General features: G+C 52.5%; 1 protein-coding gene across 1 annotated transcript; it reads right to left on the minus strand.

Annotated features, from left to right (window-relative positions):
• Positions 1-45,862: 45,862 nt before the first annotated feature.
• TCERG1L (transcription elongation regulator 1 like) lies at positions 45,863-109,082 on the minus strand. Its single transcript, XM_066554700.1, has 13 exons — positions 108,777-109,082; positions 107,176-107,322; positions 105,701-105,881; positions 93,087-93,245; positions 70,590-70,715; positions 65,504-65,598; positions 64,444-64,532; positions 62,756-62,910; positions 57,824-57,893; positions 54,857-54,992; positions 51,198-51,287; positions 48,779-48,897; positions 45,863-46,777 (listed from the first exon to the last, which is right to left on the minus strand). Exons 1-13 carry the CDS (start codon positions 109,080-109,082, stop codon positions 46,621-46,623), a joined length of 1,830 nt encoding a protein of 609 aa, XP_066410797.1. The 3' UTR covers positions 45,863-46,620.
• Positions 109,083-143,753: the final 34,671 nt, after the last annotated feature.

Consider the following 143,753-nt stretch of genomic DNA (forward strand, 5'->3'; position numbering starts at 1 on the left):
ATTATTTAATTATTATATCATAATATAATTATAATATATTAATAATGAGAATTATTATTATTATTATTATTATTATTATTATTATTATTATTATTATTATTATTATTATTATTATTATTATTATTATATGCTCTGTCCTCAGCCCATCCTGCAGGGACCCTGCTCTGTCCCCAGCCCAAGGGTTTGATCTGCTGTTCTTTGGGGACAGGGCAAAGGGGTCTCACTGTGCCACAGCCCTGGGACACATCTGCCTCAACAGCTGAGCCACCCCTGTGCCACTGAGAAGGAGCAAAAAGCAAAAGCAGGGTTTGGATGGGAGATCCCAGTGCTGGTCTCCTTTAGTCTCTCCTGAGCTGTGAATTATTTATGCTCAGTTTGCATCTCCCTCCAGAGCTCCTGCTGCTGTTTATGAACCATCTCTCAGCCTTCACCATGCTCCAGAGCCCTCCAAGCTCTGCTCCACCCTCAGCCTCTACCTGTCCCTCTAGGACACGAATAACACAATGTGGACACGCAGCTCTTTCAAGGCAAAAAGAGAATTTTTAAATTTCTGACCCCAGCATTTATAGATTTCCAAAAGTGACAGTGGGTTGGAGGGTAACAGTGCCACCTCTCCAATGACACTGCACAAACCGTCAAATTTCTCCTCCTCCATAATGGAATGCAAAACAATGAGTTATTTACAGAAAGTGTGTGAGAAAGTTCCTTACAAGAATGTCAGCATCAGAAGGCTTGGAAAAACTTAAAAACTCAGGGCGACGTGCCATGCTCAGTTCCTCCTCTCTGAAAACCTTTAGGATTTTCCAGCTGCAGGACTGGAACACCCTTTACTCCCCCAGATCCTGCCCAGCCCCTGAGCAGCTGTCTCTGACTGATCAGCATTTCCCCTGTGTGCCTGCAGCCAGCCCGAGCCCGCTCCTGCTGCAGGAGCAGGAGCCTGGCCCCAGCCCCTCCAGCCCAGGGCTCTGCCCCCAGCTCAGCCACATTTTATTCTGTTCCTGCTGTTTTGGTCTCTTCAGCGTCTCTGTGCACAGATCTGAAGGAAGCTCAGGCATGGGTGGAACTGCTGATGTCCTCCCACCCAGCCCAGAGCAGGGCAGGCTGCAGCCCTTCCCAGCCCACCCAGAGCCCTCCTCTGCACAGCTCTGCCCCGTTTCCAGCACTGCTGGAAATAAAATACAAATGCAGAGCACAGAAAACATCGCAACAAGGCTCGGGGAGATTATGGAAGGAAGAGGAAGCAGAGTTTCAAACGAATCATGGAATGATCTGGGTTGGAAAGGAGCTTAAAGATCACCCCAGCCATGGCAGGGACACCTCCCACTGTCCCAGGGGCTCCCAGCCCCAGTGTCCAGCCTGGCCTTGGGCACTGCCAGGGATCCAGGGGCAGCCCCAGCTGCTCTGGGCACCTGTGCCAGGGCTGCCCACCCTGCCAGGGAACAATTCCCAATTCCCAATCTCCCATCCAGCCCTGCCCTCTGGCACTGGCAGCCATTCCCTGGCTCCTGTCCCTCCATCCTTGTCCCCAGCCCCTCTCCAGCTCTCCTGGAGCCCCTGCAGGCCCTGCCAGGGGCTCTGAGCTCTGTAGCCTTTTCCTCTGCAGGTCTCCCACTCCCTCCCAGGGCAGGCAGGGGCAGTTCCCACCTCTACTCCCCAGGCCAGGACAGGACCAACCCCTCCAGAGGGAAATCCCAGCACAGCTGCAGCTCCTTGCCTGTGATCCCAGCAGAGCAAGGCTCTGAGTGCTTGGCCACAACCTTCTGTCACTGGTGTAACAAATGCACAAAACCAGGCAAACACCATTGCTCATGCTGTAATTTTCTGTCTGTGGTGTTCTCTCATTTCTGTGGCTGCTCTTTGCATGTACCTAATTTGTCTTTATTACCAGAGCAAAGCAAGGCTGATATTTACACTTCCAGCAAGGCATGCAAGAGACAAAAAATAAATGCTGGGTTTTGAGTCATAAATAAACCTTTTTTGGTAGTCAGTGCCACAAGAAGACATCAGCATTTTCTTGGTAGCATCCCCACTAGAAACTGTTATAACATTGCCAATCATCAATAACTGCTCTGGAGCTCAGTGCCTTGAAAAACATACTGAAAATATTTAAATTTTAATTATAAGATACAAGTTTAAATTTAATTTAAATTAGTTGCAATCTACAGCCAATGCTGCAAGGACATGAGTAGTCTACTTTGTTTAGGCCATGTCCTATCTTAGGGAATAAATATGGGGTTTAGAGATACTTAAGTGCTTGATTGTTCTTTATTTCACTTGAAATCGGGAGAATAAATTCCTGAAGGGCTTTAAGGTACTCTCTAATTTATTATTATCAACACAATTTAGTAATCTGTGAGAAGATTATAAATTTCTCCCATTAAAAGGCCAGGTTGTTTGCAGGGGAACCTTTTCCCCAGGGCAGAGTCACCCCTGGCTGCACTTGGCTGTAAATCTGAGTGCAGGGTGGGGAGAACTTGGGAGCGTGAAGGGTTTTACATGGATCTCACAACAAATCTCACTCCAAATTACTGCCAGCCTCTGGGGCTGCATGGCTGCTTGTAAAGCTCAGGAAACACAGCCTGGCCCTGCTCCCAGCTTGGCTGGGAATTTGGGGAATGCTACAGGACATAAAGTAAAGGTCAGCCCACAGGAAAGCACAGAACCCAGCTGGAGGGAGGTCCTGGGGTGGTGCCTCCCAGGAAATGCCCCACACCAGGTCTGAAATCCCCCCAGTTCCAGGTCTGAAATCCCCCAAAACAAGGTCTGAAATCCCCCTCAACATCTGCTCTGAAATGCCCCAAAACAAGGTCTGAAATCCCCTAAATACTAGGTCTGAAATCCCCCCAAAACAAGGTCTGAAATGCCCCAAACTCCAGGTCTGAAATCCCCCAAATATCAGGTCTGGAATCCACCAATTCCAGGTCTGAAATCCCCCAACACCAGGTCTGAGATCGCCCTAACACCAGGTCTGAAATCCCCCAAAACAAGGTCTGAAATCCCCCAACACCTGCTCTGAAATCCCTCCAAAACAAGGTCTGAAATCCCCCAAACTCCAGGTCTGAAATCCCCCAAACTCCAGGTCTGAAATCCCCCAAACTCCAGATCTGAAATGCTCCAAACTCCAGATCTGAAATGCCCCAAACTCCAGGTCTGAAATCCCCCAACACCTGCTCTGAAATCCCTCCAAAACAAGGTCTGAAATCCCCCAAACTCCAGGTCTGAAATCCCCCAAACTCCAGGTCTGAAATGCTCCAAACTCCAGGTCTGAAATGCCCCAAACTCCAGGTCTGAAATGCCCCAAACTCCAGGTCTGAAATGCCCCAAACTCCAGGTTTGGAATGCCCCAAACTCCAGGTCTGGAATGCTCCAAACTCCAGGTCTGGAATGCCCCAAACTCCAGGTCTGGAATGCCCCAAACTCCAGGTCTGAAATCCCCCAAACTCCAGATCTGAAATGCTCCAAACTCCAAACACTGAAACTCTCCTTCCCCACTGCTGAGGGGTCTGAAAGTGTTGGAAATCTCTGAAATGTGCATTTCAGTGCTGCTGCTTTTTCTCCCCTTTTATTAGAATCCAAGGAAAAGGTGACATCTGCTCCACAGTGTCTGTATTTTAATCACCTGTGAAAGGCTGAATTAACCTGCAGCTAATGAGACTTGACAGTTTTACTCATATTAGAAATGGGATTGAAGGAGGAACAATTCCCACGTATATTCTATAGGTCTTTGAAATATATACTGGAAATATGTTCTGGAAAATGTGACTGCAGCTCTCAACCCATGCCCATCATTTCCTTGATAACAGACATAAAGTTCTCATTTTCTTGTCAGCAATTAATCAGCAGCCTGATAACTGGGTGTGCTGGAAAAGGGAATTCAGAGCAGGCAGGTGACACACAGAAACCAAAGCACACACGGCTGTGGGAAGTTCAGGAGAGAAACCTTCAATTATGGCCTTCAGCTGAAGGGCTGGGTGGGATATTGGGAATTAGGAATTGTTCCCTGGGAGGGTGGGGATGGAATTCCCAGAGCAGCTGTGGCTGCCCTGGATCCCTGGCAGTGCCCAGGGCTGGGCTGGATGGGGCTTGGACCTCCCTGGGACAGGGGAGGGTTCCCTGGATGGGCTTTAAGGTCCCTTCCCACCAAACCAGTCTGGATTCTACTGTGATTGGAAAATCCCATTACTGCTCCCTGTGGCCCTGCAGTCCTGGCTCATCTCATCTCATCTTCAGCCTGCCACCCCCAGGGCACCTCTGCTTGGTCCCCTCTGAGCAGAGCCACCAGAGTGTCCCCTCCAGAGAGGAATCTGGGTGGTTAAAAGCCAGAATTACCTTTATCAAAGTCCCTCCTGCATTACTGTGGGCTGGCAGCCCTGGGCACTCCCAGCACAGCCCCCAGAGCTGGAGCAGTGTCCCCACCCGGGGGCTGGGGGCTCTGGGGGGCTCTGGGGGGCTCTGGGGGCTCTGGGGGAGGTGGGAGTGCTGCAGCCCCCTGGCACAGCAGCTCAGGGAAGTGCTGCTCCACTCCATTTGCTGTAATTGCATGGCTAATTGAGAAGAAAGACTAAACAGACAGGTCAGATCTCCTTCTCCAAGTAATTATGTGTGATTTATACAGAGGGTGCAGCGGCAGAGACAGAAGAGTATGTAAATCCTGGAATGATTTCCTAGAGAAAACGATTATAAGGTTAACAGTAGCTTGACAGCCTAAAATAAGAAATTATTTTAAACCCCGTGCATTTGGGGAATTGCCTCTCCCATGGAAACGTGTATCCATCTCGTTAGAGGCAATTTGGGAAGCAGAGAGGTTTTTTGATTACTGTAAATGGCTCGGAGAGAGAAGCAGCTCCTGGCTGATGTGGGTGATGGGCTGTGGTATTTTCTGGGTCCTCTGTCTTTGGGAGGAATGATGAATCTGACTCCATGTTCTTAGAAGGCTGATTTATTATTTTATGATCTATATTATATTAAAGAATGCTATACTAAACTATACTAAAGAATAGAGAAAGGATACAGACAGAAGGGTAAAAGATAATAATGAAAAACCTGTGACTCCTCAGAGTCTGGCACAGCTTGGCCATCATTGGCCAATGAGTGAAAACAATTCACCTGTTGGAGAAACAAGCTCCAACCACATTCCAAAGCAGCAAAACACAGGAGAAGCAAATCAGATCATTATTGTTTTCCTTTTTTCCCTGAGGCTTCCCAGCTTCCCAGGAGACGAATCCTGGGCAAGGGGATTTTTCAGAAAATATGACAGCGGCATTGGGCTTTGCTGGTGGGTGACACACTGTGCTCATGGGCTCAGGCACAGCCAGGCTGGCCAGGGCAGGACATGGAGCCACTTCCCTCTGTCCCTCCATAAAATATCCCTAAGGAAACAGCAAGTCCCCCTCTCAGCACTGACTGCTCTGCAAACACAAACCCCTAGCACAAGTTAAACCAGGGATTTTTACCCCTGAGCCAGCCCAGCTCCCCTGCTCACTGATGCTCTCCTCACACAGCCCTGGACTGAGGGAAGCCTGGGCCAGGATGGCACCAGAGGGCTCAGGAAGTGTGGGAACCCAGCACACCCCTCTGGCTGTCCTGGGTGGCCAGGACCCCTGTCAGGGGGCTCAGAGACCCTGGCTCAGAGCCCAGAATGCCCCTGTGGGTTTGATTATGACCCCTGGAGCAAGTTACCAATCTTATATGAAGATCTGCAAGCCACAACAGTTTAAAGTAAAATGATGGTGAATTTATCACAGGGTGAAATAAATAGATTTTTGAGGTTTTTAGAATGGGGGTTCAGGGGGCAAGATGGAGGGATCTGGGCATGTCCAGCCTTTCTCCTTCTTCTTCTTGGCCTCCATCTTCTGCTGTGATGGTGGCACTTTTGGATTGGTTTGGGGTAGAATGTCTAACATAGGTGATAGGTATTGGGAAGTAATTGTAAATATTGTACAGGTAGTTTTTAGGATAAAAAAATAACACCAGCCTGGGGGGGGCAGAGTGCCTCTGTCTGTCCTGCTGAATGGACCTCGGCTGGACAGGAGAAAGAATTTTATAGATAAGGAACAATAAACAACCTTGAGAGTGAGAAATGAAGAGCTCTGACTCCTTCTTCGAGCACCAGGCTGGGAAAAGAGATTTTCTAACTCTTCTTGGGTCACTGTGAGCAGCAGAGACCCCGACAAGGAAGGATGGCTGGGAAGTGCTGGATGGGGCAGGGAAGCAGAGGGAGCTGGGGAAATACCCGTGGGATGGACAGGGCACCCCTGAAACCCCACTCTGCCCATGCCCTGGGAGACTCCCCCAGCTGCAGCTAAAGGCAAGGCCTGGAGAGTTCCAGAAGGTTGGCAGAAGATTTCAATTCCCCCGGAGCTCTGGATCAAGGGATGCTGCTGAGCTCTGAAGACTGGGAGGGATAGAGAGGGGAAAACATTGCTCATGAATTGTAAGGTTTGTTCTGCCATAAAGAAAGATCAATGAGAAGGAAATAAAGCCCTCACAGGATATTCCTGTGCTCTCAGGAAGGGGTTTCTGTGAGGAACTCCCTGGAAACAAACCACACCGGCCTTGGAGCAGTGTGTGCACCCAGAGCTGGGATTTGCTGTGACCCAGAGAAGTGGGCAAACCTCAAAACAAACCCCCCCTCATGTTCCCTCTGTGGGTTTTCCCTCTGTGCCTACGAGAAATTCTTCAGTGCTTGGTGAAGTCTGTGCCTAGGGGTGGAGCATGGGGCTGGAATTAATTATAGTTTAATCCTGGAATGGTTTGGGTTGGAAGGACCTTAAAGCCCACCCAGCCCTGCACAGGCAGGGACACCTTCCCCTGTCCCAGAGTGCTCCAACCTGGCCTTCAACTTCACTTCTTAAATTTCTCAAGGAACTGGAAGAAAATTTAGGAAGAGACCTGAGAGCAAGACTTGCCAAATCCTTTTGCTCCTGTGTAGCTTTGTAGCCTCATGGTAAAATGGGAATAACATTTGTTAGACCCTTTCCCATCCATGGACTGAAATGAGTTGATGGCAGCTAAATATGAAGATGTTCCCTCTCCCTCTCTCACTTCAGAAGGAACACTCTGCTTTGGGGGAAGTTTTTATTGAATTCTCGAGTTCTGGAATGCTCAGCTCCAGGATTTTCTTTATTAAACTCATCTGTCAAAGTAGAAGTCCTTTCTGGAGAAGACTGGGTTGCAAAGGACACGTCAGATGGATGTGTGGATATTATGTCCATAAATGTTTGTTAGGAAGATTATTCCCAGCTGATATGACAAAGAGATGAAAAATTAGATCACAAATCTCATTAACGACCCAGACACTGAAGGAGAAATGAAGCCAATTAATGTTGATGGGACTTGTCAGGAGAATGTCATGGCTCTGCTCTTCATGCCAGTCACACACCCCAGCTGAGCAACTTCAGGAGCCAGGCGGGGGGATAGTGATGGAATTTGGGAGGATAATGATAGGATTTGGGGGGATAATGATGGAATTTGGGGGATAATGAGGGAATTGTGAGTGGATCATGCAGGAATTGGGAGAGGATGATGCAGGAATTTTGAGTGGATGATGATGGAATTTTGGTGGATAATGCTGGAATTTGGGTGGATAATGTGGGAGTCAGTAGTGGATGATGCAGGAATTGTGAGTGGATAATGCAGGAATTGGGAGTGGATAATTCAGGGGTCAGGAGTGGATGATGCAGGAATCATGAGTGGACAATGATGGAATTTGGGTGGACAATGCAGGAATTGTGAGTGGACAATGCAGGAGTCAGGAGTGGATGATGCAGGAATTGGGAGTGGATAATTCAGGAATTGTGAGTGGATGATGATGGAATTTGGGTGGATGATGCAGGAATCAGGAGTGGATGATGATGGAATTTGGGTGGATGATGCAGGAATCAGGAGTGGATGATGATGATGATGATGGAATTTGGGTGGACGATGCAGGAGTTGTGAGTGGATGATGATGGAATTGGGAGTGGATGATGATGGAATTTGGGTGGACGATGCAGGAGTTGGGAGTGGATGATGATGGAATTTGGGTGGATGATGCAGGAATCAGGAGTGGATGATGATGGAATTGGGAGTGGATGATGATGGAATTTGGGTGGACGATGCAGGAATCAGGAGTGGATGATGATGGAATTGGGAGTGGATGATGATGGAATTTGGGTGGACGATGCAGGAGTTGGGAGCGGATGGTGCCTGCTCCTCTCAGCTCTCCCGGGATGCCCTCTGCTCCCAGCAGGGATGCTGGGGATGCTGCCCTGAGGCTCTGGGCCAGGGGAGGCAGCAGGGCCGGGTCTCCGTGACCCGGCAGAGCCGCTCTGCTCCCGCCCCTGCGGGTCCCTCAGCGGGATTAAAGCTCCGGCTGCTCTGTTTCCATGACAACTTTGCTTTCCGCGAGAAAAGCCCAGCGAAGCGCGGGCTGTGATTTGAGCACTCCCCAAATGTGCCCACTAAGCATCATCATCATCATCATCATGGCACTGCGGGAAAAGCAAAGCAGGGCACAAGCCTTCCTTCTTTTACAGCCCTCCTGTAAAAGGGACTCTTCCACCTGAAACCAAAGCAGAAAACCACTGGAAATGGTCACAGTGAGCAGCCTGGAAGGCTGATTTCCATCTGGAGACACAAATGAGATTTACAGGAGTTGCCCCTGCAGCCCAAGGGCTGCAACTGGGCAGGGTTGGTTTCTCAGGAGCACATCCCTGTCCCAGGTGATCCAAGCTGGAAGGGAACAAACCAAGGACAGGAAGGGAATAAACTCGGTTTTTACCTTTGAGAAACAATCCACTTTGGTTGGAAGGGACCTTCAAGCCCATCCAGTGCCATTCCCTGTGTGCTGTCCCTCCATGCCTTGTCCCCAGTCCCTCTCCAGCTCTCCTGTGGCCCCTTCAGGTGATGCCCCACTGAGCTCACCCCAACCTTCTCCTCTCCAGGTGATCCCCCCCAGGTGTCCCAGCAGAGCTGCTCCGTCCCCTGATCATCTCAGGTGATCACCACCCGCCTAATGCAAATATCTGCTCTTTAATACAGAATAATCGATTGCTTCAGGCAGTAAAATCTCCTCTGCAATGGCTGCAGAACTGAATGTGACTCTAGAGAAGTTATTTTTCAAAAGTAGAATAAAATACAGAATTTCTATTTCTGTATATTAAATACAGGAGATTTCACAAACCACTCGAAACATAATTCAGAACAGGTGGGAATTACAAGAAAGTTCTACAGACTGTGGTATCAAGTGATATTATTGAAGTTCCCCGTGGTGTTTCAAGGTTTAGGTTGAATATTTGGGGGAATTCCCTCCCCAAAAGGGCTCTCGGGCTGCCCAGGGCAGCTGGGAGATGCTGAAGCTGCTCCTGCCCTTCCCACAGAGCTCAGCTGGAGCAAACCCCCCCAGGAGCTCTGAGCATTGCCAGGGAAATTCCCTTTATTGCCCGGGCTCACACTGCCCCATTAAGGAGGAGCTCTCTGTAAATACTGGTGTGGTGGCTGAAGGTGGCTTTTCCCCTGCTCCTTCATGAGAGGCTGCCTGGAAATGGGGTGGAAATGAGTGAGAACCTCATGAGTGGGGCAGCTGTGCAGGGAGGCAGAGCAGCCCAGGGACAGCTCTGCCTTGGGTCCTCTGTGTGGAATTGGGGTCATTACTGAGATTGAGCAAGAGCTGTGTGCAAGCACACACAGGAAGGAGAGAAAATGACATTTTCAAGGGTTATTCAGCAGTGGGTTGCAGAATGCAGACGTTGGCTATGATGTGTTTGCACTAAATTGGATTGTGGGTAAATGAAGGGCTTGATCTCAGAGTCAGGGCTGGGATCCTGCTCTGAGCTCAGTGGGAAACCCACAGGCTCTGTTTCACTGCTGCAGCTCATTCAGTGAATGTTTTGGCATCCCTGTCTGCTCTGCTGCCTCAATCCTCCCTTCTAGAGAGCAGAAATTAGCATTTGTAATTTATTCAGCAGGGGAAGCAGAGCACAGGCTGGGATGGAATGCCCCAGAGGTAACCCAGGTGCTGAGCCAGCAGCAGGAACGGCACAAATGAACTCCCCTGGGCAGAATTTCATGCAGAGGTGGCCAAGGGTGGGGAACAGCTTTTATCTGTGGTGCATCAAAGCAGAAAGGAGACTCCAGTGCACCCTCAGACCCTTCTGCTGTCCCTAAATCAGCATTTCCCAGGCAGCAGCTCAGCCACAGCCTGTCCAGGACCAGGGCTGTAGAGTGGAATATTTTGGGTGCCTGCTGCCAACCAGAGCACTTTTCTCTCTGCCTTTGCCTTCCCTGGGGCAGGGCAGGACTTGTTGGGTGCTGGAGCCACACCCAAGCTGCCAAAATTTACTTTCCCTCTTCAGAGATGGGTTCCCCCCTCTCTTAACTTGAGCAGATTTACCCCTGGGCTCACTCCAGAATTCTCCTGTTGAGGTGCAGGAGCCCTCCAGGCTGAGGCCTCTGCTTCCCTGCCCTTCCCTTTGTGTTTAATTGTAATAAATTTTCCATTTATCTGGGGGGTAAAACAGCCTTTTCCTACCTGACAGAACTGGGGGATCAGGCTCTGCTCCCAGGGGACAGCATGAGAGGGAACTGCCCCGTTGGGCACCAAGGGAGGGTCAGATTGGAGATTTAAACAATTATTGAATGGAAATGACTGCCCAGCCCTGGCACAGCTGCTCAGGGAAGGGGGGATCCCCACCCCTGGAGGTCTTTTTAGAGTTGAGGAGTTTTTGGAATCACAGAACACTTGGGTTGGAAGGGACCTGAGAGATCACCAAGCCCTGACATGTCCAGTGAGCGATTCCTTTATCAGAGCTGAGCAAATCCCTCCTGAGCATCATCTCTGGACAGAAAACACAGATTAACTTCCCACCCTGAGCAGCCTCCCTGCTGCCTGCCCAGCATGGGATAAAAACACATTTACAGCCCCAGCATGGGGATAAAAACACATTCACAGCCCTTGGTCTCAGTTCTGCCCTTGGTTTGGGTATTTGCTGGGTCCCCAGGACCAAGGAGGAATTGAGAATCTGACTCCATGTTATTAGAAGGCTAATTTTTATATTACATTATATATTATTATATTATATATTATTATATTATATATTATTATATTATATTATATTATATCATATTATATTATATCATATTATATCATATCATATCATATTATATCATATTATATTATATCATATCATGCTATACTAAAACCATACTAAAGAATAGAGAAGGAATAGAGACAAAAGGTTTAACAAGATACTAATTAAAAACTTGTGACTGACTCTTCAGAGTCCCAACACAACTGGATGGTGATTGGTTATTAAGTAAAAACAATTCACATGAAGCCAATCAAACAATTCACCTGTGGGATAAACAATCCCCAGCCACGTTCCACAGCAGCAAACACAGGAGAAGCAGATCAGGTAATTATTGTTTTCATTTTTCTCTGAGGCTTCTCAGCTTGCCAGGAGAAGAAATCCTGGCGAAGGGATTTTTGAGAAAATGTGACGGTGACATTTGGGTCCATTCTGTGCTGTGTTAACAACATCAGATGGGCACAAAGCTGAGACAGAGACAGAGAGCGACTGGGAAATGGTTCTGGTAACCCTGGCTGTGGGGCCTGGGGAAGCTCCTGCGTTGGGAAGGATGGAAGTTTGACAAGAAAGTCCCACAGATGTGTAAACTTAGCAGAAAGATTTTTAAATGTAGAGTCTGATGAAGGAATAGAGATGGAAGCGAGTTTTGATATGGAAGAAAAGAATTGCTGAGCCAGTGTCACTGGATAACCAAGGAGGCAAAGGGTGTGTGAGTTAGAAGGGGTTTTCATGGCTTAGAGCAAAGGATAAACCCACCCCAGACAAGAAGATGTTTTCACCAAGCAGGAAGAGAGCACAGGCAAACAAGGCAGCAAAGCTGAAAGTAGAAAAAAGGTCTCAGAATTTTCCACTGCAAGAAAACTGAAAAACAACTTCTGGCTTAACCTGTGATGTACTGACTGTGAGTGACTGCAGAACAGTGACATGAATATGGGAATTACAGGAGTTATGATTGGCTAGAGATAAAAGTTAAGGGATAGATTGGTTCTACTGTATTGAGATGCTCAGCAAAGAAAAGTAAATAATGCATTATAACCAAAAGAAAAGTAAATAATGCACTGTAACCTAAACCAAAGGGTGTCCAGGCCTGCCTGCAGCTGGAGCTGAGAGCTGTAGGCACAGCTCTGTCACCCACAGCCTGGACCGCTGGAACCTCTTGGATGGAATAAACTGCATTTTGTACACAAGAAACTGCATTTTGTACACAAGAAACTGCATTTTGCATACAATAAACTGCATTTTGGAGAGCCCCTGGAGTCCCACATCTCTCATTTAGGCTCCTATACTGCTGCTCCCAGGTGGGGCAGGACTGGCCCTGCTGCTCCTGGGGCAAAGCTCACCAAACCCAGTCCAAGCTGGGGCCCTTCCAGCTGCCCACGGTGAGCGGTGGCTCTGCACTCCCACAAATGCTCCATGCAAAGTGCCCATTGTCCCAGAGAGGCAGAAATCATCCCAGAAACCAGCACCAGCCACAGCCCTGACAGCCTCCCCCAGCCTGGGCTGTGGCTGCACCCCACCATGGGGAAAATGACATTAATGCAGATTGAAATGCTCAAACAGAGGCCAGTGTCCCCCAGGCAGCAGCACAGCCTCAAAAAATGCCCCTTTGGAAAAGGGAGGTGCTTTAAATGGTGGATTTTAGAAAGTGAGATAGTTTTGAAGGTGAATATTCTGAATTTCTAAAGGAGGTCAAGGGGCACCCAGGTTCCCAAAGTTCCCCTGGAGAGAGGAATTCAGGAATTCATGGTTTCTAGCAGTGAGTGCCAGAGTGTCTGGAGGCAATAAAAGGGACCTGGGGTGAGGGGCAGAGCTGGAGCTCCCCATCAGCCTCAGCTGATGGAATTCCCATGTCACAGACATCTTTCATGAACAATCCTTTCTCGCAGACATCTTTCATGAACAATCCTTTCTCGGGATTTTTCCCTGTGAGAAGCTGCAGTTTCAGTAACCAAAGTAAGCAATGGTTATCTGCTGCTGTGGAATGCAACAGGTAGAGCCGTGATTGGGCTCCTGTGGATGTTGGGATTTCCTGACCACTCATGGCAGAGCTGGCTCTTGCTCTGTCTGAGACACAGATCTTTGTTATTCATTCTTGTCTATTCTTAGCTTAGCTAGCTTCTGAAGAAACCTTTTCCTTTCTATTTCTTTTTAGTATAGTCTTAATGTAACATATATCATAAAATAATAAATCAAGCCTTCTGATCATGGAGTCAACATTCTCGTCTCTTCTTCCTCCTGAAAACCCCTGTGACCACATTGCCAGGATGTGACCCTTGAACAGCTGCAATCCCAGACACACAGCCTGCACCTCTTTCCCTAAAACCCCCTCTTTAGGGGCTGCATTTGGCCATTTCCCTGCGAGGGGCTGGCATGAGGGGCTGTGAAGCATCCCTGCATCTCCAGCTGACAAAAAGACACGTAACTCTTCCCAAGAGTGAAAAATGAAGAGCAAGCAGTGGAAGTGCTGCTGAATCCCTGGGATCTGGGGACAGGGAGTTCGGTTTCGCTGCTCTCAGGTAATTTGTTTAAAGCTGCATGGGGCTGGAGCAGGGAGGAAATTAATCTAATTAGAGACCCTCATTAGGATTGTCTGTATCAGAACTTTGCAAAGTCATAAGAGGACATCAAAGTTCTATCTGAGCACAGGGGATTGGCTTCCCACTGCCAGGGGCAGGGATAAATGGGATTTTGGGCAGGAATTCCTCCCTGGCAGGGTGGGCAGGCCCTGGCACAGGGTGCCCACCCTGGATCCCTGGCAGTGCCCAAGGCCAGGCTGGATGGACCCCACCCCATTCCACCCCTGCTTGGATGCCTTGGGATTTTACCTTTTATATTTGCATCTGTTTGTAACCCTGCAGTTCTTTAGTGTATAATTCTAACCTCCACACACAGTGGGAGCTGCTGCTTCCCCATTTTGGGCAGACACAACAATTCCCCTCCAGGCTGGGAACCAAGGACACCTCACTGCCTCAGGCCCCTGAAGGGCAAACAAAAGTGAGTTTTGGGGGGAGAAAACTTGAGTTAAATGACTTCATTAGCTGAAGCTGTAATTGGAGGATTAACCCCCAGTATACAAATGGACCCAACTTATAAAACTATGAAAATCTGTGACCTGTGCTCCATTTTAGGTGTAGACCCTGGGGGGCTTTGTCTGCCCTAAATGCACCTGAGGGCCCTGCAATAAACACAACTGCTTTTGATCCCTTAATTCTGTCTGTCTCTGGTTTTAGGTAGCCCCAAAAAGGCAGGAGCTGCCCTGGCACTGCTGATGCTCCCTGCCTGGTGCTGATTATTCACTTGCTCTGGCTGTTAGTGACAGCCATAAACCCTGACAATGCCTTGGGGGAGCGCTTTCAAAAAGGCTTTTTAATAAACTGTGAAAACTGTTGTTTCAGCAATTGGAAAATAATTAAGGAGCAATTATGGGAGCAAACAGAAATCCTGAGCATATAGGCAAGCTATTAAAATATGTTCTTTAAGAAATTATTGCAGTCACAATGGAAAGAAAAGCGGCTTTTAAATAAAGTTATGGTTACAACAGACTGAAAGGAGGGGGGAAATGAAAGGAATAATTCATGCTGGAAAGAGGAAATACTCCCTGCCCTCCCAGCACACGATTCATTCATTTGGGAACTGGCCTTCCTGAATTTCCTTATGCACAAACAGAATTGCATCTTTCCCTGGCACTGCCCAGGGCCAGGCTGGACCCTGGGGCTGGGAGCACCTGGGACAGTGGGAGGTGTCCCTGCCATGGCAGGGCTGGCACTGGGGGGGATTTGGGGTCCCTTCCCACCCAAACCAGGCTGGGATTCTGTGCCTGCCCTGAGCCCTCCCAGCACAGCCCCATGGGCCCTCCAGGAAGGAATTCTGGCTGCCCTCACCCCCAGAGGTGCAGGAGCTGTGGGAGCACACGGATCAGCTGCTGGAGGCTGCTCAGGGAATGCTGCTCCTGGTGACAGCACCTGCTGCCAGCTCCTCCTGCTCTGAGGGGCTTGGGGACCTGGCACAGGTCACCCCGGGCTGCTGTCACCAGCAGGAGCTGTGTCACTGTCACCTGGCTGTGTCACTGTCAGCTGGCTGTGTGCCACTGTCACCTGGCTGTGTGCCACTGTGTCACCTGGCTGTCACACATGTCACTGTGTCACCTGGCTGTGTGTCACTGTCCCCTGGCTGTGTGCCACTGTGTCACCTGGCTGTCACACATGTCACTGTGTCACCTGGCTGTGTGTCACTGTCCCCTGGCTGTGTGCCACTGTGTCACCTGGCTGTCACACAGGTCACTGTCACCTGGCTGTGTCACTGTGTCACCTGGCTGTGTGTCACTGTGTCACCTGGCTGTGTGCCACTGTGTCACCTGGCTGTCACACATGTCACTGTGTCACCTGGCTGTGTGTCACTGTCCCCTGGCTGTGTGCCACTGTGTCACCTGGCTGTCACACATGTCACTGTGTCACCTGGCTGTGTGTCACTGTCCCCTGGCTGTGTGCCACTGTGTCACCTGGCTGTCACACATGTCACTGTGTCACCTGGCTGTGTGCCACTGTGTCACCTGGCTGTGTCACTGTCAGCTAGCTGTGTGTCACTGTGTCACCTGGCTGTCACACAGGTCACTGTCACCTGGCTGTGTGTTACTGTGTTACCTGGCTGTGTGTCACTGTGTCACCTGGCTGTGTGTCACTGTGTCCCCTGGCTGTGTGTCACTGTGTCACCTGGCTGTCACACGTGTCACTGTCACCTGGCTGTCACACAGCTCCTCCTCCTGTGCAGCAGAACCAGGAGGGAGCTGCATTGACCCCAGAATCCCAGCCTGGTTTGGGTTGGAGGGACCCCAAACCCCCCAGTGCCACCCCTGCCATGGCAGGGACACCTCCCACTGTCCCAGGTGCCCCCAGCCCCAGTGTCCAGCCTGGCCCTGGGCACTGCCAGGGATCCAGGGCATTTCCAGTTCCACAGACCCAGTTCTGCCCCTTCAGCACTTCCCCACTGCTCAGGTGTAACCTTGCAAGCCCTGGTGGAGTTTTCCTGCTGTTCCCATTTCCCTGCCGTGGGATCACAGCAGCCATCCCTCCTGCAGCCCAGAACTGCTCTGAGTTGTTGTTTCTGGAGCAGCTGATTCTGCAAGCACGTCACAAGTGAGAGAGTTCTCAGTGCATCACCTCCCTGTCAAAGCAACAAATGCCTTGTTTACCCAGGGACACACCAGGAAAAGGCTGGGATTTCACCCAGGAGCTGGCTCTGACAGTGATGGTAGTTAAAGGCTATCACATGGAACATTGAATTATCAGCTCAACCTGCAGAGCTGCAACGAGATAACAGAGAATTCTGAATAATAATTGATAACTCCATGCTGAAATCAATGCTATTAGACTGCACTGATGTAGAGACTCCTTTTACCCATAAAGCACAATTAAAAATTGAACTGGGAAGAGCTTTAATGTGGGGATCTCTGTCACGTGTGTGGCTGCCAGCACCACCCTGACAAACGTGAGAGTGCAAATCCCCGCTGTGGAAATGCTCAGAGAGCCCTGTGCAAAGTCAGGCCTTCCTTTAGAGCTGGGGCTGGGATCACAGCCCGGCCTCCAGGAGCGTTTCCCAGCCACACAGGGCAAGGCCAGGGCCCTGCAGCCCCTCCAACCCCAGGGATCTCCCCGGGCTCCCTCACTGACCTGAGCCTCCCTTTGCCCAGCCTGGAACTCCTCCAGACAGGCTTGGCACCTGCTCCCAGGCACAGGGGGCATTGCTGGGCAGGGCAGGGGCGGCACTGGGTGGTCCCTGTGGGTCCCTTCCTGCCCAGCACATTCTGTGAAATGAGATTTCACAGCCCCCTCTTGGCACAAATAACACAAACCCCACATTGCTCTAAGACAACATTCCCACAGCAATCTTATCAATATCTTAATATTATTTTATCAATAATCTTAACCTTACCAATAGAAGAGAGAGGATTTCAGGTTTTTTCCCTATTCCAGCCCCCAAAAATGGTGAATCCAAGCAATGATGCCACTTCACCCAGAGCCAGCTCTCACAGAGACAGGCAGGGACACCTCCCACTGTCCCAGGGGCTCCCAGCCCCAGTGTCCAGCCTGGCCTTGGGCACTGCCAGGGATGCAGGGGCAGCCCCAGCTGCTCTGGGCACCTGTGCCAGGGCTGCCCACCCTGCCAGGGAACAATTCCCAATTCCCAATCTCCCATCCAGCCCTGCCCTCTGGCACTGGCAGCCCTTCCCTGGCTCCTGTCCCTCCATCCTTGTCCCCAGTCCCTCTGCAGCTCTCCTGGAGCCCCTTCAGGCCCTGCCAGGGGCTCTGAGCTCTCCCTGGAGCTGCTCCTGTCCAGGTGAGCCCCCCCAGGTGTCCCAGCAGAGCTGCTCCATCCTCTGAGCATTTGGTGCCTCCTCTGGACTCCCCAGCAGCTCCAGGGCCCTCCTAGGCTGGGCTCTGCAGGTGGGGCTCACCTGGGCACAGGGGCACAATTCCCAAGCCATGGAAGGAGTTCCAGGGCCCAGGTGTCCCCCCAGAGCCCCCGGAGGGTGACTGAGGCGTTCCTGCACCCCAGGTTTTCCCCAGCCGTGCTCAGGATCCATTCCCAGCATGGAACTGAAGGCAAGAAATGGCCCTGAGCCCCCAGAGCAGCCCAGAGCCCTCAGAGGGGATTCAGAGCTGATCTAATGAAGAGCAAAGCCCAGCTCTGGAGGCAGCAGCTCTTTCCAGCATTATTTGCTGTGCCTAAAGGTGACAGAGGAGCCCGTGTCAGCGCTGGGAGCTGTGATGGATGGAGCCCCACGCTGCTTTTATTGGAACAAATGCTCCAACAAGCCCCATAATGCGATTGTATCTCTGCCTGCTCTGTGTTCTACAAGTGCACATCGCTCCCAGCCTCCTGCAGGAGACTGGCAATCATTTCCTGCAGCAAATAAAATAATTCCCTATTACTCTCTCTTATGAAAATGCCATTTGTTTTGATTTGATAAAGTGACTTCTGTTTAGCATCTTCACAAAGCAGAAGGGTTGGTGGGTTTGATGGATTTTGCTCTCTTTTTTGCAGGTTTAGATGCACCTGTTAAACACACACACACTCATCATTTTCAGATATTGCTGGTTTGGGGATTGGGGGTGCCACGCCGATACAGAGCATTAACTCCCACAATGGCTCTGGGAAGGGATGAGAATGGATCCCCCTCAATCACATTCCTTTGAACAAATGATCTCTGGGCCTACAAAGGCAATTTATAGGTAATAGAACTTTGTTATTTGGTGTTTCACAACAAATGCCAAACAGAATTCCACGGGATAAACTTGCAAGAAGGAGAGATCAGCTGTGTTGGAAGAATAAATCGTTCAAAACCTTCCAAAGGTTAAAAATAACCACGCCAAAACTTTTTAGGGGAAGTAACACACGCTCAGCACTGAGGGCTGGGCCATTCCTTCCATCCCTTTGCAGCCCTGAACCCTCCCTGGCAGAGCTCTGCCCGTGCTCCCCAAAGCTCCTGTGCAGCTCCAGAAAGGATTCCCAAACATTTCACCCTTGCCAGGCAGCTCTGGGGGTTCCTGCAGGGCTGGGCCAGGTGGGGCTGCTCACCTGGGGCAGGTGGGGATGGCTCACCTGGGCCTGGCTCACCTGGGCCGGGCTCACCTGGGCCGGGCTCCAGCAGCTGCTGCAGGGGTGCAGAGGTGAGCAGGGAGCTCCAGATGTGCAGATCCTGCTGGCAGGAGCCCGCAGGACAGGCTGCCTCATTACAGGGGATAATTAACGACAGCTGCCTGCACGGTTAATTACTGCCAGCAATTAAAGCCAGAGACACATTGCAGCAGACACCCAGCAGGGCTGGGGAGTGGGTGAGGCCAGGGACGCTGCATTCCTGCCCATCCCTTGGAAAAGGTTGGATTTCTGTCCCAGGACATTGTTTGCATTTTCTTATGGAATCCCTGGGGTTGGAAAAGCCCTTCCTGAGCCCACCCTGTCACTGTCCCATCCCCACCCTGTCCCCAGCACAGAGCCCTGGGTGCCACCTGCAGGGATGGGCACTGCAACCCTCCCTGGGCACTTCCTGAGCCCCCTTTCCATGGGGAAATTCCTGCTGTGCCCACCCTGAGCTGCCCTGGCCCAGCCTGAGGCCGTTCCCTCTGCTCCTGTCCCTGTTCTCTGGAATCCCAGGGTCACTGAGGCCAGAGCTGCACCAAGCCCAGCCCTGAGCCCTTGCAGGGATGGAGACCCAGCCCTTCCCTGGCATCCTGCTCCCCAGAAACCTCAACCTGCAAAGAAATCCATGCACAGATGGTGCCAAGGCAGATCCTGGGCTGGGACCTGAAATCCATTCATCACACACACTGAAATATTTCACATTACAGCTTCTGATACAGGAGGAGACAAGAAATGTGTTCTCTCCCTCAGGAGAGGGGAAACAAAAGAAGCGTAATATTAATTTTAATATTATTTGTTGCCCACAACAGCTTGCAGAACACAAAGAGACCACAGTGGGGTTGGAACATGCTGGTTTAGGAAGCTGCACCCAGGGTAGAGTTTATGAAAAATTAAAATTACACCACCAGGATTTTCTGATAAAAACCCCTTAAAGTTTCATCACAATCAACGGGAACATTTGTCATCTTTATAATGTTTTAGGTTACATTTTCCCAAGTTTTATCATCCTTAGGATTCCCTTGGGAAGGGCAGAGCAATGACAGAGTGTTCAGGAGAGCTCCAGCTCGCAGCCAAACATTCCCATTAAATACAACCAAATACATTCTATTATCATACATGGCAATAAAACACATTCCATACAACAGATGAATAAAATTAAACATAACCCATGGGCAGCTTGCAAGCAGCAGATTCAGGCAGAGCAGGGGGGGACAGCTCCATCCCCTGAGCTCCCCAGGACCCCTGCCCTGCCCAGCACCTCCAGCCCACCAGGGATCCCAGCCTGGGGTTCCCCCACATCCATTTCCAGGTGTCTCTGCCCTGCAGAAGGCACAGGAAGGTGGGACATGAAAGGCACTGGGAGATGATGAGGAGAAGCTGTGACCCATGAGCCACAACTGGGTGTCAGACTTTTCATTGTCCCAGCTGGGCTTTAAAATGAGAGACAGAGAAAGGCCCAGCCCCATTAATGCCCATCAGCAGAACTGGGGAAGGAAGAACAAGGACCCTGTTTAAAGGATTTTCCATAGGCAGCGTCCTTAAAGCCCCCATTGGTCTGCAGGACACTGAAGCCCAGGGGCAGCAGGGGCAGCTCCCCAGCCCAGGGGCAGCTGGAAGGGCCAGGCTGGACACGGGGGCAGGGGAGCTGTCCCTGCCATGGCACAGGTGGCACTAGGTGGGATTTAAGGCCCTTTCCCACCCAGAGCATCCCATGACCCTGGGGGTGATCCCTGCCAGGCCCTGGCAGGAGCTCAGGGCTGGCTCTCCAGACCCCTTTCTGTAGCTGTGTTCTTTTCTGGAAAATCCTTTCCTTGGGATTGTTCCTCCTGAGAAGCTGAGAGGCCTCAGGAACAAAATGTACCCAATGGTTATCTGCTGCTGTGGGATGCAACAGGTGCAGCTGGGATTGGGCTCATGGGGTTGTTTCTAATTCATGGCCAATCACAGCCCAGCTGGCTCGGACTCTCTGTCCCAGACACAAACCTTAGTTATCATTCTTTCCTGTTCTATTCTTAGCCAGCCTTCTGATGAAATCCTTTCTTCTATTCCTTTAGTATAGTTTTAATGTAATATATATCATAAAATAATAAATCAGCCTTGTGAAACATGGAGTCAGATCCTGGTCTCTTCCCCCATCCTGGGCCCCTGTGAGCACCATCACACCTTTCCAGGAGGGAGGAGGTGAAAACCCCCAGTTATTCCCTGCCTGGGCTGTTCTCCCTCCCTGTGGCACCTGGAGGCTGCAGGGCTGGGAGGTTTTGGAGGAGCAGCTCCAGGTTTGCCTGCCTGCAAGCTGACAGCTTGCTCTAGAGCAAACAGAGGCTGTAAAAGCTCTGATTTGTCTTTTCAACACACATTTCCAGCAGGATACTCTCTGGAAATATAAATCTTGAAGTCTGCACGCTGTCCTGGCTGTATGGGTGTACAGAAGTACAGAGCTGCCTTGCCCCACTTCACTTCCACTCTGATGACTGATGCCAGCTTTTATTCCCTTTAACACTCCAAGAAATCACCCAAGGAGTCACAAATAATAGGGAAACGTCAGGCCCAGGAAGTTATCTCACTTATCCCATCTGAGAAATCCCTTCCCTTTGGGCACTGCTTCATCTGCTCCCCCAGAAAACTGCCTTACAACGAGACAGAAAAGCCAAGTGGCTTTGGGCTTATCTGAAAGGGCATTATTGATAATTACAGGGCTCCTGTTCCAGCCCGAGCTGTCCTGGCTCAGGATGAATTCGTTGTGAAGGGAAGCAGGAGCTGGAACTCCCCCTGCTCTGTGCTGGCAGAGCAGCACAAAACCTCATGGAATGTGTCTGGAATCCCAGCACGAGTGCCAGCAGCAGGGAAGGGGCAGTAAAAGAGATTTACCTGTGCCCATGGAGGATGCAGTTTGACACCTACACCCATGAGCTGGGGAAGCTGCACTTGGAATAAGTGGAATGAGAATAAATAAATGGTGTTTTACAGGGGAAGCAAGTGGACAATGGGGAAGTACCTCAGGCTTTTAAAGCCTGCCTGCAGGAATATCACTTCACCTCCCACAGCTCTGATAGGCTTTTTCTGCCAAATCAAGCAATGTTTCTGTCACCTCAGAGGAGTAATGTTGAGGATGCCCAAGGGCTCTGTACCTGCCTGCCAGCGCCGTGTGTCACCCTGACACAGCCCCCAGCCCTCTGCAGCAAACCTTACCTGGCACAGCTCCTGAAAAACAAAAAAAGCAGCTGGGTTACCCAAATCGTTCCAAATCCAGGCATTATCTGGATCCCCACCAGCTCCCAAATTGTCCCTGTCACTCCCCGTGCTGTCAGCTCACTTAAAAACCGAAGTCAATAAAGATGAAACTGCCTAAGGAGCAGGAGGTGTTTTCCTTTGCTAATATGCTCTGCCTTCAAAGCAAACATAATTTTACAGCACCTTTAAATATCAACACGTGTGCAGCGTTTGTTCCATGCTGAGCACAGCCAGCAGAGACAATCCCCAGGAAAGGATGGGCTGGGGCTCCTTCCCCTGCCCCACCAGACACGGGCAGCATGGAGCACCCGTTGTGTCCTAAACTGGGCAAACTGGGCATGGCTCTGGGCTGGTGGCAAGCTGGGCAGCAGGCACAGCTTGCACTGGGAGGGTTTCTCCGAGCCCATGAACTGACCTGCAGCACTCCCCGGGTCCAAACTGCCCCCAGATCAGAGAGAAACCCCTGCAGGAGCAGGGAGCCCCCCACTCACCTTCCCAGCTGGGCTCCCTCCTGCTCCCTTTGCTTCTTTTCTGGCCTTTTTATAGAAATGAGGTCAATGGAGGAACCACCTGCAGCTGAACCCAGCTCCCTGGCAGCGGGGCTGAGGGGCCCCTGCTGGCGCCAATTCTTTAAAATGTGGTTTGGAAAAAGGAATCGGTGACATTCAATGAGCTCCACAGCAAACTGGGGTGTTTAGACCTGTTGTTTTATGTGAAATATATAAAAAATAGATACAGAGAACGTGGGATGTTCTTTGCAAAATGATTTACCTGTTTTCTTCTGGTCTCCTGTGTGTCAGATGAATCATTTTCTTACTGTAAGGATGTGCCCAGAGACAAAGGTGGGATGAGCTCTTGGAGTGGAATGAAAAATATAACAATTTCAATATAAAGAATCAACTTCAATATTAATAATCAATTTTCCAACATACAATCAATTTCAATATATAACAATTCTACATACTAAAATAGATAGAAATACAGATATGCATCGCCTTATCCCTACACTCATTTAACGAATGGATTAATTGGTGATGGCAGGATGCAAGCACCTGTTTGATTCCCTCACCCAGCCCACAGCAGCCCCCAGCAGGAGGGAAATGTGCCCTGAGGGACAGAACAAACCCCGAGCGGGACAGGAGAGGTTTCCTGAGCAGGGAGCAGCTCCCAGCTCCACCCCAGCCTGACAGTGACCGATGGGACACAGCTCAATAAAGATCCCACATTCTCTGCAAACCAAGGCGATTCATTAGGCTAAAAGGCATCATTCACTCCAGGTAATTTATATTGCACAGGTAATTTAGGTAATTACCTCAACAACCAGGTAATTTATATTACACAGCAAACTTGCCTCTCTCCCCCTCCACCCCCCCATGGATTTGCTGTTGTTATCCTTTGTTAAACGACACTGAACCTTCCCATAAAAGCTGGAATGGAGGCTTTGATGGGCTTTGTGTGTTTTCACATGGAAAACAGCTCCTGGGCAGGAGCTGCAAGCCTTGCACTGCTATCCTACTGGGTCTTATTATTTCCAGGAGAGGATTTATGGGATTGCTTGTAGCAGGTAAAAGCTGCTCTATGCAAGCACTCCCTGCAGCTTTCTGAGGAGGAATCTCCTCCTTTCCTGAGGTCAGCTGCTCCAGAGCCTGGCCAAGGGCAACAGGCAGGGTCAGAGCTGGGACAGCCCCTCCTGGCGTTCCCAAATCCCAGTGTGCCATTCTCAAATCCCAGAGAGACATTCCCAAAATCCCAGTGAGCCTTGGACAGCCCCTCCTGGCGTTCCCAAATCCCAGTGTGCCATTCCCAAAATCCCAGTGTGCCATTCCCAAATCCCAGTGTGCCATTCCCAAAATCCCAGAGAGACATTCCCAAAATCCCAGTGAGCCTTGGACAGCCCGTCCTGCCATTCCCAAATCCCAGTGTCCTTCCTGCCATTCCCAAATCCCAGTGAGCCTTGGACAGCCCCTCCTGGTGTTCCCAAAATCCCAGTGTGCCATTCCCAAAATCCCAGTGTGCCATTCCCAAATCCCAGTGAGCCTTGGACAGCCCCTCCTGCCATTCCCAAAATCCCAGAGAGCCTTGGACAGCCCTTCCTGCCATTCCCAAATCCCAGTGTGCCATTCCCAAAATCCCAGTGAGTCATTCCCAAAATCCCAGTGAGCCATTCCCAAAATCCCAGTGTGCCATTCCCAAATCCCAATGTCCCTCCTGCCATTCCCAAATCCCAGTGAGCCTTGGACAGCCCCTCCTGGCGTTCCCAAATCCCAGTGTGCCATTCCCAAAATCCCAGTGTGCCATTCCCAAATCCCAGTGTGCCATTCCCAAAATCCCAGAGAGACATTCCCAAAATCCCAGTGAGCCTTGGACAGCCCGTCCTGCCATTCCCAAATCCCAGTGTCCTTCCTGCCATTCCCAAATCCCAGTGAGCCTTGGACAGCCCCTCCTGGTGTTCCCAAAATCCCAGTGTGCCATTCCCAAAATCCCAGTGTGCCATTCCCAAATCCCAGTGAGCCTTGGACAGCCCCTCCTGCCATTCCCAAAATCCCAGAGAGCCTTGGACAGCCCTTCCTGCCATTCCCAAATCCCAGTGTGCCATTCCCAAAATCCCAGTGAGTCATTCCCAAAATCCCAGTGAGCCATTCCCAAAATCCCAGTGTGCCATTCCCAAATCCCAATGTCCCTCCTGCCATTCCCAAATCCCAGTGAGCCTTGGACAGCCCCTCCTGCCATTCCCAAATCCCAGTGTGCCATTCCCAAAATCCCAGTGAGCCTTGGACAGCCCCTCCTGGCATTCCCAAATCCCAGTGAGCCATTCCCAAAATCCCAGTGTGCCATTCCCAAAATCCCAGAGAGCCTTGGACAGCCCTTCCTGCCATTCCCAAAATCCTAGTGAGCCATTCCCAAAATCCCAGTGAGCCATTCCCAAAATCCCAATGTCCCTCCTGCCATTCCCAAATCCCAGTGAGCCTTGGACAGCCCCTCCTGGCATTCCCAAATCCCAGTGTCCCTCCTGCCTTTCCCAAAATCCCAGTGAGCCTTGGACTCCATGATCCTGGAAGTGTTTGCTCATTAACACTCCTGATTGCTGCTGCAGCTGGAGTGTTTTGGTATCTATCAAATGTCCTTGCCTGAGAAAAGAAAGCCAGAAACCCCTCCCAGGCCTCCTTAACGAGCCCAAAAGGTTCGGGAGAAGGGATGGGAAAGAGCCAAAGCTGAAATACAAATGGGATTGCTTGTTTTGAAGGAAGCCCTTTGATGGCACTGTGTAGGACCCAGGACATTGCTCTGTGCCTTGGATTTTAGCCCATGGAAACAATTCCCAACTTTGTGTGAGGAGTTCCAAGCCACAGGGGTTTGAGTAGAATGACAGTGAATTTGTCACAGGGTGAAAAAGTGGAATTTTGGGGATTTTAGAATGGGGGTTCAGGAGGCAAGATGGAGGAATCTGGGTGTGTCCAGTCCTTTTTCTTCTTCTTGTCCTCCTTGTCCTCCATCCTCTGCTGTGATGGTGACACTTCAGGATTGGTTTAGAGCAGAGCCAGACTGTCTGACATAGGGGATGGGTATTGGAAAATTATTGTAAATAAAATACAGGCAGTTTTTAGTATCTAAAGCTAACACCAGCCTGAGGGTGTGGAAAAAGTAGAATTCTGGAAAAGTAGAATTTTGGGGATTTAGAATGGGGGTTCAGGAGGCAAGATGGAGGAGTCTGGGTGTGTCCTGTCCTCCTTGTCCTCCATCCTCTGCTGGGATGGTGGCACTTCAGGATTGGTTTAGAGTACAGACAGACTGTCTGACACAGGTGATGGGTATTGGGAAATTATTGTAAATAAATACAGGCAGTTTTTAGTGTCAAAATCCAACACCACGCCAAGGGCAGGGACTGAGCCACACCCCAACCTCTGGACAGATCTCAGCAGGTCAGAGAGAGGATGGAACAGAGAAGAGAAAATGAACAACCTTGAGAACCAGAACTGAGGAATGTCAGCTCCTTCTTTGGTCACAGGGCTGGGAAAAAAAAGAGATTTTCTAATACTTCAGGAGTCATCCCAAGCACAGAAAGCTGAGAGCTCTGTGCTGGCTTTGAGGGGCCGCAGAGGGGCCACCAGAGCCCCCTCCTGCCCCTTGTGACAGCAGCAGGGGCCCAGGGCTGGAGAGGGGCTGGGTTTGGGTTCCCCATTCCACCCAACCCTGCCAGGGATCCCCTCCCACAGGAGCTGGATGTGAGCACAGGGCAGGGGAAGGCTCTGCCCACACCCAGGAGGGACATTTGGGACGCAGAGTTTGTGACCTGCAGCCAAAAAGGAAAGTTCTACAGAAACCTGTCCCTTGTGCCAACCTGCCAGTTTGTGTCTGATGGATGCTGAGGGACTCAGCCCTGCTCCCTGACAGCTTCCAAATTAAACTTGGGGCTGCTTAGGAGGCTGTCAGTCAATAAATCCAAGTGTTTTAGACGTCCAAGGCTGTTTCTCCTGCCTGTTAGACAGGATGGATGGGTTGGTCTGTGGGAACATGGAAGCACCGACCACCTTGGCTTTCCCTGCTTCTGGCTCGTGTTTATGTGGCTGCTGAGGGAGATTTTGTGCTTTACAAAGATCTCAGGAGCTGTTATTTGCTTGGGCTGAAATAGCTCTGATTCCTGCCCGCACCACTGCTGAGAGCAGGGCAGGAATTCCCAGGAGAGCCCCCCTTACCTGTGCTGCCTGAAGCCTGTTAGGAAAAACCAGCACCAAACAGTTGATTTTCCCCTCCCAGGCTGCTAGCACACCTCTCCCTCCCCCAGATTTCACCCAGCACCTCATACCAAGCCAGCTTCGGGTCTCCAACAGCACCCCTGAGCTGTCCTCCTGTAATGAAGTCATTAATTAGCCCCCTGATATCCATGGAGTCCTCCTCATCGTTCTCTGTCCCCTTTGTCAGAGTCACCTTTGATTTACCATAGGAGGGGTCACTGGAGGTGGCACCTGGGCACATCTGGAGCCAAGGCCTGGAGGGTTTTCCCAGCCAGAGGGATTCTGAGACTCCCTGAGGTCAGCATCCTCTCCTGGGCTGCAGCTTCCCTGGCTTTCCTCAGTCTGTCCCGTCCTGGTTTCAGCAGATTTAATGAAGACGTTCTGGAAACGAGGCCTGAGACAAGCGACGAGCAAAGTCCCCAGACTGGGTTGAATGAAAAGCCCTAATGAGGCCATTTGGGGGTTCCCCGTGCCAGCTTCAGGGCTCTTCCCAAGGATTGCCTCATCAGGCGCTTCCGTGGAGCTTTGGGAAGTTCTGCTGGGACACCCGTGACGGGCAGTGACCTGTGGCGCCAGCCTGAGCCAGTAAATGGAATAAAGGCCCCTCCTCTGCAGGAGGCAGCCACAAATCCCAGGCTTTCCTGACAGCACTGCGCGGCAGCAGAGGGGGATGAGGGGCATCTCCCCATTCCCAGCAAAGCAAGGGCTCCTTGACATCCCTGACAGCTCTGATGACATTGCAGAGCAGCTCTGCCCGCTGGATCCGTCCCTCAGCTCGCAGCCCAGCTCTGAGGCTTTGCAATGGGATAATGGGGCTATGATCCCCTGGAAGTCACAGGGAAATTCAGGCTGTGAGACAATTATGTCGTATTTGATAAGGCTAATTGACATTTCAGGGCAGGACTTAACTAAGACTGAGGTTAAAGCTTTGGGAAGTGATAGGAACTATTTAATATGTCGTTTAGGAAAAAGAATCAATGATATTCAATAAGCTCCACAGCAAACTGGGGCATTTAGACCTGTTATTTTATATGAAATATATAAAAAATAGATACAGAAACCGTGAGATGTTGTTTTGCAAAATGATTTACCTGGTTTCCTCTGCTCTCCTGTGTGTCAGATGAATAATTTTCTTACTGTAAGGATGTGCCCAGAGACAAGGGTGGGATGAGCTCTTGTAAGAGACTTGGAGTCAAATAAAAAATACATCAATTTCAATATAAATAAAGCAATTTTATATACTAAAATAGATAGAAATAAAAATATGTATTGCTTAGTCCCTACATTCATTCAGGGAAATTCTCCTTTTCTACTCTCTCAGCTCTTACAGGCAAAGTGCCTTTGAATCTGGGACCTTCCACTATCCCAGGTGCTCCCAGCCTCATCCAGCCTGGCCTTGGGCACTTCAGGGACCCAGGGCCTGCCCACCCTCCCGGGGAACAATCCCTAATTCCCAAAATCCCACCCATCCCTGCCCCTGGGTGCCTCAGGAAGAGCAGCTGCAGCAAAGGCTGACCACGTGCTGCTGACATGGACCATAAATTGCATGTTAATGCAATAAAAGGTGCTTCACATTAGGTGTTATAATGCAATAACACTGCATGTAATTTTCCTGTTTAAAATCCCATTTAAATCCTGTTTGTCTGACCTTTTTTGTAGGAAACACAGAGCCAGGGGAAGGCTCCTGGCTGTGCTCGCTGAGGATTCCCCACGAGCACTGTGAAAAACGCCAATCACTTGTTTTTAAAATTTTAAAAGTTTAATAGTAATGAAATGGTTACAAAAATAGCAATACAATTAGAGTAATAACAATTTGGACAATTGGGATTAGGATAATATGAGACAATAAGAACAAAGAGTTACAGGCAGTCCGGGCACCTTTTCTGGGGAAAATAAGCCCGAAAAAGGCCCCACGTTGACAGAGGATTAACCCTTAAAAGCAACAGCCTGTTGCATATTCATACACCTCATCCATGATGCAGAAATTCCATTCAAACACAGGATTCTGGCTGGGCAGTGTCAGCTTCTTCCTCTGAATCCTGACAGCACTTTTGAGGTGGGCAGAAGTTCATTTCTCCTGATAATGGAGCAATAAATTCCCTTTCTCTGAAAGATTCAGGTGTCCTGTGGCTGCTGTCTCACTGTGAGTCCTTTCTTTAAAAAAGTATCCTACATAGCACAGTTTCTATTTTAACAATTTTTATAACCTGAAACTATATTGAACACAGTACTTAAGAGAATTAACACAGCATCACTTTCTAACACAACACATGTAATAATTCATTTTAATATTTGTGAAAAGCCAATCATAAATTACATGCGTTTTTCACAAGAACCTCCCAGCTGTGCTGCCTCACCCAGGAGCTCCACAACAACCTCTGCATTCCCTGGAGCTTCCACAGATCCCACAGATCTTCACCAGGCCTGGGAACCCAGAGGGATGAACCTGCTGGTTTTAATCCTCAGAAGGAAAAGCCCCACGTGCAGCCCTCCTATGTCAGGGCTGGAGACAAACCCAAGAGGTTTCCTTCACTCAGCTGGGGGATAATGCAGGGTGAGGAGAGGAATCCCTCTGTTTGCCTGGAACAGATTTTGTCACCCTGCAAGAAGAGAAGGCGCCTCACAGAGCATCGAGGTAGGTGAAGAAGAACATGGTGTGTGTCAATATTCCTGTAAAATCCTGCACTCAAAAATGGTGAAAATCCAGAGTTCTGAGGAGCCCCGAGGACAGCAGCAGCTGAGGAGAGAAACACCTGGGTTTATCTGTTGTGAATTTTGGGAGCTGCAAGAGTCAGTCAGCACCACAAAAAGGGTTGAGCGTTGCACCCCAGCCCTGGAATGAAATGTCAGTGAAGGGATTTCCATTTCCACTGCTCCTCTCCATTTCCCTGTTACCTGGTGCCTTTGTTCCTGCTCTGCTGAGCCTTTCCAGCTCATGCCCAGCTCCTGGGCTGGCCTTTGATGTGGGGCTCCAGCAGCCTCCTGCAGCTGCCAGGATCTTGAAAGGGAAATAAATTCTGCTGTGTGGAAGGCACTGGAGCTCCAGCCACGCTGGGATCTCCTGCACGCTGCAGAGGAGGATTTATCTGCAGATGAAAATCACCTCCCAGGGCTCCCTGGTGGCTTTTGTCCCCCTTTCCCTGCTCCCCGAGGGGATGGCTCCTCCTGGCTCCTCCTGGCACAGCTCTGACAGCCAGAACATCTCTTACAACGGATGTGAATGGGAATTCACAGCCAAACATTCACCCCGGGGGACTCGGGGATTCTCCAAGGGTTCCACCAGCTTCCAGAAGGAGCTGGGAGCAGAACCGGGAGCAGAACCAGAACCAGGAACAGAACTGGGAGCTGGGAGCAGAGCCAGGAGCAGAATGGGGAGCTGGGAGCAGAACCTGGAGCAGAACCTGGAGCTGAGAGCAGAACCAGGAATAGAATGGGGAGCTGGGAGCAGAATCAGAACCAGGAGCAGAACCTGGAGCTGGGAGCAGAACCTGGAGCAGAACTGGGAGCAGAATGAGGAGTTGGAGCAGAAGCAGGAGCAGAAGAAGCCCAGTCCAGTCTGGCATTCTGCTGTTCTGCCCTCCCAAAGGCCTCTCCTGCTCCCTCCTCGCCAAGCTCAGAGGGCTGGGCAGAGCTGGGCCCATTCCCAGCCTGTGTCCCAGCCCCGTTGGTTCCTCAGTGGGACTGAAGCCGATCCCCTGCCCAGCCTCCCCTCCAATCCATTCAGTTATTAAGGCCCAGTTTAGCAGGGGTTGAGCTTTGCAGCCTGACAAAGCAGCAGCACAGGGCTTGTTTATGAGGAGAATAAACAGGGATTGAAAGTGCTCTCCTAACGCTGGGATCGAGCTCTCCTGAATAAAAGGGGAAAAGCAAATTATTGTTGTTTGCTCTGTAAGCAGCTTGAGTTCTTTTCTCTTCCAGGGAAACCAATTAGGCCTTTTAATCTACTTAAAGAGGGGAGGGGAGGAGTGTATGACCACAAAAATCCACATTGCTGGCTGTCCTTCTGCTCCTGCAGGTCCCCTTGTCCAGGAGAACCTACACAGGGAATTTCAGGGGCTTGTTCTAAAGAAAATATTCCCAGATTCCAGAAAATATTCCCAGATTCCCCTCCAGTTGCCTTCTCCAAGCTCCATCCTCCTCCAGGACATGAGGCCACCCTGGTGAGGTTCTGTTCCATGAAATGTTCCATGGGGTGCAGCTGGTGGTGGGCAGGAGCAGGTTAATGCTCACCTTAATGTGAGGGCTGTAATTAGTGGCATCAGGAGCAGGTTAATGCTCACAGTTAATGGGTAATTAGTGTGTAATTAGTGGCATCAGGAGCAGGTCAATGCACAGCAGCCTCCTGGTGACAGATGAAGAGGGTTGGTGGCTCCTGTCACCTGTTCCATTGTCCCTCTCCAGCTGCTGCTCCAAACCAGTCCCGCTGCTCCCAATCCCAGCCTCTGCCTCCTCCGACGTTTCTCTTTCAGCTCCTGCTCGTGTTATTTATTCCATCTGATATTCTCAAATCAAGCAGTGGATCTTCAAAAGAAGCCCTTGATCAAAGTGCAGCTCCACCTGGGCCTGGTTCTGGCTGGGTTCAAGCCGTGACTCCCCTCCCTGATGGCAACGTGATCATGGAATATTTCACTCCCAGGCTCTGAAGGAAATGCTGCTGATTGATAATTTTCCATTTCCTTCCCATTCCCTCTCATCTCCTTGGACTAAAGTGAAACAATCTTCTCTTTTTAGAGAGCCTGTTTGATGTTGCTGGGAACGTTGGACTCAGCTAATTCAGAAAGATTTAATATTTATTTTTTAATATTTATTTTTATCTTTATTTTTGCAGTTATTATCCCTGGCTGGGGGATAATAACCTGCACTGGCAGCTCTGGAATAATGGGGATGGTGATTCCATGCCAGCAAGGGAACAAGTCTGGGACATTTTGGGAGGATGGGAGGAAGTGGGGAGGAAAAAAGCTCCAAAAGGTGATGGGGCAGCTGGGATGGGGCAGCAGCACCACGTCCAGCACGGGGTGCTCATAACCAGAAACCTGGGGGAGTTTTGGGAAGAGTGGAAGCCACAGCCAGGAATAAGGAAAAGCTCCAGGAAGGCTTTGAGGCAGCAGGAATTTCCCCATGGAAAGGGGGCTCAGGAAGTGCCCAGGGAGGGTTGCAGTGCCCATCCCTGCAGGTGGCACCTGGGGGTGGCACTCAGAGCTGGGGACAGGGTGGGAATGGGGCACAGGGTGGACTCCAGGGCTGAGAGGGCTTTTCCCACCTCAGGGATTCCAGGATTCTGTGACTCTGGCTCCTGGCACCGGGGTCAGTGTTTGCAGTGCCTTGGAGGAGAGCTGGGTGATCCTGCTCGGTGTGAACCTCTCCAAACCACCTTTTCTGGAGCAGTTTGGCTGTCAATGTTTAGGGCTGACAGCACATGAAATAAGAGCAGGTTTGGAGCCTGGAGAGATCACCAGATACAACAACCACGTGAGATAAAAGCAGACATCAAATGTTCTCCATGTGCTCCCTGATTACAGCACAATCATTGCAGAGTCTGGAGGACAAACCCTCCCATGGCAGCACTTCAGGGAAGGCACAGGGCCCCTGTGGGAGCCCAGAGCCCTGCAGGCACCTTTCCCTGGTGCCACACCCCAAACCCCACACCCTAAGCCCCAAACCACCCCTGGAGCTCAGAGACAGCCTCAGGCACAGGAGGAAGCGCTCCTGGCACTGCTGGGCCATTTCACCTGCTGTCCTTCACAATGGAGAACAAATGGCACCTGTTGGCTTTCTCATCCTGGGCCTCATCTGACTGGGAAAACACTCAGAGACAAATCCCAGCCCGATTTTTCCTGCAGAGTGTCAGGAAAATTAATGCACAAACATCAGAGGTTTGTGTCCATAAAGGAGACAGAGGAGTCCCTTTCTGGCTGTATTCCAATACAGGCAGAGGCCATGGGGCATCCCCTGGGGTCTCTCCAATTTTTGGAGGATGCAGCCTCCTTTTTATCCCAATTTCCCAGCCAAATTTCCCTTCTCTCTTTCCCCATTTCTGAGGTACTTGAGGGGTTCAGACTCCCCAACACACCTGATCCCAAAGATCTCCCTCTAATGTGTAACCCTGCCTTTTCATTTTAAATTCTTATGGAATTTAGGGGTTTTTCCCCATTTCTGAGGTACTTGAGAGGTTCAGACTTCCCAAAATGTCCTGATACTAAAGATTCCCCTCTAATGTATAACCCTCCCTTTTCATTTTTAATTCTTATGGAATTTAGGGTTTTTTCTTCCCCACTGTTTCTTTCATCTTTCAATGTCTAATTTCATTTATCAGCAAACCTAAAGTTCATTTGTCAAAAGCAAATCTCTTTTTCCATTCATCAATAAGTGGAACCCTTCCCATTGTTCCCTTCATCTCTCAGTGCTGGTTTTACCTACCAGCAGACCCACAGCTGGTTTGGAAAGACAAACCTGCCATCCCTCTCAAGAGTGTGCCAGAAAATGGATGCAGCAGGCAGGCAGGACGTGGTGCTGGAGATTCTCCTGCGGCAGGCACTGGAGGGGAGGGCTCTGGAGAGGAATTCTGGAATGCTCCTGCCTGCCCTTCCCCTGTGCCCCAGCATGGATCAGAGCCTGTCTGCCTGTGCCACCTGGGAGAGGGCACTGCCACCACCTGTCCTGGTTTAGGGCAAATTGGGGAGAAAACCTCCAAAGGGGGCCCCTCCAGAAAGCAAACCCACACAGCCCCTCTGCCCAGCTGGGTCAGGAAGGATTCCTTGGAGAGAAGTGGAAAGAACCTGTTTATTTTCCAGGCACAGCACCCCCAGCACACAGAATGAACAATACCAGGTGACACCGCTCTGTCACCGCTCTGAAATGATGACAAATTCAGAAAGTCTCTCTGGGGTGGTTGCTCTGTTCTCAGTCCCTCCTGTGCTGGGGCAGCTGCTGCAGCCACAAGGTGCAAACTCTCGGTGTTCCCCAGGTCCCAGCCCGGAGCAAGTTCCAGTTGGTCCAAAAAGGGGAAAGGAGAAACAGTCCAGGGAAAATTTGGGCTGCTTAGCTAAACTAACTAATGGGCAGAAACAAGGGCAAAGCAGGAGCAAGAGCAAAGCGAAAAGCAAAGCAAAAAGCAAAAGCAGCACCAGGCACTGCCCTGTCTGTGTGTCCCGCCAGCCGTGGGGGAGCGGCTGAGAGCAAAACCAAACCAAAACCTTCGCTCTGCAGAGCCAGTCTGGGAGGCACAGAACATGATATCCAGCATGGACAGAGCACAGGAATGGGGATACAGCATCAGAACATCACCCTGGGACAGCTCCTCGCCATCCCAGGAGGGGCTGATAACACAACCCTGGTACGTTTCTGACTGCTGGGAAAGGAGTTTCTGCTCAAAGGGTCAGGAGTTTTCCAGTCAGAACAGCCTCTGATAACAAGGAGGAAATTGGAATAAGCCAATATATCTCATGCTGCTACAGAGCCCTTCGCTGAGCTGCCTGCATTTCCATCTGCTCAATGTGATGGATTTATTTCCTGAGCTTTGGGGGCACTGAGAATTTGTATTGAGTTTTTATTTGGAGTCATTAACACGGCCCAGTGACAGCCTAATGGAAATCAGTGTAAGCAGAAAGGACCATGGATCCACCCAAGGGCTGGGAGGGACCTCAGAGCCCTGGGCTGGTGGCAAGGAGGAACAGATTTGTTCCAGCTCTGAGGAACAAACCCTTCCCTGGCCCTGAGGTCCTGGCCTGAGCCTGCCCAGCTCCCACAGTGGAGATAAAACAGATAAAACAACCACGAGAGGAAAATGAAGACACCAATGTGGGGATTTACACTCAGCTCAAACCTTAGCTTAGCTCAACATTTACCCTGAGCTCAAACTCAGCCTGGGCAGGCACAAAAGGGGCCCTGGAAGCAGGAGGGATGGAAAAGGAAAATGCAGCATTTATCCCTTCTGCCTGCTGCATGGAGGAGCCCAGAAAATTTACAAACAATGCAGATTAATCCTGGAAAATTTGAAGTTCAAATCAGTACTCCTGTTCTTTTGGTGAGGCTCAGTGTTTCCCAGAAAGAGCTGAGATCCTGGCCAGGGTGTGCTGGATCAGCTCTGACCATCCACAACCCTCCTCCACTGCAGCACACACAGCTCCTGTTTGAGCTCACATTACAGGGGAAAGGCAGAGATCACAAACCCTGCTCAGAAATCTGAGCACTTGTGGTGGTGCTCACAGGGGCTGAGGGAAGAGACCAGGATCTGACTCCATGTTTCACAAGGCTGATTTCTTATTTTATGATATATATTGCATTAAAACTATACTAAAAGAATAGAAGAAAGGATTTCATCAGAAGGCTGGCTAAGCTAAGAATAGAACAGGAAGGAATGATCACAAAGGTTTGTGTCTCAGACAGAGAGTCTGAGCCAGCTGGGCTGTGATTGGCCATGAATTAGAAACAACCCCATGAGCCCAATCCCAGATGCACCTGTTGCATCCCACAGCAGCAGATAACCATTGGGTACATTTTGTTCCTGAGGCCTCTCAGCTTCTCAGGAGGAAAAATCCTAAGGAAAGGATTTTCCATAAAATGTGTCTGTGACAAGCACTGACACAGGCAGCAGCTCTGAAATGTGGAATTCTGCTCCAGGCTGAGCTGGGAGTCACTCCAGGGCTCTCCAGCCTCCTCAGTCCCTGGTGAGGAGCATGGGGGGCACTGCTGGACTCCAGCCCTGGGCTGGAGGGAGCAGCACAGCTGGAATTTGGTTACAGAGGGAAGGGACAGCAGAGCACAATCGAGATGTACTGCAACTTTAATTCCAGGTTTGGAGAAATAAATTTGAGCTAATTTGCTAAACACCATTTAATGGCTTGGGAAATTAGTTTTCCTGAATTAAGACATTATTGAATCCTGGTGTTTATGAGTTTGGGAACCTGGCAGAGCACAGAGCTCAGTGCCTGAGCTTTCTGCTCCCCCTGTACTGTAAATTACACAGTGCTGGGACAGCTCCACCCTGGGCACCAGAACTGCCCCGAGAGTGGGCTGGGGGCTGTGGGGTGGGACTGGAGCTGCCCCCAGTGAGGGCAGGGCTCAGGCACCAGCCAGGGCGGGATGCTGGGGGCTCCTCTTTGGAGGCAAAACCACCAGGCTGCTCCTGATGGAGGCAGGAGCCCAGCCTGAGTCAGGCTGCAGGTACCCCAGGGGGACACTGCTCCAGCAGGGCCACCCCAGGGCACAGCAGCGTGTCCCTGTGTCCCTGGAATGTCCCTGGGATGAGACCCAGCCCTCTCTGGGCTCTGCTCAGGGCTGGCACTGCCCAGGGCAGCAGTTCTGCCTCCTGGGCAGGGGAATTGCTGGGATCAGTCCCTGCCCCTGCACCTCCCAATCTAAATTGTCCAAAATAACAGAGGTGGCAGTCAGGGATGTCCTGGGCACAGCCAGGGCTCTCCTGGGCTCAGCTGCTCCCAGCAGGGTGAAAATCCCAAATTGCCAGGGAGAAGGAGCAGATGGGAGCCAGAGGCAGAGCTGGGGGTGGCACAGCAGCCCCAGAGCCGTGGGGATTGCAGGGCAGCAGGAGCAGTGCTGGATCCCTCTGCCCTGACCCTGAGAGATCCCAGGAGATTCCCCAGGATTTCAGCAGAAGCTCCAGGGCTTTTCAGCCCACCCTTCTCACAGAGCCAGGGCAAGGCAGGAACAGCCAGGATTTGCTGTGGTTGAAATTTGTGCCTTGTGCTGTCTGAATTCCCCGGTGAGGGACGGGCTGGATTCCCTGGAGCAGGCAGAGGCAGAGCATGCAGAGGGCACAGAGCAGCCAGGCCAGCTGGGAGGATGGAGCTGCAGGAGCCCAGCCTGCCAAGGACACACGGGCACAGATCCTGGGAGATTCCTGTAGGGAGGACCTGGAATCATTCCCAGGCTCCCTGGTGGCACTGCTGGGTGCAGGCACCAAGGGCTGCATCCCAGCTGGTGCAGAGCCTTTGTCCCAGCCTAAATCTGGGGTTTTTATAACAGAGTGGCCTCACTTGGAGAATGCACTGAGAGCTCCCCACTGCCTCAGCAGAGCTGGGCAGGCAGAACGTTGCCATGATCAGTCAGGAGATGAAAAATCAGAAAACAGGCTAGCTCTATCCAAGAGGAAATAAATCAGAGGGGATCCTGCAGGGACTGATGGAATTACAAAGAGAAGAGCAAGAGGCATCAAACCTGGTACTTGATATCTCTTGCTGGGTATGAAACACCAATTTCTAACCCAGAACTAATTTTCCTTCTGACTTACTTTGTTTCTCTGAGGACACAGCCTTCCATGGAGTGCAGCAGCATCCTGCAGGGGGATACCCCTGGGAAAGGAGCTGGCAGATCCTGCTGGGAGCCACAGGGATGGAGCCTCCTGCTGCAGCCTCTCCCTCCCTGGGCTGCCCTCTGGGCATGGGGGCTGCACAAGGTGGAGCAAATAAATGCCACGAAAGCAGCCCCTGCTGCAGCTCTGGGGAGGTCCCAGCCTGCTGGGCTGGGCTGAGCACACACCCACGGATTTTGAGGCACGCTCTAATTCCATGATTGACTCACTGGCTTTGGAAGGAGTAATCCCAGCTAAGAGGCTTTTCCTCAGCACAGCTGAGTGGCTGATCAGAGGAGATCATCACAGTAACGTACACGTCAGGACACTGGAGGTTTGCCAGGAAGGTTTGGCTGGGCTGCTGTAACCCAGCAGGTTTAGGAGCTCCATGTTCAGGGCAGTCCCAGCAGCATCACAGGGTGGGAAGGGTAACCAAGAGTTGATGCTTTGAGCAGATTTTACCTGAGAGGTGTCAGCAGCACCTGCCACACCTTCCCCACCACCAAGGGGCCAGGAAAGTGCAGCTCATTCCTGGGACACCCCCAGGGATGGGCACTCCAAACCTCCCTGGGCAGGGCCTGCCAAGGCCTGAGCACCCTGGTTTAAAGAAAAAATAAACAACAACAACAAAAAAAAAAAAAAAAAACAAAAAAACAACAACAAAAAAAAAAACCCACAAAAAACCCCAAAACAAAAAAACAAACAAACAAAACCACAAAAAAAAACAAAAAAAAACCAAAAAACCCAAACCAAAGCAATCAACCAAAAATAAAATAAAATTAAAAAAACCTAAAAAAACAAAAACCACAAAAAAAGAATGAAACAAAACTAACAAAAAAATCCAAACAAAAAATTAAAACAAACAAACAAACAAAAACAAAAAAAGCCCCCAAAAAATGGATGCCTTGTGCAGGCTGCCCTAGAGCAGTGGCTGGACAGAATTCCAGAATAAAGCAGGGATTCATTCACAGCATCTCCTCCATGGATCCACCTTGGGCAGCACCAGAGCCCAGCCAGGGCTGCACCCAAGATGAACCAAAATGGCCCCAAAATGCACGGCCGGGCACGGGCTCTGTCCCTGGGATCAGTTCTGCTCCATTTGCACCTTGCAGTTCATTGTCCCATTCCAGCTTTAGCCCCTGCAGTCCCACCCTGCTTGTTTTTCTCTCTCCAGCCCACGGGGTTTGTGCTCTGGGGCTGAGATTTGGGTCATTTGTCCTTGGTGCCCAGCTGGAGCAGGAATTGTTTTGTCTCCCTGCTCTGTGCACAGAGCTCAGCATCCCCTGATGTGTGCCCAGACCCACACACTAAAGCAGCACAGAATGGGAAAATAGAAAAGCCAAACCTGAGGCATCAACTCTTTCCTTGGGAAATCCCTGCTGAGTTCAGGAAGGGGGAACATCCCCAGGACACCTGGCAGGATCCTGCACACTCCTTTATCCACTTCTTGGAAAATGATTCCCTCTCAGCCAAAAGAATGTGAAATCCAGAGCAGTGCCCATGCCCCAGACTGCCCGTGCAGGGATCAGAATGAGCCAGCCATCATTAAATTACATTCTGCTGTTTATTCCATTTTGCTCATGATGTCGTTTTTCTCCCCACTGCAGCCATGCAATGAACGATTCCATTGTGCAGCCCCACTCTGGGGCCTGCCCGGCAGGATGGGATATTTATGTTAATCAGCCCCGTGCCTGCCTGCCATCCCCAGCCCTGCTCATTTGTCTCCTGGTGCCACTCCTGATTACCCACTCCGGGGACAGATTGCTGCAATCAGGGGGCAGGAGCAGCTCCCTGCACAGGGGGCTTGGATCAATCTCCTGATCACAGCCACCATCCATTTCCTGAATAAATGCCTGTAACTCTGCACTGTGGGCATTCATTAACTAATTAATGCTACTGATTGCAAGGAGAGGCAGGTAGAGCTGTGAATCAACGTGCAGGAGCAGCATGGAAAGAGTGAATGAAGAGCAGAGCTGGGGCTACTGGAGACACAAACGAGGGTGGAGGGGCTTTGATGGCTCCGGACTCAGCACCTGTGAAAATAAACCCTGCTGAGGCCCAGAGCTCCCCCGGACCCTGCTCAGAACTGCAGCGTTCTCCTGCTGCTCTGCTCAAGCTGCTGGCCTGCAGAATCAACTTTGCTCCTCATTCCTTCATGGTTTACACCCACCTTGAGCACATTGTCCCCCAGGAGCCTCAGCCCAGAGCCAGGCTGGGTTTGGGGTCCCACAGCCCAACCCAAGCCCACCCTGCTGCTCCAGGGCTCCCCTCCCTGGGCCCTCCCAGCACAGCTCCAGGGATGTGAGGCTGGAATGCAGGGCTGGGGATTCCAGGCATTGCAGCACAATTCCCTGGATGCTGAGGCTGGAATGCAGGGCTGGGGAATTCCAGGCATTGCAGCACAATTCCCTGGATGCTGAGGCTGGAATGCAGGGCTGGGGATTCCAGGCAGTGCCCAGGTACCAGCCAGGCCCAGCACCTGGAGCTGCTCTCTCATCTGGGGTTTGGTCACAGCACACCTCTGTGCCCCACAGGACAGCCCCAGGAACACAGAATTATTCAGTTTGGAAAGGACCTGAAGGTGGCTGAGTGCAGCTGCTGGCAGCACTGCCCAGGCCACACTGACCAATGTCCCCAGGTGCCACCACAGCAGGGCTGTTCAACCCCCAGGGATGGCTCTGCCCAGCTCCCTTGGTGCCTCAGGTTTGGCTTTTCTATTTTCCCATTCTGTGCTGCTTTAGTGTGTGGGTCTGGGCACACATCAGGGGATGCTGAGCTCTGTGCACAGAGCAGGGAGACAAAACAATTCCTGCTCCAGCTGGGCACCAAGGACAAATGATCCAAATCTCAGCCCAAGAGCACAAACCCCGTGGGCTGGAGAGAGAAAAACAAGCAGGGTGGGACTGCAGGGGCTAAAGCTGGAATGGGACAATGAACTGCAAGGTGCAAATGGAGCAGAACTGATCCCAGGGACAGAGCCCGTGCCCGGCCGTGCATTTTGGGGCCATTTTGGTTCATCTTGGGTGCAGCCCTGGCTGGGCTCTGGTGCTGCCCAAGGTGGATCCATGGAGGAGATGCTTTGAATAAATCCCTGCTTTATTCTGGAGCTCTGTCCAGCCTCTGCTCCAGGGCAGTCTGCACAAGGCATCACCAGCACACTGTCCACCAGGACAGGAGGGCAAGGAAGGCACAATTGTCATTAGCTGAGAGCAATCAATTGTGGGATCAATTAAACAATCTGCTGAGCTGTGGGAGCACAGACCCTGCTGATGCCCCTTTACTGCTCCAAGATCATCTGGTTTATTATTGGCTTTCACTGACCCTTCAGACAGGCACTTTGCTTAACTCAGAAATGGGGAGGGGCATTAAACCTATTTCCCATTTGCTTATTTACAGTAAGATAACATAACACAATATAAAATTATATAAAATCGTATTACGATAAAATATAAATAATACAAAATTATATACAATCTAGCAATATATTAATTATTATATATTATTATATTAACTATTATTAATTATGAATTAATCAATAGTTATATAACTTAGTAGATTAATGTTAAAATAAAATATAAATAATACAAAATTATATGCAATCGATCAATATATTGATTATTATATATTATGATAATTATTATATTAAGCATTATTAATTACTAATTAATCAATAGTTATATAACAATAGATTAATGTTAAAATAAAATATAAATAGTACAAAATTATATGCAATCGATCAATATATTGATTATTATATATTATGATAATTATTATATTGAGTGTTATTAATTATCAATTAATCAATAGTTATATAACATAATAATGTTAAAATAATATATAAACAATATGAAATTATAAAATATAATACAGCAAATTCTGTATTTCATTTATAAGTGGTGCCCAGAGAAGCTGTGGCTCCCCCTGGATCCCAGGGAGGAGCCTAGGATAGTCCTGCTCTCCATTTCTGCATTGGAATTTGTAGTTTCCTTTGTTTTGTTTTTTAAATTGAAAGTCAAAATGGATTTGTGGTTTTTTTTCAGAAACTGCCCAAAGGAAAGAGTTTAATTTTTAAGCAGTTCACTGTTCTGCTTTCCCCAGGGCATCCCTGGGCAATGGAGGTTTTGGTGCAGCAATTTCAGAGGCTGACATGGAGCACACTCTGCTCACTGCTGAGACCTCAGCAACAGAAAGCAGAGGCAGTGACTTGAAAGATTTACTCATTTTTAATTAGTGAGAAGCCAAAATCCATCAGTGCCTCACCTGGGCTCCTCTCCTGTCAGTGCCAGAGAGGAGAGACCATCAATGCTGCAGTGCTGAGACCTCTCCTGGCCCCTCAGCCACAGCCACTCAGCCCTGAGTGAGCCCACACCCGCCCAGGGACTGCAGTGCCCACAAACCCCCTCTATGTGCACAGACCCCCTTTATGTGCAGAAACACCCTTTATGTGCAGAAACCCCATTTATGTCCAAAAATCCCTTTATTTCCAGAACTCCCCCTCATGTCCAGAAACCCCCTTTCTGTCCAGAAACCTCCTTTATGTCCAGAAACCCCCTTTATTCCTAGAAACCTCTTATGTCCAGCAATTTCCTTTATTCCCAGCAATCCCCTTTATGTACAGAAACCCCCTCTATGTCCAAAAATCCCTTTATTTCCAGAAACCCCCTTCATGTCCAGAAATCCCCTTTATGTACAGAAACCCCCTTTATGTGCAGAAACCCCTTTATTTCCAGAACTCTCCTTCATGTCCAGAAACCCCCTTTATTTCCAAAAATCCCTTTATTTCCAAAAATCTCCTTCATATCCAGAAACCCCCTTTATGTACAGAGACTCCATTTATGTCCAGAAATCTCCTTTATGTCCAGAAACCCCATTTATGTCCAGAGACCCCATTTATGTCCAGAAATCCCCTTTATGTCCAGAAATTCCCTTTATTCCCAGAAACCCCCTTTATGTCCAGAAATCCCCTTTATTCCCAACAATCCCTTTTCTTCCCAGAAATCCCCTTTATGTCCAGCAATCCCCTTTATTCCCAGAAACCCCCTTTATTCCCAGAAATCCCGTTTATTCCCAGCAATAAATCCCCTTTATTCCCAGCAATAAATCCCCTTTATTCCCAGCAATCCCCTTTATTCCCAGAGATTCCCTTCATGTCCAGCAATCCCCTTTATGTCCAGCAATCTCCTTTATTCCCAGAGATCCCCTTTATTCCCAGAGACCCCCTTTATTCCAGCAATAGATCCCCTTTATCCCAGCAGTGGGGGCAGAGCTGGGCGCTCCCCAGGGCCCCCAGAGCTGAGTCCCCCAGCCCTGGGCAGGCTTGGCCCTGCCTGTGCCCCTCCTTGGCAATGAGCTGTGCAGGAAGAGGATTTTCCCTGCCCTGGGAGCACCTCAGGCACATTGAGATGCTCTGGGGGACGTAGGAGCAGCGTTTGTTTCACAATAAAGCCATAAAAACACGCAGCTGCAATTTGTAAGGAGATCTGTGCGGAAGATCCAGACACATCAACCTCCAGCTGACTGTGTCTGAATTATTAAATCAATATTTTATTCTTTTAGGAGGAAAAACATCACATCTGAGGGGAAAATTATTTTTAATACAAACAAAACATGGGCCTTGAAAGGCTCAGCCTACCGTGCCTACACTCACAGCCCCCTCAGATGGAGAAGGTCTTTATTAAAAATGCTCTTTAAAGTTAAATGAATTCTTGTTTTGCAGGCAGTGCCTGTTCCAAGCAGAAGCACAGCTTTGCTGTGATTCCAGGGAAAGGCTTTTCTCTTCAAAGGAGAAAAAGGAGAAATATATATATATAAAAAAAAGATATTTTGTTTAATGGGGTAAAGCCTGGTCTAAGAACTGACTGGTTTGGGTTGGAGGGTCCCCAAATCCCACCCAGTGCCCCCCTGCCGTGGCAGGGACACCTTCCCCTGTCCCAGGTGCTCCAGCCTGGCCCTGGGCACTGCCAGGGACCCAGGAACAGCCACAGCTGCTCTGGGAATTCTGAAGGTTGATCCCCACCTGGTGTCACTGCTTCAAACCCAGCGATGGCCGCATTGATTCCAGCAGGTGAGCGTGGAAAAGTTCACTTGGAGAGGTTCCAGTGAGTCCTTCCAGCTCAGCAATGTCCCAGCAGAGCTGGAGACCCCATGTCCTTGAAAAGCTGCCTGAAAGGTGCAGCTCGAGCAAGCAGGAGAATTTACAAAGACTGGGAGTTTTTCTCTCTAAATAAATAACAAGCTGAGAGAGGAGTGCTCAGAGAATGTTCAGTGAATTGGCAAAGATTTCTTTGCCTTTTTTGAAATCAAACCCTTCATTTTATCAGCAGCTGACTCCAAAATAAGCTGCACAAGGCACTGGGGGGAAGGAGATGATCTTTAAGGTCCCTTCCAAGCCAGACCATTCAATGATTGACCTTGAAAATTATCCCCAGAGTTAAATATTGGCAAATTATTCACTAATATTAAAGGAGGAGGAAAGGGATGGGGCTGTGGTCTGCAGTGAGGGTGAGAGCACAGGATCAGCTCTCTGACTGTTCATTATTTCAAAAAAGAACAAAAATAAATCCTTGCTTCTCTCCCAAAGCCAAGCCCTGCTGAGCAGCTGGATGAGGAAATACAACAGTCAAAAAGCAGTTGTAGGCTCTTCCTTCCCTCACGGGTGAAGGGGGAAAAAAGTTCAGTTTGGAGCAATTTTGACAAATATGAAGCATCCAGTCAGGGCTGGCAGGAACTTCTCACAAACTCCTAAAAGCTCCCAGCCCGCTCCAGCTCCCTCTCTGGGAGGGGAAACTGGGAGTGCTGGGAATGCAGAAATGACATTTTTCCCTGCAAAGGGGACAGAGTTTTCCCTTTCAAGGAAAAACATCATTTCTGCATTCCCAGTTTTGTCCCATTTCCCTTCCCAGTGCGGAGACTTTAAACACAAGGACCTCAGGAACCCGTGGGGAGTGCCTGGAGCCAGGACTGCTCTGAGAACAGACAATGCACTGGGAAGAGCCAGGGGCAGCAGCAGGGCCAGGGAGGCACAAGGTGTGGACACTGCCCTGGCCCTTGAGCATAAAGCAGCTGGGATTGCTCACAGAAGCACACCCAGAGCATCTCTCTGTGCAGCCAGGGGAGAAAACTGGGAGGCTCCTGGGAGCTCTGCCATCATTTGTTCTCATTTCTCTGACTTCTCTTCATTTCTGCTCGGGATTAGCTCTCCCAGCAACGATCACAGCAACAGGGAAACCTGCTCCCAGGGGGGTGGATGAAAGCAATATTTACCAAAGTAAACCCAAGCAAAGAAATCAAAATATGAAAAACTGATATAAAAAAAAAACAAACAAACAAACAAAACAAACAAGCAATCACAAAGTCCTTCAAAAAGAGAACCAAAATGGTTTTAACTCTTGCTCAACCACTAAAAAATCTGTAGCCTTGTTGGGAGGCTGAAAAACAGAGAAAAAAACCCTCCCAAACTGACCAAAACCTCCCAAAATCATCCTTTGCACATCTTCCCATCGCCCACATTGTGCACAGTTTGTTTCCTCAGGATTTCACCGAAATGAAGAAAAGCCACACAACATTATCACCTTTGATTTTTGCTCCTGTTTATCTTGGGTTCACACCAAGCCAGCCAAGGGTGCCAGCACACAAACTGCTCCTCACAGTACCCCAGCAAAGCCATTATCAGCATTTTATTGGCACGTGGAGCCAAAATGAGCAAGCTCAAGCCCTTGGCAGCCCACTCCACCCTAATCTAGCTTTTAATGACAATTTCCTAATTCTCAGTGCCTTGTCCCTGGGGAGGCAAACCCTGAGCTCCATCTGGAGATACCCTGGGTTCATTCTCCTCCCTGTGATCCAACCAACTCCAAATGAAGCTGCTCCCCATGGCCTGGCCTGGCCTGGCTGTCTGGGGACCTTCCAGGGATGCCTCTCAGTGCCCTTGGTTGGACTGAAAACCACTAAAAACCATTAAAAACCATTAAAAACCATTAAAAATAATCAAATCCATCCCACTCCTTGACGTGTTTTTCCAGCTTGAACACTGAACAGAATGCAGCCCTCCAGAAGCCCCAGGGCACTCACCTGAGCAGGAGCAGTTCCAGGAGATCCCTCAGGGATGTGAAACCATGGAGCAGCAGCAGGGAGCAATGAAAGCAGCACCTGGGCTGGCCTGGGGCAGGTGACAGGGCCTGGGACAGCCCTTTCCCTTGTCCCTGCCCACCCCACAGCCAGGCATCCCTTCCCAGTGTCCCAGTGTCCCACTGACCCTGCCTTGGGAAGCCATTCCCCCTTGTCCTGCCACTCTGAAGCATTCCAAGCTCATTTTTCCAAGGCAGCAGAAAGTTCCTTTATGGCCTTGGATATAAAAATATCCAGCACACACCTGAACAAAAACTACTGGGAGTTGGAGAAAGTATCTCACTCACTGCAAGCAAACAGAGGTCTATGGATTTAAGGAGCAATAACTTAAAATTTAGGTGTCCTGGGGAAAAAAGAAATCACAATCAGAGCATCTTGGGAGCAGCACAGAGATCTGCTGATGTCCCCCCAGCCACATCCTACCTGTGCAGCCAGAGTGACTCTTTTGTTCCCAATATCCTCAGGTTTCCAATTGATCTCACTGATTTTGCACACAAATCTTGGCTGGCAGGAGCCCCCTCTGGTTTTCCATCTCTCCAGTAAAAATCATCAGCCCTGTGTCATTTTCCCCATTATTTCCTGGAATTCCAGAGTCTCCTGAGCTGGAAGGGACCCACAAGGATCCAGTCCAGCCCCTGGCCCTGCACAGACACCCCAACAACCCCCACCCTGTCCCTGACAGCATTTTCCACTTGAGTTCTGGCAAAAAAAACCCCAAAACTCTTCAACAAGTTCCACCCCTGAAATCAGGCTTGAAATGCTTCTTAATTACAAAAGTTAAATATTTATTTATACAAATATGATGAGAAAAATCTCATGCAGACTCTTCACACACAGGAACAGAACCCAAATCCAACTGGGATGGCTTCACCACAGAACTGGGGTTGGAAGGCTGAGGGGAACCCTGCCCACGGCAAGTTCTGGGCCGGAGAGTTCTCCTATGGAACATGTGCCAAGATTTCCACACTCTTCACCAAGATTTACAATGAATAGCTGATTACTACTACTCAGAGGACTGGACAGGGACGGATGAGCAGTGGGAGCGGGTCCTGCAGACCACCAGACCCCACACGCTTGGTGGAAATGCAGAGGTGCCAAAAGATTGCTTGAGATAATTCCCCTAAGTGATGGAAATGCCTTGAGATTGCTCTGGATGGCATCTGCTTCTGCTTAATTATAAATCTGCATCGGAGTCATAACTTGTGTATATTACAAGTAATTTGCATAATTAAAACAATTAAGGGATCGACATATCATGGCAATTAGAAATGCATCGAACTCTGGATGTTGTACAAAAGAGAGCTTCAATATGAAACATTAATTCTTTGAGAACAGAATATCCTTCCCATTCCTGCAGAACAGCCTTCCCCACTGCAGCGGGCGCTCCCCAAACTCCGTCCAGAGGCAGCTTTCCCTGGGACCCCCCTCTCCTGGCGCTGCCCTGGGACCCCGAGCGTCTCCTCCTTCCTTGGAACCCCTTCCCGCAGGCACGTGTCTTTATTGCCAGCTCCACTCGCTCTTATCTCATTTTCCGCAGCCTTATCCTGTTTTCCTTGTCCCTCTTTTTGAGGATGAGGATGAACTGGTTGAAGAAATGCTCCTGGTCCTTCTTCTTCGGGACGAGGCGGAAGCGCTGGTCCCGGCCGTGCTTCTCGGCGAACTCCTTGAAGGTTGTCCTGTGGAAAAGGCAAAGTCCTTTGGAAAGGTGCGAGGTTGTCCCTGTGGAAAAGGGGACCTGGGCAGCTGGGGCAGTGCCTGCCACCCCCAGGCTCCTGCCCTGCACCCACACCAACAACCAGGGTATGGAAAAGGGGACTGGGGAGCTGGGGCTGTGCCCGCCACCTGTCGCAGACATCTTTCATGGAAAATCCTTTCCTTAGGATTTTTCCTCCTGAGAAGCTGAGAGGCCTCAGGAACAAAATGTACCCAATGGTTATCTGCTGCTGTGGGATGCAACAGGTGCATCTGGGATTGGGCTCATGGGGTTGTTTCTAATTCATGGCCAATCACAGCCCAGCTGGTTTGGACAGAGAGTCCGAGACACAAACCTTTGTTATCATTCTTTCCTATTCTATTCTTAGCCAGCCTTCTGATGAAATCCTTTCTTCTATTCTTTTAGTATAGTTTTAATGCAATATATATCATAAAATAATAAATCAGCCTTGTGAAACATGGAGTCAGATCCTGGTCTCTTCCCTCATCCAAGAACCCCTGTGAACACGGTCACACACCCTCAGCCCCAGGCTCCTGCCCTGCACCCACACCAAGAACCAGGGCATGGGAGTGGGTGACAGGAACGGGATGGAGAATCCTCCTCTTCCTCCTGGAAGAATGGAGAATCCTCCTCCTCCTCCTCCTGGGATGGAGGAAGGTGACCCCGCACAAGGGCTCTGGGCACTGGGGCAGCCAGCAAGGATTAGAATGGGATTTCAGAGGGGTTGGTGGCTGGCAGGAGGCTGCTGAGCCATTAAAGCCACGCTCACAGAGCAGTGACAAGGAGGTTTTATTTCAGCTCCAGCATGTTTTGTATTTCCAAGGCGAGCTCCCTCCTAGCAGGGTTTTCTACCTTCATTGCCTTTCAGGCTGCATGCCCGGCTCCTTTCCCCAAGGTGACTCTTTGGTTTTTATTGGAAATATTTGGGATTTATTCCTCTCATTGTGTGCCTAAATCAAGGCAGGGAAAGGAGCTTCCTCAGTGCTTTGCTGTCACAGTCAGCTCCCAAAACCCTTCAGGGGTGAAATGCTCCTGGCCTCTGGGCCAGCACAGCTTTTCCCCTGGGCACTGGGAATATCAGTGCTGGAAGCAGAGTTTGGGTGGGACACCAGCCCAGAATATCCCTAATTGTGTTGCAAAATGTTTCTTGTAATTACAATTATTCCAGCCCCACGTGCTGTCTGGAGCCGTGTGCCCACGCAGGTCATGGTGAATAATTATCTGCATGTTTTATCAGAGAAAACAGTCATTTCTTTGTTCCAGCAATTTAACAATATTTACAATATAAACCCCTTTATTTTCATGTAATTTACAAATGAGAGAGCACTGCCCTAAGCACTGCCACTGTGTGAGTCTGGATCCACCACTAGAAAAACAAAGTAAAACATAAATTGTGCCTTGCACGCTGTATTTTAATTTAATCACAGAATTGTGGAGTCACAGAAGGCTTTGGGTTGGGAGGAATCTCAGAGATCATCTTGTTCCAACCTCCTTCCATGGGCAGGGACACATTCCATGAATTTAATGGCATGGCATTAACGGGAACTTTGAGAAATTATATTTCTCTTCCACCAAAGCCCAAGACTAAATGCAATTTCTGAGTAATTACACCTGCATGTGTAATATGGATGAGACTGAACACTGTGGTACTGATTTTCCATAAGTAATGTGTGTTCTATAATCACTGCATATACAGGAATATAAAATAAATGTGCTGTGCAAAGTGGTGCACATTCCGAGGGAGAGAGGGAGAGGGGAAGGGACAGGGACAGGGAGAGTGGGAGACACAGATGGAACATTTCCTCTCCCAGGAATACCACAAAATTCTGGAGAATACCAGGGAAGAGATGCCACCCCAGCATTGGAACTGGCATCTTCCTCTTGCTAGGAAGAATTCTGCGCTGCAAAGCTCAGCCTAAATGACAAAGCCGAGCTTCCCAACCCTTCCAAAGGCAACACCCACCTTGGGGATAACTTGGATTCTTCCAGAAGCTTCTTGAATTCTTCCTTGGCCAACAGCAGCTTGTTCTTCTTCTCTTTGTACTCCTCCCTGACCCGGGTCTTGACAAACTGCTCGAAAATCTGGCCAGGGAAGGGAGCCAGGACAAGGAGTCATGGGCAAAGCCCCTGGGGGGCTGTGGCAAGCCCAGTCCTCATCCTCCTCCCCTCGTGTCCAGGAGTTTCCATCCCATCACCTCCAAGGACTCGGCCCTCTGTCCTGGCAGTAATTGGGCATTAATTAAACGGTAGCAGCGCTGGTACTGATCCCAGAGCCCCAGACTGGTTTGGGCAGGACGGACTCAAAGCCCAGCCATGGCTGATAAAATGATTCCATGGCTCCAAGGAATGTCTCTTGACTGATTCATCGTGCCCAGGTGTTGTCCTTGCCCATTCCCTGAAACGAATCCCAAACTCCCTGCTCAGGCTCTTGAGTAGCCCTTTCCATCCTGGCAGCTCCTCATACATTTTCATTCCTGTGTTTCCTTATTATTTTGTTTCACTTTTTTTTTCCTTAGGAAAGGAGATATTGGAAAGGGAGCAAATGAAGATGTATGTGCCCAGTCCTGTGGTAAATACCTACAGGAAGCTCTCTGGAGAACCATGGGACAATATGGAATAAGTTCATTTTTCATCCTGTTTATTTAAAAAATGGACCATTCAATATTAAAAATTATTCCTTCTGCAGGATGACAAAAGACTTTTAAGGGAGAGAAATACCCACAGAACAGCAGTGTTCACCTTCTCTGCAAACCCCTGCATCTCTCCTGAATTCCATAGACTCATCTGCAGACCTTGGAACCAACCCTTAGTGATAATTAATGCCCAAATTACCAGGGCAGCAAAACCCCACATCCCTTTTGAGCTCCCCAGAAAAACCCAACCCTGGCAGGGAGCCCCCAGTGCTCTGTCCAGTGGGGTCAGCACCAGTCCCTGCCAGACCCTGGGAAAGGTCCTAAACACTGGAAATCCAGCAGTGTCCCTGCACTATCCCAAGAATCCAGGGCAGAACCATTCCTCTGGGGCCATTTCTATGAGAACCCAGCCAGGTTCCCCATTCCCAGGTCCCCATTCCCATGTCCCCATTCCCAGGTCCCCAGTTCCCACATCCCCATTCCCAGGTTCTCTAATTCCCAGGTCCCCATTCCCAGGTTCCCCATTCTCAGGTTCCCCATTCCCATGTCCCCATTCCCAGATCCCCATTCCCAGGTTCCTTATTCCCATGTCCCCATTCCCAGGTTCCCTATTCCCAGGTTCCCCATTCCCAGGTTCCCCATTCCCAGGTTTCTCTGGCTCAGGAGCTGTTCCTGCACCCCATGGGTCGCTGTGATCAAACCTTGGAGCCCCTGCTTGTCCAAGGAGAGAGCCCTGAGAACCACAGAATATCCTGATTGGGAAGGGACTCACAACTCCCAGACCTCCCAAAACCCCACAGAGTCCAACTCCCAGACCCCAAACCCCATGGATTCCAGCTCTCAGACCCCAAACCCCACAGAGTCCAACTCCCAGACCCCAAACCCCACCCTGTGCCTGGTGAGCATCCCCTCAATGGGCAGAGCCAAACCTGGGAGTGTCCCCAGGGAAATTCTGATTTTACAGAATTCTTCTCCCCTCCCAGGGGAGCTGCTGCAGGCTCCTGGTCAGGCTGGGGCATGGGGCACTCACCTGGGGGACAGAGCACTCACCTGGAGCTCAGGGCACTCACCTGGGGCATGGGGCACTCACCTGGGGCATGGGCCACTCACCTGGGGCACTCACCTGGGGCATGGAGCACTCACCTGGGGCACGGGGCACTCACCTGGGGTTCGGGGCACTCACCTGGGGCACTCACCTGGGGCATGGGGCACTCACATGGGGCACAGGGCACTCACCTGGGGCTGGGGCACTCACCTGGGGCATGGGGCACTCACCTGGGGCACGGGGCACTCACCTGGGGCATGGGGCACTCACCTGGGGCTCAGGGCACTCACCTGGGGCACTCACCTGGGGGACAGGGCACTCACCTGGGGCATGGGGCACTCACCTGGGGCTCAGGGCACTCACCTGGGGCACGGGGCACTCATCTGGGGCTGGGGCACTCACCTGGGGCACTCACCTGGGGGACAGGGCACTCACCTGGGGCATGGGGCACTCACCTGGGGCTCAGGGCACTCACCTGGGGCACGGGGCACTCATCTGGGGCTGGGGCACTCACCTGGGGCACTCACCTGGGGGACAGGGCACTCACCTGGGGCTCGGGGCACTCACCTGGGGCACGGGGCACTCACCTGGGGCATGGGGCACTCACCTGGGGCATGGGGCACTCACCTGGGGCACTCACCTGGGGGACAGGGCACTCACCTGGGGCTCAGGGCACTCACTCACCTGGGGCTCGGGGCACTCACCTGCTTCCTCTCCTCGGGGTTGAGCAGGAGGTAGCGCGGGTCGAACACGATCTTGTGCAGCTCCTTCTCCCACGTGGAGAACGCCGACACCTGGGCACACAGAGCAGGATTTTGTGAGGCAAGGGGTGAGTGAACGCTCCTGAGCTGGGCAGCACCCTTGGCGTGGCTGATTCTAACCCCGGGCAGAGCTCTGGTGGCCCTTGTCACAGACATCTTTCATGGAAAATCCTTTCCTGAGGATTTCTCCTCCTGAGAAGCTGAGAGGCCTCAGGAACAAAATGTACCCAATGGTTATCTGCTGCTGTGGGATGCAACAGGTGCAGCTGGGATTGGGCTCATGTGCTTGTTTCTAATTCATGGCCAATCACAGCCCAGCTGGCTCGTGTTTTGTGGAGATAGCCAAAAACTCCACAATTTGTGGAAGTTGTAAAGCCAGTGTGTTTATTACAGCACTGGACGCATGTGGAGATTCTGATCTCCACACAACTTCCACAGAGCTGAGGAGTTTTTGGTTATCTCCACAAAACACTCGGACTCTCTGTCCCAGACACAAACCTTTGTAATCATTCTTTCTTTCTCTATTCTTAGCCAGCTTTCTGATGAAATCCTTTCTTCTATTCTTTTAGTATAGTTTTAATGTAATATATATCATAAAACAATAAATCAGCCTTGTGAAACACGGAGTCAGATCCTGGTCTCTCCCCTCCTCCTCAGACCCCTGTGACACGGTCACAGCCCCTCAGGGCCAGGATGGGTTTGCTCCTCTGGAGATGCTCCCTCCCCAGCCGTGCTCCAGGAGCCTGCAGCAGGCAGGAAATGCCATTTTCTGCTGCACTTTGGGCACCACAGGCACCAATGCCCACCAGAGGGACAATTCCAACCCCAGAGCTGGAGCTGGGACCCAGCTGAGGCACACAGGGAGGGCTGGCAGTGAACGCCCTGAGAGCAGCACAGGGATGGGAATGTGCCATCCTGCAGGATCCTCCTGAGCCGTGGGATCACAGGGCACTTTGGGCTGGAAGGGACCTCAGAGACCGCCCAGATCCATCCCCTGCCTGGGCAGGGACAGCTCCCACCAGCTCAGAAGCTTCTACAACATCCCTGCTAATTCACTGCCGACAGAAAAATCTGAAGGAAATAAAATATTCTAACCACTCCAACTAATTACAAAAGAATGAATTCACTAAAAAAAAACCAAGCAAAAAGGATGTGAAGTATAATTAAACAGTAATTAACACTCCAGCAGGAAAGCTCTGATGAAGTAAAGTGGCTTTAAGTGGACTCGTTTTCCTCTCAGAGTGGCTTGAGAGTGGAAAATCCAAAGCTCAGGCTGGCTTGGGGACCAAGGAAAATCCAAAGCTCAGGCTGCCTTTGGGATCCAAGACCTTTGGGGTACCCAAAGCCCAGGCTGCCTTTGGGATCTGGGGCAATTGGAAAATCCAAAGCTCGAGCTGCCTTTGGGATCCAAAACCTTTGGGATCCCCAGAGCCCAGGCTGCCTTTGGGATCCGAGACCTTTGGGATCCCCAAAGCCCAGGCTTGGATTTTTGGGATCCGAGACCTTTGGGATCGCCAGAGCCCAGGCTGCCTTTGGGATCCCCAAAGCCCGAGCTGCCTTTGGGACCTGAGACCTTTGGGATCCCCAAAGCCCAGGCTGCCTTTGGGATCTGAGGCCAGGTCCCCCCAGCATCCCCTTCCCACAGCCCGAGCTCCCCTCCCTGTGCCCCTGTCCTGAGCTCTGGGGTTTCCAGCACCAGGAATTCTCTTTTCCTGGTGCCTTTCACACTCTCCTGCACATCAGCTTTGCCCCCTGCACAAATCCCCCTCTGAGCTCAGGCTAATAAAGCTCAGACTAGTTCATCACATAATCATTCCAGCTGATGATTCTGTGCTCAGCAATTATTACACTGCACATTTGGCAAACATCACCTACAATAACCTGGTAATTCTGATTTCATCCCAGGTACACCTCATACACAAATCCCCCTCTCTCCCCGGGACTAAGAAGGGAGAACCTTGAGCAAAAACAGGCCCTGGAATCCTTTCAGAAGTCTTGAGAGCAGCCCAGCAGGGAGAAGACCTTCCTGGAAATTCTGGCTTAGAACCTGGATATTTTGATGCTGGGTGGGAGAGGGAGCCAGGAGGAACCTTAAATTTTCCTCTCCCTCTTAGAATTTTGTGGAAACTTTGAAACTTCCAGAAGAATATCCAGATTACATTCTGCCAGAGGAAAACTCACCCCAGACTTCAGAATAAAGAGTGGCTGTGTCTTGGAGCTCCCCCAAACCCCCTCTATTTTTAAAATGTTACAATAAATATTCTTCTCTTGACGTAATTTCTGTGGGAAGCTGCAGAAATCCACTGGCAAACTCCATCTGCTTCGAGCTCTTTGTGATTCCATCCAGCAGCTCCTTCAGGAGGAAAGGGCAGGGGGTGGTCATTAAATAATCAGATTTAAATGGCATTAATGGTCTCCCTGTGCTTCAGCCACGCCAAGCAGCTGCTGCTGAGCTGGACAGTTGGAAAATGTTCAGGGTAAAAGCAAAGTAACCTCTTCCCTCCCCATCTTTAAACATCAGTGAATCCAAACTGTGGATTTCCCAAATTTCTTTCTTTTGGGAGAAAACCTTACATAGAAACACCTGAGAATCCTGTTCTAGAACACCCCTAATCCTTCCAAGTACTGACTTATTGCCCCCCGAGTTCCAATCTGCCAGCAACGTGCTCACCCAGGACTCCTTCATGGCCCTTCTGCATTTCTGCAGCATAAATAACAAGCTGGATTAATAAAGCAGCTCTGGCGTGGGGATAATTCATTGCTGAGCTGCTGAAGCTCTAATTATCCCCCTTTAAAGCCTGCTGATTGCTGGGATAAATTTTATAGGCTTTAGTGCCTGACAAGAGCCACCTTGGGCTGCATCTCCTACAGGAGTGACATTCCCCTTATGGGATGCACGTGGCAGTGTGGGGAGGCACAGGATCTGCACCCACTGCTCATTTTACCCCTCCCTGTCCCCCTGAGCCCAAACCCAGAGCATTCCCTGTTCCTGCAGCTCAGCACAGCTGGAATCATCTCCACAACATCCTTCCCAAGGATCTGGATAAGCATTAATGGCTTTATGCTGCTGGAGGATGGGGTTAGATGGGAGATTGGGAATTGTTCCCTGGCAGGGTGGGCAGCCCTGGCACAGGTGCCCAGAACAGCTGGGGCTGCCTCTGGATCCCTGGCAGTGCCCAAGGCCAGGCTGGACACTGGGGGACAGTGGGAGGTGTCCCTGCCATGGCAGGGGTGGAATGGGGGGGATTTGGGGTCCTTTCCACCCCAAACCACTGATGATCCCAGGATTTTGGATGGGCAGTCAGTGCAATTGGCTCCCCAGTGCTGGAGTCCCTGGGGTCTGTGGTGATGGGCACCCAGAGCTGGCCAGGACAGGGCAGTGCCCACAGCCCCACGTCCCCCTGAGCCCCTGCTGGGAGAGCTGCAGGCTCTGGACACCCTGGGGTTTGTCTGGAAAGGGTCCCAGTTCCCAGGGGTGGCACTGGGGACACGGACAGTGTCACAGGGCTCGGGGACAGGACCCCAGCGTGGCTCCTGCCGTGGCTGCTGGGCCAGGCCATGGCTCCAGGGCTGTGCTGTATGCAGGGAGGGCCATTCCTTACCCCCCTCTCCAGCAGCATGTCCCTGAAGTGGGTGATCCTCTCCTCCAGGGGCGGTGAGATCCGTGGGGCTGAGCCTTCCTCCCCTGCCTGCTCCTCCTCAGCGCCAGCTGGGCCTGCAGCCTGGCACTGCTCTGTTCTGGACAGGAAAACACACACAGGGTCAGGCACTGCTCTGTTCTGGACAGGGCACACACACACACAGGGTCAGGCACTGCTCTGTTCTGGACAGGGCACACACACAGGGTCAGGCACTGCTCTGTTCTGCACAGGGCACACACACAGGGTCAGGCACTGCTCTGTTCTGCACAGGGCACACACACACACAGGGTCAGGCACTGCTCTGTTCTGCACAGGGCACACACACACAGGGTCAGGCACTGCTCTGTTCTGCACAGGGCACACACACACACAGGGTCAGGCACTGCTCTGTTCTGGACAGGAAAACACACACACAGGGTCAGGCACTGCTCTGTTCTGCACAGGGCACACACACAGGGTCAGGCACTGCTCTGTTCTGCACAGGACACACACACACACAGGGTCAGGCACTGCTCTGTTCTGCACAGGGCACACACACACACAGGGTCAGGCACTGCTCTGTTCTGCACAGGGCACACACACACACAGGGTCAGGCACTGCTCTGTTCTGCACAGGGCACACACACAGGGTCAGGCACTGCTCTGTTCTGCACAGGACACACACACACACAGGGTCAGGCACTGCTCTGTTCTGCACAGGGCACACACACACACAGGGTCAGGCACTGCTCTGTTCTGCACAGGGCACACACACAGGGTCAGGCACTGCTCTGTTCTGCACAGGGCACACACACACACAGGGTCAGGCACTGCTCTGTTCTGGACAGGGCACACACACAGGGTCAGCACTGCTCTGTTCTGCACAGGGCACACACACACACAGGGTCAGGCACTGCTCTGTTCTGCACAGGGCACACACACACACAGGGTCAGGCACTGCTCTGTTCTGCACAGGGCACACACACACACAGGGTCAGGCACTGCTCTGTTCTGCACAGGGCACACACACAGGGTCAGGCACTGCTCTGTTCTGGACAGGAAAACACACACACAGGGTCAGGCACTGCTCTGTTCTGCACAGGGCACACACACAGGGTCAGGCACTGCTCTGTTCTGCACAGGACACACACACACACAGGGTCAGGCACTGCTCTGTTCTGCACAGGGCACACACACACACAGGGTCAGGCACTGCTCTGTTCTGCACAGGGCACACACACAGGGTCAGGCACTGATCTGTTCTGCACAGGGCACACACACACACAGGGTCAGGCACTGCTCTGTTCTGCACAGGACACACACACACACAGGGTCAGGCACTGCTCTGTTCTGCACAGGGCACACACACACACAGGGTCAGGCACTGCTCTGTTCTGCACAGGGCACACACACAGGGTCAGGCACTGATCTGTTCTGCACAGGGCACACACACACACAGGGTCAGGCACTGCTCTGTTCTGCACAGGGCACACACACACACAGGGTCAGGCACTGCTCTGTTCTGCACAGGGCACACACACAGGGTCAGGCACTGCTCTGTTCTGCACAGGGCACACACACACACAGGGTCAGGCACTGCTCTGTTCTGCACAGGGCACACACACAGGGTCAGGCACTGCTCTGTTCTGCACAGGACACACACACAGGGTCAGGCACTGCTCTGTTCTGCACAGGGCACACACACAGGGTCAGGCACTGCTCTGTTCTGCACAGGACACACACACACAGGCTCAGCCACGCTCCCCTGCACAGGCACTTCCATCCTTTGGATCCTTGATCCTCCCTGGAGCATCCCAGAACCTCCCACGCCCAGAGCTGGGCACCAAACCTGGGCTGGAGGGGCTGCAGGGGATGGAGCAGCTCCTGCTGGGGCAGGAGGGACACTCGGGGCCACCAGAGGGATCTGCCACCCAAAGTCAAACTACAGCAACGTGACAGCTTCATACAGCCCTGCCAAGGAGGGGGCACCTTAAAGGGGGCATTTTTCATGGTAAAAATCACCATAAAGGATCCACTTCAGCACAGCTGTAATAATCCACTGATGCCTCAGGTTTGGCTTTTCTATTTTCCCATTCTGTGCTGCTTTAGTGTGTGGGCCTGGGTTCACATCAGGGGATGCTGAGCTCTGTGCACAGAGCAGGGAGACAAAACAATTCCTGCTCCAGCTGGGCACCAAGGACAAATGATCCAAATCTCAGCCCCAGAGCACAAACCCCGTGGGCTGGAGAGAGAAAAACAAGCAGGGTGGGACTGCAGGGGCTAAAGCTGGGATGGGACAATGAACTGCAAGGTGCAAATGGAGCAGAACTGATCCCAGGGACAGAGCCCGTGCCCGGCCGTGCATTTTGGGGCCATTTTGGTTCATCTTGGGTGCAGCCCTGGCTGGGCTCTGGTGCTGCCCAAGGTGGATCCATGGAGGGGATGCTTTGAATGAATCCCTGCTTTACTCTGTGCCTCTGTCCAGCTGAACTAGGTCAGGTTTCCCAAGGCCTCACAGCACAAAGGCTGTGCTGCCCTCTCAGGATGCCTGGCACAGAGCTGGGCACTCTGCACAGCCCAGAGCTGCGTTTCCAGTCGTGCCTTCAGCAGAGTGCGAGGGACACCTGGGAATGGAGGTCAGAACCAGCAGCTCCTGGGGCTGAGCAGGGAAAATCTGCTGCACCTGAGGGAGGGAAACCTTGATCCAGTGCCTTTGGAATGACCCACAGCCTTGTCTGCAACCCTTTGACAAAGGAAGAGTCCCCCAGGCAAACCCAGGAGATGTGCATGGGAAACAGAGGCTGCAGAGAGTCCTGGCCCTGGCGAGGGCTGCACACCTGGAGAATGCTCCATCATTCACCCACACAGGACCAAAACTGCTTTAACTCGCCCTCCTTTGGACCAGCCCTTCCCACCGTTAGACAGACACAAGGAAACTTTAGAACTCACTTATTTCTCTTGGTTTTGATGCTCAGATCATCATTTTCATCCCCTGCACAAGAGCTAACACACTTGTCTGCTGAAAAGAAATAAGTCATTATCAGATTTGAACGAGATAAATGGGGATACAAATTCCTGAGATTGACTTCTCTTCCCTGTCTCTGCTGCTCAGGTATTTCCTGGCTTTCACCCCCACAGAGGGTTTTAGAAATAACAAGTATTTTATAAAATCCTCAGAATTGCCTTCATCCAAATGGAAGGAACAGCAATAAAGCGACCGTTTCCAGTCAGCAAAATTCCTCATTTTTCATTCATGGCATGATTGCTTTAAATCTTATTATTGTTTCACCTGATCCTCCCTCCTCCCTTCCCTTCAAAATGCAACCGAAGACATTCCTGCAAAGCCATTTCTGTGCTGACAGCCTGAGGGATCCCCTGGAGGCAATTCTGTCCCATTTCTCCTCCTGGGGTCTCAGAATGCTTTGCCAGGAATTCCAGCAGCACCTGGCAGGGCTGGGGAGATCCAGCAAGCCCCACACTCCTGAGGCTGCAGAGCAGCTCCAAGGCCAGGTCAGCCCTTGGTCAGGCCAACCTCCTCAAAGCTTGGATTTTCACTCACAGGCAATGGGAACAAATCCTGAATTCTGAAAGCAAATCCTGAATTCTGACCCCTTTTCTGTTCTCCTCTGCCAGCTGCAGCTCTCCCCAAAGCCCCCAAGGACAGTGCCAGGAGCCAGATCCCTGCAGGGCCTGCACTGGAGGGTCCCAGCACAGGGGCTGGCAAATATTCGTGTGCTGGATGCAGGGATGGGCTTCAGCCTCTTGTCTGAGTGCCAAAGGGCCCCAAACACCGGGGCAATTCAGTAAATGACATCAGCACTGGTTTCAGGAGTTCTGCCGACTGTGCCCAAGGCCAGGCTGCAATGGATTGGCTTTGAGGTCCTTCCCCACCCAACCATGCCACGATCTGGTGACTCCATAATGTCCATTTTCCGTGAATTAGCTGGGAAGTCCTGCTCAGCCCCAGCAGCCAGGCAGACCCTGAGCAGCTGGGGAAGAGATCAGAGCAGATCAGTTGCTCTGGAGGAGCTGCCCTGCGCCCCAGGCCCATGGGAGCCACCAGGGAGGAGCCACATCGACCTCCTGGAGCAAACCCTTGGTGCAGGAGGAATTGAGAAATGAGCAATTTCTCATTTCTGCCCGAATTTAAAAGCACTTGATCCCTCAGCAGAGACAGCCCCAAGCATCCCGTGGATAACTTTGCTTGACATCTTTTTTTTTTTTTATTTTTTAAGATGTTTGATTTGAAAATTCTAATTAAATCTCAGCAGCAGCCACTCAGCTAAATAAATGTGGGAAGCATTGTTGGGAACACTCAGCTCGTTTGTGTTATTTATTTACTGGAGATTACAAGCTAAGAGAAGAGGTAACAAATAATCCCCCTCACCTCAGAGCTAATCTATACTAATTATGAACTGCTCCAACCCTGAGCAACCACAGGGCCCAATTACAGCAGGGAGGATTAAGATATTTAACAACAATGGAAAACCAGGAGCATGAATCAAATCTTTGTGGTAGAGATAATAAACGGAAAGCATGGAGCGCAGCAAAAAATAGATTTTTGAAGTGGCACCTATCAGCCCTGAGTTCAGACTCTGCTGTTAATTAATTACAGAGCAGGAACAATGACGCAGACCATGAACAATGACCCTCAGCTTTGTCTCTGGCCATCCCTTGGCAGGAATTCACTGAGCTCGCAGCAGATCCTGCAGTTAAAAGCTCCGTGTTTCTCCTGAAGGATGAATTTCAGCAGATAGGCTTTGGAGGAATTTCATCCACAGCTAAAGCTCTTCAAGCCATACACAAAAATTATACAGAAATGTACCCACAAGCACCTGCTGTGGAAATTCAGAGGGAAAAATGGAATTACAGGCTGTGTCAACAGGAGGACACTGACAGAGAGCCCTCCTTGGAGCTGCTTTGCTGCTGACAGAGGAGCTGAAAATGGCCACTCTTATCTCCCTGCAGGGACGGGCTGCTGCTTCTGTGGGGTTTGCAGGGGTTCTGTGGGGTTTGCAGCATTTGTTTGGGGTTTATAGCAGTTCTTTGGGCTTTGCAGAGGTTCTTTGGGCTTTGCAGAGGTTCTTTGGGGGTTTGCAGGGGTTCTGTGGGGTTTGCAGGGGTTCTGTGGGGTTTGCAGCAGCTAATTAGGGGTTTATAGCAGTTATCTGGGGGTTTGCAGAAGTTCATTGGGGTTTGCAGTGGTTATTTGGGGTTTGCAGGGGTTCTTTGGGGTTCGCAGGGGTTCATAGCAGTTATTTGGTGTTTGCAGTGGTTATTTGGGGTTTGCAGGGGTTCTTTGGGGTTTATAGCAGTTATCTGGGGGCTTGCAGGGGTTCTTTGGGGTTTGCAGCGTTTGTTTGGGGTTTATAGCAGTTGTTATTTGGGGTTTGCAGAGGTTATTTGGGGTTTGCAGAGGTTATTTGGGAGTTTGCACTGGTTATTTGGGGTTTGCAGAGGCTAATTAGGAGTTTGCAGGGGTTATTTGGGGTTTATAGCAGTTATCTGGGGGTTTGCAGGAGTTCATTGGGGTTTGCAGAGGTTATTTGGGTTTTGCAGTGGTTAATTAGGGTTTTGCAGGGGTTCTTTGGGTTTGCAGGGGTTCACTGGGGTTTATAGTAGTTATTTGGGGTTTTCAGTGGCTAATTAGGGTTTGCATGGGTTCACTGGGGTTTATAGCAGTTATTTGGTGTTTGCAGGGTTTCTTTGGGGTTTATAGCAGTTATTTGCTGTTTGCAGGGTTTCTTTGGGGTTTATAGCAGTTATTTGGGGTTTGCAGGGGTTCACTGGGGTTTATAGCAGTTATTTGGGGTTTGCAGTGGTTAATTAGGGTTTGCATGGGTTCACTGGGGTTTATAGCAGTTATTTGGGGTTTGCAGGGGTTCATTGGGGTTTATAGCAGTTCTTTGGGGTTTGCAGGGGTTCACTGGGGTTTATAGCAGTTATTTGGGGTTTTCAGTGGTTAATTAGGGTTTGCATGGGTTCACTGGGGTTTATAGCAGTTATTTGGGGTTTGCAGGGGTTCATTGGCGTTTATAGCAGTTATTTGGGGTTTGCAGGGGTTCACTGGGGTTTATAGCAGTTATTTGGGGTTTGCAGTGGTTAATTAGGGTTTTGCAGGGGTTCATTGGGGTTTATAGCAGTTATTTGGGGTTTGCAGGGGTTCATTGGGGTTTATAGCAGTTATTTGGGGTTTGCAGGGGTTCATTGGGGTTTATAGCAGTTATTTGGTGTTTGCAGGGGTTCACTGGCAGCTGTCCCCCTGGACCAAAGCCAGTGCCCATCCCTGGTGCCTGGGGGGATAGGGCAGGTCCCACAGCAGCCTGGCAGTGCCACCACTCCAATTCAGTTACAAAACACAGCACCTGCAAGCAACCACAAAACTCTCACTTCTGTGCCCCTCGAGTTTTCCCCCTCCCCAGCAAGGAGCAAGCAGCAGCTGGAGGATGTGGCTGTTCCTTCACCACCAAAACCAGAATATTCAAGAACCCGAGCAGCCAGCCAAGGCCAGGAGCAGTTCCAAGAGCTGCCATGGCTGATGTCCCCAGCAAGGGACAGCCAGGGTGGAGCCTCAGGAGCTCTGACATGGACACAGCAGCTCCCAGGAGCGGGGGAGCCTTTCCCCCAAAGCTCCCTGCTGGGATTTCCTTCCCCCCAAAGCTCCCTGCTGGGATTTCCTTTATCCCAAAGCTCCCTGCTGGGATTTCCTTCCCCCCAAACCTCCCTGCTGGGATTTCCTTCCCCCCAAACCTCCCTGCTGGGATTTCCTTTCCCCCAAACCTCCCTGCTGGGATTTCCTTTCCCCCAAACCTCCCTGCTGGGATTTCCTTCCCCCAAAGCTCCCTGCTGGGATTTCCTTTCCCCCAAACCTCCCTGCTGGGATTTCCTTTCCCCCAAACCTCCCTGCTGGGATTTCCTTCCCCCAAAGCTCCCTGCTGGGATTTCCTTTATCCCAAAGCTCCCTGATGGGATTTCCTGCTGCACAGCTTGGCTGGGTGATCCCAAGCCATGGAGTGATGCCCTGCAGGGTGATCCCATCCCCAGCTCTGGGGGCAGGCAGTGATGCTCTGCAGGCTGATCCCATCCCCAGCTCTGGGGGCAGGCAGTGATGCCCTGCAGGGTGATCCCATCCCCAGCTCTGGGGGCAGGCAGTGATGCCCTGCAGGGTGATCCCATCCCCAGCTCTGGGGGCAGGCAGTGATGCTCTCTGGGTGATCCCATCCCCAGCTCTGGGGGCAGGCAGTGATGCCCTGCAGGGTGATCCCATCCCCAGCTCTGGGGGCAGGCAGTGATGCTCTCTGGGTGATCCCATCCCCAGCTCTGGGGCAGGCAGTGATGCTCTCTGGGTGATCCCATCCCCAGCTCTGGGGGCAGGCAGTGATGCTCTCTGGGTGATCCCATCCCCAGCTCTGGGGAGCAGGCAGTGATGCTCTCTGGGTGATCCCATCCCCAGCTCTGGGGAGCAGGCAGTGATGCTCTCTGGGTGATCCCCAGCTCTGGGGGCAGGCAGTGATGCTCTCTGGGTGATCCCATCCCCAGCTCTGGGGGCAGGCAGTGATGCTCTGCTGATGCACACCCTGAGCTCGGGCAGTGAAGCACACTGTGCCTCCTGAGATGAGAGGGACTGCAGCCAGCAGAGATCCAGCTCCTGCAGGAGGCCTCCTGCTCCTCTGCAGCAGGGGGGAGGCTCAGTGCCCAGCCCAGCATTGCAGGGAAAACAAGGAATTTGTGACCAACGTGGATTTCCCTCCATCGGGAATGCCCCCAGGCCGCCCTCTCTAACTCAGGGTCTCACAGCCCCACCAGCACACCCAGCCCAGCTCCAGGGGGCTCCAGGGGCTCAGGGAGAGGGGAACAAGGCCAGGTTGGGCTGTTGGTTACTTGGTGCAGCCTCCAGCTTGCGCTTGTGCGGGGGGTCCTCGAGCAGGCGCTTGATGTCCCCGCGGTGCCGCAGGTCCAGCGGCCGCTCCCACACCGACAGCTGCATGCTGGGGTTGAAGAAGAACACCCGGTCATCTCCAGTCCACACCACACACCTGCTCCAGGAGACACAGCAGCCTCAGAGCCTGCCCAGAGACAGCAACATGCCCACAGCAGGGCACTGCAGCCCTGGGACACACGGGGACACACCTGGGACAGACCTGGGACAGACCTGGGACAGACCTGAGACACCTGGGGACAGACCTGGGACAGACCTGGGACAGACCTGGGACAGACCTGAGACACCCGGGGACAGACCTGGGACACCCAGGGACAGACCTGGGACACCTGGGGACAGACCTGGGACAGACCTGGGACAGACCTGGGACAGACCTGGGGACAGACCTGGGGACAGACCTGGGACACCTGGGGACAGATCTGGGACAGACCTGGGGACAGACCTGGGACAGCCCTGGGACAGACCTGGGGACAGACCTGGGACAGACCTGGGGACAGACCTGGGACACCTGGGGACAGACCTGGGACAGACCTGGGACAGACCTGGGACACCCGGGGACAGACCTGGGGACAGACCTGGGGACAGACCTGGGACACCTGGGGACAGATCTGGGACAGACCTGGGGACAGACCTGGGACAGCCCTGGGACAGACCTGGGGACAGACCTGGGGACAGACCTGGGGACACCCGGGGACAGACCTGGGGACAGACCTGGGGACAGACCTGGGGACAGACCTGGGGACACCCGGGGACAGACCTGGGGACAGACCTGGGACACCTGGGGACAGACCTGGAGACAGACCTGGGGACAGCCCTGGGGACAGCCCAGGCACACCCTGGGCACACTGCAGGGACACCGCAGGGACACCTCCCTGTGCCATCCCCATGGCATCCCAATGACATCCCTGTGCCATGCCCATGCCAATCCCTGTGCCATCCCAATGACATCCCTGTGCCATGCCCATGCCAATCCCTGTGCCATCCCAGCTCTTGCAGAAGGAAGGGGAGATCCAGGAATCCAGGTAGAGACAGGCTGGGCTGGCAGGGTCACATGGATCCCTGGATGTGCCCAAGGTCAGGCTGGATGGGCTGGGAGCAAAGGTCCCATGGGTGTCAGCCCCCGGGTATAAACTAAAGAAACTAAACCAGGTCTAAACTGATTATTCTAGGGGTAAAGGAGATAGAAATCCTTCTATCAACCACTCAGGCCACAAAGTGCAGAGAGGCTTGTCTGTTTAAAAATCCCACAAGAGCTTGACCCAGCTCCTGCTGTCAGTGCTCGGGGCATGAGGCACAGCCTGTGTCGGACACACAGACAGACAGACAGACAGACAGACAGACAGACAGACCCTGTACAGCAAGGAGCTGGGACAGGCAGGAGCTGGCCCTGGAAAGCAGCACCACCTCTTTGCAGTGCTGCTTTTCCTTTTCCCTGTGCCCCAGCCCAGTGCCAGCCCAGCCGGGGCACAGCTGCCCTGCAGACCCCAGGCTTTGGCTGCTGCTCCCTCCCTCACCCTCCTCAGGCCATGGGGATGGAAAAGCTCTGCCAGGAGCCCCCAGCCATGCTGCTGCAGCCCTGGCAGTGCTGTGCCCCTGTGGCAGCCCAGGAAGGGCCCTGGCAGCTCCTCACCACGGCGATCCTGGCACTGGGGCCGATGCCACGGGCTTGTTCCCGCTGGGAGCGCTGTCAGCCTCGCTCAGCAGCTTGAAGGAGTGATCCTGGGGACACACAGGGGTCAGTGAGCACACAGAGCAGCTGCACAGAGCTGCTCCGGGGTACAAATCCCCCCTGTGGCCAGAACTGCAGGAGAGGCTTTATGGACAGGCTTTATGGACAGCCAGCTGCCTCTGGAGCAGCCCAGATCAGTGGGGGTTACAAAAACACCTCCCCATGTAGAGCAGCACACGTGGAAAAGCAGCCAAGCAGTTCTGTCCATGCCAGCAGCTCCCGTGGCACAGTGGGTGACGGGCAACCCTGAGGGTGGCACCCACCAGGTCAGGAACCAGCCTGGGAGCAGCGTGTGCCAGCCCTGCTCATTCCAGCAGCTCCCCTGGAACTGCTCAGGGACATTGCAGGACTGTCCCCAGCTGCTCCTCTGTCCCCAGCACACGGCAAAAACATGTCTGGAGCTGCTGGAGGGAGTCCAGAGGAGGCACCAAATGATCCCAGGGCTGGAGCCAGCCTGGGACACCTGAAGGGGCTCCAGGAGAGCTGCAGAGGGACTGGGGACAAGGATGGAGGGACAGGAGCCAGGGAATGGCTGCCAGTGCCAGAGGGCAGGGCTGGATGGGAGATTGGGAATTGGGAATTGTTCCCTGGCAGGGTGGGCAGCCCTGGCACAGGTGCCCAGAGCAGCTGGGGCTGCCCCTGGATCCCTGGCAGTGCCCAAGGCCAGGCTGGACACTGGGGCTGGGAGCACCTGGGACAGTGGGAGGTGTCCCTGCCATGGCAGGGGTGGAATGGGGGGGATTTGGGGTCCCTTCCAGCCTAAAGTGCTCTGGAATCCATGGGGATCAAAGCAGCCCTGATGCCCTGGCAGTGCCAGAGCTCCTGCACAGCTCCAGGGTAAGTTAAATCCATGGCTCTTGAAATTCCACAGCAGGGAAGGATCCCAAGTGCCCAGCCCAGCCCTGGCCTGAGCCGGGTTTGTGCAGCTCAGGGCTCCCGGGGGCTCTGGAGGGGGACACACCTTGTCACTGTCCCTGCCCGTGGGGACACTCTTCCTGTCCGCGTGCAGGATCAGCGCCGGGGTGCAGGCGGCTCTGCTCGGCTCCTTGCCACGCTCTGGGAGGGAGAGGAGCACATGTGGAACCAACAAACAAACTCACACCCAGCCCACACTGCTGAACAAACCCCAGAGCGCTGCCCATGGAGAGGAGCACATGTGGAACCAACAAACAAACTCACACCCAGCCCACACTGCTGAACAAACCCCAGAGCGCTGCCCATGGCTCTGAACCTCCTCCTGCCACTCCTCCCCCTTCAGTCACAGCCCCCGTGCCCAGGGGGCACCTCCTCTCCAGACACCCCATTGCAGGGGGACGCAGGGGGAAGGGGATAAGAGGATGAGGGGATAAGGGGATGATGGGATAAGGGGATGGGATGGGATAAGGGGATGGGATAAGGGGATGATGGGATGGGATGGGATAATGGGATGATGGGATGGGATAATGGGATGATGGGATGGGATAAGGGGATGGGATAAGGGGATGGGATGGGATAAGGGGATGGGATGGGATAAGGGCATGGGATAAGGGCATGGGATAATGGGATGATGGGATAATGGGATGGGATTCCAGCCCAAACCACTGTGGGTTCCATGGGGCAGATTGCCCTCGAAATGCTCCTCCAATTATTTCAAAACTCCTGGGGTACAGAACAGGCCCCCATTTGAGTCTGCTTCCCCCGGAATATCTCAGAATAATCCACCATTAAACCCATGACATTTTGCTCAGAAGATGGCTTTATGGGAGCAAAAAAGAAGATTTACAAACAAGAGCTATTAATTTCCACATTAAAGGAGGCAGGAGCAGGCAGCTGCTGATACATATCAAAAGGGGCTGGGAATTCATCTTCCCTCCCTGGACATCTGGTAATTGGGAATCAAAGCCTTCCCAGGCACTCGGCTGCTCTGGGCACAGGAGGGGACACCCGGTGCCAGTGCCTCCCCCTGCCTGCCTGCTGGGAGGGCAAGGACAGCCCTGAGCACGGCCTGGCACAGAGGGTGGCACAGGGGCACTGCCAGGGCAGCCCCAGGGGCACTGAGAGGGCACAAGCAATGGCCAGGGGTGATGGTGCTGCTTTTACACTCACCATTGATTTGGGAAGCAGCCATGCATTTCACCCCTCTGAAGTACAGGGTGACTTTCACCCCTGTGAAATACAGGGTGAATTTTATCCATACGAAATACAGGGTGAATTTCATCCCACAGCCACGTGGGCTCAAAAGACAGGAAAAATTCCCCGCCTTTGGAAGCTCTGATAAAAATCATGGGATGGTTTGGGTTGGGAGGGACCCCAAATCCCCCCCAGTGCCACCCCTGCCATGGCAGGGACACCTCCCACTGTCCCAGGCTGCTCCCAGCCCTGTCCAGCCTGGCCTTGGGCACTGCCAGGGATCCAGGGGCAGCCCCAGCTGCTCTGGGCACCTGTGCCAGGGCTGCCCACCCTGCCAGGCAGGAATACACAGATGTCAACTGCAGATGGAAACTGAAACAGCAGCAGAGCCCAAAGCACAGAGCTCTGGGAGCTCTGGTTTGTGCAAAGTCCAACCCAGAGCAGGTGCCTTCCTCACTGATCAGTGAGGATGAGGGTCAGAGCAGGGAGGTGCTGTGGGCACAGAGGCCTCTGCTCCTGAGCCTCCCCTGCCCCTGAGGGGACACTGCTGCAGCACCCAGGCAGCCTCTGCTCCCTCCTGGCACATCTCCCTCTCCTTTTCCTCCTGTGAATTCTCCCTGTCCTTTCCCTCCCATGAATTCTCCCTGTCCTTTCCCTCCCGTGAGTTCTCCCTCTCCTTTCCCTCCTGGCACATCTCCCTCTCCTTTCCCTCCCGTGAATTCTCCCTCTCCTTTCCCTCCCGTGAGTTCTCCCTGTCCTTTCCCTCCCGTGAGTTCTCCCTGTCCTTTCCCTCCCCTGAGTTCTCCCTGTCCTTTCCCTCCCGTGAGTTCTCCCTGTCCTTTCCCTCCCGTGAGTTCTCCCTGTCCTTTCCCTCCCGTGAGTTCTCCCTCTCCTTTCCCTCCCGTGAGTTCTCCCTGTCCTTTCCCTCCCGTGAATTCTCCCTCTCCTTTCCCTCCTGGCACATCTCCCTCTCCTTTCCCTCCCGTGAGTTCTCCCTCTCCTTTCCCTCCCGTGAGTTCTCCCTCTCCTTTCCCTCCCCTGAGTTCTCCCTGTCCTTTCCCTCCCGTGAGTTCTCCCTCTCCTTTCCCTCCCGTGAGTTCTCCCTGTCCTTTCCCTCCCGTGAGTTCTCCCTGTCCTTTCCCTCCCCTGAGTTCTCCCTCTCCTTTCCCTCCCCTGAGTTCTCCCTGTCCTTTCCCTCCCGTGAGTTCTCCCTGTCCTTTCCCTCCTGGAGAGCTCCCTCCCAGCCCATCCAGGGCCCTGGGGACTCCCCTGCTTGCTGCAGCCCTGGTGAGCTCTCAGCTGGCAGCTCCTCGGGCATTCCCATGTGGAACACGCTGCCACAGCACTCTGGGCAGCCAGCACGCAGAAAAGAAGATGGGAATAAAAAAAAAAATAAAAAAGAAAAAAAGAAAAAGCAAACAACCAAGAAAATAAACTAACAAAGGGAAGCCCTGAAGGCCTGTGCACAGCAGGAGCCATTCAGTTTTACACCTGCAGTTGAAGGCTGAGTGTTTGCACGCAGTGCAAGGGAAAGAGGAAAATCAAACAAAGAGGTTGTTCCTCGTCCCCAGGCTCAGGGATCCCTCCTGGAGCGGGGCTGACTGTGCCAGGGAGGAGCCCCATCAGTGCCTCCCCCATCCCTGGAGCCCTCCCCACCGTGTCCACCAGCACCAGGTGTTCACTGGGCACACCTCCACTCTTTGCTCATTAATTACCCTCTCTGTCCCCCACCCTAAGCGCTCAAACTGAGCTGCAGCCTGACAGGGAAGCCAGTGTGAGACATTTCCAACTCCTGTTTCACCCCAAAGTCAGCAGCACAGCCAGCACTGGGGAGTTCTGCTGCTGCTGCTGGAGGATGAGGGGAGATGGAGATAAAGGCTCCTGATGAAAGAGGCTCCTTCTCCCAGGCTCCACCAGCACAGGGACATGAATAATTCACAGCATGCAAGGAAAGGTGAAGCAGCAAAACTGCCTTGGGTACAGCACAGAGGATGTTGGGTGTGATCACAAACAACAGAATTAGAGAGGGAGGGGAAGAGGGAAGATGGATTCAATGCCATGAGGAGCTATGGACAAGGCATAGTCAAAATTTGTTTTGTAAGAGGCCAAACCCCCATTAATCTCAAAAAACATTAACAGTTTGACTCTTAAGTGCTCCCAAGAACTGATTTATTAAGCACACACACATCCCACACTGTGGGGTTTATCTTCCCCCAGAATCTGCACAGGCCAGCTCTGTCTGTCCCCACAGCCTCATGGCTGTGCTGTTTGAGATCAGCCCAAAACCTCCCCTGACTGATCCCCAGCTCCTCTTCTGCTGGCTCTTACTCAGTCCAAGTGTGGGATCCCAGTTCTGGTCCCACCAGCCAGGTCCTGCCCCAATCCAGGGACACAGCTCCTGCCTGCCCACGCTGCTTTCCCCTTAACTCTGTTTCTTTGCTGCTCTGAGCACTCCTGCTGTGCCCTCCAAGTGCTCCTTTCCCCTCTCAGAACAAATCTCCTTGAGCTGAGCTTTTCTCCTTCCTGCAGCAAACACTGCCCACCCTCCCTGTCATTGTTCAGGGCATTTGGAGTGGGAACAGGAGGAGAACCCAGACAAATTCAGTGCTGGTGTGGAGTTCAGGGTCAAATGAGAACCCAGACAAATTCAGTGCTGGTGTGGAGTTCAGGGACACACTCATTCCATGTTGGGAGGCATGGGTTGGGAGGCACCTTGAAGCCCATCCAGTCCCACCCTTCCACTGTGCCAGGCTGCTCCAAGTCCTGCCCAAGCTGGCCCTGGAGCCTTGCAGGGCTGGGGCAGCCACAGCTTCCCTGGGGTGGAGGGTCAGGTGGGTTATGCCTGAGCTGATCCCTAGGAATTCCTGATAAACACCTTTGTTTCCCCAGAACAGTGCTGAGAAGGTGCCCCCAGGGCCCTGTGGTGCCCCCAAGGTGACAGTGGCACCCGTCCCTGGCTGAGTGGCCCCAGGTCAGGCAGGGGAAGCAGCAACCCAGTGTTGGGGAAGATGGAACAGGAAAGCCTTATCAATATGATTGCCTGGCAAAAGATGTTGAGAATATGGAAACTGTAAGTGAGATTGAAATGAAAGCAAGCTTTGAGATCCCTCAGTTACTGAACAACTGGAAAACAATGGCATGGCCAGCTGAAGGTGATCCCCCTTTGATGGAACAGCACCCTCTGCCTGCAGACAGGCCCAAGGGGCAGAGCAGACCCTACAGCTTGGCAGAAGGGCCCAAAGAGGAGTTTGTAGGGTTTAAAATGTACCACAGTGTGGTAATGTAATGATTGTTATGGGCTGTTTGTAAATGCTATAGGATTTGTAAATTGTATTAGATTGGTCAGTGAGAATCAGAATATTCAGCACAGAAGATGATTTATTGTATTGTAATGGGAATCTTACTCTCTTACTCTCTTCCCCTCTTACTTTCTTTCCCTCTCATCCTCTCTGCCCCTCTCTTCTCTCAGTCCTGCTCCAGCTGTGCCTGGCAGCTCCCAGCAGGGCCCTGCACCCAGGCCCTTTGCAATGAACCCCAAATCCCAAAAGGCCCCTGCACCCAGGCCCTTTGCAATGAACCCCAAATCCCAAAAGGCCCCTGCACCCAGGCCCTTTGCAATGAACCCCAAATCCCAGCAGGCCCCTGCACCCAGGCCCTTTGCAATGAACCCCAAATCCCAAAAGGCCCCTGCACCCAGGCCCTTTGCAATGAACCCCAAATCCCAAAAGGCCCCTGCCCCCAGGCCCTCTGCAATAAACCCCAAATTCCCAACCTGGCTGCAGAGATCTCTGCTCTCCATCCATCCCCCCTGTCCTACCCCCCATGCTCCTACAGCCCAGCGGATCTGGGGGTCCCAGCCCTGCAGGACAGGGCTCAGCCTGGCTGCAGGGACACAGAGCATGGATCCATGCCCTGCCAGCCCTGGGGACAGCACCCACCTGCTCGTGCCTGCTCCAGCAGGTTGGTGGCCATCAGGGTGACGGCGGGCGCGGCCAGGGCGGTGACACGGGTGACCTGTGCTGGCACCAGGGGCCCCAGGGCAGTGTCCAGCCTGGAGGCAGAACCTGTGAGCAGAGCACAAGGGAAGGATTGATTACCTACACACACCCCACACTGTGGGGTTTATCCTCCCCCAGAATCTCCACAGGCCGGCTCTGTCCCCACTACTTCGTGGCTCATCAGAGATCATCTCAGAGTTTGAGATCAGCCCAGAACCTTCCCTGGCTGATGCCCAGCTCTGGGGGGATTTGCCCTGGTAAACAACAATTCCCTTTCAAACCCTCAGCGTTCATGCCCAGCCCTTGGCACTCGAGGCCGTGGCAGCGCTGAGCACGGGGCTGCACTGGGGGATCTCAGGGAGCTTTTCCAGCCTCAGTGATTCAGGGAATTCATCTGCTGAGCACATCTCCTGCCCCCACTGCAGGGTTAAAACAAGGTTTGCGCTCAGCTCGATTCCTGGCCACAATGCCCACAGATCTTCAGCCAGTGAAAAGTGCCAGAAATTTAAAATTAATGAAAATGCTGCCCTCAAAGTGAGAATTTGCCAGGATAGATCGATGCCCTCCCAGCAGGTCACAGCAAGATCAGTGTTCTCATTTTAAATAACACTCCTCTGGTTTCCACTGTTACTCATCACAACTTCTTGGTGTCCCACTCTATCCACGGGAAATTATTTTGCCAATACTTTAAAAGTGCAGCTTTATCCAGGGCTTCACAGTCTGCTGGGACAAGGCCCAAAGCAGAAGCTGTGATTTGCTCATGTGCATTATTCATGAGGAAGCAGTAAGGCAGGGCTGCTGCTAGAAGCAGGCCAGTTAATCCAGGCTCTCAGTCCTGCAGCAGAACTCCTGCCTGCTGCCACACCTGAGGTGTGCTCCAACCTGGAGCACTCATTCCCAATGAACTGGGAAGTCCTCCAGGAGCTGAGCCACACAAGAGCCACCCAAGCCCACCTCCTGCCAGGGTAAAGCCAGGTGTCCCAGCAGTAGTGCCCATGTCCCATTTCCCAGCCAGCACTGCCAGTGCCACTCGTTGTAAATTCATGGCTGTACATCCCATCCCTGCTTGAAGGCAGACTGGGAACACCACAATTCCCAGCACAGCCTAAGGTGCAGCATTTCCTGCAGGGTTATCAGACAGCTCCCATCCCGACTTCTGCACGTCCTGGAATAGGATGGGTCACTTCTGAAACCTTCAGTGCATTACAAAAGCCCACTCACACACTCTGAACGCTCTCGTGGTTCCGTGGCCCTGCATTTCCAGGAGCCACAGCACAATATTCCACACAGAGCATGGAATCCCAGCCTGGTGTGGGCTGGAAGGGACCTAAAATCCCACCCAGTGCCACCCCTGCCATGGCAGGGACACCTTCCCCTGTCCCAGGTGCTCCCAGCCCCGTCCTGTCACACACACATTTTATGGAAAATCCTTTCCTTAGGATTGTTCCTCCTGAGAAGCTGAGAGGCCTCAGGAACAAAATGTACCCAATGGTTATCTGCTGCTGTGGGATGCAACAGGTGCAGCTGGGATTGGGCTCATGTGCTTGTTTCTAATTCATGGCCAATCACAACCCAGCTGGCTCAGACTCTCTGTCCCACACACAGCCTCTGTTATTCGTTCTTTCCTTTTCTATTCCTTGCCAGCCTTCTGATGAAATCCTTTCTTCTATTCTTTTAGTATAGTTTTAATGTAATATATATCATAAAATAATAAATCAGCCTTGTGAAACATGGAGTCAGATCCTGGTCTCTTCCCCCATCCTCAGACCCCTGTGAACACTGTCACACCACCCTTGGGTTCTGTGAGTTCTCTACAGCCAAAACTGCAATGATTTCCATAACTTGCATAATTATCCCTGCAATTGCACCCTGCACTGGAGATGAGCTCTGCTCATTCCCCACCTCAGCTTCTGCCACCTCTCAAACGTGCCGTGCCATTCTATAATTTCAGCTGCTTCTTTATGCTGATTTATTACCCCATCCAGGAACAATATCAGTGCATCTTCTGATGCGATGGAACCAATTATCCCACGGCTTCCATCCGCACCAGAGCCAAGTACATATAAATATATATTTATATACACATATATATGCATTTCATACATGCAGATGGGGTTCAACTGCTTATTTTAATTATAACTGCTGCTCACCAAATAAGCTGGAATGATTTAAGGCAATCTTAACCTTTAAGGAATAAATATTTATGCTTTGGAGCTCTTTGTGCTTATGAAGAGCAGTCTTTGCAATGGATGGCTTCGGAATACAAACACAGCCTGGATGGAGTTGAATGTCACGGTGCAATATCAGCCTCTGCTCTGAACATAACCTGGGCTGGAATTACACCTGAGTGTGAGCCCACACTCTGCTGCTTTGTGATTAAATTCAGGCCAATTCTACTCTAAAACAATGCTGAGGAGGGGGAGGGAGGAGGGAAGTGCTGTTCCCTGTGAAGTTGTGGGTGCTGCCAGGGCCAGGGCAGGCTGATGAGCCATCGGTGCCTCTGGAGAACATCTGCACCTTCCTGGGATCCTTTCAGCCATTTCCAGCATCTTCCAACACAGCCACACAAGGCAGAGGGGAAGCAGGTGACAGGGACAGGAGGAGGTGACAGGGACAAGGTGAGCAGGGACAGGAGGAGGTGAGAGGGATAGGGACAAGGTGAGCAGGGACAGGAGGAGGTGACAGGGACAAGGTGAGCAGGGACAGGAGGAGGTGAGCAGGAAAAGGAGAAAGTGACAGGGACAAGGCGAGCAGGGACAGGAGGAGGTGACAGGGATAGGGACAAGGTGGGCAGGGACCAGGAGGAGGTAACAGGGAAAAGGTGAGCAGAACCAGGAGGAGGTGAGAGAGACAGAGAAAAGATGAGCAGGGACAAGGTGAGCAGGGACAGGAGGAGGTGAGAGAGACAGAGAAAAGATGAGCAGGGACAGGGACAAGGTGAGCAGGAGAGGAGGCTGCTCCATGCCCAACACAGATTTAGATCCCCTGGTCTCTCTGGTGCCTGCTCCATTCCCCAGCCCCTCCCTGGCCATGCTGGCACTGAGCTGCAGCAGTGAGGAGTCAGAGATTCAGTGCTGGGCACTTCTGCAGCTATGACATTTTCTGAAAAATCCTTTCCTTAGGATTTCTCCTCCTGAGAAGCTGAGAGGCCTCAGGAACAAAATGTACCCAATGGTTATCTGCTGCTGTGGGATGCAACAGGTGCAGCTGGGATTGGGCTCATGGGGTTGTTTCTAATTCATGGCCAATCACAGCCCAGCTGGTCCAGACTGTCTTGGTCAGTCACAAACCTTTGTGATCATTCTTTCCTTTTCTATTCTTAGCCAGCCTTCTGATGAAATCCCTTCTTCTATTCTTTTAGTATAGTTTTAATAAATATATACCATAAAATAATAAATCAAGACTTCAGAAACATGGAGTCAGATCCTGGTCTCTTCCCCCATCCTGGGACCCCTGTGAACACCATCACACACTGCCCCAGCCCCTCGTGGCACTGAGCTGCAGCTGTGAGGTGTCTGAGCTCAGTGCTGGGCCCTGCCCCAGCCCGTGGGATGTGAGCAGTGCCTGCAGTTGCCAGCTCTGCGTGGGCAGCTCCAGGAGGCAGCTGCAGGAGCCAGCGTGCCCTGCCTGGTGCTGCAGGCAGAGCTCAGCTCCTCAGAGCCAGCAGTGCCAGCACTTCCCAGTGCCCTCGCTGCTGCTGCTGCCCCTGCAGGGCCCCTGCGGGACCTGGGCTTGGCAATAAACCACTCAAACCCGAATTAACTCCAATAGTTCGTAAAAACATTGGTCTTGTAGGCCAAAGATTGAAGACTAAACCCCTTCTTAGAGTTACCCCCCCATCCTGTTGTTGTTCTATTTCTAGAGTCCCATACTGCTGTTATCAGATTTCTAAAGTCCATACTTCCTCTGTGTGTTCTTACGGCTGCAGATCTTCAGAGCACAGACTCCTTCTTCTGCATGCTGTTCTCTCTCAGTTCAGGGCTCTTTTAAGGCTCTCTTTGACTGGTTAATTTGCTTTCTTTTATTTTAGTTATTTTTATTAGTTACAGCTGCAGTTCAATTAAAGACATTGCAGCTGCAGCTTATCAAAAACAACTGAAACTTCTTAAAACAAAGCTTCTATACAGATATTTAAATACAATACATACATTTTACTAAAACTCAAAAACCACCTCTTCCTATACACCTCTCCTATACCATCCTATCTCGGGAAGAAAGGACTCAAACCCTCCTCTCCAGCTCCCAAAGCTGGCATTATTAACTAAATGAGAGAAGAAGCAGGGCAGAGCTCAGAGCTGCTGCTGTGATGAGGGTGAGGCACCAGCACAGAGCCCTGCCCGAGGTGGGGCAGCCCCACAGAGGAGCCCAGCCTGCAGTGGGGAGGGATGTTCCAGGCACAGGAGAGCAGAAGAGAGAGGGCTGCGGGTGCAGTGGGGATAAATCAGGATAAATCCACACCTCACGCAGTCCTGGCTCTGCTGGGGCATCACAGGGGAGCAATTCCCTGCCCCAGCAGCACCAGCTGGGATCAGGGGATCCCAGGGTCACTACGGCTGCAAAGCACCTGCAAGACCATCAAGCCCAGCCAGCAGCACCATGGTCACCACTAAACCATGTCCCCGGGTGCCACATCCTCTCAGAAATCCCTCCAGAGATGGGGACTCCACCATTCCCTGTTCTGGGGCTTTACAACCCTTCCATGAATAAACCTCCCCTAATTTCTGACCTGAACTGCCCTGCTGTGGCCGCCCTGGCCCTTGAGCACTCACCCTGATGTAACCCACGGTCCCCGGGCACAGGGAGGAGGAGTTTGGGACATCCTGGCACATTACCATCGCTTCTCCTGATGGGAAGGAGCAGTGAAATCAGCAATTGCAGCCCCAGTGTCTGACAGGCAGGCCCAGAAATGCACCCAGTCGTGTTTATTGGTGCTGCTGTCAGCTCCTGGCCCCAGGAGGTGCTGGAGATCAGGGCCCAGGGACTTGCTTCATTTGGAAGCACAGTCAGTCCATCCTGATGAGGTAATTTGGGGCAGTCCTGCCTACCTGCAAAGGACAAGAGTATACTCTCTGCTTGGAAAAAAAAAAAAGGAAAAATTAAGGAGTAATAAAAAAAAAAAAAATCGACTTTTCCCAAGCAGGCAGCATCCTTGAGCTCCATGCAGCCCTCAGCCCTGCTCCCCTTCCCCTCAAGGACACAGCACACTCCTCCCCAGGGCAGCCCCTGCTGGGTGAGCACGAGGCTGCCCAGGAGCCACCTCTGAGGAATTTGCCTTCCTTCCTCTGCTCCTTTGTACGGCCCAGACGCGTCCATTAAAACATTCAGCACTTTCTGAATGTGATTATGCCCTTCCCTGTGCTCAGACTGGGGACGTGTGGTGCCTCCTGAGCAGCAGCTGCCCTTGGCTGCCTGCACAGGCGCAGGGCTGGGGGGGAGCGTCCCAGCACAGCTGGCACAGCTGGCACAGCTGCTGCAGGGCTCGGCACAGCTGCCCTGCCCCACTGCCACCCCCAGCTCAGCCCCAGGGGCAGATGGAGCTCCCTGGGTGACGGGGAGAGCCCCCAGCGGTGCTTTGGGAGCACAAACCCACCCAAGTGGGGCTGGAATGGCCATCCCTGCTGCCCTTTGTGCTGGGACCAGCCCAGGGGTCACAGGGCACTGGGCATGGGTGGGCACAGCTCTGACCCCTCAGTGCCACTGGGACTGTTGGAGTTCAAAAACCCATGATCACATCAGCCATTATATGCAGTGCTTTTTATTCAAGAGCTCTGGGAATCGGGGTGGTTTCCACCCAAATCTGACTCCCACCATACATTCGAGGTGAACGTGTTTTTTACTCTATAGTTATATAACTTTCATGTTAATTATTAAACTCATATTGTTCTATTGTATACATAGATTTCAGGCAAGCATGGCTTCTCATGGTTCCCCCCTTAAATTTCTAACATGGTTTCTCATGATTCTTCTTATGCTTATACAATAATTATATTTAGTTACTAAACAACCATCACATCTAACAATTCTATCATTTATCATACTGCTTACACAGGTGCAGTGACCTGAGAAAACACAAAGCCCAACATTTTCATTTTCTATCTTTAACATTTTCCAGGGCTCCACTATCAGGAGCAGCCCAGGGGTCACAGGGCACTGGGCATGGGTGGGCACAGCTGGGAACAGAACCAGCAAAGCCCCAGCGAGGGGCACACAGGGCTGGGCTGGGAGGGACACACCAGGCAAGCACAGCATCTGCAGAACCCCAGAGTGCCAGGCTGCTGTGGGCTGGAGGGAGGAATCCCTGTTTATCCCTCCCCTAATTCCCATCCACATCCATATCCCCTAAACCCCACCCAGTGCCACCTCCCAGGGCCCCAGGTGCTCCCAGCCTGGCCTGGGGAGTGCCCAGGGGCCACTTCCATCAGCAGGGAGGAAAAAGGAGGAGAATTTTATAAATCAGATTTTCTGCTCTCCTACCCAGTCAGAGCCAACCCTGGAAATCAGCACTGCTGGCTTTGGCAGAATGACCCAACTGCTTTGCTCTCCTTCATCCACCTGTGCCGTGCTTTATGTTTGTCTGGGTTTTCCCATTTGCAAACTGAAAAAAAAAGATCCAGAAATTTCTGCTGAAGAGCTCCTGCATCCAAAAATGATACAGAAATTTCTGCTGGAGAGCTCCTGTATCCAAAAAGGATACAGGAATTCCTGCTGGAGAGCTCCTGTATCCAAAAAGGATACAGGAATTCCTGCTGGAGAGCTCCTGCATCCAAAAATGATACAGAAATTTCTGCTGGAGAGCTCCTGTATCCAAAAAGGATGCAGGAATTTCTGCTGGAGAGCTCCTGTATCCAAAAAGGATGCAGGAATTCCTGCTGGAGAGCTCCTGTATCCAAAAAGGATGCAGGAATTCCTGCTGGAGAGCTCCTGTATCCAAAAAGGATCCAGGAATTTCTGCTGGAGAGCTCCTGTATCCAAAAAGGATGCAGGAATTTCTGCTGGAGAGCTCCTGTATCCAAAAAGGATGCAGGAATTCCTGCTGGAGAGCTCCTGTATCCAAAAAGGATGCAGGAATTCCTGCTGGAGAGCTCCTGTATCCAAAAAGGATGCAGAAATTTCTGCTGGAGAGCTCCTGTATCCAAAAAGGATGCAGGAATTCCTGCTGGAGAGCTCCTTCCCTGCTGCACTGGAAAAGTGTCAAAAAGAATCCACCCTGAGCTGGGGGGCAGCACAGCAGAATGACAGGAGCTGGAAGGTGAGGGGTGGCAGCAGCAGGGATGGCACAGCCTGGCCCTGGCACTGGGGACTCGAGGCCATCACAGGGACTGGGAGAAGCAGGATTTTGGCACAGAAATGCTCTGGGGTTTTTTAGTTTAAAATTGATGGTGTAGAAGCCAAGTCACCCCACTGGATTCCATCAGAGGAATAAATTGCCCAGGGAGGAGGTCAGAAATTGAATGAAGGGTCTTCTCTCTTTGGTGAAGTGAAAAATAAAAGTGTGAGGCACAGAACTACATCTGGAGAGAGATTTATGCCCAGACAAATCAGTGTGCAGCAGAACACAAATGTGGAGAGACATCACTGGTCTGTTCATGGGACACCTCCCAGCCTGGCAGTGCCCAGGGCCAGGCTGGGCAGGGCTGGAGCAGCCTGGGACAGAGGGAGATGTCCCTGCCATGCCCTGGGTGGGATTTAGGGCATCCCAACCCATTCCAAGGCTGGATCTCCATTAGATCCCAACCCCTGCTGGATCCCTGCCATGCCCTGGGTGGGATTTAGGGCATCCCAACCCATTCCATGGCTGGATCTCCATTAGATCCCAACCCATGCTGGATCCCTGCCATGCACTGGGTGGGATTTAGGGCATCCCAACCCATTCCATGGCTGGATCTCCATTAGATCCCAACCCCTGCTGGATCCCTGCCATGCACTGGGTGGGATTTGGGCCATCCCAACCCACTCCAAGGCTGGATCCTGAGCAGATCCCAACCCCTGCTGGTTCCCTGCCATGCACTGGGTGGGATTTAGGGCATCCCAACCCATTCCAAGGCTGGATCCTGAGCAGATCCCAACCCATGCTGGATCCCTGCCATGCACTGGGTGGGATTTGGGCCATCCCAACCCACTCCAAGGCTGGATCTCCATTAGATCCCAACCCATGCTGGATCCCTGCCATGCCCTGGGTGGGATTTGGGCCATCCCAACCCATTCCATGGCTGGATCACCATTAGATCCCAGCTCCTGCTGGATCCCTGCCATGCCCTGGGTGGGATTTGGGCCATCCCAATCCATTCCATTGTTGGATCTCCATTAGATCCCAGCTCCTGTTGGATCCCTGCCATGCACTGGGTGGGATTTAGGGCATCCCAACCCACTCCAAGACTGGATCTCCATTAGATCCCAACCCCTGCTGGATCCCTGCCATGCACTGGGTGGGATTTAGGGCATCCCAACCCATTCCATGGCTGGATCTCCATTAGATCCCAACCCATGCTGGTTCCCTGCCATGCACTGGGTGGGATTTGGGCCATCCCAACCCATTCCATGGCTGGATCTCCATTAGATCCCAACCCCTGCTGGATCCCTGCCATGCACTGGGTGGGATTTAGGCCATCCCAATCCATTCCATGGCTGGATCTCCATTAGATCCCAGGCCCTGCTGGATCCCTGCCATGCCCTGGGTGGGATTTAGGCCATCCCAATCCATTCCATTGTTGGATCTCCATTAGATCCCAGGCCCTGCTGGATCCCTGCCATGCCCTGGGTGGGATTTAGGGCATCCCAACCCACTCCATTGTTGGATCTCCATTAGATCCCAGGCCCTGCTGGCCCCCAGCCCCTCCCCAGCAGAGCAGAGCTGCACTTTTGTTTCTGCAGGGTCATTTGGAGCTTTCATTTCAATATGCATTGCCATAACCACTTCAGAACTGGTGAATGCTGGAGTAAATTGCTTATTGGAGCGGGAAGGGAAGAAAGTCAGCAAGAATTCCTGAAAATCTGCAGAGTCAGGCCTAAGTGGCAATGAGCACGTTCTGCAGTGAGCTGTGCTGGGGAACATTTCCCTCTCCAATTTCTCCTCCTTTAACAACCTGGTTTTTTGCAATTTCCACCAAATGAGCAGTGAAACGAGGGAAGGCACAGAGGCTTCAAAAGCAAAGTGAAATCAAAACAAATCAACCCCCCCAAAGGCTGGAGTGCCACATTCAGCCATTTCTTACAGTCCTGTCCTACTGGTGTTTGAAATGCCACCTGTAAAAACCAGCCAGGGAAACACTCCTCCCTGAGGGAGGGGGAGAGGATGACCTCTGAAGGGCCCCTCAAAAACAAATTATTCCATGATTCCATGAGAGTGGCAGCACCAGCAGAGCCCACACCCCAAATCTGCTGGGTTCAGGGGCAGGAAATACCCCCCAAAGCCCTGTGAAGTGTCCTGCCCCTCCCTGCCAGGGACAATCCCAGGAAGCCACAGCTCTGACCACCCTCCAGAGCCCTGTGAAGTGTCCTGGCCCTCCCTGCCAGGGACAATCCCAGGAAGCCACAGCTCTGACCACCCTCCAGAGCCCTGCTGCAGCACTTGGGACACCTGGGGAGTCCCAGCTTAGAAATTCCTCAGAGGAATCATTTCAGACAGGGTTTGTCACCCCCATTTCTTCTCTTTTGGGGCGGAATGGTTGCTCACGGCCCTGTGCCCATCCCAAGAAAGCCCTTGCCCACCCTGACATCCTCTGGTGCTGCCCCTGTGATCCCAGGCAGGAATTCTCCCTTTGTGCCAAATCCCAACAGTGGCTTTAACTGGGAAAAAAAGAAGTTCAGACTGAAACAAGAAGTCTGTGAGCAGCAGAAGCTAAGAGAAAGCATTTCCCAACTTTTAATGAGATTTCTCATCACAGGAGCTGTAAGAGCAGGGCTCACCATGACGGAATTGAACCCGACACATTTAATAACAAAAAGAGCAGGATTATTAAACCCCATTCAAGCCTTGCTTAGAAAAGCAAATGATGCAAATCCTGGCAGGCTCAGCTCGTGTCCCTGGGTGACTGCAGAGCTGAGACCTGCTCCAGACCCCGCTGGGCTCAGCTCCTCAGCCTCAGGCTGCACATCCAGCTCCTGCTGGAGGCTCTCCCTGCCCGCTTCTGCTCTGGAAGAGGAGCAGGCAGGGAGTGTTTGGGCAAGGCTCTCAGGCACGGGGCACTGCTGGGTGCCTGTGCCAGGCCAGGAGCTGGGCTGGGCCCTTGGGGTCCCCTCCAGCTCGGGGTGTGCTGTGATCCAGAGTAAAACTCAGCTTTTCTCACTTATTTCTGACTGCTCTGATATGGAGCTGAAGTGTGAGATCCCTCCTGCCCTGGGAGCCCAGGGAAAGCAGAGCCCCAGGGGTGGCTTCTCCTTGAGTTGCTTTGTGCCAGGAGGAACTGGAGAGCAAGAGGCACCAGAATTTCTACTGAGAAGCACAAACCACTCCTTTGGGGACACTTGTGGCAGTGTGTGGAATTGTGACAAGGTGCTCTGAGCTGCTCTGGCAAGGTGGGAATGGCACTCCTGCAAAGGGACCCAGGACAAACCAGTTATCACCATTTATCTGCCTCAGATCTCTGCTCCTCTTGCATCAACACCTCTCTAGTGAACATTCCCTGAATTTCAAAATTCTGCACTGAGACTGAGCCATCGAGCTGGCTTTACTCATTAAAGAGAAATCTTGGCAGAGCTGTGCCCCAAAACGAGACAAATCTCTTCTCTCCAGCTGAGAGATCCCGTTCCCAAGTGACAATGACAGTGACATTTTACACACTGTGAAACAAAACCCACTGAAACCTTCCCTGCCTGGACTGGGCTGCAGAGAAAAGACAGAAAGGAAGAGGGAAGATGGTGAAAAGTCTCCAGCAAGGAGAATCCTCCTCTGAGGACAGGGCCCACCATATCCCTGAGGTGCCACCAGGAGTGGGGAGAGCCTGGGCAGCCCTGGGTCTGCAGGCTGGCACAGGGGTCAGGCCACAGGCCCTGCCTCCCTCCCTGGGGTACTCCACACACAAGATCACCACCAGGCAATCGCTGATTGAACAATTCATTCATGCCCTGGGAACCCAGCAGAGGAGATGTTCACCACAGCTGTGGCTCCCCCAAACCACAGCTCAGTGAGCTCTGTCCTTCCCAAGCCTCTGCAACTCCCAGAGCCCAGCAGCCCCAGGAATGCTCCTCTGGACAGCAAACCCTGGGGGAATTCAGAGAGCACAACCCAAACCCTGGGGAATTCAGAGACCACGACCCAAACCCTGGGGAATTCAGAGACCAGAACCCAAACCCTGGGGGAATTCAGAGACCAGAACCCAAACCCTGGGGAATTCAGAGACCACGACCCAAACCCTGGGGAATTCAGAGACCAGAACCCAAACCCTGGGGGAATTCAGAGAGCACAACCCAAACCCTGGGGGAATTCAGAGACCAGAACCCAAACCCTGGGGAATTCAGAGACCAGAACCCAAACCCTGGGGGAATTCAGAGACCAGAACCCAAACCCTGGGGAATTCAGAGACCAGAACCCAAACCCTGGGGGAATTCAGAGACCAGAACCCAAACCCTGGGGAATTCAGAGACCAGAACCCAAACCCTGGGGGAATTCAGAAACCAGCACCCAAACCAGCTGTTCTCCACTCCCCATCTCTGCAAACGAGTGCTCCTGCCAGGCATGGGCACCCAGGAGCTTCATCTGGGATCAGGGAGAGCCTCGTCCTGCCCAGGGGAGTGCCCCAGGCTGTGGGGCTTGCAGAGCCCATGGAATTCCACCATGCCCTGGATTTGCCACCCCCACGAGCACCGGGTGAAGCCAAGCCAAGCTCTGTCACAGACATCTTTCATGAACAATCCTTTCTTAGGATTTTTCCTTGTGAGAAGCTGCAGTTTCAGCAACCAAAAGTAAGCAATGGTTATCTGCTGCTGTGGAATGCAACAGGTAGAGCCGTGATTGGTCTCCTGTGGGTGTTTGGATTTACTGACCACTCATGGCAGAGCTGGCTCTTGCTCTCTGGCTGAGACACAGATCTTTGTTATTCATTCTTGTCTATTCTTAGCTTAGCTAGCTTCTGAAGAAACCTTTTCCTTTCTATTTCTTTTTAGTATAGTCTTAATGTAACATATATCATAAAATAATAAATCAAGCCTTCTGATCATGGAGTCAACATTCTCGTCTCTTCTTCCTCCTGAAAACCCCTGTGACCATGGTCCCAAAGCTCTGCTGCTCACTGAGGGAAAAACCCCAGGATTGTTCATCCTGCAGCCTCAGAGCTCTGATCCTCTCCTGGGCTTTGTTTGAAATCCTGTGGAATCATGCAATATCCAGGGCTGGGACCCAGGGATCATCAGTCCAGCCCCTGTCCCTGCACAGACACCCCCAATCCCACCTGGGCATCCCTGGCAGTGCTGTCCAAGCTCTCCTGGAGCTCTGGCAGCCTCGGGGCTGTGCCCATTCCCTGGGCAGAGCCAGCGCCCTCTGGGGATGAACCTTTCCCTAAAATCCACCCAAACCCCCTTGCCCAGCTCCAGCCTCTCCCTGGGTCCCATCCCTGCCCCAGGGAGCAGAGCAACACAAACCATTATTAATGATTAAGAAAGCCTCAACAGTCTGAACTTTTCTGGCAGCTCACTGAGGGGATCCCAATTCCTGTTAGCCCAGGACACAGCTGTGGCATTCCCTTGGCATTCCCTCCCTCCCAGGACACCCAGCCAGGGCACAGCCCACGCCAGCAGGGACTGCAGATCTTTCCAGCCTGGTTCCAAGGTGTAGAACTGCACTGAGATCTGCCCAGGCCTGCTGGTATTATTTGTACACCTTCTGCCCTCCTGCTGCATTGCACACCTTCATGGAGCCTCCAAACTGGGGGGGGAAAAGCTTGGTTGGATTTTTGGGCAGTTTGTGAAGCAGCAGCTCCTGACCCGGGTGACCTCCCTGCCCTCCCAGCAGGGCAGGTGGCAGCCAGCCCAGACCAAAGGCGCCTCCTGAATTATTCATGGAGCCACCAGTGAGTGAGAAATCAGAAAATTGGGAAATAAGGCTGGAGGGGCCCGAAGGCACAGCAGGGATCTGTGCTGAGCCCTGGAGGGACTGGGGCTCTCTGGGGCTGGGACAGAGCTTCTGCAAGCCCAGGGAGGGGAGGGGGGACCACCCTGCAGCCCAGGAGCCTCTGCCCTCAGCCAGAGAAACGGGGGCGGTGAGGATGGTGATGGTGATGGTCACCCCACAGCCTTCACCTCCCACAGCCCGAGAAAAGGGGGCGGTGAGGATGGTGATGGTGATGGTCACCCCACAGCCTTCACCTCCCACAGCCAGAGAAAAGGGGGCGGTGAGGATGGTGATGGTGATGGTCACCCCACAGCCTTCATCTCCCACAGCCCGAGAAAAGGGGGCGGTGAGGATGGTGATGGTGATGGTCACCCCACAGCCTTCATCTCCCACAGCCCGAGAAAAGGGGGCGGTGAGGATGGTGATGGTGATGGTCACCCCACAGCCTTCACCTCCCACAGCCCTTCTCACCGCTCTGCCCGGTCCCATTTCCCAAACGTTTCTGATTCTTTTCCAGCCTCACACAAACCCCAGCAGCAAATTTCCATCTCCTCTCTGGACAGGATGTAATTGTGAGAGAACACACTGAATTATGCAGCATCAGACCCCCAGAACCTCCCCTTGCTCCTGTCACAGCACTGTAATTATTTCTGCCTGAACCAATCCTTTGTGTTTTGGAGTGAAATCTTCAAGCACTCATTTCTGGAAGGCTTTGAGTCAGAAATTAGATTTGGAAATTTGAGCCCAGCCAGGCAGAAACCAAGACTGTGACCCTTGTGCTCCATTTTTTGGTGGTTTCTGAGTCAGGTTGAAGGTCCCAGGTTCTTGACACCACAGAGGGAGCTTGGTGTGGAACAGGGGCTGGCAGGAGGTGACAGAATCCCAGCCTGGTTTGTGCTGGAAGGACCTTAAAGCCCATCCCATGGCACCCCTGCCAAGGGCAGGGACCCTCCAGTGTCCCCAGGTCCTTCTCCCTTTCCCCTTCCACCATCCCCACGTCCTGCATGTGCCAACAGAGCTGCAAGGGCAAGAAAATCCATGAAACTCCATTCAGTGCCCTGGGGAAGCTCCTGTGGCACACTTAAAATCGGGAAATGTAATTAAGTTCCCTTATTTATATTCTGGCCAAGAAGGAAGATTCGTTTTAGCTCGTTACATTTCTGTACACTTTAGTGGGCCCTGACTGGGGAACGGGGCAGTCACCAGGAAACATCCACAGCTCCAAAGCAAAGCTGGGAGCAAACACCAGGAAAATCCCTGAGGATTTGGCTTCCACCATCCAGGGGGCTGAACAGGAATGGCTTTTTGATTGGAGGAGCAACAACAACAACAACAACAACAACAACAACAACAACAACAACAACAACAACAACAACAACAACAACAATAATAATAATAATAATAATAATAATAATAATAATAATAATAATAATAATAATAATAATAATACAAACCCTGAGCTCTCAGACCCCCCACATCATGTCATGGTGCCCTGGAATTTCTGTTCCCCCATAATGAACTCCCAATCAGGTATTTATATATCAGTTTGAGTTTCCAAGATGAAGCACAGCAGCAGTTTGAGTGATTCACGGGATGGTTTGTGGCACAGGGTTTGCTCAGCTCCCAGTCCCACTGGGCAGAGTGTCTGGAGCATTGCAGGGTCCCCTCCTGTTCCAGGGAATGCTGGGGTTGTCCCCTTGCCCAACACACCATGCTGGGAATTGCACCCGGAGGTACAAGGCCCTGCAGATGCAAATCCTAAAATTGGAGATTAATCCACTGGGATTGTGGAACTTCCTCCTCCATCAGGTTTAGCTTTGTACTGAGTTCACCCCACATCCAGCCCCGATTCAGGCCAAACATTGGGAATATATTAGTTGAAATCCACTCTGTGGCTTCATTTTACAGCATCAAAACAAGTCCCCAAACAGCTGAATAATAAAATTGAACACATAAAAAATAAGGTCTAAAAATGCCTTTTTTTTTCCCCCTCCCTAATAAACAAGACAAAAGCACACAAAGCAACACCACTCCCATCTTTTACAGGGGCCTCAGCAGGATTTGCTGCCCTGGTCCCCTCTCCAGGTCCCCCAATATTCCTGCTGGGCACCCCAAAAGCACAAAAGCTGGCCCTGAACATCCCCTGGGGATTGTTTTGCATCCCAGCACCATTCCACCAAGCCTTGGCCACCCCTGCAGAGCTCCTAATGCTTTAACTGCATAAATAAATATCAGGATGCAGCAGCCACCACAACAAGGTGTTCCCTCAGCTCTGATTTTAAACTCTCAGGGATTCTCACAGGAACTCTCATCCATTCATCTTCTTCTGGAGAGGGATAAGCAGGGGCTCCCACTGTCCTTCCAAGGCTCATTCCTTTCTTTCACTCAGTTTGGGTTTTCCTTCTAAGACTTCTGCTCCATTTACAAGAAATATATCGGGTTTAGTGAGGGCTTTTTAAACGACACAAATCTCAGTTAATTTGAGCCTCCAAGAGAAAGAAAAAGAGCCCAGCCTGCCCCATGCAGCCCAGGCTCCTGAGAGGGACCAGGGAAAAGGACAAACTCCTGTGTCAGTGTGTGACCCCCGAGCCCCAGCAGTGCTGCCAGCCCCAGCCGGACCTGTGGAGCAGAGTGGAAATTTTCCAGGGCAGAAATCCATTTTGATTTAGGTGAAATGTACATTTTTGAATTGAATTGTGGTTAGAAAACAGAGCTATTTAGCCTGACTGCAGAACCCAGGCTCAGAGAAACTGCTTCAGTGAAGGACAGAGATAAGGGGGGACACAGAGAGAGACAGAGACTGCTGTGAGAGCAGGTCAGCCTGACCTAGGAATCCTTTCTGATAAAGAAAAACTAGCAGCAAACGTCAGGTGAAATTCATTAAAATGAATATGTACGAACCTATTGTGAAATTGTGTGCATATGTATCTGAGAGGGGGATAAAAAGGGACCTGGAGTTCCAGAAGTATACATGTCATTTTAGGGAATGATTCCCACATGCATCCAGCACTGTAACAAACACACCAGCTTTACAACTTCCACAAAAGTTGTGGAGTTTTGATTATCTCCCCAAAACACCTGGATGGGGAAAACCTGTGGTGGTGTTCACAGGGGTCCCAGGATGGGGGAAGAGACCAGGATCTGACTCCATGTTTCACAAGGCTGATTTATTATTTCATGATATATATTGTATTAAAACTATACTAAAAGAACAGAAGAAAGGATTTCATCAGAAGGCTGGCTAAGCTAAGAATAGAAAGGAATGATCACAAAGGTTTGTGTCTGGGACAGAGAGTCCGAGCCAGCTGGGCTGTGATTGGCCATGAATTAGAAACAAGCACATGAGCCCAATCCCAGATGCACCTGTTGCATCCCACAGCAGCAGATAACCATTGGGTACATTTTGTTCACCTCTCAGCTTCTCAGGAGGAAAAATCCTAAGGAAAGGATTTCTCATGAAAAGATGTCTGTGACAAAACCCCACCTGGCAAGGCTCTGAGCGGAGGAGCTGCTGCTCCTGGGAGGGAAACCTGATGGAAACAGTGCCCAGCACTGCACTTCCCACAGCACAGCCCAGCTCAGTGCTTTAACAAGCACTTACAGACACAGTAAATTAACTCTGACTTCCGTGACATTTACCAAAAGCTGGGCACGACTGAGAGGATTTGGGTTGTTTGTCTTTTGTGACTGCCACTGCAGTATCGATATTTTTCCTTTTGTCAATACCTTGCTATTACATCCCAGGCACTGAGAGCCTCTCCTGGAGCACACCATGGGAGCAGCTGCCTAACCATGAGCCTGGCCTAAGCAGGACTGAGGTGGGGCCTTTTCTTGATGTCCAGCCTGACCCTCAGGTCGTGCTCCTGCTCCCCAGACATCCCAAAGCCTTGGGAACCCCTGTTGGTACCGAGTGCACTGTGATCCATAAACCCACCATGGATTTGCAGCAATAAACTCCCCGTGATTGGCTTTGGATGGTGCAAAAATGTGCAATTCCACAGAGCTGTGCCTGACCTCACCCTGCCCGTCCTCCTCCTGCATTTTGCCTGGGTAACCCAAACAAGCTGAATTTTCACACTGAGAGCCATCACCCCATGATCACAGGCTCCTGAGTGGCAGCTCCAGCTCCCAGCAGGGGCTCACTGGGCAGGAGGAGGGAACTGGTACCATTTCAGTGGGCTCTGGGCATTATCTGAGCCCCTGTGCCAGCCCACCTTTCCTCTGGTGTGCCAGCACAGACAGGGAACCAAAACGTGATTTTGTGCTGAGCGTCAGCCCAGGCAGGAAGTTATCACTCTAATAACTATAAACATTCATTTGCCTGCTTCGTTAGCCAGCATTAGAGCTGGGCACAGCATTTACAGGCAGCTCATAAAGCACAGCCTGTGCCACCCAGCACTCCCCTGTGCCAGTGCCAGGCAAGGGGCACACCCAGCAAGGCCAGGGGAGGCTTCCCCGAGAGGGGAGCTGTGGCCATGATATTTCATGAAAAATCCTTTCCTTAGGAGTTTCTCCTCCTGAGAAGCTGAGAGGCCTCAGGAACAAAATGTACCCAATGGTTATCTGCTGCTGTGGGATGCAACAGGTGCAGCTGGGATTGGGCTCATGGGGTTGTTTCTAATTCATGGCCAATCACAGCCCAGCTGGCTCGGACTCTCTGTCCCAGACACAAACCTTTGTTATCATTCTTTCCTTTTCTATTAGCCAGCCTTCTGATGAAATCCTTTCTTCTATTCTTTCAGTATAGTTTTAATGTAATATATATCATAAAATAATAAATGCGCCTTGTGAAACATGGAGTCAGATCCTGGTCTCTTCCCTCATCCCCAGACCCCTGTGAGCACCATCACAGTGAGCACCATCACAGTGAGCCCCACATTCCTGCCTGGAACTTTGGCTGCTCCCCCAAAATCATTCATTTGTGCTCACCTGATGCTGTGGAATTCCTGTGCAGGGGAGGCTGGGCTGAGGTGAACTAAGAATTCAGAATTCCCACAGGGAGGATGCCAAAGGGGGGCAGTGAGCCCAGCACAGAGCCAGCAGGAGCCACCCCTGGCCAGGGCTGCAGGGGCTTCCCAGGCTCTGACCCACTGGAGTGCAGCTGCTAATTAACCTCATTAACACAAGGAAGGAAAAAGTGTGCACAGAGGTTTGGACACATGGCTCAGCCCAGCCCTCCCAGTAAGGAACTGGGAGGGAGGAGGTTGGCCAGGAAACATCTGGAAAATGCTGGAACATCAAGGCCAGGCTGGACACTGGGGCTGGGAGCACCTGGGACAGTGGGAGGTGTCCCTGCCATGGCAGGGCTGGCACTGGGAGGGCTCTGAGGTCCCTCCAAACCAGTCCATGCAGATGCCCTGGGGGCCTTAGGCTGAGCTCAGGGCTTCAGTGGGACTCACCCCATTGCCTTCCCCAGCCCTGAGCCCTTCCCAGGCCGTGCTGGGACAGTTCTGTGCCTCTGCTGGGACGAGCAGCAGGGCCCCTCCAGCCCAGGAGCCAGCTCTGAGCGTGCTCTGAGCCGGGCTCAGTGAGCAGTCCCTGCCGAGGAGGGACTGACAGACACGGACAGACTGACAGACACGGACAGAGTGAGCCTGGCTCAGTGAGCAGTCCCTGCCGAGGAGGGACTGACAGACACGGACAGACTGACAGACACGGACAGAGTGAGCCTGGCTCAGTGAGCAGTCCCTGCCGGGGAGGGACTGACAGACACGGACAGGCTGACAGACACGGACAGACTGACAGACACGGACAGAGTGAGCCGGGCTCAGTGAGCAGTCCCTGCCGGGGAGGGACTGACAGACACGGACAGACTGACAGACACAGACAGAGTGAGCCTGGCTCAGTGAGCAGTCCCTGCCGGGGAGGGACTGACAGACACGGACAGGCTGACAGACACAGACAGAGCTCAGGCACAGAGCTGGCACCAGGCTGCCCTTGGCACTCAGCATTAAGGTGCTGAGAGGAAAAGGCTCAGTCACTTCCCAGCTGCTCCGTGGCAGCCTAAACCACCACATTTAAACCCTTAAATAATGCTGAGAGCCAGGGAACAGGTGGCAAATGGATTCTATGGCAGATGGTGCCTTTTTTAATATTTGTGCTCTCTGCTAATTTACAGAGTCCATAAGCACAGGCTCATCTCTTACCTTCTTCACTGCTACCATTAAAAACCTGCATGTGAGGAAAATAAACACCCACTCCTTTATGCAGGAGCTGCAGAGGGGTATTAGAGATTACCAGACACCCCATTCTTTAATTACTGCAGGTAAGTGCTGGTGCTTGCAAATTTAATGCATTTAGGGTTTCTTTGAGGCAGATTTCAGAGCCCTGCGTGGCAGTGCTGGGAAATGCAGTTTCCTCCCCCAGCAGGGCCCAGGAAGATGCAGCACAGCGAGGAGCTGCATCTCCACAAGCTCCTGTTTAGTCTTTCTGTTAAACCTGGCACAAAATCCACACTCACAGCCAGGCTGCCATGAAATATTTAAGGGAACATTTGCCTGGGAGATGCACAAGCAGCACCACCAGTAGTTGCAAAATGAAGAAAGGAAATAAAAGCAATACTAACCCAAAATGGGGCTGCAATTGCATTGCTGGAACCTTCTCTGCTCACCTCACTGGTGTGGGAGCAGAGAGCACAGCAATGTGGGGCCAGGGCCCCTCTCACTGCACAGAGCCTGAGCTGGAGCCTCTCCAGCCACAGATCACTCCATGGACAGCTTCCTCAAGCTTCAATATTTTATTCCATATAAAACAGCATTTTATGTTGCTATTAAACCCGGGACTTTTATGCTGCTTCTCTCCCACACGTTTATTTCATCATTACAAGTTTTTCTAGGCTCAGCACAGTGACAAAACAATCCCCAAGAGCACCACTGGCTGCAGAGGCGAGGCACAGCAACCTGCAGCAGCCAGCACCTCCCGGCCCTGCGTGCTCAGCCCCATTGCCAGGGACCCAGCTGGGATCCTTCACAGCCTCCTGCAGGAAAAGGCTGCCTTTAAATTCCCCAAATATCCTTTGCTCTCTCATAGCTTTGCTTCTGATTTTCCTTCCCAAAATGTAAAATAAATTGTATTAAGAGGGAATTTTTAAAAATGACCACACTGCATTGTGCACACTCACAGTTCCCCTAAATTCCTGGAGTTTTGCTTTGAGGGGATTCTAAGGAATTTCCTCTGTGAGGATGGAAAAGCAGCAGAGCCTGGGTCCCCACCTGCCCTGTGCCCTTCCCACACCTCCCACCTCATGTGAACACCCTGCTATTCCCAAAGGTATTAATTAGGCTGCCAGGAGTTAACTGCAAGACTGCAAAACTAACCACAATCAAAGCCTAAAAGATAAATATTCACTCCTAAGACTATTGATCAAATTGAGCAAATGCCTGTGATTGGAGACACAGGACCACACAAGGCAGGAGCAGGACACTGCCCTCTAATAGAATCAATTAACAGGGGATAATCAATTTATTGGGCTAACCAAACACACAGTGTTCAGCCTTCCAGGCACCAATAAACATGGAGATTGAAGCTGGAACTCATGTCATTTTGGGGTATTTAAGTTCATTGCTACTGTGTGCCCGTGGCCTTTCATAAACTTTAGACAAGGGCAGTGTGGGAAGGTCATTAACCCCAGGGTCACAGCTCATTAACCCCGGGGTCACAGCTCATTAACCCCAAACTCACAGGGGTCAGTTTTTAGGTGAGATGTGGATCTGACAAACGCAGCCTGTGCCCCATCCCCACCCTGTCCCCAGCTCTGAGTGCCACCCCCAGGTGCCACCTGCAGGGATGGGCACTGCAACCCTCCCTGGGCACTTCCTGAGCCCCCTTTCCATGGGGAAATTCCTGCTGTGCCCGCCCTGAGCTGCCCTGGCCCAGCCTGAGGCCGTTCCCTCTGCTCCTGTCCCTGTGCCCTCCTGGCAGGAGCTGTGCAGAGCCACAAGGGCCCCCTGAGCCCCCTTTGCTGCTCCCAGCCCTGGTCCCACAGCCCTGCTCTGGCAGAAAGGAGAATCCCTGGGATGCAGCTCTCATTAAACACCAAACACCAAACCAGAGCTCCCCACCAACACCAAAGCAGAGCTGCACCTTCTGCAGAATTCAGTCTCCCTGTGCCTTGCTGTGCTACACCTCAATTACCAAAAGGATGGAAGACGCACCCTCATTTACATTTTTCACTCATTTACATTTTTCACTTAATTGGCAGACAACTGTTCTAAAAATAGCCCCAGGCACCCCAGGTGCAGTCACAAACATTGCCCAAAGGCTGCGACCACCCAGGCCTGCCCAGCCAGGCAGGGATGCCCCCTCAGCTGCCACCTTCAGAAAGGTTCCACTCAGCACCCAGAGAAAAGCCATTTCTGCGGGCACCAGCCACACCTCAGCGCTGGGAAAGGACCCGGGCTGAGCTCTCCCAGCACGTTTGTAACTGAAAACACCCAGACAATCCGCTGGGGACTTCATAAAGTGTTGTACCATGGTGTGCAGCCACCTCGTGAGGGCCCTTCCAGCTGAGAATGTGGACGTTCCAGCTGAGAACATGAACGTTCCAGTTGAGAACATGAACGTTCCAGCTGAGGACATGGACGTTCCAGCTGAGAACATGAACCTTCCAGCTGAGAGGGGGAATGTTCCAGCTGAGGACATGAACGTTCCAGTTGAGAACATGAACGTTCCAGCTGAGGATAGGAACGTTCCAGCTGAGAACTTGAATGTTCCAGCTGAGAAAGTGAACGTTCCAGCTCAGAGGGAGAACATTCCACCTGAGGACATGAACGTTCCAGTTGAGGACATGAACGTTCCAGCTGAGGATATGAACATTTCAGCTGAGAAAGTGAACGTTCCACCTGAGGACATGAACGTTCCAGCTGAGAACATGAACGTTCCAGCTGAGAACATGAACGTTCCAGCTGAGGCTATGAACGTTCCAGCTGAGAACATGAACATTCCACCTGAGAACATGAACGTTCCAGCTGAGGATATGAACGTTCCAGCTGAGAACATGAACGTTCTGCCTGAGAACATGAACGTTCCACCTGAGAACATGAACATTCCGCCTGAGAACATGAACGTTCCAGCTGAGGATAGGAACGTTCCAGCTCAGCTGTGACCACACCACCATAACCTGAGGGTGGGCTGGGGGGCTCACAGGTTTGCCCACAGAACCCCCTCAGAGGAGGCAGGAACCAACTCAGCTGGCCCTAAATGTCCCAGGGACACATCCATGACAAACATCCCTGGAGCTCTGAACCCACTCCTGACAGCCAGCCCAGAGCACAGCTCCACACGGCTCCAGAGCCCCCAGTTTAACCCCGGCAGTGCCGCCCGTGCCCAGCACCCAGCACCACCCCACAGCCCCTGTGCTGCCCAGACTGTCCCCGGGCCCCCAGGAGCCTTACCTGGGAAGGGCGAGGCCAGCAGGGGCACTTTGATGGGGGACAGGGTGAGGAGCTGGCAGGGCTGCAGGCCCGGCGCGGCCTGCGGGGCCTCGGGCTCCAGGGCCACCAGCGCCAGGCTCTGCGTGCCACCCACGGCTTTAAGGCTGCTCTGGCACCCACCTGTGGGAGAGAGAGAGAGAGAGGGGTGAGATCTTGGGGTCTCTGCTGCTCACAGTGACCCCGAGATGTGTCAGAAAGTCTCTTTTCCCAGTCCGGCGCTCGAAGAAGGAGTCAGAGCTCTACATTTCTTGGTCTCAAGGTTGTTTATTGTTCCTTATCTATAAAATTCTTTCTCCTCTCCAGCCAAGGTCCACTCAGCAGGACAGACAGAGGCACTCTGCCCGCCCCCAGGCTGGTGTTAATTTTTTATACTAAAAACTACCTGTACAATATTTACAATTACTTCCCAATACCCATCACCTATGTTAGACAGTGAGCTTCTACTCTAAACCAATCCAAAAGTGCCAACCTCACAGCAGAAGATGGAGGCCAAGAAGAAGAAGAAGGAGAAAGGCTGGACACGCCCAGTTCCCTCCATCTTGCCCCCTAAACCCCCATGCTAAAAACCTCAAAAATCTGTTTTTCACCCTGTGGTAAATTCACTATCATTCTACTTAAACTTAAACTTCATAGCTTATAATTCTTCATATAAAGTTAGTAATTGTTTATTTCCAAAAGCTAAATCAAAAGCACAAGAGTTTTGAGCTCTGTGCCAAAGTCTCTGAGCCCCCTGGGCAGGGCCTCGAGCCCTCCAAAGCAGCCAGAAAAAATTTCCTGAGTCTGCAGAGCCATTGCAAACCCTGCTGGCCACGTTCCTGTGTCCCTGCTGCAGGTGGCCCTGCCTGGGCAGGGGTTGGGCTGATCCCAGAGGTGCCCCAAGCCCAGCTGTGCCTGAGCCATTCCTGAGGGACCCAGAGCCCCTTTGGTGATGGTGATTCCAAAGGACCCAGAGCCCCTTTGGTGATGGTGATTCCAAAGGACCCAGAGCCCCTCTGGTGATGGTGATCCCAAAGGACCCAGAGCCCCTCTGGTGATGGTGATTCCAAAGGACACAGAGCCCCTCTGGTGATGGTGATTCCATGCCCAGCTGGTGGCTGGAGCATTTCCTGCCATGGAACCCCACAGATGTGAGCACATCGCCCACAGGGACAAGGCAGCAGTGACTCACACTCAAACTGTGCAGAGTTATTACATTTAAATGAAAAAACTTAATAAAAAAGGCAAATATTTGAACACAGGGAACACAGTCATTCTCAACTTTGCAAAGTGTAACTGTCTGATGGCAAATCTGAATTTATTCCTTGCTATATTAGGCACCCACTGCTCCCTGGCCTGCCTGGCTGCTCTGCTGTGTCCTGCACACAAATCCCTGAGTTTGACAAGCTCCACATCTCATCTCCTTCATCCCAAAACCACAGCATGACGCTTCATGGAATCCCTGAAGCTGGAAAACCCTCCCAGCCCATGGAGTCCCAGCTGTGCCCCATTGTCCCCAGCCCAGAGCTCTGAGTGCCACCTCCAGGTGACACCTCCAGGGATGGGCACCCCAACCCTCCCTGGGCAGCCCCAGGAATGTCCCAAACCGAAGCTCAAACACCCTGCAGCCCCTGCACCATTCTGTCCCCAGCCTGACAGTGGCAGGGAAGACCTTCAGAGCTCAATCTCGGCTAATTAAGTTAAATAAACAAGAACAGCAGTGCAAAACTCTTGAGGAGCAGAGCAAATCTGACGAACAGCAGCTGTTCCTCCCTCCACCCGAGCTCGGGATTCAGGAATTAAGCAATCATCAGCTTCCTGTGGCATCCAGCAAAGCCCAGCCCGGGTGAAACCCTGCAGGAGCTGGGAGGCAGCTGAGGCTGCAGGAACCCCCAGCTGATCCCACTGCAGCCCCTCCCTCAGCCCGAGGGTCCCTTTCCATGTGCACCCCAGGAAAGCAGGGAGTGGGTGCTGGGGAGGGAGGCTGTGGGTGGGGGATGCAGCCCCTGCACAGCTCCAGGCAGGAGAATCCCAGCAGGGACCTGGGCTGAGATCACAGCATTGGGGATGGGCTGGGAGGGACCCCAAACCCCCCCAGTGCCAGCCCTGCCATGGCAGGGACACCTCCCACTGTCCCAGGTGCTCCCAGCCCCAGGGTCCAGCCTGGCCTTGGGCACTGCCAGGGATCCAGGGGCAGCGCCAGCTGCTCTGGGCACCTGTGCCAGGGCTGCCCACCCTGCCAGGGAACAATTCCCAATTCCCAATCTCCCATCCAGCCCTGCCCTCTGGCACTGGGAGCCATTCCCTGGCTCCTGTCCCTCCATGCTTGTCCCCAGTCCCTCTGCAGCTCTCCTGGAGCCCCTTCAGGCCCTGCAAGGGGCTCTGAGCTCTCCCTGGAGCTGCTCCTGTCCAGGTGAGCACCCCCAGCTTTGTCCCAGCCCTTTACAAACAATTATTCCCCAACAAAATACGCCCTGCATTAGCAAAGCAGAAGTTTTAGTGTTTTCATTGTCACCAAAAAAAGCCCATTATTTCCACAGTCATTATTCCTCCATGCCAAGGAGCACCTGCAGATGCACTAAGTAACAGGCCAAACAAACCCCACAAATATTTAAGTTTTGATCATTTAGCAATGGATAAATGAAAACAGATTTTTCTGCCAGACCAACTGGCAGAAATTAAAAAAAAAAAAAAAAAAACAAACAAAAAAAAACCATCAGTGTCCAACCAATCCAAGTGTTAAACAGAAGCTCATTGTTCATTCACCTGGGGAGTGGAACAATCCTTCAGTGGGGTCAAACACCTGCCCTCCAAGAGCCTGTGCTCATTCCCAATTCCAGCTGTCTGCTGCTGGGAGAAACCCACAAAGCACCTCCTGTGAAAGCTAATGCTGTCTGCAAACACGACTCTGCTGTGCCTTCCTGCAGGGCACATGAGCAGGAAGGTTGTTTACTTCTCATTTGATTCTTTTCTTCTGGAGAGGAGGATGTGATTTCCCCAAAGAGGGCAGGAGAACAGGAGAGTGATGTGAGCTGGGCAGGCACAGCCTGCGCCGAGCTGGGCTGCTCATTAAACTTGCATCAATGCCCTCATCAAAGTTTCATCGCTCAGCTGAAAGAGAAGTTTGGGTGGTTTCCCCTCCTTTGATGGAGCTCTCACTCTGTCTCTCCTGGTGCATAACTCCAGGGAGGAAGGGCCATCCCTGGGGGCTCAGAGCTGGGGAGAGCACGGGCAGCATCCCCAAACACAGCCCAGCTCTGCCCAAGGCACTGCCAGCTGGGCCAAGGCTCCCCCCACGCTGGGGGCACCCACCTGAGAGGTTCCCCTCACAAAAAAACCAGACCATGCTGTGGGTTCTGCCCAAAAAGGCCTTGAAAGGGTTTTAGAGCTACCATCAATCACCCAGCACCCACAGGGGGAATTCTGAAAGTCACACGCCATGAAAAGAGGAGTCAAAGACCATCACTGATATCACCATCACTGATATCATCATCACTGATATCACCATCACTGATATCACCATCACTGATATCGCCATCACTGATATCACCATCACTGATATCATCACTGATATCATCACTGATATCACCATCACTGATATCACCATCACTGATATCACCATCACTGATATCATCACTGATATCACCATCACTGATATCACCATCACTGATATCACCATCACTGATATCATCACTGATATCACCATCACTGATATCACCATCACTGATATCACCATCACTGATATCACCATCACTGATATCGCCATCACTGATATCACCATCACTGATATCATCACTGATATCACCATCACTGATATCACCATCACTGATATCGCCATCACTGATATCGCCATCACTGATATCATCACTGATATCGCCATCACTGATATCACCATCACTGATATCACCATCACTGATATCACCATCACTGATATCACCACTGATATCGCCATCACTGATATCACCATCACTGATATCGCCATCACTGATATCACCATCACTGATATCATCACTGATATCGCCATCACTGATATCACCATCACTGATATCGCCATCACTGATATCGCCATCACTGATATCACCATCACTGATATCACCATCACTGATATCACCATCACTGATATCATCACTGATATCACCATCACTGATATCATCACTGATATCACCATCACTGATATCGCCATCACTGATATCGCCATCACTGATATCGCCATCACTGATATCGCCATCACTGATATCATCACTGATATCACCATCACTGATATCATCACTGATATCATCATCACTGATATCACCATCACTGATATCATCACTGATATCGCCATCACTGATATCATCATCACTGATATCACCATCACTGATATCATCATCACTGATATCACCATCGCTGATATCACCACTGATATCATCATCACTGATATCACCATCACTGATATCATCACTGATATTGCCATCACTGATATCATCACTGATATCGCCATCACTGATATCATCACTGATATCACCATCACTGATATCATCACTGATATCACCATCACTGATATCGCCATCACTGATATCGCCATCACTGATATCGCCATCACTGATATCGCCATCACTGATATCATCACTGATATCACCATCACTGATATCATCACTGATATCATCATCACTGATATCACCATCACTGATATCATCACTGATATCGCCATCACTGATATCATCATCACTGATATCACCATCACTGATATCATCATCACTGATATCACCATCACTGATATCACCACTGATATCATCATCACTGATATCACCATCACTGATATCATCATCACTGATATCACCATCGCTGATATCACCACTGATATCATCATCACTGATATCACCATCACTGATATCATCACTGATATTGCCATCACTGATATCATCACTGATATCGCCATCACTGATATCATCACTGATATCACCATCACTGATATCACCATCACTGATATCACCATCACTGATATCGCCATCACTGATATCACCATCACTGATATCATCACTGATATCACCATCACTGATATCACCATCACTGATATCACCATCACTGATATCGCCATCACTGATATCGCCATCACTGATATCACCATCACTGATATCACCATCACTGATATCACCATCACTGATATCATCACTGATATCACCATCACTGATATCACCATCACTGATATCACCATCACTGATATCATCACTGATATCACCATCACTGATATCATCACTGATATCACCATCACTGATATCGCCATCACTGATATCGCCATCACTGATATCGCCATCACTGATATCATCACTGATATCACCATCACTGATATCATCACTGATATCATCATCACTGATATCACCATCACTGATATCATCACTGATATCGCCATCACTGATATCATCATCACTGATATCACCATCACTGATATCATCATCACTGATATCACCATCGCTGATATCACCACTGATATCATCATCACTGATATCACCATCACTGATATCATCACTGATATTGCCATCACTGATATCATCACTGATATCGCCATCACTGATATCATCACTGATATCACCATCACTGATATCATCATCACTGATATCACCATCGCTGATATCACCACTGATATCACCATCACTGATATCACCATCACTGATATCATCACTGATATCACCATCACTGATATCACCATCACTGATATCACCATCACTGATATCACCATCGCTGATATCACCACTGATATCACCATCACTGATATCACCATCACTGATATCATCATCACTGATATCACCATCGCTGATATCATCACTGATATCGCCATCACTGATATCATCACTTATATCACCATCACTGATATCACCATCACTGATATCACCATCACTGATATCATCACTGATATCGCCATCACTGATATCATCATCACTGATATCACCATCACTGATATCGCCATCACTGATATCACCATCACTGATATCGCCATCACTGATATCGCCATCACTGATATCATCACTGATATCACCATCGCTGATATCACCATCACTGATATCATCACTGATATTGCCATCACTGATATCACCATCACTGATATCATCACTGATATCATCACTGATATCGCCATCACTGATATCACCATCACTGATATTGCAATGAGGGGAACATGCAGGACTTTTTCCAGCCATGGTGTTTTCCCCAGGTCATGGCACACCCTGGCAGTGAGGTGCCAACTTCTCCTCTGAATCCCAGAGCCACTGGGGCTGGAAAAGCCCCCCAGGATCAGAGTCCCAGCTGTGCCCCATTGTCCCCAGCCCAGATCTCTGAGTGCCACCTCCAGGAATTCCCTGGACACCTTCAGGGATGGGCACTCCAACCCTTCCTGGGCACATGCAGTGTTCCTGTTCCCAAAGCCATCCTCAACACCATCCTGTTCCCATCACCATCCTCCCCCTGCTGTGCCTGCATCCAGCCCAGCCCCTCACAGCCCCCCCAGCCCAGCTGATGTCTCTAAGCAGAATTTTCACTACTTTTAGGTTGGATTCTCTGCATTTTTAACTCCAGGGCTTCGGGCAGAATTCAGTGTCCCTTCCTTTGACCTCAGCTGCAGATGGAGCCCAATGGTGCCACTGTCACCCTCTGAGAGCAGACAGATGTTCCCAGGTGTGTCAGACAGGTGCTGATCAGTGTGCTGAAAGCTTCTGTGCATTACAGCCTGCTGGGCAATGTCCTGGCACCTCCTCCTGGCACTAAGCTGGGCTTCTGCAGCCTGAGCTGAACCTGAGCTGAGAGGGGGCACCTCCCCACAGACACCAGAGACCCCAAAAGGGCCAAGGCAGGCGCAGGGACACGGGTGAGGTGGATGGATTCTGCAGCAGGGAGGTGATGTGAAAATGTGACTGAGACAGGACCGGCGTGGACACTGCCGTGGATAAATTTGGATTTGTGCAAAATTTTCACCTCGTGTGGAACAAGTCTCCTTCTCAACCTGACCTGTGCCTTTGTTTAGAGGTCCTAAAAAACTCTGAACACCCTGATATCCTTGCAAAGAGAACAAACACAGGGATATCCCTGCAATGGAACAGACACAGGGATATCCCACTGCACAGGGAACAGACACAGGGATATCCCACTGCAATGGAACAGACACAGGGATATCCCACTGCACAGGGAACAGACACAGGGATATCCCTGCAATGGAACAGACACAGGGATATCCCTGCAATGGAACAGACACAGGGATATCCCACTGCACAGGGAACAGACACAGGGATATCCCTGCAATGGGAACAGACACAGGGATATCCCACTGCAAAGGGAACAGACACAGGGATATCCCTGCAATGGGAACAGACACAGGGATATCCCACTGCAAAGGGAACAGACACAGGGATATCCCACTGCACAGGGAACAGACACAGGGATATCCCACTGCAATGGAACAGACACAGAGATATCCCACTGCAATGGGAACAGACACAGGGATATCCCACTGCAATGGGAACAGACACAGGGATATCCCACTGCAAAGAGAACAGACACAGGGATATCCCACTGCAAAGGGAACAGACACAGGGATATCCCACTGCAAAGGGAACAGACACAGGGATATCCCACTGCAATGGAACAGACACAGGGATATCCCACTGCACAGGGAACAGACACAGGGATATCCCACTGCAAAGGGAACAGACACAGGGATATCCCTGCAAAGGGAACAAACAAACGCAGGGATGTCCCTGCAAAGGGAACAGGGATATTCCTGTAAAGGGAAACAAACACACCAATAGCCCTGCAAACACAAACAAACACACCAATAGCCCTGCAAAAGCAAACAAACACACCAATAGCCCTGCAAAGGAAACAAACAAAGGCAGGGATGTCCCTGCTTTCCTGATCTCCCTGCTTTCCTGATATCTCAGCTTTCCAAGGGGGTAATCAGCCGCTGGCACTGTAAGCCACTCAGTGACTGCCAGGAGCAGCCCTGCTCACTTTGCTGCTCGTGTGCAGTAAATAGAAATCCCTGGCTGCTCCCAGACAGCCCTGCCCTGCAGGCACCGAGAGCTGCATTCATTCACACGGAGCTCCCGGGGTCAGGAGGGATAATGTTATGGAAAGGGCAGAACAGCGGCCTTGCCCATAAACACATCGCTCCTGGGGTTATTGCTGTCATTGAAGTGGGAAAACAAACTTCGCTCTAAGTTTCTCTTGATTTGAGGAGATAACGGGAAAAGCACCAAAAACCCATAAGCTTAATGAGCAAAACAAAAACTTCGTGAAAGCTGTGGTTAAAGCCAAGCATTCCCAGACCTAATAAAGCACTTGGCTGGCAGTGCTTGAATGCTCCACAAACAAAGAGAGGTTTGATGGCTTTTCAGGGACATGAATGGGGTCCTGCTGTGCTATTCTCTGTCCCCAAACAGGGAGCCCCAGCACACGCACTTAAATACCAGATAATCCAATTTGGGAAGCCAAAACCCGAGTGCTTATAAATGGGGATGTGCTTCAAACACAGAGCTGTGCTTAGGAGATACAGGAGGTCAGAGGTCCTGGGTGGTGTATTTCATGAGAAAACAGAACCCAAATTCAACAGCGAGCAGCCCTATTTCATTCATAATCTGTCAATGGAATTACCTAGCAAGCGGGGCCCGTGTTTGGATGTGTATCTGCACGTCAGTGCTGACACTGTCTTGATTCTGTAAAGGGTACTGCCATCAGGACAAAAAGACATGAATGAGAGGGATCAGAATGTAATTTCCTTGGGATGCCCCACCCGACATCCTCATCTCCATGCAGGAGACACGTGGAACCCAATGAGCTTTAAGGTCCATCCCAGCCCCAACCTTTCCACAATTCCATAAAACCTCCCCAGATACGGCATCAGAACATCCCCTCCGGCAGGGAGCATTGGTGGCATGGTCCAGGAGTGCCAAACCACCCCAGCACAGCTGCCAGTGACACCGGTGAATGTCCTGTGCCACAGGACCCTGGGTTCCACCCTGGAGTGTTGGAACCCCACCACGGGGCCCTGCCAGCGCTCTCTCACCCCATCCAGCAGCCTCTGAGCCCACAGGGATATGCAGGACACCCAGCTGGCACGGGCGCAGTGGCACAGGGCACCTGGCCAGCCCTGGCCTCACCCACACAGCGCAGGAGACAGAAACGCGAATCCTTCCCTCCCAGAAACACCAGGGCTGTCTCTGCAGAAACATGAAATGGTGCCTTCCTCCCCAGAGGAGGAACAGGCACAGGGATATCCCTGCAATGGAACAGACACAGGGATATCCCACTGCACAGGGAACAGACACAGGGATATCCCACTGCAATGGGAACAGACACAGGGATATCCCTGCACAGGGAACAGACACAGGGATATCCCTGCAATGGAACAGACACAGGGATATCCCACTGCACAGGGAACAGACACAGGGATATCCCTGCACAGGGAACAGACACAGGGATATCCCACTGCACAGGGAACAGACACAGGGATATCCCACTGCAATGGGAACAGACACAGGGATATCCCACTGCAAAGGGAACAGACACAGGGATATCCCTGCACAGGGAACAGACACAGGGATATCCCACTGCAAAGGGAACAGACACAGGGATATCCCTGCACAGGGAACAGACACAGGGATATCCCTGCAATGGAACAGACACAGGGATATCCCTGCACAGGGAACAGACACAGGGATATCCCTGCAATGGAACAGACACAGGGATATCCCACTGCAATGGAACAGACACAGGGATATCCCACTGCAAAGGGAACAGACACAGCGATATCCCACTGCACAGGGAACAGACACAGGGATATCCCACTGCAATGGAACAGACACAGGGATATCCCACTGCACAGGGAACAGACACAGGGATATCCCACTGCACAGGGAACAGACACAGGGATATCCCACTGCACAGGGAACAGACACAGGGATATCCCTGCACAGGGAACAGACACAGGGATATCCCTGCAATGGAACAGACACAGGGATATCCCTGCAATGGAACAGACACAGGGATATCCCAGCAGAGGGAACAGACACAGGGATATCCCACTGCAAAGGGAACAGACACAGGGATATCCCACTGCACAGGGAACAGACACAGGGATATCCCTGCAATGGGAACAGACACAGGGATATCCCTGCAATGGGAACAGACACAGGGATATCCCACTGCACAGGGAACAGACACAGGGATATCCCTGCAATGGAACAGACACAGGGATATCCCTGCAGAGGGAACAGACACAGGGATATCTCACTGCAAAGGGAACAGATACAGGGATATCCCACTGCAAAGCCATGAGCCAGGCGTCATTGCCAGGGGCACAGGGCACCCTGCTCCTCAGAAACACACAACACAGAGCACGTAATTCATGGTGTGCACTTCAGCAGAGAATAATAACTGCTGCTCCTCACAGCAAATAGCACCTTGGAGTGGCTTGGGCTGCAGCTGTTCAATTATACACATTAGCCTTGCCAGGCTCCGTGCTCACTCCTGGAGCTCAGGAAGGCTGCAGCTCCATTGAGAAAACAATTATATCATTGCTGATGGCTGGGGAAGGCAGAGCTGCTGCTGCCACAGCGGCTCTGGAGTGAATGCTGCATAGAAACCTGATTAACTGCCCTTGTCCCACCTAACTGAGAACCTGCCCCAGGATCCTCACCACTGCTCCCACTGAGGGCAGATACTGCACAGGGAGCACTTCCAGTGCTGCCATGGGGAAGCAGCTCCTGCTCTGCCTGCAGGACAGGGATGGGGCCACCCTGCAGGAATGGCCACAGGTCCCTGACGAGCTCTGGAGCCCCAAACAGCCTGGGATGGGGTGGACTAGCACCATCAGCTCAACAAGGACGGGAAGGAATTCCTGACTGGCCCTGGCAGCTGGGGCTGCCCCTGGATCCCTGGCAGTGCCCAAGGCCAGGCTGGACACTGGGGCTGGGAGCACCTTGGAGCACCTGGGACAGTGGGAGGTGTCCCTGCCATGGGATGGGTGGCACTGGGGGGGATTTGGGGTCCCTCCCAACCCAAACCACTCCAGGATTCTGTGATCTCATTATTTACAGAAATGGTTGGGGGATTTGAGCTCCTCCCTGCCCCTCTCCCAGCCCGAGGGAGCTCAGCTGGCAGCCAGCACGGAGCCAGCTGCTGCAGGAGGAGCAGGGGCCAGAGCAGGGCTCCTGAGCAGACAGCCATGGGCATGTGCACATGAGGTGGCACCAGGCTGGCAGTGTCCCTGCTCTGCCTGGCACTGCCCCTCAGCTGCTGGCAGGAATGCTCCTGCCTCATATCTGCCACTCTGCATGTGATCAAATACGCTTGTGCACGTTTAAAATACTGAACTATTTTAAAACATTGAAGTCTCTAAAAGGTGCAGGAACAGGAGGGGCTGTGGGTCCCCTGCCCAGACCCCCCTCAGCAGCACACCCATCCTGTGATTCCCCAGGCACCCTGGGTGTGCAGCTGCATTTGTGTGTAAAAAATACCAATAAATCCTCTAATAAACAGAAATGAATTCATACCAGGGTTTCCCCACAGCACTGACTCCTCCAGCTGAGCCCTGGGCAGTGCTGGCAGAGGAGAGGAGGCTGAGCCCCAGCTCTGCTCAAACACCAAAACACAGACCCAGGTGAAGGGGCCAACACGTGCCAGGGCACTCCCTGCTAATTAATGAGGCTGGTAACGAGCCCAGGAGCCAGGATCTCCTCCAGCACACTCTGAACCTCAGCACTGATGGCAAACACCACGTCCTGGGTGCTGCACAGCTCTGAAATGCAAACTGCTTTTGGGGAGAGCCTGCAGAAAGGGGAGCTCTGCTCTCAGCACCAGGGACAGCACCTTTGCTCTGAGGAAGGCAGGAACAACTGGCAGCAAGGCAGTAATTCCAATTCCCAGTTCAGGAGTGTATTTAGAGGCTGAAACATCAGTGGCACTTTTCTCCTCAGCCTTCTGTATAGAACTGCTATTTTAATTTACTCCTGCAGCCACAAAACAGAGATGCAGCCCTGGAATGCATGGTCTGCTCTTGTGCAAGGATAAATGCTCTTTACCAGGTGTAAATCTCGGTTACCTAAAGCATCACAGAATATTTACACAGTAAATATTTATAACTTTTAGTTCTTCTGTTCAGTTATGCAGATTAATGGAATTGATTTCACAAATGACTGAGCCTTAATGAGATGATGGATCCACTGCTCCTCTCTCCTGCTTGCTCTCTGTGCAGAGCCCACCAAACTCTGCAAACGAGCAGCCAGCAGAATCCTACACGGAACCACAGAATCACTGAGGCTGACAGTGATTTCTGTTTGAAAAATAAACTCAGCAGGTGGGGAGTGCTGGTCCCTTCCTGGCAGGGGTCACCAAGCAGCTCCAGAACAGCATGGCACAATCTGCTGTAATTACACCGGGCCCTTTCTTCCTCTCAGAGTCATCCAGAGGCTGAGCTGCACTTGGCCATCAGGGCTCTGCTCAGGGAAGGGATTGCAGCTGAGTGGAAGTGAAGCTCTGCTTTAGAAAGCAGCCCTGCCTCCCTGGGGGATGCACTAAGGGAAAACCACCGAGAAACAGGCAATACTCAATTATTGATGCGTTCATTTCCTGACCTGGGATCAGCTGAGGGGCCAGGACAAGCGTGGGCAGTGGCCTGGAGGCAGCAGCTGGCCTGGCTACAGCCATGGCCACTTGATTGCTCAGCAGCAGAGGCTTCTCAGCCCCCTGGAACAGCCTGGACTCCTCAGGCTGCACCCAGGCCGAATCCAGGGCAAAGGCATTGTTCAGGTAGATCTGTCCAACAGAAAGAAAGGAAAATGTTACAGTCTGAGATCCCAAACTCAGAAATGCAAGTGAGAACAAAACATCTTTAACTTGGTATTTCAGCAGGCAGAGCCTCAGCTGGGGACAAAACGCCCAAGCCAGGGTCCCTCAGTGCTGAGGCTGAAGTGAAGTGACCACTGAAAAATTAACTGGCTTTGACAGGACAGATCAGCTGCTGCAGCTGCATGGGAGGCCAGGGATGCCTGGAGGCAGAGCTGTCCTGTCACGGCCACTCCTGGTCCTGACACGGCCACCCCGAGTGACCCCATCAGCACCAGGGACAGCAGCCACCTCCCCAGCCTGGGGACACGGGGGTGAGGAACAGGGGGACAGGGGGACAGGGGGACAGGGCACAGAACCAGCGAGGGACAGGGAGGATAGAGCACAGAACCAGTGAGAGACAGGGGGACACGGGGACAGGGCACAGAACCAGCGAGGGACAGGGAGGATAGAGCACAGAACCAGTGAGAGACAGGGGGACACGGGGACAGGGCACAGAACCAGCGAGGGACAGGGAGGATAGAGCACAGAACCAGTGAGAGACAGGGGGACAGGGGGACAGGGCACAGAACCAGCTGAGGGACAGGGAGGATAGAGCACAGAACCAGTGAGGGACAGGGGGACACGGGGACAGGGCACAGAACCAGCTGAGGGACAGGGGGACAGGGCACAGAACCAGCTGAGGGTCAGCAGGGACAGGGCACAGAACCAGCTGAGGGACAGGGAGGATAGAGCACAGAACCAGCTGAGGGACAGGGCACAGAACCAGCTGAGGGACAGCAGCACAACGCCAGATGTTCAGCACTCAGCTGGCAGAGGGGCAGATGTGGGGACCAGAGGTGGGATGGGGACACGGGACCCCGAGGGCCACCCCGGCACCAGGGATGTGGCAGCACCCATGGTGACACCGCTCTGCCAGCCCCTGAGTGTGGCAGCCTTTTGGGGCAGACAGTGGGAAAACCAGGGAGAAAGGGACGACGGAAAACCCCCATAATCACATCTGGCAGGAAAATGAGGACGTTCTACCCAAAGGAATAAATATTAGCGACATTTTAGTCCTGTTAAAACTTGGGAGCAGCGAAGCTGCAACTGCTGCTCCATCACCTGCCCCTTCCAGCATCCCAACATTCCTCCTCCGCAGGGCTCTCCTGACAAACACCGAGCTCTCACACCCCTGAACCCACAGCACTCTGCAGCTCATGTACTTGATGTACTCCATAAAAAAAGCCCCGAAAGCCCCCGGGCAGGCCAGGCTCGCACTTACTTTGCAGCTGGGCAGCCTCTTCTCCATCCAGCCCTTGCCGGCGTGCGGCGGCACCGCGGCGCTGTACACGGGCGGGAGCACCGGGACGAATTCCACGCTGGAAGAAGGGGAGAATCCCACAACCGGCGAATGAGCTCCAAATATCCACTTCGGAGGGGACAAAAAAACCAAACAAACACAAGAGGAAGGGTCAACAAAAGGATTTTACCCCGAGCAACCGATGCTTTCCATGATCTCCTAATTACGCGACGGAAAATGTCAGGGATGTCCCTTCAGCCCGCCCAGGGTTTGTGTTTCGCTGGGCACGGCAGGGTGAGAGCTCGGAGCGGTTCGGGAAGCCCAAAGCACAGCCTGGAGCAGGGCACACCGGCAGCCGGGGCTCCCCTGCTCACACTGAACCGTACAGCGCCAGCAGGAGCCTGAAAATGCGTCGGGAGAGCCAAAGGAAACGCAGGAATGTATTTTTTTCTCAACTTAAATTCGCCCGGCAAACGGGTTCCCACAGCAAAACCACCTCTGCAGGTTCGTCGAGCGGTCTCCCGCTGGGGAATAATTGATGTTCCCGTTTCATTAGAGCAGCACCGACTGTTTTCTCCCGAACCACAAGAGACGCTCGAGCTCGAAAAGGCTGGAAATCATCACACGGAATCGAGCGGACGCCACAGCGCTCGCGGCTCGCGTTTATTTTTACTTCTGTCTACCCAAAAACATAAAGCCGAGGCAAAACTGCGCGCACGGCTCCGAGCCCTCCGCGGAGAGGGGCGAACACCCGGCTGAGGGCTCCGCTACCGCGAGCAACCTCACGGCAGCAATTAATAATTGAAATATTCATCAGGGAAAGCACTGGCGCGACACGCTGGTTCCAGTGACACGGCTCAAAACTTTCGTCTTTATAAATATTCACAGAACGCTCGGCGGCGGTGCTGCCCCGGCTGCCGGAGCGCGCCGGGAGCATCGCTCCCGTTGCGGCCGCAGCTGCGGAGAGCGCATCCTGCAGCCAGTGGGGAGCCCAGCCCCGCCGGAGGGACCCGCAGCGCCCCTGGCAGCCCCTCTGCCCCCGGAGAAACGCCCGCCGCACGCTCCCAGAGCCGCGGGAAGCGCCGCGGTCCGACAGACACACGCGGGGCGCGGAGCGTCGGGAAGGGGTGCAGGGCTGGGGAAAGGGGGAATGCAGAGCTGGGGAAGGGGATGTGGAACCCAGGGAATGGGGGAGGCAGAGCTGGGGAAGGGGGAATGCAGAGCTGGGGAAGGGGGTGCAAAGCATCGGGAATGGGGGATGTGGAACCCGGGGAAAGGGGAATGCAGAGCGTGGGAAGGAGGGGATGCAGCGCCCCGAGGGAGGGGGATGAAAAAGCCAGGAAGGGGGGATGCAGAGCCCAGGGAAGGGGGGTGGTGTGGAGCCCCGGGAAGGGAGCTGTAGAACCCGGGGAAAGGGGGATGCAGCGCCCGGGGAAGGGGGGATGCAGAGCTCGGGAAGCGGAGGATGCAGAGCCCGGGCAGCCCCCGCCGCCTCCCCGCAGCCCGCGGGCGGGGGTCTCGGTGCCGGCGCCGGGCAGCGGCTCCGGGAAAGTTGTGTCCCCGCACGGCGGCTCCGCCCTTACCTGGCCGTGCAGGAGCGGGTCGGCGGCCGCGGGCAGCAGCGGCAGCAGCGGGGGCTCGGCGGGGCCGCGCCAGCCCGGCCCGGGCCGCACCAGCGCGGGGGGCGGCAGCAGCAGCGGCGGCCCAGGAGGAGGAGGAGGAGGAGGAGGAGGAGGAGGAGGCGGCGGAGCGGGGGCCCCGGCGGCGGCAGCGCCCACCCGGAGCAGCCCCGCGGCCGCGGGCAGCACCCAGGCCCAGGGCGGGGCGGGGGGCTCGGCGGGCGGCGGCCACAGCAGCGGCGGCGGGCGCGGGGCGGCGGCCGGGAGCATCCTGCATGGCCCGGGATGGAGCGGGCTGCGAGCGCCGCGCTCCGCTCGCCTCCGCCGCCCGGCGCAACTCCGAGCCCGCGGCAGCGCGGACAGGCTCCGCCCGGCGCGGGGAGAGCGGGGCGGGGAGAGCGGGGCCGCCCCGGGGAGGGGCAGGGACGCGGGAGGGACGGACGGACCGACGGACGGACGGACGGAGGGAAGGAGAGAAGGAGGGAGGGGGCGCCGCCCCGGTGCAGCCCCCGCTGGGAGCGCGGCCGTGCCGCGTTCGGTGCCGGAGCAAGGGGGATTCTCGGGCAAGGGGGATTCTCGGGTGATCCCCGGGGGCCGCAGGTGCGGAGGCAGCCCCTGCCCTCGGGGGATGGCAAAGGAGGCTGGGCTGCGCCGGCATCCCCAGGTTCACGGAGACCCCTCGCCATTAAAACCCCCCAGACGCCCCCACATCTCCGACCTCCGGGGGTCCTCAAGCTGCTGGCCATCCCCAGAAACCCCCAAACCTTCCCGAGACCCCCGATCTCCCCCTTCCCCAGGCCGTGCGAGTGCCGCGGCATCAGCGAGTTCAGGTGTCCCACGGCTGCCCCTCAGCCGAGACCCTTCCGGCGGCAGGGAAAACAGCATGGAATGAAACTGCCAGAGGACAGGCTTGGGTGGGATAGCGGGAGGAAATTCTTCCCTGGGAGCAGGGGCACAGGTGCCCAGAGCAACTGGGGCTGTCCCTGCATCCCTGGCAGTGCCCAAGGCCAGGCTGGACACTGGGGCTGGGAGCACCTGGGACAGTGGGAGGTGTCCCTGCCATGGCAGGGGTGGGAATGGATCCCTGGATGGGCTTTAATGTCCCTTCCAACCCAGAACAGTCTGGGATCCTATGAATTTCATGGCAGACAAGCGGAGAGGAGCCTGGTGCCGCTGCTGCTGCCCGAGGGCGGCTCCCTTGTCCAGCCCAGCCCAGGTGATTCCAGGCTGAGCCCCCCGGGGCCACCAGTGTTCCCTTACAAACCAGTGGGTTTGTCCCTTATAAACCTGGGGGTTTTCCCACCCAGCCCCTGTGTTTGTCCCTTACAAAGCTGTGGGTTTGTCCCTTACAGCCAAGGGGTTTTTCCCTTACAAACCTCTGTGTTTGTCCCTTACAACCTGTGGGGTTTGTCCCTTCCAGCCCCTGGGTTTGTCCATCACAAACCTCTGTGTTTGTCCCTTACAAAGCTGTGGGTTTGTCCCTTACAGCCAAGGGGTTTTTCCCTTACAAACCTCTGTGTTTGTCCCTCACAACCTCTGGGTCTGTCCCTCACAAATCTATATGTTTGTCCCTTACAACCCATGGGTTTGTCCCTCACAACCTGTGGGTTTTGTCCCTTCCAGCCCCTGGGTTTTTCCCTCACAACCCCTGGGTTTGTCCCTCACAAACCTGTGGGTTTGTTTCTCCTGCCGTCTCCTCCCTGCTGTGAAATGAAGGAGCTGAGCGAGCCTCTGCTGACGGCATCACAGCTTCCAGCAGCTCCAGCAAAAAATTAAAGGAATGAATAACAGCAAAATGGGCCAAGCCTGAATTCACACAACACACAAATGTTTCAGCTTCATGGTTTAAGATCATTGCAGAGGAGTTTGATTCCCGTGGCAGCAAATAACCTTAATAAAGGTAATATCCTGGAAGTTTTGGAATCAGATGATGATCATCTGTGGCTGAAGAGGAGATCAGGGAAATGCATTGGTTCTAATTACCCTGAGAGACACTGGGAGATGGAGATTGGAGTAATGCACAAAACGACAGAAATCAGATGAACAGAGGATCACTGCTAAATGTTTCAGTGTGTGGCTGTTTGTAAAACTCAAAACCACATCCCGGTAATTGGGACTGAGCAGAGGAACGGAAACACAATGACAAAATCAACAGCAAAAAACCAACAAACAGAAAAAGGGCTGTTCCCTGTGAAATGCAGTGGTGCTTGAGGAGCTGCGCTTGGATGCAGTGGGGGAAAGGCACCTGAGACAGCTGATCAGTGTCACCTCAGTGCACACCTTGGCCCCTGAATACTGAAAAGAGCACTGCAGGCAGCCAAAAAGCCAATTTAGTGCTGAAATAAAAGGTTTAGACCCATCATCTTCATTTTTAAGTCTGAAAAATGAGTCTGAGCACTCCAAAGAGACATGCCTTTTGTTAATATCTACATTATGGATTTCTCTCCCTGAGGGCATTCTTCACCACTTCTCCTCCTGCCGGGGCTGTCTGGTGAGACAGTGTCGGGTGATGACCAAACCCTCTGGTGCCGATGCACCAATGACTCAAGGAAGGGGTGCTGTGGATCAGCAGCATCGCAGGGAATCCCTTTCATTTGGAGCGCTGGCCACGGACAGCCCTCAGCAGCACAGCCTGAGGCATCCCGGGGAGCCCTGAGTGCAGTTGCACCTGCGGCGCCTGTTTCAGCCTCTGGAGGTGCCAACAGCGCCCGGAATCCTGGCACAATCCGCGCTCAGCCAAGTCCCAGTGAACAGATCCCTGCCCATTCCCAGGCAATAAATCCCTGCCCATTCCCAGGCAATAAATCCTTGTCAATTCCCGGTGTGTAGATCCTCGTCCATTCCTGGTGAATAAATCCCTGCCCATTCCCGGTGAATAAATCCCTACCCATTCCCAGTGAACAAATCCCTGCCCATTCCCAGGGAATAAACCCCTGCCCGATCCCAGTGAATGAATAAACCCCTGCCCATTCCCAGTGTGTAGATCCTTGTCAATTCCCAGTGAACAAACCCCTGCCCATTCCCGGTGAATCAATCCCTGCCCATTCCCGGTGAATCAATCCCTGCCTGTTTGTGCGCTCTGAGTCCCGGGGCAGCATCAGGGGCCGGGAATGTCCTCGGCTGATGCTGCGGGACAGAGGAAGGGTGAACACACCCTGATTCCCCCTGATCCATCCCATCCCCTTATCCCATCCCATTATCCCATCCCATCATCCCATCCCATTATCCCATTATCCCATTATCCCAGCCGTGTGCGGAGCCCCAATCGTGCCGGGCAGCGCTGGCACAACCCCGGCCACCCGAGTGACCCTGCGGGGCACCGAGGGCATCATCGCGGGCAGCTCCAGCCCAGTCCCGGCCTAACCCCGATCCCTGCCCGCCCCTTGGCTGCCGGCAGCGCTGAGAAGCGAGACCCCGGAGGGAGCAAAGCGATCCACGCTGCTCCAGCTGTGCAGGACAGCCAGGGCAGCGAGCCCAGCCCGCCGGCACCACTCGGGGAACAACGGGAACTCCCTGCGCCCACGGCTTCCATCCCAGCACTGCGGCTGCTCCTGCCCTCCTGCACAGCTCCTCGGAGTCTTGGATCGATTCCCTCTTTTGGGTTTGGGGATCAACCCCCATATCCCAAACTGCAGCAGCTACCCATGGGATTGCAGGGCTCCCATGGGATTGCAGGGCTCCCATGGGATTTTGGGGCACCCAGGGGATTTCAGGGCACCCAGGGGATTTCGGGGCTCCTGTGGGATTTTGGGGTTCCCAGGGCATTTCAGGGCACCCAGGGCATTTCAGGATTCCCATGAGATCTCGGGGTTCCCAGGGAATTTTGGGGTTCCCGTGGCATTTCGGGGCTCCTGTGGGATTTTGGGGTTCCCATGGGATTTTGGATTCCCAGGGCATTTCGGGATTCCCAGGGTATTTCAGGATTCCCAGGGGATCTCGGGGTTCCCATGGCATTTCGGGGCTCCAGGGGGATTTTGGGATTCCCATGGCATTTCAGGATTCCCATGGGATTTCGGGGTTCCCAGGGAATTTTGAGGCTCCCGGGGAATTTTGGGGCACCCATGGCATTTCAGAGTTCCCATGGGATTTCAGGATTCCCATGGGATTTCGGGGCACCCATGGCATTTCAGAGTTCCCATGGGATTTCGGGGCACCCATGGCATTTCAGGGTTCCCACGGGATTTCAGGGCTCCCATGGGATCTCGGGGCACCCGTGACATTTCGGAGTTCCCATGGCATTTCGGGGCTCCCGTGGCATTTCGGGGCTGCTGAGGGTGCCTGTGTTGGGTGCTGCAGCAGCTCCCACTGCTGCTCCGAGCGCACGTCCAGCTCCCACTGAGCAGAGCCCCGGGCAAACACATCAAATCGAAGACTGACAGAAAATGACCCCTTGTTCCGGCTCCTGGGTGTGAAATCCCCGCTCTCTGATGGGATTTTTGCTGAATTCCATTGATTTCCATGAGCCTTGTTACAGCCCCATTAAGAGGTATCAAATAAAGAGGAGGCAAATGAGGCGTAGCTCCAGAGCAATGAAAATCCCGGCAGGAGCACCTGTGTGGGCAGGACTCGAGCCTCCCCAAGAGCCTTTCTCACTCTCAGGGATGGTGGGGATTGCCCGGGCTCCTCGGGAGGCTCCCCCAGCTCTCCAGCAGGAGGTGACCTCTGCAGCCTGGGTGGAAGAGGATTCAGCAGCATTCCTCCTGCAAAATCCCCTCTGCAGAGCAGCAGTTTCCCTTCGACTGCACTCAATCCATTTGTTTTCTGGTATTTATACAATATTCACAAGCTGGTTTTATCCAAAGTTGGAATTATTGGCACCAAAACTTCAAACTCTGGTAATTTAGGAAGGAAAAACAAACGAGGGCTCACTGCCCTTCAGCTCCTGGGCAGCTGAAAGCAGGGCAGGAAGGCACAGCCAAATACAGAATCCCAGACTGGTTTGGGGTGGGGGGACCCCAAATCCCACCAGAAACACCTTGCCCTGTCCCAGGTGCTCCCAGCCCAGTGTCCAGCCTGGCCTTGGACATTTCAGGGATCCAGGGGCAGCCACAGCCTCTTTGGGAAACACCTGAGTCCATTCCCTCAGATCCTCAGTTTCCTCTAATCCTGTTGGATGCAGAAGTTGAATCACTTTTCATCTTTAACACCAGCCCAGGTGCAGGGTAAGGCTTGGCAGGGTTTGCACACAGAAGGATCACTTTGGGTAGCTGTGAGAAGAAACAGAAAACATTCAAACCAAGAGAAATACAAAAAAAAAAAAAAAAAGAAAAAGGCATCTTTTGTGTGTGCATGAGAGGAGAGGCTGGAAACATTCTCTTTGTGAATTGGAGAATAAAGAGCACAGTCAATGGGGCGGGTTTGCTTTGTACCAGCTCCTTGGAATCCATCTCCAGTGCAGGGATTTAACCCTTCTGGGGAGGCAGCCCCTGTGCCACTGCACAGCAGCAGAAAGATAAAAGAAAAGCAGGATAAAGATATCTGCCTCTGCCCCCCTTTGTGCCAGAGCTCTCCTGAGAGCACACACGGCTCTCTTGGATCCAGCATCCATTCAAAAGCCTCCAAAGAAGTTTCCATGCTCAGCTGGGGGCTGAGCAGTCAGCAGATGCAGCAACTCAGCTCCTCTCTACATCCAGGAAAAGGGGGAGGATGGCTCAACCCAGCCTCAATGGAGCTCCAAATTCACAAAATACACCAGGGGGGAGATGCCAGGGAGGTGGGGGCCTCCGTCAAACCCTGGCACTGCTGGCACAGGTGCCCAGAGCAGCTGGGGCTGCCCCTGCATCCCTGGCAGTGCCCAAGGCCAGGCTGGACACTGGGACACCCTGGGACAGTGGGAGGTGTCCCTGCCATGGCAGGGCTGGCACTGGGGGGGTTTGGGGTCCCTCCCAGCCCAAACCAGGCTGGGGCTCCCTCATTCCGTGGATCTGCTGCCCTGGGGCTGCTCCAGAAGGGCCCCAGGGCCAGCCCTTCTCCTGTCCATGGCAGTGTGTCCTGGCAGGCGCTGCTGACCACAGCAGGACAGACAGATTCCCTCCTTCCCTGCCCTCCCCAGAGGCTGCAGGCTGGCTGGAGGGCTCTGTGGGTCTCCAAGGAGACACTGCAGGCACACAGCGTTCTCAGGCTGCACCTTTGAGCCCTCCAAGACACAGACGTGGCACCAAGGGCTGCAGGAGAAGCTCTGCAGCTGCCTCAGCCCCGGCTGGTTCCAGGGGTGCTTCCCTCATTTCCATTCCTCAGCCGTCCCTGCCAGCCTGGAGAGCTGGTCCTTGCACCACCACTCATCTCATAAGCATTCCAGGAACCTCAGGGAGCTAAGGAAGAAATTCTGAGCGTTGCAGCTTCTCGGTGGAGCCAGATCAATGAGTCCACTCCAAATAACTCATCTGGAAATTAACTCTTTCATGAGTTTCAGCAGAACACTTGTGTGAGGAGCTCCAGATATCCTGCTGTTCCCAGCATGGACAGGGACTGCAGGTCCTTGAGGGATGCTCAAGTTATCACAATTCTGGAACCACTGGGGCTGGAAAAGCCCTCCAGGGTCACCAGGTGACCAGTCCCTACCTTGTCCCCAGCTCTGAGTGCCACCCCCAGGTGCCACCTGCAGGGATGGGCACTGCAACCCTCCCTGGGCACTTCCTGAGCCCCCTTTCCATGGGGAAATTCCTGCTGTGCCCACCCTGAGCTGCCCTGGCCCAGCCTGAGGCCGTTCCCTCTGCTCCTGTCCCTGTGCCCTGGAGCAGAGCCCGACCCCCCCGGCTGTGCCCTCCTGGCAGGAGCTGTGCAGAGCCACAAGGGCCCCTGAGCCTCCTTTGCTCCAGGCTGAGCCCCTGCCCAGCTCCCTCAGGGATTCTGCAGCCCCTGCCCAGCTCCTCAGGGATTCTGCAGCCCCTGCCCAGCTCCCTCAGGGATTCTGCAGCCCCTGCCCAGCTCCCTCAGGGATTCTGCAGCCCCTGCCCGGCTCCCTCAGGGATTCTGCAGCCCCTGCCCAGCTCCCTCAGGGATTCTGCAGCCCCTGCCCGGCTCCCTCAGGGATTCTGCAGCCCCTGCCCGGCTCCCTCAGGGATTCTGCAGCCCCTGCCCAGCTCCCTCAGGGATTCTGCAGCCCCTGCCTGGCTCCCTCAGGGATTCTGCAGCCCCTGCCCAGCTCCCTCAGGGATTCTCCAGCCCCTGCCCGGCTCCTCAGGGATTCTGCAGCCCCTGCCCAGCTCCATTCCCTGCCCTGGCCACCCTCCAGCCCCTCCAGAGCTCTCCAGAGCTGCCCCAGGATGCCAGACCTATCCTCAGGAGTGCAATTCATGAGTGCAGGGGGAGGATTCTGGGCCCTGGTGTCTCACAGGGGGAAACTGTCCCCACCCCTGCATTTCATTCGTTATCCCAAGGAAGAACACATGGCTTTGGCTCCTTAATTAGGTGGTTTTACCTCCCCGCATTAACGCAATTATGTCAAAGCTGATTGCAAGTTTTAAACTTCACTTTATCAGCCGAGCAATTACAGTTTTATGGGCTTTATCCTCTTTGCAGTAACTTTAATACACTTTTGTTTCCTAATTATTTCCCTTCCCAGATTATTGCTCTTAAGTAACATCAGCATTACTGCGGGCTCAGGGCTGGAGACAGAGCCCCAGATCCCCCAGCACACTTCCTGCAGGAGCCCAGGGTGCCAATGGCAGCGCCAGGATGCAGAACGAGCTACCAAGAAGCAATTATTCCATCTGGAGCCCTTCCCATTGCACTTCCCCAGCACTAAAGGCACAGAATGGCTGCACAGCCAGAGCTGAGATGGGCTGGGACAAAGCTGGGGGGCTCACCTGGACAGGAGCAGCTCCAGGGAGAGCTCAGAGCCCCTGCCAGGGCCTGAAGGGGCTCCAGGAGAGCTGCAGAGGGACTGGGGACAAGGATGGAGGGACAGGAGCCAGGGAATGGCTGCCAGTGCCAGAGGGCAGGGCTGGATGGGAGATTGGGAATTGGGAATTGTTCCCTGGCAGGGTGGGCAGCCCTGGCACAGGTGCCCAGAGCAGCTGGGGCTGCCCCTGGATCCCTGGCAGTGCCCAAGGCCAGGCTGGGCACTGGGGACAGTGGGAGGTGTCCCTGCCATGGCTGGGCTGGCATTGGGTGGATTTTAAGGGGCTGGAATGTGATGATGTTTAAGGTCCATTCCAACCCAAACCATTCTCTGATTCTGTGATTTAAAAAAAAAAAAAAATGCTTTTTTCTTTTTTTAATTTTTTTTTGAGGAAATGCCCTCAAAGCCCCTGAAAGAGTCACAATCACTGCTCAGCAAGGACTCCTGATTGACCTCAAGCGTTGCATTCCCTATACTTGAACACTGCAAATTTGAGACAGAAGCCTTACAACAAAAAACCAAAGCCCAATCCAGCCCCGTGCCTGGCTGACAGAATTGTTCCTCCCCTCTGCAAAGGGAACAGCTGGGGATGGGGATCTGCTGCTCTGGGCTTGGGCTGTAAGGAGGACTAATAACCACTGAAATCCTCCCTTCCCATTAGGAAATTCCTCTGCTCTGTTTCATTTAAAAGTACCCTGAGCAGCTGCTGGTAGTGCCGTTCTACTGGAGAGGAAAAAAACCAACTCCGTTTCTTTTCAGGATATTTTTGAGCAGATGAAAATGGGAAGAAAAAGGAAGCGTTTGAATGCAGGCAGAGCTCAATCGACAAGCAAAGTCCTAAAGGGAGAAGGGAATCAATCCAGAAGGTCCTGCTGGCAATGACAATTCCATCTGCCACGGGAATTCTCCTTGGTAATGAACTTCTGGGTCTCTTCCTGTGTCCCTGCAGAAAGTGAGGGGAAGGTCCCTGAGGTACCTCAGCCTTTGTGGGCTCTTTTGGGCTTGGGCTGTTTCTTGGCATCTTTAAGGTTTTTCATGTTGGGTTTTTGTTTTGTTTTTTTTTTTTTTTCAGAGAAAACTCAATGTACTCAATGTAAAAAATACCCAAACATTTAACCACAGAGGGGTTTGGTTCCCCAAATCCCTAAGGTGTCACCCTGAGGGCAGTTCCTGTCACCCAGGCCCCTCAGTGTCACCCAGGCCCCTCAGTGTCACCCAGGTCTCTCAGTGTCACCCTGAGGAGCAGTTTCAGCACTGAGGTGTCTCAGGTGTCACCAGGAGGGATAGTCATTCCCCAAATCCCTGAGGTGTCACCCTGAGGGCAGTTCCTGTCCCCCAGGTCCCTCAGTGTCACCCAGGCCCCTCAGTGTCACCCTGAGGGCAGTTCCTGTCCCCCAGGCCCCTCAGTGTCACCCATATCCCTCAGTGTCACCCTGAGGGCAGTTCCTGTCCCCCAGGCCCCTCAGTGTCACCCATATCCCTCAGTGTCACCCTGAGGGCAGTTCCTGTCACCCAGGCCCCTCAGTGTCCCCCAGGCCCCTCAGTGTCACCCATATCCCTCAGTGTCACCCTGAGGGCCGTTCCTGTACCTGCCCAGGTGTGGCGAGGCTCAGCCTGCCCCAGGCAGGGGCAGGAGGTGCTGCTGCCCTGCAGGGCTGTGTGCCAGGGCTGGCAGTGCTGGTCAGACACAGCAGGGACAGCCCCAACACATCAAAGGACAGGAGAGCCCCCCCAGTGCCCCTGTGGCAGGGAAATGGGGCATTTCAGGCGGCTCCTCCCCAAACCAGCGCCATTCATGCATTCCCAAGCTCCCCAGTTTGCTCAGGTTCTGCAGCACAAACTGCCAGGAGCACAGAACATTTCATTGCCTTCATCTCCCAGAAATAATTTGACAGCGCTTGAGGATTTGATGGCTCTGATTACATTATTATTGTTTGTTGAATACCAATAAAAGCTTTAAAAAAACAACTTCCCACAGCTGCTGCAGCAGCAGATGTGCCGTGCTGGGCCAGCACAGGGGACATGGGGGACTTTTCCTGTCCCATGGGATGGGGATTGATCTCCCAGCAGTTCCCTGAGCCCCAGGGCTGCTCCTGTGTGTCCCTGGGGCAGCTGATCCTGATGGAGCTGGGATGGAGCATCCCAGACCAGCCCTGGCTTCACAGAGTTCACTCTGATCCTCCAGACCTTCAGAACCATGGGGTGGGCTGGGAGGGACCCCAAACCCCCCCAGTGCCACCCCTGCCATGGCAGGGACACCTCCCACTGTCCCAGGTGCTCCCAGCCCCAGGGTCCAGCCTGGCCTTGGGCACTGCCAGGGATCCAGGGGCAGCCCCAGCTGCTCTGGGCACCTGTGCCAGGGCTGCCCACCCTGCCAGGGAACAATTCCCAATTCCCAATCTCCCATCCAGCCCTGCCCTCTGGCACTGGCAGCCATTCCCTGGCTCCTGTCCCTCCATCCTTGTCCCCAGTCCCTCTGCAGCTCTCCTGGAGCCCCTTCAGGCCCTGCCAGGGGCTCTGAGCTCTCCCTGGAGCTGCTCCTGGCAGCTGAACTCCACTCTCACAGCACACAGGGTGGAAGATGTGTCCTGGGTGTCCCAGGAGCTCCAAGCAGGGCTGTCCCAGACCCAGAGCCACGCTGGGTGAGGGCCCAGCTGCCCAGCCAGGCTGAGGCCCCGTGCCCCAAGGACAAGTGACCAACTCACAGGGCTCCGAGAGCCCCACCAAGCACCCCGACACCTCATTGTGCTGCAGCTGGGACCCTGTGGGACTTGCCCAGCTTCAGCATCCAGGAGCTCTTCAGCTCCCAGGAGCTCTGAGTGCAGCACCCCCAGCCCCTCTGAGGGAGCCCCCCAACTCCAGCCCCTTTGAGGGAGCCCCCCAGGGTCCCCCAACTCCAGCCCCTCTGAGGGAGCCCCCCAACTCCAGCCCCTCTGAGGGATCCCCCCAACTCCAGCCCCTCTGAAGGATCCCCTCAGCCCCAGCCCCTCTGAGGGATCCCCCCAACTCCAGCCCCTCTGAGGGATCCCCCCCAGCCCCAGCCCCTCTGAGGGATCCCCCCAACTCCAGCCCCTATGAGGGATCCCCTCAGCCCCAGCCCCTCTGAGGGATCCCCCCAACTCCAGCCCCTCTGAGGGATCCCCCCAACTCCAGCCCCTCTGAAGGATCCCCTCAGCCCCAGCCCCTCTAAGGGATCCCCCCAGCCCCAGCCCCTCTGAGGGAGCCCCCCAAGCCCCCCAGCCCCCTGCCCAGCCCGTGTCTGTGTGAGGAGGCTGCAGCAGAGGCACGAGCCGTGGGATCACGCTCATTATTTCCTTCCTGCAGCAATAATTTCTCTCCCTAATCCAGGCAGGGCTGCGTGCAGTTATGAGAGCAGCTTTAATCCAATCACACACAAACAGCACGGATCACAGGAGGCCCCAGAGGCTCGGGGGGCTCGGCTGAAGTTCAGCACAGCAAATGCCAGGGCTGCTCCTGCTCACAGCAGCCCAAGGTGGGGCTCTGCAGGACGTGTGTGACCCCCAGCCCCTGTGCCCCACTGCCACTGGAGTGCCTGGCTAATCACCAGGGAGCCATTGCAGTGAATTCATGAGCAGGCAATGACTGCCATCAGCCATGGGAGCTGCAACCCCTGTCCAGATTAAACCCTGTGGTGCTGCTGATCACAGGGGTCTCAGGACAAGGGAAGAGACGAGAATGTTGACTCCATGTACCAGAAGGCTGATATATTATATTATATTATATTATATTATATTATATTATATTATATTATATTATATTATATTATATTATATTATATTATATTATATTATATTATATTATTTTTATATTTTAAATTATTTTATCATATATAATACATATATTATATACATTAATATATATTATTATATAATAATATTATTATATATAAAATAATATTATTATTATATAATAATATATAATATATAGTTTTATATATATATATATATATAAAACTATACTAAAAGAATAGAAGAAAGGATTTCATCAGAAGGCTGGCTAAGCTAAGAATAGAAAAGGATGATGATAAAGGTTTGTGACTGACTGAGACAGTCCGGACAGCTGGGCTGTGATTGGCCATGAATTAGAAACAAGCACATGAGCCCAATCCCAGCTGCACCTGTTGCATCCCACAGCAGCAGATAACCATTGGGTACATTTTGTTCCTGAGGCCTCTCAGCTTCTCAGGAGAATAAATCCCAAGGAAAGGATTTTCCATAAAATGTGTCTGTGACAAAAGCCTCAATGACTGCAGAGCCCAGGCAGCCCTGGATGGAACCAGAGGCAGAGCTGCTCTCCCCTCTCCCCTCTCCCCTTGCCCTCTGAGCAGCCCAGCCTGGCAATCAGAATTCAGCAGGTGCAGCCGTGGACTCTGTGAAATCCAGAGCTGTTGATTAATCCAGGGCTGTGGGCATCTTGAATCATTGATTCATTGATCGTTGGTGCCAGTGCTTGGAACTGGCCAGGAGAGTCCTCCCCAGGGCTGCTTCTGGCCTGGCCATGCTGCTTCATCCACCCCTGCTTCATCCTCCCCTGCTTCATCCACCCCTGCTTCATCCACCCCTGCTTCATCCTCCCCTCACGGATGGTCCCACCTGAGCCGAGTCCCAAGGGTGCCCAGCTCCCCAGCACAGCCACCAGCCCCACCCCTGCCACCCCTGCAGCACCTCAGCTCTTGTCCCACCCAGGAATTTGTCTGGAGCCTCTCACCAGCCCCAGCCCCCAGTTCCCAAAGGAAACTGGGCCCAGGCCAGGCTGGACACTGGGGCTGGGAGCACCTGGGACAGTGGGAGGTGTCCCTGCCATGGCTGGGGTGGCACTGGGGGATCTTCAATGTCCCTCCCCACCCAAACCAGTCCATAACACTCCAAACCCCCAGCTCTGGTGGGGCAGCAGAGCAGAAAAGTGCTCATTCCCCACCCTGAATAATCCCATTTCCTCGTTTTGAAAAGTTGAGTTTAAAGAGAAATTCAACCTTTTTTCCCTTTGAATTTTCCTTCTGATCTCTGTGTAGGAATATTTCAGAGGTTGCACTGAACCAACTGGAAAGTAATCACATAAAGCTCCTGTCAGAATGTCTTAGTGCTCCAGCTAATGAAAGGACAAATAAAATACCAGCATTATTGCCAACCTTTGAAAGTTGCCTTTCTGAGGAGTCCTTTTTAAGTGCTAATTAATCAAATCAGTGATATTTTTCCAGGGTCAGTGACTCATTACTGCTGCACTTGCTGGAAGTGAAGAAGGCTGAAATATTAAATTAAATAGATCATAATTCTTCCATAGATGGCCAGGCTGTGTTTGAGGCAGGAGCAGCATTCTCTTGAGTCAAACCCATTCTGAATCACTTTCTTCTCCCTCTCTCCCTCCTTTTGATGGCACTACAGAAGCAGGAGGTGCCATTAGGGGAATTATTCCATGAACACCTGACTGGTGCAGAGGAGCAGCTCCAGGGCCACCCTTCCTGCCCCAGGAGCCCGAGGGCAGGGATGTGACCCCACTGCCACCAGGGCTCAGCTCTGAGCCCAAACCCTGCCTGGCACTGACAGCTCTGGAGGGCACAGCTGGCTCCCAGGCTGAAACTGGATTTTTGCTGGGATGGAGAACAGGGAGGGGAGGAATCCTCGTTCCCAGGGCTGCCCTCTGCCCTGGCACTCCCAGCTGCTCCAGCTGTGCATCCAGAGAGGAGAGCTGGGAAAGGGTGTCAGAAGGAGATGCAGAGAGAGCCATGACAGTAAAAGGCAGAGAGAGGGGGCTGATGGAAGATTCCAGAATGGTTTGGGGTGGAAGGGACCTCAAATCCCCCCCAGTGCCACCCCTGCCATGGCAGGGACACCTCCCACTGTCCCAGGTGCTCCCAGCCCCAGTGTCCAGCCTGGCCTTGGGCACTGCCAGGGATCCAGGGGCAGCCCCAGCTGCTCTGGGCACCTGTGCCAGGGCTGCCCACCCTGCCAGGGACAGATTTCCTCCTAAAATCCAATCTTGTCCCACCCTCTTTCATTAGAGCAAATCACCTGTGTCCTGTCCTGTCAGCAAGAGGGGGAAGAAACCAAGAAGGGTAAATAAAACAGGGGAGAGGCAGAGTGATGGATAAAACACGTGAGAAGAGGTGATGGAAGGAAAATAATGAAACAAAGGACACTATAGGACACCAAAGAACACAAGCACACACTCTGCTGCTCTCAAGGTGTAGAAGAAAAAAGGGAAGTTTATTTTCTGACCCCAACATTTCTAGATTTCCAAAAGTGGCAGTGGATTGCAGGGTGACAGTGCCACCTCTCCAATGACACTGCACAAACCAACAGCCCATCTAATTTCTCCTCCTCCATAAAGGAATGCAAAACAATGAGTTATTTACAGAAAGTGTGTGAGAAAGTTCCTTACAAGAATGTCAACATCAGAAGGCTTGGAAAAACTTAAAAAATCAGGGTGACACAAAGAGAATGAGGAAACTCAATTAAAAGGAAAACCTGTTTTAAACCATGTGACAGATGAACATTCCTTACATGAGGAACCCAGGCTGGACAGAAGCAGAGAGCTCCAGAGGAATTTCCCATATCAGCTGAGCTGTACCCAGCAGAGGTGAGTCCCAGGTCACAGAGGAGCTGAGTTTGAGGGACCCAGAGGATGGAGCCCAGCCCTGGGCAAGGGCAGCTCTGAGTTTGAAGGGACCCAGAGGATGGAGCCCAGCAAAGGCAGCTCTGGGTTTGAAGGCAGGGATGGATGGAGCCCAGCCCTGGGCAAGGGCAGCTCTGGGTTTGAAGGCAGGGATGGATGGAGCCCAGCCCTGGCAAAGGCAGCTCTGAGTTTGAAGGGACCCAGAGGATGGAGCCCAGCAAAGGCAGCTCTGGGTTTGAAGGCAGGGATGGATGGAGCTCAGCAAAGGCAGCTCTGGGTTTGAAGGCAGGGATGGATGGAGCCCAGCAAAGGCAGCTCTGAGTTTGAAGGCAGGGATGGATGGAGCTCAGCAAAGGCAGCTCTGGGTTTGAAGGCAGGGATGGATGGAGCCCAGCAAAGGCAGCTCTGGGTTTGAAGGCAGGGATGGATGGAGCCCAGCAAAGGCAGCTCTGGGTTTGAAGGCAGGGATGGATGGAGCCCAGCAAAGGCAGCTCTGGGTTTGAAGGCAGGGATGGATGGAGCCCAGCAAAGGCAGCTCTGGGTTTGAAGGCAGGGATGGATGGAGCCCAGCCCTGGGCAAAGGCAGCTCTGGAGCAGCTCCAGGACCAGCTGGACTCAGAGAGGAGCGGCAGCAGAGGGGATGGCAGCAGCCCTTGAACACAGAACACATTTCCAGCTGGATGGGGCCTGTGTGAGCCCAGATCCTGGCCCTGATCAGCTGCACACGTGTGGGCAGCACCAGCCCTTTAATTTATCATCATATTGCAGAGGAAACACGCTCAGACATTAACCTACCCCAGCTGAGCACGGCGAGGATTTGTCTTCATCAACAAATGGAATATTCAAGGTCTCCCAGAGCCTCTGGTGGAGGAAAACCTTTGTGTAATCTCAATGCCAATCTCAATGCCACAGAAACACAATTTAGGGCTTGACATTATGAGTTATTACAGGCTATTAGACGGGTTTTTTCAGTTCTTTTGTTAACTAATGCCTGTCCTCAGAATGAAAATTATATGCATCAATATCTCTCCACAATTGCATGGGGATGATCTAGAGATTGCCATGGAACAAAAAGACTTGCTGGGGTTTGCAGGGCAGCAAATGCTGCTCAAATTCTCCAGCTTCAACGGCCCTTGTGGCATTCCAGAGTTGCCAGAGGCTGCACAGCAGCACAGGGAGCACACAGGGGACAGCCATGGAACCCCAGCCTGGTCTGGGCTGGGAGGGACCCCAAATCCCCCCCAGTGCCACCCCTGCCATGGCAGGGACACCTTCCCCTGTCCCAGGTGCTCCAGCCCTGTCCAGCCTGGCCTGGGACACTCCAGGGGAATCCACAATCCCTCAGAAACGTTGTTGTTGTTGTTGCTGTTGCTGTTGTTCAAAGCTACAGCCCAAACACTCAATGCTTTGGTGTTTCTCCACCTCAGGGCAGAATTATGTGCTGGAATTTTCTCCCGATAAGGAAAGGTCCCAAATCCCAAATCCATGCATTTCTGTGCACTGGGGCTCCCATTATCGCCCTTTTTCACCCCATGGGAAGGGGCTGACCACCTCAGGCTGCCAGTGCCCATGTCCCCTCTCCCTCCCCTGTGCTGTGCACAATCAGCTTTGGGCAGCCTGAAATGACAGCGTGGGGCTCCTGGGCAGCAGCAACATCTCACTGCTCAGACAGCCAGGTTATTAGAGAAAGAGAAGCCCCAAGCCTTTACATGCAGGATTCTTTGTTGTCCCAAGGTCCAGGAGATGCTGCATTTGCCCATCCAATGGATCTGTGCCCCAGGAAGCCACCTATGAAATCTGCTTGGGTTTGGGAGGGCTTATTTTATATAGAAATATAGAGATAATCAAGTATATAAATATATAAATGTATGTATTAAATAGTTATATATTACGTAGAAATGTGTATATATTGTACGTACAGAAATATATATGAATAAATAAATAAATAAATAATATATGACCCTATAAATATAAATATATAAAATTATAGAAAATACTAATATATAAATATAAATATATAAAAATATATTTATATATTTATATATAAATATCTATAAATATATAAATATATAAATATATAAATATATAAATATATAAATATATAAATATATAAATTTATAAGTATATAAATAAAAATATTTAGGTTATGGACCAGACCCTTCATTTCTCACCCTGTCCCAGACCTCACTCCCAACTGCTGAGGAGTCTCCCAGTCTGCCCTGGGTGGTGGGTGCAGCATCCTCCCATGGAAACAGGAATTAAAAGGTTTTCCTTTGCCAGGGACAGCTGAGGAATGACACCCACCTTGTGTGTGGCTGAGGGGTGTCTGTTTTTAAGCAATAAACTTTAGAAATCTGTACAAGAAATCAGATGAGCCAAGTGAAAACAGGAAAGGTTTGGGTTTGTTTTCCAGGAGGGAACACATAAAAGTTTGCTTTTAGTGGAGAAGAAATATTGGCAATGCTAAAGGCCCTGTGAACCCCCTGTGTGGAAGGCAGATTTGATAGGATTGTTAAAATTAAAACAGAATGTACATATCCCCACTGCCTCTGCCCCGATGATTCAAAGGCCTGGAATTGTTCTTTCTGGGTTCATTTCTCCCCAGGCCTGTTTGGAGCAGGTTTGGCTGTGGGCACTGAGACATTCCCAGAGCCCCCTGTGCAGACAGAGTTAATGCTTCCCTCCACGGGCACACGGCTCCTCCAGCTCTGCCACACTCATGGCTGGTAATTAAAAGACTCAGAAAACCTCCAGGACTCCACCCACACACCCGAGAGCCACATGGCAACCTGCTGCTGCTGAGCCCTGATAATGGCCTAATTAATTTTCTGTGAGAGAACAAAGCTGAAAAATCACCTCCAGAAACCAGCTCCATCTTTGCTGCTGCTGCCCCACATTGCCATGGCTGGCAGGGAGGATGGACAGACAGCCCAGGGCAGGGCACGTGCCAGGGCTGGGCTCCAGGGGCTGGGTCTGGGCAGAGTCTGTGGAACTGTGACCTGTTCTTTCTCCAGGCCCAGCACCAGCACCATCCAAGCTCAGTCTTGGAATGGTTTGGGTGGGAAGGGACCCCAAATCCCCCCCAGTGCCACCCTGCCATGGCAGGGACACCTCCCACTGTCCCAGGTGCTCCAGCCCCAGTGTCCAGCCTGGCCTTGGGCACTGCCAGGGATGCAGGGGCAGCCCCAGTTGCTCTGGGCACCTGTGCCAGGGAGGAATAATGGGGATAAAGTTCCAATCCTCTGGACAGAGGGACTGTCCCTGACCCTGCTGCTCCTGCCCAGGTTCCCCAGGGGTCACCCCTGGACACGTGGCACCCCCAGGTGTGGCACCCCCAGGTGTAGCACCCCCAGGCTCCTGGGCAGGTGGCACCAAGAGCTGGGCACCTCACCAGGAGTGATGGAAGAGGCCAGCTCCAAAGCAACACCACGTGGGAAGAGAAAAGCCAAGCTGGAATGGGGGAATAGCTTACAGCAGCCCTTCCCCATGGCTCACAGATGGCCCTTATCCCCCCTCCAATCTGCAGAGAGAGCAGTGGCAGGGAAGGGCTGAGAGCTCAGCTGAGCACTTTAGGCTAATGTTATTCATAAGCAAGGCTTATCTCCCTCGGTACAGCTTGCATGTTTTTATAAATAACTGCATTCCTTAACCACTCTCAGTTTGGGAGCCCAGCGCTCTGTGTCTCACCTGGTTTCCCAGAGGGAATGGATTGATGGCCACCGTGCAGCTGCCTCCCCATCGGGACAGGCTTTCAGCTGCTGGTTGGGTGAACCCTCCACAGCATCAGCCCTGCAGGTGTGAGAGAGCAGAGCCAGGCTCTGGCACAGCACCTCCCTGCTCCTGCTCACTCTCCCAGCACCAGGGGCAGAGCTGCAAACAGAACCCAGAGCCTTTCCTTCCCCACACGGCAGAGGGGAGATCCCAGCAGCCCTGGAGGCATTCCTACAACCAGACATGCCAACAGCATTCCAACATACACCCACAAACAGGGGAGCTTTTAATTAGCTCCAAATGGCAGAATAAAGTTGGCCACTGTCACTGTGACTTTGTCTACTTCCAAATTTTTCATGGCTCAAAGTGGCAATTTATTGTTCAGTACTGAGAGATTCAGAAAAGTCAAGCTGAGAGTGGTTCCCAGGGAATAAATCATCTCACTACGATAAACATTTCCCTTAAAATTGCTTCTTCCACAGTTTATTAGACCTTTTATTTTGGAGGAGGCAGTTCCACAAATTTTTCTCTGCAGTTTCAGTGATTGATAATTAAGCTCATGTGGTTTGACTATTTCTGTGATTTCAAAGGCAAATCTTCATCTCACCCACCCGACGCTCACCTAAACAACGTGTTCTACTTCAAAATAAGAGAACAATGGGAGCATGGGGAGAATAGGGAAAGGTTCCTCATGGAAAGGGCTGCCCAGGGCAGGGCTGGAGTCCTGGAGGTGCCCAAGGTTGGACATTGGGGCTTGGAGCAGCCTGGGAGGAGGGAGGAGACCCTGCCATGGCAGGGGTGGATGAGATGGTCCTGAGGGTCCCTTCTAACACAAACCATTCTAGCTTTTATTTCATTTTTTACTTATGTAAGTGGAATTGGATTAAACTTGGCCAATTTTTTGGTATTAACAAAATCATGCCAACAGAGCTTCCTCCTGAGTTCTCCCACACTCGTGCAGAAAGGGCAGGTCCGCCCAGGAATTCTCATCAAGAAAGGATTTCTCCCACAAAATAGGGAATGGCATCCTTGGTTTATCATATGGGGGACTCAGGATGGCTGCAGGTGTTGTCCTGGCCAAGGCAGGGAATTTCAGATTCAAAGCTCTCAGCTCTGACATCCTCAGCCCTCGTTTCATGGAGCTGCTTTGCCACCTCCTTTGCCATTCCTCAATGCTACTGAAAAGGTAGCATTGCAGCCTTTTCATTCTTAGAAATGGGCCCCAACCACTGTAATCCCAATAAATCCATCTCACCTCTCAACAGAAACAATAAGAAGACAGATAAGGAACAAAAGCTAAGGGCTCTTTGTCACATGTTCATAAATGAATAAAAGTACATGATGGAAAACTCTGAAACAACATCCAATGACTGGTGGAAGTTCAAAGAGACACATCACTAATGGTTCATTTAACTTTGCAGTATCTTTAACTCCCTCACTTTGTGAAGCTGGAATTATTTATGAGCCAGTTTATTCTGAGCAGATTAATATTCATTGGGCAGCTGGCAGAAATGTGTGCTCCCATCTCTGTTTGCAGGAGCACAGAGCCCTCACCTCGGAGCTGTGGCCAGGGCTGATTGCAATCAGGATCAGCAGCAGTGAGCTCAGGGGGTGTCTGGGGGAAGGAATCACACCTTTGCTTCCCCAGGCCAGGCAGGGGCAGGAGATGTGCATCACTGAGCAGAGAGTTTATCAGTGCTGATAGCACAGCCCCACTGGAGCCAGCTCCTGGGGTACCAGAGCCCTGCTCTGTGCCTGGGCTAGGGGATGTTCACTCACTGAGCAGGGAGTTTATCAGTGCTGATAGCACAGCCCCACTGGAGCCAGCTCCTGGGGTACTCAGCGCATCCCTCTGGGTGTCCAGAGCTGCTGGGACCCCACCAGGGGCTCAGAGACCCTGGCACACAGCCCAGAGCACCTGGGGATTTGATTGTGAGCCCTGGAGCGAGTTACCAGCTTTGTATGAGGACATGAAGTTTAAATAGTGTAATAATAAAATGATCACTGGGTGAAAAGGTCAATTTTGGGATTTTTGGAATGGGGGTCTTGGGGACAAGATGGAGGAACTTGGGCATGTCCAGCCTTTCTTCTTCTTCTTCTTCTTCTTCTTCTTCTTCTTCTTCTTCTTCTTCTTCTTCTTCTTCTTCTTCTTCTTCTTCTTCTTCTTCTTCTCCATTTTCTGCAGTGATGTTGGCACTTTGGGATTGGTTTAGAGTAGAAGTGCACTGTCTAACATGGGTGATAGGTATTGGAATTAAGTGTAAATATGTTATATGTAGAGTAGAGGTGCACTGTCTAACACAGGTGATAGGTATTGGAATTCAGTGTAAATATGTTATATTTAGAGTAGCAGTGCACTGTCTAACACAGGTGATAGGTATTGGAATTCAGTGTCAATATGTTATATTTAGAGTAGAAGTGCACTGTCTAACACAGGTGATAGGTATTGGGAATTCAGTGTCAATATGTTATATTAATTGTAAATTAATTAAGTGTCAATATGTTATATGTAGAGTAGAAGTGCACTGTCTAACACAGGTGATAGGTATTGGGAATTCAGTGTCAATATGTTATATTTAGAGTAGAAGTGCACTGTCTAACACAGGTGATAGACGTTGGGAATTCAGTGTAAATATGTTATATTAATTGTAAATTAATTAAGTGTAAATATGTTATATTTAGAGTAGAAGTGCACTGTCTAACACAGGTGATAGGTATTGGGAATTCAGTGTCAATATGTTATATTAATTGTAAATTAATTAAGTGTCAATATGTTATATTTAGAGTAGAAGTGCACTGCCTAACACAGGTGATAGGTATTGGAATTCAGTGTCAATATGTTCTATGTAGTTTGCAGTATAAAAGGACAGCACCACCCTGGGGGTGGTCACAGTGCCTGTGGCTGCCCTGCTGAGCAGATCCCAGCTGGGCAGGAGAAAATATTTTAAAGATAAGAATTAATAAACAACCTCAAGAGTGAAAAGTGAAGAGTCCAGACTCGTTCTGCAGCCGTGCGGGCCGGAGCAGAGACACCCTGCACATCTGGGGCAGCAATCAACAACCAAACTCCTGAGACCAGAGATGAGTTCCCAGTGTTGGTGCACAGCCTGCCAGGCTCCCCAGAGCTCCCTCCCTTCCTCTGGTTATTTACTGCCAGGAATTGGCTTCCAGAGGGTCCCTGGCAGCGCAGCCCCCGCCTCTGCTCAGTCTCCAGGACAGAAATCCTGGGCAAGGCACAGGACAAGCAGCAGGACGGTCCCAGCTGGGATGCCCAGGGCTGCAGCTCCCTGCAGTTGGGGTTTTCCTTGGAGAAGAATTAAGAGTGAACTTAGATTCGTTTCACAGGCAAGCAGCTATCACCCAGCTCGGCTGGCCTTTCACCTCTACTAACAAGTCATCCCTCTCTGCTGGTTGAACCCACAGCCAGACACCCAGCAGAGCCAGCAGGGATCCCAGGGAGGAGGGAGCACAGCACAGCCAAGGGATTAACACACACACAGAGCTCTGTGTGCCGTGGGTGACAAAGGGACAGGAGCCACCACCTGTCCCTGTGCCCAGGGCCCACCCCAGCCTGGCTCCATCCCAGCACCTGCCCAAGCCCAGGGGCTGGGGCCCTCACCTAAAGAAGGAGTTCTGAGGAGTCCCTCTCAGCACTAATGCATCACTACCTGTTATTTATGTGCTGCTGCTAAATATAGCCAATGCAGATGCCAGGCAGGATGGCCACCCCCTCACATTGCAGCAGATCACAGCAATCACAGGGAAAATAAAGAAACCCCAGCCCCACAGCCTGTCCCCATCACTGGGAGCCACCAGTGTGATGGTGTTCACAGGAGTCCCAGGATGAGGGGAGAGACCAGGATCTGACTCCATGTGTCACAAGGCTGATTTATTATTTTATTATATATATTACATTAAAACTATTCTAAAAGAATAGAAGAAAGGATTTCATCAGAAGGCTGGCTAAGAATAGAAAAAGAAGGAATGAATAACAAAGGTTTGTGACTGACTGAGACAGTCTGGACCAGCTGGGCTGTGATTGGCCATGAATTAGAAACAAGCACATGAGCCCAATCCCAGCTGCACCTGTTGCATCCCACAGCAGCAGATAACCATTGGGTACATTTTGTTCCTGAGGCCTCTCAGCTTCTCAGGAGGGAAAATCCTAAGGAAAGGATTTTTCATGAAATACCATGGCTACACACCAGGGTGTGAGGGCAGGGGGAGCAGGCATGGAGCTGGCATGTGCAAACACGCACTGCAGCCATGCCCTCACTGAGAGACACAGGAACTGCTAAAACAGGACCAAAAATACCATTTGTGCTCCTGGAACTGGGTCTGGGAGCCTCACCAGGACACCTCTGTCACTGCCTCACACATGCCAGACTGCTGCTCCTTTGGCACTCAGGGCTGTTTGCCCAAGCCTGGCACTGACTTTGGTCAGCCCAGCAGCACCAGGACACTCCTGGTGAGCCTTGGCTGTCCATGGGGTGGCTAAGAGCTCCCTGGGGCAGAGGTAAAGGATAAAGCAAGGATTTATTCCAAGGAAATCATTCCCTCACAGGACACACCTGGGGCAGTGGTGCTGAGAGCTCCCTGGGGCAGGGCTGGGCAGAGGTAAAGGATAAAGCAGTGTCCGAGCTGCTGCTGCCTTCCTGCACACGCTGCTGTGGGCTGCAGGGACCCCAAATCCCCCCCAGTGCCACCCCTGCCATGGCAGGGACACCTCCCACTGTCCCAGGTGCTCCAGCCCCAGTGTCCAGCCTGGCCTTGGGCACTGCCAGCGATCCAGGGCTCATCTCCTGCACCCTTGAGCACAGACTCGGGATAATTTTTCACAGTTTTGACTTTTTCTGCTTCTCCCCACTCTGCCAGGTCCAGGCTGCCATGGGCAGCTCCAGCCTTGTGCCAATAAAATCCCAACCATCCCAACAAACAACATCATTTGTACTGGCCAGAAGTGAGGCCAGGAGCCCCTCTGGCTCATCCTGCCCTTCCCTCTGTTCTCCTGCAGCCCTGCTCCTCCCCAGACACGCAGCAGAAAAGGAATTTCAGCACATCTTCATTCTTTAATAGAAAACCAGGTGCATTGGGGTCAGTGCTTCACCTGGAGCACTGCAAAGTTCATTCTCATTCAGGACTTTTTTTCCCCATTAAGTTTAACACCCAACTTGAGAAAGGACCCTCCTCACCTCACCCCTCTCCTAAAACCAGAGAGGTTTGGAGAGTCAGGGAAAGGCACAGAGCTACAGAAAACAAAAATAAAAACCCATCACATGCTCAAATTAGCCTCTAATTTCTTATCATATTAACAATGTAGAAAAAATTGGGTTTTTTCCACCGGCACCATCACTTGTGACCCCCAGTCTCAGCCCAGCCATAACATTATTCCCTGGGGACTCTGGAAACCAGACAAGTTAATATATGTTAATACAGGAGAAATCAACTCACCTTTGAATCTCCTAATGAGCGCAGAGCTTTTGTAATGAGCCTATTTTTGTCTGGGTATTTATAACTATCCCACCTGAAACTGAAAACAAGGAGCAGTTCATAAACTGATCCAGCATTTGCATAGAAGATGTGGCTGGGGCTGATGCTAATGAGCTCATGGGAGCCTTGCACCCACAAGGAAAAGCACAAGCAGCAGCCAAGAGTGGCCAAAACCACACAGTGACACTGGTGACACAATGACACGGTGGCGCTGGTGGCACTGGTGACACAATGACACGGTGGTGCTGGTGACACTGGTGACACTGGTTACATGGTGACTCTGGTGACACAGTGACACGGTGGCACTGGTGACACTGGTTACACTGGTGACACAGTGACATAGTGGCACTGGTGGCACTGGTGACACAGTGACACGGTGATGCTGGTGACACTGGTGACACTGGTTACATGGTGACACTGGTGACACAGTGACACGGTGATGCTGGTGACACTGGTGACATGGTGACACTGGTTACACTGGTTGCATGGTGACACTGGCAACACTGGTGGCACAGTGACATAGTGGCACTGGTGGCACTGGTGACACTGGTTACATGGTGACACTGCTGACACTGGTTACATGGTGACTCTGGTGACACCGGTGGCACACTGACATGGTGGCACTGGTGGCACTGGTGACACTGGTTTCATGGTGACACTGGTGACACTGGTTCATGGTGACTCTGGTGACTCTGGTGACACCGGTGGCACACTGACATGGTGGCACTGGTGGCACTGGTGACACTGGTTACATGGTGACACTGGTGACTCTGGTGACACCGGTGGCACACTGCCATGGTGGCACTGGTGACACTGGTTTCATGGTGACTCTGGTGACACCGGTGGCACTGGTGGCACACTGCCATGGTGGCACTGGTGACACTGGTTTCATGGTGACTCTGGTGACTCTGGTGACACCGGTGGCACGCTGCCATGGCGGCACTGGTCACCGTGTGCTGCAGGGCACAGCGTGACACCAGGCTGGGCTGTGTGTGCTGCATTTGGTCCCTTTGCAGTTTGAATTTAAAGGTTTCTCGGCTGTTTGCTGCTGCTTGTGAGTGCAGCTGCCCCCACATCTCTGAGCCTGAACTCAGAGCCCCTCGGAGGCTCCCAGCAGTGGGGGGTTCCCTCTTGGGGCCTGATCTCGCCAGAACCCTTCTGCAGGGCTGAGACATTTAAACCTGGGCCCAGAATTAACCCTGGAGCCCCCCAGGCCTGCACAGCCCTCCCAGGCTCCTGTGCCACTGCTCCATCTCCTTCCTTCCCCATCCCACCCCTGGGTACACACATTTTCCTATTCACCCTGGGCTGCTGCTCTCATTTTCTGCCCTCCCTTCATTCAGCAGCACCACCACTGTTAATCTCTGCTAAATATTTGTTATTTGAATTAAAACTGTAATTTGGATGGAAGCTGTAATTTGTACAGACATGGTAATTTGTATAAAAACACATTTCCTCCAGCAAATGCTTTGCTTGGCTTTTATGTTTTCTGGGTTTGGAATACAATGAACACCCTCGCTGCAGCTCTGCTGTTTCCTTCTGAATTCTTAAAAGGCAGCAAAATGGTTAAGGATTTGTAAACTCTTCTCCTATATTTTCAGAAGTGGAAAACAAATGAAGTGAGTTTCATTTCAGGAGGGTTTGGGTTTGGGTTTTTTTTTTTTCAAATATTCTCCAGGGCAAAATTTTGATGCAGCAGCAGCAGAGTCAGGTTGCCTCACGCATGAACAGCATCATATATATAAATATATATAAAAATCTCTATCTTGGAGGTTCCATACTTGAAACCATGCCAGCAATGTTTTCTCTGCTGTGTGAGTTCCCAGCTGCACAGGGGTCAGAGCATGGAGGGACATTCCCCTGCCTCTGCCCTCACTGCCTCCTGCAGCGCCCCAGCCTGGCTGGGTGTGCCCCAGCTGGGTGTGACAGCCGGGTCCTGCCCTGGATGTGACACCTGGGTCCCACCCACTGTCCCCAGCAGCCCCCCTGGATGTGACACCCGGATGCTGCCTTGGATGTGACACCTGGGTCCTGGCCTGGAGGTGACCCCCAGGTCCTGCCCTGGATGTGACACCTGAGTCCTGCCCTGGATGTGACACCCGGGTGCTGCCTTGGATGTGACACCCGGGTCCTGCCCTGGATGTGACACCTGGGTCCTGCCCTGGATGTGACCCCCGGGTCCTGCCCGGAGTGCCAGCAGCTCCAGTCCCCCCTGGATGTGACCCTCGGGTCCTGCCCGGTGTCCCAGCAGCCCCAGCCCCCCCCGCAGCGGGTGTGTTCATTATCGCCGCCGTTAATTGTCAATGAGCCAGCAGCTGCTCGCTGCTAATGAGCCGCAGCTCAGAGAGTTCTCCTGGTGGCTGCAGCTCCGGGCTTGGCAGCCTGCCTGCAGCTCCTGGAATCACAGGGAAGAACCCGTGGAATCACAGGGAATCCGCATGGAATCACAGGGAACCCCTGGAATCACAGGGAATCCACATGGAATCACAGGGAACCCCTGGAATCACAGGGAAGAACCCATGGAATCACAGGGAATTCGTGGAATCGCAGGGAAGAACCTGTGGAATCACATGGAATTCGTGGAATCACAGGAACTCCTGGAATCGCAGGGAAGAACCTGTAGAATCACAGGGAATCCACATGGAATCCCAGGGAAGAACCCTTGGAATCACATGGAAATCATGGAATCGCAGGGAAGAACCATGGAATCACATGGAATTCATGGAATTGCAGGGAAGAACCTGTGGAATCACATGGAATTCATGGAATCCCAGGGAAGAACCCTTGGAATCACATGGAATTCATGGAATCCCAGGGAAGAACCTGTGGAATCACATGGAATTCATGGAATCCCAGGGAAGAACCCTTGGAATCACATGGAATTCATGGAATCCCAGGGAAGAACCTGTGGAATCACATGGAATTCATGGAATCGCAGGGAAGAACCATGGAATCACATGGAATTCGTGGAATCGCAGGAACTCCTGGAATCCCAGGGAAGAACCCTTGGAATCCCAGCCTGCCTGCCTGCCAAGGCACCTCCAGCCCCACCCAGCCCCTGGCACCAGCCCAGGCTGCTCCAGCCCGGCCTTTGGAGCTCTGGGAGGAGTTTGGCTCAGCAGAAGGCAAGGTCTAAGCTGGGTTTGGCTTTTCCTGAGTTTTGGCAGCCATTCATGCACTGAGGGTGTTTCTGGGTGGGGAGAGCAGGAACACACATCCACCCCCTGCACATTCCCTGCCTTTGGAGTGAACTGCAGTGCCACGTCAAACAGAGAGCAGATTTAGGGGGCATTTTGGGAATTAGGAACTGTTCCCTGTGAGGGTAGGCAGGCCCTGGCACAGCTGCGGCTGCCCCTGGAACCCTGGCAGGGATTCAGACGGACAGGGAGCAGTTTGGGTGGGATTTGGGCAGGAATTGTTCCCTGGGAGGGGCTGGGATGGAATCCCCAGGGAAGCTGGATCCCTGGCAGTGCCCAAGGCCAGGCTGGACAGGGTTTGGAGCAGCCTGGGGCAGTGGGAGGTGTCCCTGCCATGGATGGGCTGTGAGACCCCTGCCAACCCAATTCTTTATCATCTACAATGGCTTTTCAACAACTTAGGACCCAGGCCTCCAGTTCACTTTTTCTTTGCATCAAATCTCTTTGATGACCTCACTGAACAGGAGATTCCAGTGAGGAGTTTTTGGGGTACAGGACAAGAGTTTGGTGAAATAAATATTTTGACAGTAAATAGAATTCTAAATTGGAATATTTTGGTTACTGTGTTACAAAAGATCTTTGAAATACCAGCTCCTTTTTTTTTTATTTTATTAGAAAGTCATCAAATTTGACAGATAACGTTGAAATGCAAAGTATAGCAGGATGTTTTTTCTGCTTTTTGGGGAAATAAAGCATCGTGGAATCACTTTCTCCTGTTTAAATACCATGGGGCAATGAGAGCTGGTGCACTCAGAATGCAAAGTAGGGAAACACTTAGATTAGAACAATTAGTGCAGAAAACATCTGCATCCCTTGTTAACCATAGGGACCATCCAGCAAAAGTGATTTTTTTTTTTAACGTTAATTGGAATTCATTAAAATAACTTTGCTTCAAAGTAAACATTAAAGCCATTTCTGAGCTTTTTATTTCCATGTTTACCTCGTCAGCTTCCATCTGGTTCCGGCTCTCCTGGCTTGGAGGGAGAGCTGGACTTTAAAGGAATTATTGCTGGGGCTGAAAGGCTCCAGCTGCTCCCAGCCCAGCCCTGCCTGCTCCCTGCCACTGCTGGCACTGAGGGGACACCGGGGGTCACACGGAGCCCTTTCCCCCTGAGGCACTGCAGGAGCATGATCTGGGCATTGGGAATTGTTCCCTGGCAGGGTGGGCAGCCCTGGCACAGGTGCCCAGAGCAGCTGCGGCTGCCCCTGGATCCCTGGCAGTGCCCAAGGCCAGGCTGGACCCTGGGGCTGGGAGCACCTGGGACAGTGGGAGGTGTCCCTGCCATGGCAGGGGTGGCACTGGGGGGGATTTGGGATCCCTCCCACCCAAACCATTTGGGATTCTGTGGTTCCACAAAGAATCGTGACCCCACCAAGCCGCCCCTGTGCCCCCCATGCCAGGCTGGAGCCAGCCCGGGGTGTGCCCGAGAGCAGCAGGGTGCGGTGACGAACACGGGGCTGTGTCCCCGATCCCGGAGCACAGCGTGGCCCTGGAACCACCCCCGCACAGCCCAGCCCGGCCCAGCCCAGCCCAGCCCAGCCCGGCCCAGCCCAGCCCAGCCCGGCCCGGCCCAGCCCAGCCCAGCCCGGGGGAGCAGCGAGGCACAGCCCCGAGCGAGCTCCGGGTCCATTCTGCACCCGAGGGGTGCGGCCCCTGATCCCCCCCGTCTGTAGAAAGGGCGAGAGAAATGCAGAGAAAGGGAGCACCAAAGCCAGAAATGCCCTTTGACACCGAGGTGCCGCTGCCTGCAGTCCCTGATGGTGACAGCGCCAGCGCCAGCCAGAGCACTGCCCTGGGCACTGCACGGAGCTGGCTGGGAGCGACCCCAACTCAGAGGGGCAGATCCTCTGTCCCTGGGGCTGCCCCTCATCCCCGCCCGGGGCATCCTCCTGATGCTCCCTGAGCTCCTCCTGCCCCTCATCCCCACCCGGAGCATCCTCCTGCCCTTCATCCCTGCCCGGGGCATCCTCCTGATGCTCCCTGAGCTCCTCCTGCCCTTCCGAGCTCCTGCTGCCCCTCCCCGAGCTCCTGCTGTTTCCCCTCACAGGGATTGGTTTTCCCCCCTCTGAAGGTGAGGCTGCACTTCCAGGAATCCTTTCCCAGGCTGGCTCTGGGATGAAAGCCCGCAATATTCACTGCTCTGCAATATTCACTGCTCTGCAATATTCCTGCCCTGCAATATTCACTGCTCTGCAATATTCACTGCCCTGCAGTGTCCCTGCCCTGCAGAGTCCCTGCACTGCACTGTCCCTGCCCTGCAATGTCCCTGCCCTGCGATCTCCACCAGGAGCTTTCCCTCTGGAGCACAGAGCCTCCCGTCCAGCAGCGCTCTCCAGGTGCTGAAATGTGCCAAAGCTGAGCTCTAACTGCCCCAAGGGTGACACGTTATTGTATGAGAGGTGCCAAAGCTGAGCTCTAACTGCCCCAAGGGTGACACGTTATTGTATGAGAGGTGCCAAAGCCCAGCTCTAACTGCCCCAAGGGTGACACGTTATTGTATGAAAGGTGCCAAAGCTGAGCTCTAACTGCCCCAAGGGTGACACGTTATTGTATGAGAGGTGCCAAAGCCCAGCTCTAACTGCCCCAAGGGTGACACGTTATTGTATGAAAGGTGCCAAAGCTGAGCTCTAACTGCCCCAAGGGTGACACGTTATTGTATGAGAGGTGCCAAAGCTGAGCTCTAACTGCCCAGGGTGACACGTTATTGTATGAAAGGTGTCAAAGCCCAGCTCTAACTGCCCAGGGTGACACGTTATTAGAAGGGGATTAGCTGAGGGCTCCAGCTTTCCCAGTGCCTCCGATTCAGGAGAGCAATGTAAAGATTTCCAGATGCTGCATGTGAATAATTTACCCCTGGCTCGATTCAGCTCTGGAAGTCCTCCCTGTTTCACCAGGATCAAGCAAATGTCACACCACACCACAAAGGTAAACGAGTACATTTCTGGTTCAAAGACTTTTTGGGACAGGTTAATGCCCAGTAAATCTCTGATGGTGGCTGAGAGGGCGTGGGAGCAGCGAGCCCCGGGTCTGCGGGAGGTGAAACCTCCCCGTGGCTGGTGGGGGCTGGATGCCAGGGTGGGATTGTCTCAGCCCTGCTGATTTGGGCTGGGAATCAATGGAACTGCTCCTCAGTGGGCACTCAGAGGTTTCAGCAGAAGTTCAATGCAGGTTCAGAGCCCACTTTCACTCCGTGATCTCCAGAAGCATTGGCACTCCTGAGCGAGGGGTTTGGAATGGAAATGAGGGCATTTCCCAGCAGGACCTGGCCCAGGAGCCGCCCTGAGGGCAGAGTAGGGCAATGGAGGTGTTTGCTCACTCAGGGGCACTTCAGTGACCCTGCAGGGAATTCCCACCGAGCAGGCTGGCAGTGCTCCTTTACCAGGACCCCAGCCTGGCTGCAGGGACCCCAGGGGGACACTGCTCCAGCAGGGCCACCCCAGGGCACAGCAGCGTGTCCCTGTGTCCCTGGAATGTCCCTGGGATGAGACCCCAGCCCTCTCTGGCCTCTGCTCAGGGCTGGCACTGCCTCCTGTGCCCGGGGAGCTCCTGGGACCCTGGAATGTCCCTGGAATGAGACCCCCACTCCTCTCTAAGGGCTGGCACTGCCTCCTGTGCCCATTGAGCTCCTGGGACCCTGGAATGTCCCTGGGAGGAGACCCCAGCCCTGCCTGGGCTCTGCTCAGGGCTGGCACTGCCTCCTGTGCCCATTGAGCTCCTGGGACCCTGGAATGTCCCTGGGAGGAGACCCCAGCCCTCTCTAAGGGCTGGCACTGCCTCCTGTGCCCATTGAGCTCCAGGGACCTTCCCAGCCCCTCTCAGCCCCACTGCCAAGTCCTTTCCCAGCACCCCAGGAGACATTCAATCCACGTGGCCCGGGAGCAGCAAGGTCCCTGACACCCAGAGAGGCACAGTCACCTTCTGTGCTCCAGCAGAGCTCGTCTGGTGCGATGATTCAACACTTGAGAGCAGCTCTGAAGCTCAGGGAGCCCTCGGGAGGGATTTAGCCTTGCATCATTAGAGGGCTCACATTCCGTGGGACAGCGGGCACTTGGAGCATCGCCTGGGATTCCCACCTGGTTGTTGTGGCCTGAACTCACAGCCAGCTCAGCTCCCAGGAATGTGCCTGGGGAGGGCTCTGGCAGCCCCACACACCTGCAGCCTGTGGCTGCACTCTGCAGTGCACCCAACCTGGCCTTCACTGTACAGGGTCAGGAATGTGGAGGCAAAGCCCTCGCTGTGAGATGAATGCTCAGGAGCTGGGGGATGAGGATTATTTACCCATAAATCAAATTGCCCTCAAGTCTCTGAGCCTGCAGTGGTGCACAGCAGAGCCTTCCCTTCCCTTCCCTTCCCTTCCCTTCCCTTCCCTTCCCTTCCCTTCCCTTCCCTTCCCTTCCCTTCCCTTCCCTTCCCTTCCCTTCCCTTCCCTTCCCTTCCCTTCCCTTCCCTTCCCTTCCCTGCAGCCAGGACGGGATCCTGCTGGAGCACTCACACCATGGGCTGCTGCTCCTTCCAAAGGCTCCTTCCAAAGGCTTCTGCTCCTTCCAAAGGCTTCTGCCCCTTCCAAAGGCCCCTTCCTGCCCCTTCCAAAGGCTTCTGCCTCTTCCAAAGGCTCCTTCCTGCTCTTTCCAAAAGTTTCTGTCCCTTCCAAAGGCTGCCTGGGAAGCACGGACACACATTTCACTGGGAGAGTCAGGTGTGAGTCGTTATTTCCCAGAAAGCCACAGGCAATTGTGGTTGTTTTGGATGGAGGGGTGTCCTGAGCCCCAGCCCCAGCAGCTCCTGAGCCCTGCAGCCGTGGTGCCCGGGCAGAGCAGCTCCTGACCCGAGGGTGCAGCCAGCTCTGCTCCCAGGGCACAGCATGAACAGCCTGGAGCTGTGCCACGGGGGCTGCCACTGGACATGGGGGAATTCCTGCCCTGGAAGGGTGGCCAGGCACTGGCACAGCCTGTCCAGGGAGTCCCCACCCTGTGCCTGTGGGACATGGAAACCCTGCGTTCTTTGATTTCAAGCACACACCCCTTCATTCTTTGATCTCTCAGAGCCACTTACCCAGAGCCTCTGATCCCAGATTTCCCCCTAGGGCTGAGGCTTCTCTGCTCACTTCAGCTCCTGGGAATTGAGGGATGCTGGGAGCCGACCACAGCTCCCTGAATGAAACCTCTCTCATTTTTCCTTTGTACTTAAGCTCCTTCAATTCAATATTTTTGCAAGTCTAAAATTTGTTTTGGAATAATAAGCTGAATACATCTGCAGCTGAGAATGTTTGGCTGCCAACGCTTACCCAGACTATTAAAGGAAGTTTTTTAAAATAACAGCTTTTTCTGACTTCAGCAGCATAATTACACATATGCTCTTAGCAGAGCTCACCTGCAGTGGCACCTGCTTGCAGCAGATTAAAGCTCTCAACCATGTATTTGAGAGAAAAGCCAACCTAGCAGGGGGAATGAGCCCTCCTGCTGGAACCAAGGGCATAAAAATGCCTTTCAAGGAGCAGGGGGATGTTTGGGGCTGGGGAAGGGAGAGGAGCAGGCACGTGCCTGAGGAAAGGTGGCAGAGCCACCAGCAAGGTGTCTGCAAGAGCAGTGACCAGAGATTGGACTGAGATGGGATTCTGGGAGGTGGGAATTGTTCCCTGGCAGGGTGGGGAAGGGCTGGGATGGAATTCCAGAGCAGCTGGGGCTGCCCCTGGATCCCTGGCAGTGCCCAAGGCCAGGCTGGACACTGGGGCTGGGAGCACCTGGGACAGTGGGAGGTGTCCCTGCCATGGCAGGGCTGGCACTGGGGGGGATTTGGGGTCCTTCCCGCCCAACCCATCCCTGACTGCAGGAATTCAAGGCTGACCCCTCCTCCCCAGGACCCTGCCCGTGTGTGATGATCCCTGAGGTCCTTTCCCAGCTCCCCAGTTGCAGGATGCTATTTTTCCCCGCAGAGACACCCAGGAGGAGGAGGCTGTGCCAGAACCCTCTGCCTTCTGCTGTGATTTAGTTGTGCAACAGCCCCGGGAGGAGCGAGAGAAATCCTCCCACCGCATTCCAGAGTTCAGAGCAGAGACATGACAACGAGGATAAACAGGTATTCACGGGGAAAAATAGAACCTCATTTTCCTTATCTGCCTTCCAAGTGGCAGCAGGAGCAGGAGGAGTGAAAGGATGCCCTTTCGAGGCAGCGCAGCCCTCTCCCTGCTCTGTAACCGAGCAGCAGCTGCCCTGACAACGAGCACAATAATGGGCTGGGAGCAGCAACGTGCAGCTTCTGCCATTTGTTCAGCTGAAGAATGGAAAGAGGAGGATGAAGAATTCTCATCCCAGTCTGTTCAACAGCTCTGCTCACCCCCTCAGCAGTTAACTCCTTTCTGCTCCTTCCCTGGGAGCACTGGGAACAGCTCTTCTGAGGGAATTTGTAGATAATGTTGTCATTGCTTTCTTTCCCCCGAAAAGTTCAAAGTTTTCAGACAATTCTCACTGTGTTTTTCTTGGCTGTGACATTTGGGTTTCTGAAGGCAGCTGAGACTGAAGATGTTGACAAACCTCCCCACTCATCACTTGGTACAAATGCTTCAACATAATCCAAGGTGTTTTAAAAGCTCCTTACAGGAAAACCCCCAAATCCTTGTTTGTCCTGAATCTCCAATTGCAGCTTTCCTTCCCCTTCACATGGAAAAGGCCCAAGATCTTGGGATGTCCCAGACTGGCATCACATTTAACCCCTTCACCTCCCTGACCCTTCTCTTGAAAGGACTGGATGTGGCACGTTCTAAGACAATATTCAGATTTTTTGCCACTCCACGGGCAGGAGCTCCCCCAGTGCCATCTGGAGCTGCTATCAGGCTGTGAGGAGCAGTGTCACAGGGATGATGGATTATCCATGGCAAGCCCAGCTGGCTGCACACATTCAGAGCACTCAGGGTCTGTAAAACCATGCTGAGGAGCTGGAACCATGGGGAACAAGGCTGGAGTGGGATGGGTCCCACTCAGATCCCCCCAGACCCAGCCCAGAGCTGCTCCAAAGCCTCTTCCCAACCCCGTCCTGGTGTTCTCAGAGGTGGAAGCTCTGTACTCCCGGAGCCTGCCCTGCCCAGGCTCTGCCCAGGGAGGGTCAGTGCTGGGCTGGCAGCCTGGGGCAGCACTCTGAGCTGGGATCAGGCTCTGGAAGGGCCACAAAGGGTGGTCCAGCCCAGGCCAACAAGGCACAGAGGACCCAAATGGCCTCTCCTGCCTCAGCCAGGGGTGCTGGCACTTGTGTCCCTCTGCTGAACCAAGCTGTCAGGTGTTAGGATGAAAAAGGGAGAAGGTTTAGGGTGGACACGAGAAGTTCCTGGCACTGAGCTGTGACCGTGTTCACAGGGGTCTGAGGATGAGGGAAGAGACCAGGATCTGACTCCATGTTTCACAAGGCTGATTCATTATTTCATGATATATATTACATTAAAACTATACTAAAAGAATAGAAGAAAGGATTTCATCAGAAGGCTGGCTAAGCTAAGAATAGAAGAAGAAAGAATGATCACAAAGGTTTGTGTCTGGGACAGAGAGTCCGAGCCAGCTGGGCTGTGATTGGCCATGAATTAGAAACAACCCCATGAGCCCAATCCCAGCTGCACCTGTTGCATCCCACAGCAGCAGATAACCATTGGGTACATTTTGTTCCTGAGGCCTCTCAGCTTCTCAGGAGGAAAACTCCTAAGGAAAGGATTTTCCATAAAAGATGTGTGTGACACTGAGCTCTGAGCAGACACCCCAGAGCTGCTCTGCCAGCCCTGTCCTGCCCATCCCCACCTGCATCTCCCCCTCCCACCCCTGTGGCTCATTCCTTGTCTCCGGGTCTGCCTGGCCCCCAGGCAAGGCTCAGGCCTCTGTCAGGGCAGGACAGATTTATCCCAAGCCCTGCTGAAACAAATGGCGACTCTTTAAAGAGCCCATCCCCTCCCCATCGCTGCTGGGTGCAGGGGGAGCAGTAAATCCCTGTTAGCTGGGGCTTGCTGGAGCCATGGAGTTCATCAATCAGGCAGGCACAGCCCCATGCTGCATTATTAAAGATCTGTTATTACACTGCATTTCTGAGCT

Source organism: Molothrus aeneus, chromosome 8 (genome assembly GCF_037042795.1).
Source record: "Molothrus aeneus isolate 106 chromosome 8, BPBGC_Maene_1.0, whole genome shotgun sequence".
Lineage (NCBI taxonomy): Eukaryota > Metazoa > Chordata > Aves > Passeriformes > Icteridae > Molothrus > Molothrus aeneus.

Bases quoted from the DNA above. Each gene is read 5' to 3' on its own strand.
- TCERG1L (XM_066554700.1), bottom strand. From the start codon at position 109,082: ATGCTCCCGGCCGCCGCCCCGCGCCCGCCGCCGCTGCTGTGGCCGCCG. The intron at 70,716-93,086 runs GTAAGGCTCCTG...CTCTGCTCACAG, and splicing joins GCTGGCCTCGCCCTTCCCAG to GTTCTGCCTCCAGGCTGGAC. The intron at 48,898-51,197 runs GTGAGTGCCCCG...TTCCCTGGCCAG, and splicing joins ACCCCGAGGAGAGGAAGCAG to ATTTTCGAGCAGTTTGTCAA.